The following is a 144,179-nucleotide window of genomic DNA, read 5'->3' on the forward strand; positions in this document are numbered from 1 at the left end:
TCATGTAATTAGTTACTATGATTATTACTATTATTTTTTTGCTTGGCTTAGCTCATTCTCTGTCAGTTCATTATATCTTCCCAAACTTCTCAGAGCTCTTCATATGCATCATTTTTAATTTTGCAGTAATATTTTATTACACATCCACACCTATTTTCTTTTTAGTTCTTTGCTACAACAAAAAATACTGCTATAAATACTGAAGTGTATATGATACCTTTCTGTTTTTGACTTGCTTAAGGTATAGCTCAAGCAGAAAGATTTGTGACTGAAAATAAATGTATATTTTATCTACTTTCTTACCTTAGTCCAAATTGCTTTCTAAGATTGTTAGTGTAATTCACAGCTCTATTCTTAGTGTCTTAGAGTGATTGTCTTCCTATAGCCTTTCCAGCAATGACTATTCCCATCTTTGTTTATCTTTGCCAATTTGCTGGGTCTGGTATCAGTCTTCAAACTTATTTTTATTTGCCTTTCTCTTGACTGGACCAAGCTTTCATATAGTTTTTAATAGTATGCAATTCTTTTGTTCAGATCCTTTGGTAATTTATCCATTAGTTAATACTTCTAGGCTTTATATATTTACATTAATCCTTTATATGCTTGGGATAGCAAAACTTTATTAGATATAATTGATGTGGGAAAAAATACCTTAACTGACAGATTCTTTTACTCAAGTTGTATTGAAATTGTTCATCTAGAAACTTTTCAATTTCATGTAATAAAAATTATCTATTTTATCTTTTGTGATCACCTCTATCTTTCATTAAGAACCTACCCTTACCTGTATCTGTGAAAGATATCTGATTTGGTTTCCTTCTCTTAATATAAAGTTAGGTGTCCTCTAATATTCAGGATATGAATCTATTTGGGACTTGTCACAAAATAATTTTTAAAAACATTCTCAAGACTAAAACTAGCCTATCTGATAGCCAATAACTTAGGGGATTTCTTTCCCTTAACTACCAACTGTGGGAATGGCCAGAACTTCTTGGGTTACATGAACATTAAAAAAATCATACTTTGTCTAAATTCCACATTGTACTAGGTATAGAATCATTATTACTATCACAAAAAATGCATTTAATTGTCCATAGCACAGAGATGATAGTATAAATGAGCCATATGCTCATAGCAGCATATTTTACATGTCAACATAGTATAATGGAAAGAGTTTAGGGCCAGTAATCAACTCTTGGTTTGGACACTCACTGATTTTTATGATTATGGATAAATCAGTCTCTGTGAAGTGACGACCTCAACTTCCTTATTTGTGATGTGGATATAATATCTGTATTCTTTTTCTCTAGAGCTTCCTTGGTGTATAGAGGTCAAAGCTAGCTGCTTTGACCTGAACCACAATAATCTGATATTTACTTTCTAACATACCCCTCAACACTAATTAGAGTTTTAACTTGTATCCCCACTTCATGCCATGCGCTAGCCATTTTTTTTTCAGGCAAAGGGTAATTCTTTGATGAGATCCTATGCTTATGTAATTAATTATAAAATAATTCCCCCTCCTTTAGCCCCCCCCCAAATTGTGATGTAATCTGAAGCAATGAAAATATTATATTTTATATGCTTAATATGATCCACTCTGGTGCATAATTTTTTAGAATTAAATATAACTTCTGTTGGGAGAGTTCTGTGGACAAGGGAAGGCTTGAACTGTATTAATATCCAGATGCTGTCTTTCCAGGGCTCCTCCGCCTTTCTGGGACCAGTGCTTGTATTAAAGGTCCTCTGGAAGTTATAGTAAATTAGGGAAGAGTCCTCTGGGATTTTTCTGGTCCTATTTAATACTCACTGAAGTAGTTAATGACCCTGAATCCTGTTTGAGATCTGAGATGTTGACCAGGACATCTCCATGAATGAAGACCAATGTGAGGGGCATTTTGGTGCTTAATGGAACACAGATAAATTGATATATAATTATTGACCCAATTACTGGAGGGAGGTTTATAGAAGCTTTGGAAGGAACCAGTGGTTGAATTAACATTCTTTTTCATCTATTTTTGAAAATAAACTCATATTCTCTTTTCCCACATCCTCTCTAAAGTGACTTTCCCTCCATAAGCTCTGTATTCTGTCGTGTTGATTCAAATACAATTTTTATTTCCTTCCTAGTGCTAAACACTTGATTGGTCAACTAAAGATGTAAGTCCTTTTCAGAATAGCTATAATGTCTAAATTCTTGGCAATAATTCAAGCTGAAAAATAAAACAAAACAAAATAAAATAAAATGATTTGAAGATGCGATTATCTGGTAGAACTGTTTACAATTTCTACTTTGCTGGGTAGGCATATAGTCGGAATAGATATAATTTCAATGTAGTTCAACAAAGAATTAAGTACCAAGTATAGACAAGATCCTGGAAATGCAAAGACAAAAATGAAAAAATCTATCCCTCAGAGAGTTTACATTGTAATATGAACATATAATATATAAATAAATAAGAAAAAAACTTACATGTATAAAGTAATATAAATTGAGCAGCCAGCTGGTTCAGAGAAATGAGCACTGGGCTTGAAGTCAAAAAGACCCGAGTTTAAATTCACCCTCAGATCCTTTCTACCTGTGTAATTCTGGCCAAGTTACTTAACCTATTTGTCTCAGTTTCCTCATCTGTAAAATGAGGATAACACCAAGGTTATGAGAATCAAATGAAACCGCTCTCTTAAGTGCTTATGTATACTGTCTGATATATAATTAGCACTGTATTTTAATGATTATTTTTATTGTTAATTTCAAGAAGGAGAATGAACTAAAAAACTGAAGCAATCATTTGTGAAGGTGGTAGCACCAGAGCAGTGTTTTTAAGGTACCTAGAGAATCTTTCTAAAGAGGTAAAGGTGGGAGGAAATGCAAGGCAGACATCTCTACGCTGAATGTACCTCTCTCTTGCCCTAGCTTCTTTGCAGTGCTACAATCTAATATTTACTCCAATTGCCTATTAGACATTTTGAACTGGATAACCCATAGACATTATAAAGCAAAGATGTCTAACATCAAACTAATTTTCATCCTCATTCTCTTATCCTCCCATACCCAATCTGTTGTTAAGGCCCATTAATTCTGCCTTTGCAACATCTCTTACATATACTCTCTTCTCTACTCTGTCATTACCAACACCTTGGTTGAGTTGATTATTGCTTTTGCAAGAACCTGTTGGTGAGTCTGCCTGCCACAAGTCTTATTCCAATCTATCCTTTACTCAGTCTTCAAAGTGATTTTTCTAAACTTATATATGACACTATTACTTCCCTTGCTCATTCAATAAACTTTAGTAGCTACCTATCATACCAGGATCAAATATAAAATCCTCTGTTTGGCATTTAAAGTCCTTCATAACTGACCCCCTCTTTTTCAATCTTTCCCCTTGTTCTCCTCCATATACTATTTGATCCAGTGACACTGGTCTCCTGGTTGTTTCTCACACAAGACTCTCCATCTCTTGACTCCTGATATTTTTACTAGTTATCCCAATGCCTATAACTCTTTACCTATAATTAATTTCTGCCTCTTGGTTTCAAGTCTCAGCTAAATTCTACCATCTAACAGAGACCTTTTCTGATCCTTTTTTAATTCTAGTACCTTCCCTCTGTTGAGTATTTCCACTTTATCTTGTAGTTAGCTTATTTGTACATAGTATTTTGCATATTGTCCTCCTGCTTCGATTATGAGCTTCTCCACAGAAAGCACTGTCTTTTATCATTCTTTGTATCCCTGATGCTTAGCACAGTGCCTGGTACATAGTAAGTGCTTAATAAATGTTAATTTGCTGACTGACCTGAGGAACCACCTATGCAAAGGCAGCTGATGGAGTTTCATTTGGAATAGAAAATATTTAGAGGTAAGTACTATGAACTATCATTTTCTTAATGCATAAGCTATTCTCAAAGAGTAAGAGAAGAACTTTCAGAAACTGCATTAAAAGGGTTTTCATTAGTATTCAGGAATAATAATATATTAACTGCTATGCAAAAATGTTAGCAATAGCTACTGTCACAATGGTGCTAAAAGATTAAGTTGCTTCTGTAATTAGTTTATTTGTTCAATCTACAACACCGATATGCTTAAATTTTGTTTTAATTGCAAATTATTTACCTTTCAGCCTTTATTGTTCCTAAAATTATCTTAGTTCTTTTAATCCATCATGGAACAGATGGTAGAGAAAGAAGAATGGTTTTTCACATACTATTTTCTGGCCTTTGTCTCATTCTCAACCACCTTTCCCTTCTCCCTACCTTCCCCCTCCCCCAACATGATTCACTGAAATAATGAAACAATGGAATTTGATATGGGACTAGAAATTTTAATCATCTAAAAAATCTCCGTTAAGAAAAATTCCTATTTCCATTATTTGTAAGACAATGATGGAGCTAAAACCTTTCCACAATTAAAAGAATTGCATGTGTTTAAGTATCTTTGTGATTTGATTCATAGATATATTATAAATCTGAGGTAAAGATTTAAATAGTTGGGTATTCTGGTAATCTATGTAGCCCTAAATTTCTAGCTAATTACATTTCTTACTATCATGTTGATAGCAAAAATGATGTATCTTCTTTTCATTATTAAGCTGACCTGTGATTTCTTCTTTGTGTTTTCTGCATAATATCTTAAATCCAATTTACTTGTATGTTATGGCATCAACCTCCCTGAAGTCAAGGTCCTCTTCAAGAACAAAGGAGACAAAACAACCTCTGTGAGTAGGAATAGGAGCTGCTCCATCGGTGACCGAACTGGAACTGGCCATTTAGGCAACACAACTCTCACATTCACACTCACACACTCATTCTCACATTTTTTCTCCCATCCCCATGCCCTGCTTTCTTTTCTTCTCCTTCTCCTTCTCTTCTCTTTTCTCCTTCCTCCCTCCCTTCCTTCTTTTGCTTTCCTTTCTCTCTGTCCACATAAGGTGTCCTACCTTTACCTGTGAGTACTCTGCCCAAAAGGAATGTAAATTCTGATCACCGAAACCTTGCCAGATGTCTTGAGATTTATGGATTAGACTTCTTTCTTAAGGACTACTCAAATTACTTTGCTTCTTATTGATTGGCCAATAATAGGTCCCAGTATGAATTCTTCTTGATCATTGTTTGGGCCCCAGGATTGGGATTGTTTACAAGTGAATGTAAATAACAATTGCTTCTGTTTTGGCCAGAAACCCTAAAGGTCTTTCCTTCCCATATTGATTTTTCTTTTAAGGACTAAGTAAAAGAGGCTATGTTTTGCCTCATTTCTTACCTATCCTTAGTCACTGATTGGGTGTTAAGTTAAAAAGTTAAAAAGACCTTAGCTTAAAAAGGCCAAGGTTTCCCACTGTATCCAGGTCCATCTCCATTTGTCCAGATCTATAACCGATATTTATTTCTATCTATATCTATATTTATGTCGACATTAAGAGCTCTGACTGAGAAAGTGAAGTTGGTGACTTTGCATAGACTTCCCTTACTTGAGTCCAATTCATTTGCATGTGACAGCATCACCTCCCTGAGATCATGGTTGTCTTACAGAACAAAAAGCAAACAACAACTGCATAATGCCTGGAAAAGTAAAACCAAAGATTAAGATTATCATTTGAGTAGTTCAGGCCAATTTTTTTTTTTTAATTATCCAGATAATGATTTAACCTTCTAATTAGTTTTGATGATAGAAGTATGTCTTAGGAGACCCATGTTTGGGACTGACTTTAATGGAACTCAATTGTTTGGAATTATAATGGGCATGTTCTAATACGTGGATGCTTTTTCTAGGCTTTGCGATGGAACGAGCATGGTTACTATTCCTGCTAACAATAAAGGTGCTTCCTGGGACTGCACAGTTCAATGGCTACAACTGTGATGCTAATCTCCATAGCAGATTTCCTGGTAAGTGTGAACGTTTTTCCTTATACCTTTAAAAAAATCCAATAATAATCTTATTTGAAAATTCTGATGAAGTTTGCATAGTTAAATGCTCAGATATGTATATGGAATGATATAGGGAGGATAGGCCCTTGCATTAAGTAGATATTAACAAATGGTATGTGACAAAAGAAATGTCTTCTCCATTATAATTTGCATCCACATTAACATACAAAGTGTTCATCACTGTTAAGATTATCATAATAACTGCTTTCAGATTTTAAAAAAATATTAGTCACTGGCTGGCAAAATTGGAAGATGTTAATTTCATTCAAACATTTCCTTAATTAATGCTTTTTATTCTAATGGGTTAATTTCGATTTTCCCTAGTGCTATTTCATATTAATAAATATATTTAAAAATCATGCTGGGAAGACAGTGGCAGCTTCCAGTATGGAAGAAATGAAATTGGTAAGCATTAGATTACGTTTATCCAGCTTCAGAAGGAATTTCAAGAAAGTTGTTTATCAAAATATTTGCAGGAATATGATTCTTAGGCAAATGTGTTTGCAGGTGTGTGGAACAGTACCAACCACAAAAACAATCAGTCTCTCAGGGTAAGAAAAGGCAAAAAGCAGTTTATTACCGTCTCAAGAGAAAGGGCATCTCCCATCTGACAAGGGGTTTATCAGTAAAAAGGAGTATAAAGCATAACTGCAAAATACCAAATTAAATAGAACAGAAGCCACCCCTCATCTTGCTTATCTCCTAACTCTGGAAATCTGTCCCAGAAACAAAAGAATACAAATCAATAATAATATACTTAATCTAAATTTCTCTAGAGAACTGCAATACAAGCAGATATCCTCAGATAAGAGAATTCAAAGCCATCATCACCTTTAAAGGAAGTATTTAAATGTTATTTAAGAGGTAGTAGAATACAGGAGGGGACAAACACCTGCAACTTTTTTAGCTATAGCTCTATTTGTTATCATAGTCTCAAGTCACAATTAAAGTATAGTCTCATTCCCGTGAGAATATCTTCACTCATTGAATCCCAACCAATCCCTCCTCTTTTATTGATTAACCTTTAAAGACTTCTCATACCATTCTTGATACATTTCCTTAACCATCTTGTTCTCAGTCTCCAATCCCTCTGGACCTAGTTTGTACTTTTTCTTTACCAGGGTCCATCCTTATCTAACTGGACTTCCCCGTCCAGGTTGCTCACTCTTTCTTCTGTGGAAATCCCAGTCATGTCCCCATTGCCAAACTTTCCCTATAAAACCTAGTTCTGGGCCATCCCATGGCCACCACTCTCCTCTGGGTCAGCCCATCACAGCATTCTGCCTTGTGGTGTCTTTTTTCTTCTTCCATACCACATAGAATCTCCCCTAATTGCACTATGCTTTCTGACTCTACTTCTCCTTACAGCTAACTAACTTTTTCAAAGTTCTAGATCCCTTTCAGGATGTAGCCTGCCAGCTAAGGGCACCCCAACCTCATGGGATGCTCCCTTTCTACTGGGAAATTGTGAGTTCTACCAAGGAACTTATAAAAGCCCTTTCCTTGCTAACTATATGCTTTCTCAAATCTAAAACAAATCCAGTGCCTTTGTCATTTAGTTAGTAATTATTTCAACCAGAGCCTGGAATCTAATGAGCCTATTCAGCATACAGACTGTACCTCCAACTCCCATGTAGGGCCATCTATTGTGTACCTGGTAATTAGAGTAAGTAATCTTTCATAAATAAAACAGTCTATCAACAACAACAGAAATGCTAAAAGAAACATATGCATCTATATGCATCAAGCAACAGATAGATGACTAGGCCAAATATTCATTTGTCTACTTACTTAGAATATAATGAACTCATATTTTCAGATTGAAAACTGCAAGAACTTACATACTTGAGTAGTACTCATGACTTTTACTGATCACTTCCTCTGATTATAGGAACTTGCTATAAGAAGAAAAAGCTGGGTCATAATTACAATCATAAACTGGTCCTTCAGATCTCAGTCTGAAAACACATGCATGAGAGGATAGAATATCCTTAGCTCTGTTTTATAGTTGACAACCAATTATGCAGTAACAATTCCACCTTACAGCCACTCAGGAATAATTAGGTAGATTCTTATTCAAAGGAACATCCCAAGGAAACTGAGTCAGAAGGATCATATCTTAAACAGAGGCCAAGGTTGTCCTTCCAACTCTTGCCCAGATGCTAACCTCCAACTATAACAATTCAGTTTTTAAAAATAACTTTAAATAACTTGTGACAAATTCCTTTCAGATGTGAATTACTGGCTTGATGATCCATCAGACAATCATATCTGAATTCAAAACTCAAAATAATATCAGTTACAGTCCCAAGAGATTTTATCTCAACAAGTCTCATTAATCAAAGCTTCAGGTGAATTTAGCTCTCAAGGATCACATATCCTAAATAAGTATTTATTTGCAATGATAACAGTAAGAGATTTATCCTCGAAAGTTCACAGCTTATCTCCATATCTAAATAGATGGGCTTTAAATTTAACATTACACAAATCATTTTACTTTAAGATGCTCAATAACCAATCTATATTAAAATATGTTATTAACCATGTTCAAAGGGACAAAGACATAGACCATTATTTTTAGAATCTTCCTATACAATGGGAGCAGTTTCAAAATGACCCAATACAACCAATTAAAACTCACATAGAATATGGAATATATTGTTCTAATTTCACATTAAAGAACTCTAGCAGAATTAAAAATAATTTCTTCATCCTAAAAATTAATTCAATTTCCTCCAATGGAAAAGTCCCTATAAAATATAAATAACCAGTATAGTAGCAATATTGTTAAAATTATTCTAGGCACAAACATTTCTGCCTCCCACCAAAATATTCCTAATTGCAAAGTAAGATTTAGAGATTATAAATTGTCCTTAATTGTTCATTTCTGAGGTTCCTCCACAGGTCCTTTAAGCTTGGTTTTTTCAGCCTCCAGAATGCAGTCTAATTCATCTGAAATGTCAGGTAAAGTCCTTCCACTTTGCTTCTTCCAGGATTCCTGGAACTGCAAACTCCAAAGGTGTTGTCTGGGTCAGTAATCCTTGCTTCCTAGGGGCTATAAAGAGATGAGAACATGGCCAGTATATAATTCCTAAAAAAACTCATCCTTTATCAGAAAAGATGGGATCTCTCCTTCCCCTCCTAGGTATGGCATTCCATACAACATTTCAAAGATTGATAATCCTATATGCCACCTAGGGGACCTTCTGACTCTGAGAGGTGCTAGTGTCAAACATTTATTCCATTAACCATTCTTAAAGCAGCAGAGCTCAGGGGAAAGCTTCCACCCATTTCCCACATCTCAGTTTTCCCACTGGTGTCATTTCACCAAAACCTAACCTAAATATTCTGGAACCAGGTTCCCTTCCTCCAAAGGGATACCTCCTCCATACCTTCCTAACTATCTCTAGACATATCACACACCCTTCAGATACAATTTGTTCTGCAATTACACATATTCCTAGATGCCAAATTTTCTTGCTTTTACTTCTTTGTTAAAGGGAGAAAGCAAGACAAACCTTAAGATCAACATTCTAAATAGCTTTGGACTAAATTTCACAAAAATGTATACCACATATCCAGTTGAGCTGACAAAATGTTAAAGCACAGCTTATACAATTGTACAAATTGCCCAATATATAATTTAGTAAGCAACATAGTAGCTTAAATATATTTCATCTAATTAAGAAATATAAACATGTGACCTCTTTAAGTTAGTTACCAGAGAACCTAAATTTTTGACTTAATCAAATCAAATATGGATTTAAATTTCTAGTAACAATACTTCAATATCAATGTATACATATTTCTAAAATCTTATACCAGAATAAACAAGTTCACAATTTTAGTATGCACTAGTTAATAATAATTATCTCATACAATTTTAGAATCAGAATTTGAATTTAAACACACACAGCCCCCAAATTTAAGGTGACATAAACCTGCCCTTTCAAATCTGTCCATAAGGTTTTAAGAATTGGAGGACTTTAGGATCCTGAGGGAAGAGGGTTGGAGAAATTTGGACTCAGGTGTCTGGCTACAGATCTGTGGCCCAGTGACTAGCCCACCCCTCCATGCCAGAAATGCCAGGGTGGGATGGGGGCCTATGTCAAAGATGTTGAGGCACCACAAACCTCAGAAGAATTCTGGCCTTCCAAGGACACTATCTTAGCCAAGATAGATTCCACAAATCTGAGAAGCTTGGAAAATCCCAGAGAGGGCAATTTTTTTTTCTTACAAGCCTTAAATTCTGGCCTTCAGAAGGCTTTTATTCACGTAAAATGGGCCTATTTAAAAAAACTCAACTTAGTTAATAGTGCCAAGCAATTTAAACCTTAGTCTCAAAAATCCCAGAATCTGCTAAAAATGTTTTGACAGTTGAATTCCTGAGCCAAATCCCAAGGACTACTGGAGAACTCTCCAGAGGGTGCCTACCCAAGGATTTGGTACAGGAGAAACACCTCACAACAGGAAACATCTTGGAACAAGCTCCCAAACTGTGTGGGACAGTGTCAACTGCAAAAACAATCTGAGACTCTCAGAGTAAAAAAAAAAGCAAAAAGTGGTTTATTATATTCTCAAGAGAAAGGGCATTTCCCATCCGACAAGGTGTTTGTCAGTAAAAAGGGATGCAAAGCACAAACTGTAAAACACCAGATTAAATAGAAGCCCCCTCAACTTGACCTTTTCTATCCCCCAAACAAAAACAAAAAACTGTAATTTGATAATAATAAACTCAATTTAAGTTTTCTTAGAGAACTGTGATACAAGCAGATATCCTCAGATAAGAGAATTCAAAGCTCTCCTTTAAAAGAAGTATTTAAATGCTAGCTAAGAGATGGATAGTAGGGAACAAACACTTGCATCTTTTTTAGCTATAGCTCCATTATAAAGTCTCAAGTCACAATTAAGGTATAGTTTAAAGCTATATTTCGATAAGAATGTCCACACTTAATTCCACACACAGGCATGGTATATCAGTCATCAAAGGATTTATGATCCCACCAAGATTTTCACTGTCTTCCCGAATTTTCTTCCTCCCCATTCTCAATTAATGTACTCAGTGAAGGACACTTAAGGCAGTGTGACATAAAAAGAAAGTCCTCTAAATTTGGAATAGAACTGTATTGAAAATTTAGTTCTGTTTCCTTACTGGTTGTATGATTTCAAGAAAATCATGTCAGGGACTCAGGATGATAGTTAATGGGTACTAGTGTAGAAGAGGGAGAAATCATGTCAAGAGTAGGAGCTTCATATAATCCTCCAAGTAGGAGGTAATTTGTTTTGGGCTGAACCTTCATTAATGAATAATTCCTCCATTTTCTTATAATTTAAAGATGTAGACTGTAATATTATTAGTTATCCCCAAGTCATGTGGAAGCTTTAATCTATGTGTCTTTCACCAATTTGTGAAGACTGTAATTTAGTGGAAAAAAACACTGGATCAGGAGTCTGGAGGCGTGAATCTAGCTTTGGTTTTGTCATTAAATGTCTGAACAGGTCCTTTAACTTAAGCTATATCATCTGTGAAGTGAGGAGTTTGAATGAGGTTGAATAAGAGTTTCTTTCTCTCTTATTTTTTTAGAGATTTTTTTTAGCTTTTTTATTTATGCAAAACTTTATTTTTTATAATAGCTTTCTATTTTTCAAAACACATGCAAAGATAGCCCTCAACATTCACCCTTGCAAAACCCTGTGCCCCACACTTTTCTCCCTCCCTTTCCACCTCCCTGCTCCCCTACACAGCAAGCAATTCACTAGGGCTAACTAGAAACAATTCTTCTAAACATATTTTCACATTTATCCTGCTGCACAAGAAAAACCAAATCAAAAAAAAGAAAAAAATGAGAGAAAAACAAGCAAGCAAACAACAACAACAAAGATGAAAATACTCTCTTGTATTCCATATTCAGTCCACATAGTCCTCTTTCTGGATGCAGGTGGCTCTCTCCATCACAAATTTATTGGAATAGGCCTGAATCACCTCATTGTTGAAAAGGGTCAAGTACATCACAGTTGACCATTATATAACCTTGTTGCTGTGCTTGTTAGCATAAATTCATGTAAGTCTCTCCAGGTCTTTCTGAAATCATCCTGCTGATCATTTCTTATAGATTTAGAATAATATTCTATTATATTCATATATTATAACTCATTGAGCCACTCCCCAATTTCTGGGGATCCTCTCAGTTTCTTGCCCTACAAAAATGACTGCTACAAACAATTTTGCATATGTGGATCCTTTTCCCTTTTTTATGATCTCTGGGGAGATGAGATTTTTTCAATCAAAATTTTACTGCCTACTGATAGAATACTTAAATTTACCACTGTGGATCTTTTTGATTACTGACCTCTCAAGACTTAAGAGATGGGAAGAAGTAAAATTATGCAGCAGGTCTGATGCTAGATAATATTTAAGTATTTAACCTTTGACCTCTAAGGTCCCTTCTAGGTCTAAAATTCTTTGATATTATTATTCTAAAATTTAAAAAAATTAATTAAAAATTAGATTGTATTTTAAAAAATTATATTTTAAATTATTAAAAATCCTCATAGATTTGGATTACAGTATCATAGATTTAGAGCTAGAAAGGACCTTTGTTGCCATGGAATTCAATGTATGTATTTTAGTTAAAGAAACAAAAGAGAGAGAGGTTAAGTGAATTGTCTGGGATCACAGTTACAAATTATCTGAAATGGGATTTGAATTTACATCTTTCTAACTCCTACTTGATAGCTTTTTAAAAAAATCATGATTTTTGTGAGAAAAGTATCAGGTAAACTTTAAAGTATTATATGAATGTAAGCACTTATTATTATTATTCTATTGCTTGTTATATATTCTCTATAACTTGCAGTCCATTCTGATTGCCAGTCTTGAGAAGACTGACCCATTCATCTTAGAGTAATAGCACATCTGACAGAGCAAGCAGACACCAAATACAGAATTTATATTGGATTGCTAACTTATCCCAAGGGCAGCTATGGTGGAGGAGAAAGGGGCACAAGACACAGGCTGCTGTAGTTTTTTTGTGGATTCATGAATTTTATGATAAGATAACATTTATTTTGCTGTTATTTCTATGTTTGCATTATACCTACCAGTTTCACCACAGTGTTAGGTAAAGGGCTTTTTGAACAAATAATTACATTTGCCAATATCTTATATGTATACAATAATATATTATTTGTCCAGTATTATTTTCTTTCTTTTTTTTTTTCTATTATTCTCTATAAATATTAAGTTCAATACTTGAAAAGTTGTCTCTCTGGCTTTAAAATCTATGTTGGTATCAAATCACAAAAGGACTTTTAAAACTGTTATTATTTTAAAGGCTAATAATCTATTTCTACATGATACTTGAAGAAATAAAGCTTAAGTTTAAAAGTTAGTTGCTTACTCCCCTTCTAATTCTGCACATCTCTTCAACATGAGAACTAAGTAAACCAGCAATTCCAAGGGCTAAAGAGACCCATAAGAAATGGCATGGAATAAAAATGAATTTTTCAGAGGAAAGGGGCTATCTAAATGCAAAGTAATATTAATAATGATGATAGTAATCATTTTGCCCTATCAGTGACCTGTTCTGTTTTATGACATTAGAACTATTTCCTTTAATTTCCATGGCATTTATTTTTGGATCAAGTGAACTACCACGGTCTAATTCATTTTCAAATCAAATAGATTACATTTTGCTCACCTGAATTAAATAAGACAGTTAACCATTGAGTATCCATGCTAATGGATAGAAATAATGACATGGGGAATCCTTCCAAATGGATATGCAGAGTTAGATTTGCTTTAGGAATTCATTAGATTCTTCTACTGCTCTTCCTTTTCTTTTTCTTATCTTCTTCCTTCTGCCTTTGCCAAATTTTGCCTTTGTAATTATAATTTTCTTAAAAGTGTACTTAAGTCATTTGTTTCCTTTGATGCTCAGTGATAGAAATATGCTGTCCTAAAATTTTAAAAAGACTTCTTGTGATTATAGAAGATAGAAAGAAAAAAAAAAAAAAAAAAAAGATGGCATAGTGGATAGAAGGCTGGTCTTGGAATTAGGAAGATTTGGATTCAGTTCTTGTCTCTGAAATATACTACCTATGTTACCATGGTCAAATCAATGTCTTTCATACACAGTCCAAGACAACTTTCTTGGCACAGAGATTTAAAAATTTTTTTGTTCAGTTCCAAATTTTTTCTTCCCGCCCCACCTTCCACCACTCAATTAGAAAGCAAGACAAACAAAATTTATTGTTAGTATGTATAGTAACACAAAACAAATTTCTGCCTTACCCATGTTCTTAAAAAAAAGAAAAAAGAAGGGAAAAATATATTTTAATCAGTTCTCAATATGGAGGTGAATAGTATATTTCATCACGAGTCCTTTGGAATGGTGATAGGTCATTGTGTTGATCAGAAGTACTAACTCTTTTGAAACTGATTCTATAACTGCTGTTATGGTGTGCATTGTTGCAGCTCTGCTCACTTCACATTGCTTCAGTTTATACAGGTCTTCCTTGTTTTCTGAAATCATCTCTTTCACAATCACTTGCAGCATGATAAGGTTCCATCATATTTATATATCATAATTTGTTCAACCATTCTTTAATCAAAGTCCATTCCTTTCCAAGTTTCCAAGTCTTTTTTTCCCCTGAGGCAATTGGGGTTAAGTGACTTGCCCAGAATCACATAGCTAGGAAGTGTTAAGTGTCTGAGACCAGATGTGAATTCAGGTCCTCCTGACTTCAGGGTTGTGCTCACTGTGCCACCTAACTGTCCCAGTTTCAAATTCTTTGCCACCACAAATAATGCTATAAACATTTTTTGAATTTATGAGCTTTTCCCCCTATTCTTTGGCCTTTTTGGGGTATAGATCTAATAATAGTAGTGCCGGGTCAAAAGTTATGCATAATTTTATAGCTTTTTGGACATAGTTCCAAATTGTTGAGTTAATTTTAGTTAGTTCACAGCTCCAACAAACAGTACATTAGTCATTATTGCACCTATTTTCCCACATTGCTTCTAATTTTTGTAATTTTTCTTTTTTGTTATTTTAGCCAATCTTCTGAGTATAAAGTAGAATGTGCATTTCTTTAATTGTTCATGATTTATTGTAATGTTCTGGTTGGTTTTCTGGAGGTCTTGGAGCAGCCTTTGTTTCAGCGGATTAATCACCACAAAAATAGCCAGGTGTTAAAGTCCAAATCCTTTATTATCTCCTTCACAATCTAGTTTCCTTGCCTGGGGCCCAGCTAGCTTCCTTGTGGACGTCAGACGGGCCTTGGTCTCAGTGGAGAAATGCAAGAGGCCAGTCACCACCATGGTGTGAGATGGAATGAATCTGTCTCTGAATCTCACCCTGGCTGAGTTTGTCCCAGTTTATATGTTCTATTATAATTACACGATTTGCTGAGTATAAACCAATCATTATATCACTAAGGAATCATTATTTGTTGTAAGATTAAATCAATGATACTGAACTAGAGAACTATTAATCACCATGCTAAACTAGATAACCATTGCCTTATCAATTCCACTGACAACACCTTGTAAGAATCCTTGTTTCAAGTACAGAGTTCGGGCTCATAACAATTTATTATATTTTTATATGATTATTGATAGCTTGTATTTCTTCCTCTCAAAACTGGTACCATTTATCAGTTGAGAAATGTTTTCATTCTTGTAAATTTGGCCCCATTCTCTATGTGTTTGAGAAATGTGATTTATGTTAAAGAAATTTGCTACAAATATTCTTTCTCCAGTTTACTACTTTTCTTCTTATTGGAACTCTATTGGTTTTTGTTTGTGCAAAAACTTTTAAATTTTATATATCAAGTCAAAATTTTCAAAATTATCCATTTTACCTCTTGTGAAACTTTATTTTGTTTGATCATGAATTCTCTTACCTTTTGATCTGATAAATAATTTCATTTCTGTTCCCCTAATTTTCTTATGATACTACTCTTTATTTCTAAGTCATATACTTTTTTTAGGGACAGCTAGGTGGTGCTGAGGCAATTGGGGTTAAGAGACTTGCTCAGGGTCACACAGCTAGGAAGTGTTAAATGTCTGAGACCAGATTTGAACTCAGGTACTCCTGACTTTTTTCATTCTTATTAGTTTGTTTGACTCATTCTTGATGTCTCATATATTCATTAGATTCCATTTGCCCCATTCTAGTTTTTAATGTGATTTTATCCAGTTAGCTTTTCTTTCTCTTTTTTCATTTGATTAATTCTACTTTTCAAGGTGTTCTTTTCTTCAGTGGATATTTTTTTTTAAACATTTGGTCAATTATATATTTTAAGGAATTGCCTTCCTTTTCCAAGCTGTTGACTCTCTTTTGCATGTCTCATTTCTTTTCTCATTTTTTTTTCTTCTACTTTTCTTGTTTGCCTTTTAAAGTCTTTTTATTTTTATTTATTTATTTTTTTTTCTGAGGCAGTTGGGGTTAAGTGACTTGCCCAAGGTCACACAGGGTCACAACATAAAAGTGTTGTGTCTGAGGCCAGATTTGGATTCAGGTCCTTCTGACTTCAGGGCTGGTGCTCTATCCACTGTGTCACCTAGCTGCCCCTTAGAGTCTTTTATGAACACTTCTAAGAAGCCTCTTTGGCCTTGAGACCAATTTATATTGTTCTTTGAGATTTCCTCTGTAGACATTATGTCCTCATCTGAGTTGGTATTTTGATGTTCCTTGTTACCACAGTAGCTTTTTATGGTCAAGATTCTTTTATGTTTTTTTCTTATTTTCTTTCTTTTTCTTTTTGTAATCCCCCTTCCTCCCCCCCCCCCTTTTTTTTTTTTAACTTTTATGGTCATTTTCTGTTCTGGAAGTGAGCAACTTCCCTGCAGCTCTGAGCCTTGGTTTTGAGCACAGGGTCCCCTTGGGTTTGGCGTTTTGCTCCTCGTCAGTGATAGCTTTACTTGCTCTTTCCAGAAAACAGCCTGGTTTCCTACAATTTGCCTTCTAAGTTGGCACTATTTGCTGCCCCTTTGGTCTGTCTTTTGCTGAGCCAGAACCTGGGGTCTCAGCTGCTTATCTGCTATGTTTAAGACCCTTTCACTGGCTTTGCCAGACTCCCTCTGAGCTGCACTGAGCACTCATTTTACTCCAATCAAGCTGATCTTTCTTGAAGTTTTTTTTAATCTATCTTGAGCTGGAGAGTGGTTTCATTCCATTGGACTCTGTTCAGAGGCTTGGTCTCATATGGCTTTCGAGGAAAACTGGGAGAGCTTGAGAAGCTTCCTAGATTCATTCTGCTATCTTGGCTCCACTCCCAGAAGTTGATTCTGTTGATATTCTTGACCTTATATAAGTTTTCCCAGATGAATTATTATGATTTTTTTCTGGCTTTTAAAGTAATACTGTGATAATTTGATTAATATGGAACTGAATAAACTAATTTAGATAGTGTTGTCATTTTCACCCAATCTATCCATGTGCAATTAACATTTCAGTTATTTAGATGCATCTTTATTTGTATAAAGAGTTTTATAAATGTGTCCATATAGATCTTACATGTGCCTTGGAAAGTAAAATCCCAAATATTTTATATTGTCTGTAGTTATTTTAAATAGAATTTTTCTTTTTACCTTTTATTTTTTACCTTTTTATTTGGGGAAGGGAGTAATATATAGAAATGCTAATGATATGGGTTTATTTGATAGCCTATAACTTTAAGTTGCTAATTTCTTTTTATTTGTTTTTCAATTGATTCTTTTGGATTATCTAGGTAAACCATCATATCTCCTGCAGAAAGTGATGGTTTTGTTTCCTCTTTGCTTATTCTTGTTCCTTCAATTTCTTTTTTTTGTCTTATTTATTGTAACTAGCATTTTTAGTACACTATTGAATAACAATAGTGATACTAGGCATTCTTGTCTCATCTGTGATCTTACTGGGAAGTTTTCTAGCTTATTTCCATTATAGTTAATGATTGCTCTTGGTTTTAGATAGATTCTATTTATCATTATAAGAAAAGTTCCATTAATTCTTATGTTCTCTAGTGTTTTTAACAGGAATGGGTATTGTATTATGTTAAAGGTCTTTTCTGCATCTGTTGGGTTAATTATTTGATTTTTATTATTTTTGTTATCAATATAGCTAATTATGCTTATAGTTTTCCTAATATTGAACTAGTATTGCATTTCTGGGTAAATCCTATATAGTCATAATGTGTGATCTTTGTGATATATTGGTCTATGGTTTTCTTTCTCCATTTTGACTGACCCAGTTGGATAGATAATTTTTGATTTAAAAAAATTTGTAATACTACTTCTTTGTTTATTTATCCAAATAGTTTATGTAGTATTAGAATTAGTTGATCTTTAAATCTTTGGCTGAATTCACTTGTGAATTGATCTAGCTCTGGGAATTTTTTCATAGGTAGCAAATCTATGGCTTTTTAAAAGTTTTTCTAAGATGGGGCTACTTAAGTATTCAATTTCCTGTCCTATTACCCTGGATTATTTATATTTTTGGAAGTATTCATCCACTCTACTTAGATTGTCAGTTTTTTTAACATAATAGGATAGTTGGTCATAATAGCTCCTAATAATTGTTTTCATTTCCTTTTATTAATTCTAGATTCATCTAATGCAGACAAGATTAGAAGGGAAGCAATAAATTGGGACAACACAAAGATTCTGATAAAGGCCTCATTTTCAAAATGTAGAGAGAATTGACTCAAATTTATAAAATTTTAAGCCTTTCTGAAGTTGATAAATGGTCAAAGAATATGAACAGAAAATTTCCAGATGAAAAAATTGAAACTATTTCTAGTCATATGAAAAGGTGCTCTAAATCACTATTGATCAGAGAAATGTAAATTAAGAAAACTCTGAAATACCACTACACACTTGTCAGATTGACTATGATGACAGAAAAAAATAATGACGAATGTTGGAGGAGATATGGGAAAAGTGGGATACTAATACATTATTGGTGGAATTGTAAACAGATCCAACCATTCTGGAAAGTAATTTGGAACTATGCTCAAAAAGTTATCAAACTGTACATACCTTTTGATCCTGCAGTGTCTCTACTGGGCTTGTATCCAAAAGAGATCATAAGGAGACTGAATGGATGCCCATCAGTTGAAGAATGGCTGAATAAATTATAGTATATGAATCTTATGAAATATTTTTATTCTGTAAGGAACGACCAGCAAGATGATTTCAGAGACACCTGAGTCAGAGACTCAGAGATGAGTTCAGAGACATAAACTGATCATAAGTGAAATGAGCAGCACCAAGAGATCATTTTACACGGCAACAACAAGATTATACAATGATCACTTTTGATGGACATGGCTCTCTTCAACAATGAGATAATTCAAACCAGTTTCAATTATTCAGTGATGAAGAGAGCCATCTACACCCATAGAGAGAACTGTGGGAATTGAGTGTGGTTCACAACATAGCATTTGTTCTTCTTGTTGTTTGCTTGCATTAATGTTGAAGAATTGTCCATGCATATGTTTTGAAAGATAAAAAGCTTTAATTAAAAAAAGTTCTAGATTCATTCAAAATTTTTGATACTGATAATTTGGTGTCTTTCTTTTTAAAAATGAAATTAGCCAATGGCTTATCTGCTTTACTGGGTTTTTTTTAAGTCCCTGTTTTCATTTATTAGTTCAATTCTTAAACTTTTAATTTTATTAACTTTTTCTTTTGATTTTCAGGACTTCTATTTGTTGCCTAATTGTATATTTTTAACAAGGTTTTTTCCTTCAGAATTCTGAGAGATCAAGGCACTACATATATCACTATCACCAACTTTTCAAATGGGGAAACTGACTTGTCCATGGTCACACAGCTAATAAATGTCAAACCCAAAGCTTAAATCCAAGTCTCCTTCCAATTTGCCATGTAACTGCTAAATAAACTTTAATTTATCTTATTTACTTTTAAAGGTTATAGTGACTTTATAAAGCATATTTTCATGGAGAACTTGCTTCTTCTTTTCTCTTTCCTATCAGGATTCATGCTTGACATTCTTACTTTTATATTTTTTCCCCACTTTCTTCCCATTTTAAAGAATTCAATGCCAAATAACCTCCCTTTCAACTCTGGGAGATGAATAAGAACTATTACATTGAATTCCCAATCCCTATATTTTTGCCTGCCTGCAGTTTTGGTTTCCTTCACAGGCTAATTGTACAATATTTCAGAGTCTGATTCTTTTTGTACAGCAAAATAACGGTTTGGTCATTTATACTTATTGTGTATCTAATTTATACTTTAATATATTTAACAGCTACTGGTCATCCTGCCATCTGGGGGAAGGGGTGGGAGGAAAGAGGGGAAAAATTGGAGCAAGAGGTTTGGCAATTGTCAATGCTGTAAAATTACCCATACATATAATCTGTAAATAAAAAGCTATTAATAAAACAAACAAAAAACAAATAACCTCCCTTTCTCAATCATCCTCCCAGTAGTTAATCTCTTGCCAGTTTTTGTAATTGTTATCTGCAATGTGTTCTCTTATCTCCCCTGACTTTGTTACCACCCTAGTACAATGCACCTCATAGTTGTGCTATTGTAATAACCTGCATGTTGACTCAAGTCTCTTTCCCATTCCAAACCATCTCCACTTCCCAAAGTGTAGGTAGAAATGATCAAATCTCCTTCCTACCAATTCATAGTCCATCAGCTCACTATCCATTCCTTTCTTATACAAATTTTAGATGTTATATTCATCTAGGACTGAATATAAAATTTTCTGTTTGGCATTCAAAGCCCTTCCCTCTTGGCTCCCTCTTATGTTCTCAGTCATCTTATACCTTCCTTACTTCCTGCTTCTCTTTCTTCTTCCCCACTATTTTGCCATATAGTGATATGGATCTCCTTTCTGTTCCTCTAAAAAGACATTCCAACATTGGACATTTTTATTGGCTGTTTCCCATGCTTGGAATGCTTTCCCTCTTTATTTTCATTTCTTCAAGTTCTACCTTAAATCTAGTCTTCTATAAGAAATCTTTAATGATCTTCCTTGTTGTTAGTACCTTCCCTCTATTGATGATCTCTAATTTATTTTAAACATCTAGCTTGAACTTAATTGGTTTCATGTTGCTTTCTTCATTAGACTGTGAGCTTGTAGAGATCAGGTGCTATCTTTTGTGTTTCTTTGCATTTCTTTATTTGGCATAGTGCCTGGCACAGAGTAGGTGCTTAATAGATGCTTATTGACAGGCTGACTGACTGTGATTTCCCTTCCCCCTTAGCTGCAAACATTTGGGCCCAATTCTTTATTCAGTGTTAATAGCTTTACTAAAAATCTTTGAAACTCATTATGGCAGAGAAAATTCCATTGGAGAAAATTGAATGTTACTATGTCACGGACTTCAATATAGCTCCATAGTCTGCATTAAACTGCTTGGTGGCAGAGATTCTAAGTTGAACCTTAGCAGCTATAGTGTGTGAAATTAAGGTCAAGATTAACTCCATCCTTGAAGATGGGTTGTGACAGTGGCCATGGCAGCTGTGCTTTGAGCTTTCAAGTGGTTTGATAACATCAGAATGATGTTACTGCAGTCTTTCTTTGGACTATTATGCTGTTGGTTCCTTGGAACATACAATGCTACTCCCTTTCTTGCTAAAGCCTGGAAATTTGTCCTGACTTTGCTTTTTCTAAATGTACCTGGCTATGATTTTCATGTGTTTTTCACATATATATGCATAATGTACATAAATATACATATATATGTATGTACAAATATATACTTACATATTGAAATGTTTCCCCATTATCTTGTATAAATGTTAAGCTTTCTCAGAACAAGAGTTTCCTATATATATAGATCCTCATGCTATCTAGTATGCATTGCACTCAGTGGACGCTTTAGAAATATTTTTGCCTGATAATAATTATTAGTTACTATGACAGTAAAGAATGATATCATTAAAAATAATGATATTCATTTCTTGATTAAGCAAATATTTATTAAATACCTACTATGCACAAAGCATTGTGCCAGTTGCTGAATATCCAAAGACAATTAAAAAAAAGTCTCCACCCTTAAGTAGCTTTCATTTTGTTGGAAGGTAGAGGTGACAGGGTGGGGATGCAATAATACAAGGCAATTTAAAGAGGGAGAGAAAACACTGACAACTAGTTGGGCCATCAAAAACATCTTCCCACAGAAGGTATCCCTGAGTTAAGGATTGACAAAGTTAGGGATTTTCTTTTTTCTTTTTTTTTCTTTTTGACAATTGCAAAACCTTTCGTTCCAACTTTTCCCCTACTTCCCCCTGCCCCTTCCCCCAGATGGCAGATTGACCAATGCATGTTAAATATGTTAAAGTATGAGTTAAATACAATATATGTATACATGTCCAGTTATTTTGCTGTACAAAAAGAATAAGACTTTGAAATAGTATACTATTAGCCTGTGCAGGAAATAAAAAAATGCAGGTGGACAAAAATAGAGGGATTGGGAATTCTATGTAGTGGTTCTTAGTCATCTCCCAGAGTTCTTTCGCTGGGTGTACCTGGTTCAATTCATTACTGCACTATTGGAACTGATTTGGTTCATCTCATTGTTGAAATGGGCCACGTCCATCAGAATTGATCATCATATAGTATTATTGTTGAAGTATATAATGATCTGGTCCTGCTCGTTTCACTCAGCATCAGTTCATGTAAGTCTCTCCAGGCCTTTCTGAAATCATCTTGCTGGTCATTTCTTACAGAACAATAATATTCCATAATATTCATATACCACAATTTATTCAGCCATTCTCCAATTGATGGGCATCCACTCAGTTTCCAGTTTCTGGTCACTACAAAGAGGGCTGCCACAAACATTCTTACACCTACAGGTTCCTTTCCTTTCTTTAAAATCTCTTTGGTCAGTAGAAACACTACTGGATAAAAGGGTATGCACAGTTTGATAACTTTTTGAGCATAGTTCCAAATTGCTCTCCAGAATGGCTGGATATGTTCACAATTCCACCAACAATGTATCAGTGTCCCAGTTTTTCCCACATCCCCTCCAACATTCTGCATTATCTTTCTCTGTCATTCTAGCTAGTCTGACAGGTGTGTAGTGGTATCTCAGAGTTGTCTTAATTTGCATTTCTTTGATTAATAATGACTTGGAGCATCTTTTCATATGGCTATAAATAGTTTCAATTTCTTTGAGAATTGTCTGTTCATATCCTTTGACCATTTATCAATTGGAGAATGGCTTGATTTCTTATAAATTAGAGTCAATTCTCTATATATTTTGGAAATGAGGCCTTTATCAGAACTTTTGACTGTAAAAATGTTTTCCCAGTTTATTGCTTCAAAGTTAGGGATTTTCTAGGTCTCAGTTTCCTCATTTGTAAAAAGAAGGAATGGATCAAGATGGGAAAGGAAGTAGAGATCTTATTGTTTAAGAACTGATTAAAGGAAGGGTATAAACATAAAACAGAATGATAGAAAAGTTAGGAGGAATGTGATAACTGTCTTCAAGTCTTTGAAGGACAATCATATAGAAAATGCCAGTGGGTTCTTCTCTGGTGGCTTTTGAATGAATACTGGATGAGAATTCATTTGAGGAAAGTTGTTGAGAAGATTCATTTTCAGATGAACTGAATGACCTTTCAGGTCCCTTCTAACTCAGATATGGCTTTTTTTTTTTTTTTAGAAATTCAATTTTCTTTTCTTTTCAGGGGCATATTCTCTCCTCATCTCTTATTCCCTTCCTTTTCTCTTCCTTCCTCACTGCTCCTTCCTTCACCGAAAAAGCAAACAAAACCTGTTGTAAACATGTATAATCAAACAAATAAATTATTGTATTGTTGGTATCCAATATACATGTATATACATAAAAATACATGTATGTGTATATTTATATGTATATATCTCAGTCTATACTCTGAATTCATCACTTTTGTATCTCAATCAAGGAATATTTAGTTAGCATCTACTTTGTGCCAGGAATTGTGCTAAGTGTTGAGAATGCTAATACAAAAATTATAGACAGTTCCTTCTGTCAAGGAGATCACTATTTAAGAGGGAAGATGTCACACAAAAGAAGACTAAAATGGGTTAAGGGAAAAATACTGCCTCAGAGGCAAAATAGAAAAGTCAGAGAAGTCCCAAAATAGTGCAGGCAGATGGAAAAGGAGGAAGTCTGTCCTGTGCCCCCTCCTCAAAGAGAGGTTTTAGTGTCCATGGCTCTACTCTCCTTTCAGAAGCGCAGAGGGTATAAATGAGGTGTGAGTACCAATGATGATTCAATCTTGCAGGATGATGAGATTTCCTAATGGTAATCAACCCTATTCAATATTCCGACTTTCTTCTATATGCTTGGCCATGGATTGCAATATCCCCTCCCCAGAGTTAGGTAGCATTTTCTGCTATTTATAATGGGTTGAAAAAGAATGAAGATATAGTCAGTTTCTATGATCCATCTTCACAAACCAGATGGTCACCAGTTAAATAAGTGAAACAGAGGGTTTCCTTGATAACAAGGGGAAGAAGAGTCAGATTGCTATAATCACTATCTCAATTGTGCAAGGTATAAATATTTTTATAGACTTGTTACTTCATCAACAGGAAAATATCTACAATGACTGGAATATTTTGTAGATTATTAGTCTTAAAGAAGAAACAACTTCTAGAACTTTTTACTTTATAAGTAATTTTTTCAACTGATGTTGCTAATAAGGTTATTTTGCTAAAACAATTCTGCTCAATATGGAGTCATCTTTCTCATGTCTTTATATGATATTTATGTGACAACTCAAATGGATTGATGACATCAATTTAATGAATGACTTGATTGTTTTGGACCTCATAATGAAAATGTGATGATAAAATCTGAAGAAATTGCAAGCAGGAAGGAAGGTGACACTTGGCCTCTACAGTCTGAAGGGACCCTGGCACTACTTCACATTCTATCTATCATAAATCACTCCGTCACCTAAACTATTTGACCTCAGTACATTTGCATACACTGAGAAGATTTATTATATATGCTTATTGTCCCAATGTGTTTTGTTGAAGGACCATATTGGCTTGTATCTATGAATCAATTGACTTATCACTCTATGAATTGATTATATCTTCATTTATCAGATAAGTCTTGCTAGGCAATGAGGATACAGAGACAAAATGTAAAGTCCCTCTCCCAACAAAATTATATTTGTTTGGGGAAAACAACATGTAACAAATGAACTAATTTGCCTTCAGAGGAGTGGGCTGGAGCCAGTTCATGGGGGTTTAATACACCCAATTCTTAAATTTTCAATGCTCAGAATAAATTTATTCTTCAGAAATCAGAAGATACAATAAATCAAAGCTTAATTTATTGTTTTGTTGGTGGTCTAGATTTAAGAGATTGATAGAGAAAATAATCCCTGTGCCCTGAAAATCCCGGAAAAAACTGAATATCAAGTTGTGTACATTTTTGAGGTAGTGGGCAGATTTGTTTTAAACTCATATGTAGCAAGTTAGAGAAAGAGAATCAGAATTAGAATTCAGACATCACTCTTCCAATACCCAGACTATCTTCTTACTGGGCAAAGTTCCCACTTTCTTCTCAGATTTATTTTTTCTTTTGATGGGCCCTAACATTTTGAATTTGATGATAGTCAACATTCTACTATATGTATTTGTAAATATAATCAGTGGATTAGATTATTCTCCTGAACTGAAACAAGGAACAGCTGGTGATCCCATTATGATGGGTATACTAGGGTAAAGGGAAGAAAAGAGAGGTGAGTGATTAGCCAGGGAGCTCAGCGACTACATCCAGCACCATCCCTTTGAATAATTCAGGACCCAATCTCTTTTATCTTAACAGCAGGTTTCTAGCCTGCATCTCTCAGCTTTAACTCTCCTCTTGCTTGTGTAAGTATGGCTATTCAGCCCTTTTGTGACTCATGGAGCTGATCAAAGCTTGATTCTGTTGGCTTCAATAAATGTTCAGTGCTAGGGGTTGTCTCTGTGGAAAACAGTGGGCTTGTTCTGTTTTCATCAACCTTCATATGCATTTGAAACAACAGCTTGCAGTTGCTAACAAGATCCAGCTGTTCTGATGAAAAACTGTATTGGCAAGAACCCTGTTCTTTGTAAAGTGGGAACTTGAATCTCTAATCCAGGCTAAAACCTTCCTCAGCTGTTGATATTTTGTGAAGTTAAGATAGTACCCTTCAGAATTTCTTGCATTTCAACACAAACATCTCATTATTATAGTATATGAGGGCTCATTAAGGGGAATTATAAATGATTTCCATTGCATTACAGTAAAAACAACCTAATAATCCCTATCCCCTGAAAAACTCAGTCAATTTGTAAACCTTGGTTACTGGCAAGTGTTATGGCCCTTATTTAGTTGACGTAGAAATGGAATTATTTCTTAAGTAACTTGCTCTTAGTTAAATCATTAGTGCTAGTTTTCCACTTGAACAATGATTGGGTTATATAGAAATAACACTTTCTATTTGGAACTTCTGAGGCTCTTAAAGGCAATGAATTTCTGAGCTTGCAAAGAAAAAAAAGATTTCTCTCATTATATCAAATGATTTTTGTTTCTTTTAATTTTAGGCTAATACTAATGTGAACATGCAATAAATGTTTTGGCAAAATGACTTTTTATTTGACAGGCTGTGGCTAGTTAGCTCAGAGCACAGTGCTAATGAAGCTGGAAATATCTGTTCAGTTGCCATGTGGACCAATTAACATTTCACAGCTACATGGCTCCAGCATCTTACAAATTCATGTTTTTGATAATAATAATAACTGACATTTATATAGCACTTTAAGGTTTTCAAAGCACTGCTTGAACATTCTTTCATTTGGGCCTCATAGCAGCTGTAGAAAGTAGGTTATTACACTACATATACTGTACCTCAACCCCAAACCCATTTTACAAGAAGCCAAAGTGTAGAACAATAATAACAGCCAACACAACGACTAGTACTTTTACAACAACTACAATAGGTGGCCCAGTGGATAAGAGTATCACACCTGTAGTTAGGAAGATGTCTTATAGATGAATAGCTATGTACGTATGTATGTGTGTATGGCTAAAAAAGTATTTATTATATATTGTAATTAAACTTTAATTTTGATCCTTTTTGAATTTACCAGGGTTGGGGCTAGAATGAATATCCATTATTGGACTTACACTCAAAATCCTGGAAGTCGAATTCCATTCCACCCCTAATTCCTCAATTAGTTCTATTGTCATATTTTTTAGGCATCTCATCATTCTGGTTGCCCTCTTTATATTGCAGAGTTCATTTATGTCTTTTAAAATCAGATGACTAGAAGTGAACATAATTTTTCAAATGTGATTTGATGAGAACAGAGTTTAAAATATTAGCTTCTTTGACTGCCTTATAGAAGTACTGACTCATATTAAACTTGTATTTCACAATTCCTCCCCATTCAGATGTTCTTCATAAGAAGTGTTGTCCATCCATGCTTTCCCTAGCCACAATATATGATTTTTAAAAACAAATTTGTAAAATTTTAAATTTTATCCTGGTTGAATTAACATACATTTTTTTTTCATCTTGTTTTAATTGCAAAGATCTATTTGGATCTATTTTAATTCTTGTAATATTTCAAGAAATGTTCATGATTTATTAGCTGGAGGGAGTCAGGAGAACACGAGTTTAACTTCAGCCTTGGACGTTTATTAGCTGCGTAACTCTGGACAAGTTACTTAATACCAATTGCTTCTAGGGAAAAAACCCATTTATGTTCTCATTTAAATCAATAATAAAATAATGTTGAACAATAGAGGGATATGCATAGATCCCTTGGGCACACTGCTAGAAAACTTTCCCTTAATTTGGCATTGAATCCTTAATAATAACTTTTTAGACTGGGTAATTAAAGTAGTTCCAAATCCATCAACCTATACTATCATCTAGCCCTCATTTCTCTTTTATTCACCCAAATAGTACAATGTGTCAAATTCTTTGCTGATATCTAAGGATACCATGTCTAAATAATTTCCCTGCCCTAGTCTTGTTATCTTGCCAAAAGAAAATTAAATGAAACTGTCTGATATAATTTGTTTTTTTGTGGATGAAACCATGCTTGTTTTTTTAGTGATTATTGTTTCTTTGAATGATCATAAATCATCCACTTAATAGTGTGCTCTAGAATTTTGCTAGGAATAGAAGTCCAAGCTCATTGGTCATAGTTTGTAGACTTCTCTTAAAAAAAAAAAAATTGGACATTGGTCACCTTCAAACCTTCAGCACCTTTTCCATCCTTGAAGGTCTTTTGATGATTACTGACAATGGCTCAGTACATGTATTTGGTAGTTATTTTAGTATTCTGCTACATAATCCAACTCAACCTAGTGACTACAACTCATTGATAGTGATTAGATGCTGCCTGACCTTCTCTTCTTTGTTAAACATTCCCTGTTAGCCATTTCCCCCCATCCTTTTCACTCCAAAGGTCATTCTTTTGGAAGGAAATACAAAAATTGCTTAAAATTGATTAGTTCGTCCTTAAAGACCTATTCTGTTATCATCATCCCATCTACTCCAAAGAATTCAGCCAAATCTGTTTTCAATCTCTTAGTTACCTCTAATACACATTTCTAAAAAATCCCCTTTTGTATGTCTTTAGTTTTATCACCACCGTCACCTCATTCTCAGTTTTAGCAACTCCCAACATTTTTTTTCTTTCTGATATATACAATACTCTTGTACACAATCTGAGTTATTTGTCTTTGCTTCCATATTCTGTGATTTTTAAAAATCTCATCTTGTTCACAAATTCACTATATATCTAGTACATTTTCTTTAGTTTTCCCTTTTCTCTGCATCACAATCATATTTCGGTTTGTTTGTTTGTTTGTTTTGGTACTTTCATCCTTACAAGCTTCCCATATCTTTTGGGTTAATTTGCCCTTCAAAATATTAGGCTATTCAATCTAACCTGATTTTTTTTCCCCCTATAAATTCTTTCAAATCTTGTTTCCCTCTAAAATTCTGGATATATGCCAGACTATGTGCTTTTTCTCTGCTTTTAAGTTGTAATAATATTTTACTTGTCTTGATCAGTCAAGATCTACCTTGCCACTCTTCCACATCAATGCTTTGTCCCTTCCCTCAATTGAGTATATGAGAAATACGAAACCATTATGAACATGTATAATCAAGCCAAATAAGTGTTCACATTGACCATTGCCCAATGAAATATTTGTCTTGTTCTGCATTTTGCATCTTTTACTTCTTATTAGGAGGTGAGAGTTATGTTTCATCATTAGTTGTCTGGAGTCCAGGTTGGTTATTGTACTGATAAAGTTTCAGGGAGAAGCTAGGTAGTACAATGGATAGAGCACTGACTCTGGAGTCAGGAAGATACAAGTTTAACTTCAGCCTCAGATATTTATTAGCTGTGTAACTCTGGGCAAGTTACTTAATACCAATTGCTTCCAGGGAAAAAATCTACCAGAGAGAGAGAGAGAGAGAGAGAGAGAGAGAGAGAGAGAGAGAGAGAGAATCAGTACAATAGTATTCCATTGCATTCACATATCAAATCATGTTCACACATTTCCCAATTTATCACACTCAAATTCCCATTCTTTTCCACTTCAAAAAAAGCTATAAATATTTTTGTAAATCCATAAAACCTATTTTGTTTAGGACTAATCTTCTCTCCCACTTAATCTATGTTCTCCACTTAATCTATCCTTCTCCTCTTTCCCCCTTTTCCTTTCTTTCTTCTTTTCATTCTATTTTCCTCTTATGTTAAATGCATTAAAAAATTCTCAAATTTATGATTTATTTTTAACATCCTTTTCTTTTTAAATGTTGAATTCCAAATTCTTTCCTTCCCTTTGATTCTTTTCTTCATCCCTGAGAAATCAAGCAATATGATGTCAATTATACATATTTCTATATTAGTCCTATTTCAGAAAAAAGCAAGAAAAATAAAGAAAGATCATTATACTCCAATTTGCACCCTGAATTTATCAGTTCTCTCTCTAGAGGTGAATAGCATTTTTTCATCACAAATCCTTTCAAATTGTCTTGAATCATTACATTGATTAGAATAGTTGATCATCATTACAAAATTGCTCTTCCTGTACACAATCATCTCCTAATTCCTCTCACTTTACTTTGAATCAGTTCATATAGGTCTCACTATGCCTGAAACTACCCCTTTGTCAAATCCCATAGCATAACAGTACTCCATTATAATCAATTTGTTTAGCCATTTATTAGGTAATGAACATCCCTCAATTTCCAATTCTTTGATAATCCAAAAAAGAGCTGCTATGAATATTTTTGTCCATATATGTCCTTTTTATTTTTCTTTGGTTATATAGATAGCCCTCTGAGCACACTTTCAAATTGTTCTCCAGAATGGTTGGGCCAGTTCACTATTCCATCAACAATTCATTGTGTACCTATTTATTTATTCCTCATCCCCTCTAGCATTTGTCCTTTTTGCCTTTCTCTAATCAATAATGATTTAGAATATTTCCCTCACTTCTCCATTTAACTGTAGATAGTTTTGATTTCTTCTTCTGAATATTACCTGTTCATATCCCTTGTCCCTTTATAAATTGAGTAATGGCTCTTAGTTTTAGAAATTTGATTCAGTTTCCTATATAATTGAGAAATGAGGTCTTTATGAGAGAAACTTGCTGTAAAAATCTTCAATATTGGTTTGCCATTTCCTTCTCTAGCTCATTTCACAGATGAGGAAAATGAGGCAAATAAGGTTAAATGATTTGCCCAGGGTCACAGTTAGTAAGTGTTACGTCTGAGACCAGATTTGAATCCAGGAAGATGTTTTTCTGACTTCAGGCTTGGCATTCCATTTACTTTATCAAAATGCAATTTCCATGATTATCTGTTTCAATCAGATTTTTTGGCTTTGTTTGAGATTGTGATTGCTACCTCTACCTCTTTTTTTTTTTTTTTAGTTCACCAGAAATATATTACATTCTGTTCTAGTCCGTTATTTTAACTCTCTGTTTTTTGTTTGAAGTATTTTCCTTGTAAACAACATATTATTGGATTCTGGATTCTAGTCCATTCTTATATCTGCTTCCATGTTATGGCTGAGCTATTCCCATTCACAGTTATAAATTACTGTGTATTTCCCTTTATTAAATTTTCTTTTCTTTTCTTTTTTTTTTTTTTTAACACTCTATCTTTAGCTACCTCAAAAATCTGCTTCCCTTAATATGTTCTCCTATTGATCTTCTACAGCATCTTTCTTTTATCCCTTGCCTTCCTACTTCCTTAATGGGTAAGTTACATTTTTATACAAAACTGAGTATGTATCTTTATTCTTCTCCTTTTGTTCCCCCTTCCCTCTGTATTACAAATATTTATTTTAAAATTTATTTATTTATTTAAAATTTAAATACACAATAGAAAAAGAAGAAAAAAGAAACAAAATAAAACATTTACAGCACAGCAGAATCTGAGAGGAATAAAAATATAAAGAAATAAATTTCTATTTCAAGAAAACTTATGTAATAAATACTACTCATTGTATGCAGTTTTTCATTTTTTTCTCAGCTTCCTTTAGGTTATTTTTGTTTTCTGCTGTGTAGTTTTTGCTTTATTTTTTTTCCCTCCTTCCTCTTCCTCTTCCATGATGAATATAATTAAATGCAGATATATTTATGTATACATGCATATACATATATACATACATATATATATACACATAAGCACACACATATAGCGAGATATAGATATCTACAATCAGATACACACACATATATAAATCTATGTATACATATACATTCTTATTCATCTATGTAAGACCATACTATCCTTGTTTGTTCTGTTTCTCTGAAGGTGGTTAACATCTTTCTTCATCAGTCCAAATCTTTCCATAGTTTTCTCAACCCAACAGTGCATCATTTCCTACACCACAGCAATATTCTGATCTTATATTGTCCAGGTTTTTTTTTTTTTTTTAATAGTCTAAAGCAACATTGGTTAATATGGCTGACATATAGTATAGTTTTCTTATTTTTCTCTTTTGATTAAATCTATTTTAGCTTGTTGTGCCACAGTTCCCTTTTGATGTCCTGACCTAGTTTCTCCAATTGTCCTATTTAGTTACTCTGCCTCAGGTTATAACCTTTCCCTCTTAATGTTTGATGAGATAAAGGTTTTATATCTTTAGGCTATAATCATTCCTTCTTAATGTTTGACAGGATAAAGGTCTATCCATTTTAGACATCATTAGAATATCAGTAACCTCTCCAGTACCTTCATCCATTGTGTCATCCTAGGTGCTTCTCCCTATTAGGTTATCCCCATCCAGGTATCTCCCCCATTATGTCATTGTTCTTGTTATCCTGTAAAAATCTTGCTGTCCCAATACACGGGCTGGATTCTTTGAGATGATAGTCTCATTCAGCCCTGGGACCAACCATGGATCCATTTGGTCCCAGTATGTCTCTCCCTTTAATAAACTATTAAATTGGTCTCTAATCTCTGTCTTGCTCAGTTTCTCCAACATTACAAGTTCTAACTTTGTCTGGGATCAGGATTATTAGCCTTGTCTTTTTTACTTAATAAATTCTACTCCTGATCTTTATTATTACGTTTGTGATTATCTCTTATTTGCTATCCCAAATGATTCTTCTGCTTTACTTCTTTCTACTAATTTGTCCTCCTATTAACCTGTTCTGCCCCCAACCCTTCCTTATCCTTTCCCTCCACCCTTTCCACTTGCCTTTTTGTTTCCATCTGAATTTAGAAGATTTTTATAACCTTCTAAATATTTATGCAGTTCTCTACCCCATCCCTGTTAATCTACACACCCTTTTATACATTCCTCATCCTATTTCCTCCCTTTCCTATTTCTTTATAAATTTAGAAGACTTTAATTCACTTCTAAATGTGTATGTTGTTCTCTTTTTAACTTAGATCTGATGTGAGTAGGGTTCCCTCTAAAAATCCCTCCTTTATATTCTCCCCCTTCCCTATCTCTTTACCCTCTTATTTCTTTCTGAATTTAGAAAACTTTTATGCTCTTCAAGATATATATGTATTGTTCCCTTTTTAACCAATTCCTGATGAGAGTAGGGTTTGGGAACTACCAGTCTTCCTCTCCTATGTAATTCCTCTGTGTCACTTCTTCCTCCTATATCTCATTTGTTTGAATATTATTCTTTTTAAATTTTTCCTATATGGTTTTGTTTTTTAGAATCACATCATACTCAGCTATACTCCACTCTTTCAAACTATCCAATTACTAGTGACAGTTTTATCTGTTGAATGTATATTTCCATGTATAAAAAGTAAAATAAATAAATATAAATATATATGAGTCCCTTGTAATTAGTCTTTGCTGTTTACATTATATTTATCTTGGATCTTATATGTCAAATTTTCTATTTAGTTTATTGAATATCTTTTTTCTTGGGGGGGAGAATTTCAAGATTATACTTAACTTTTCTAGGTATGATATTTTCAGCCACAAGCAGAGGTTGTTTTTTGTTTTTTTTTCTTCTCTTCAATATATAGTGTTCCAATATCTGTGGTCTTTTATTATAATCATTGTTAGGTCTTATGTGATTCTAATTGTGACTTTGTAATATTATATATTTTTTTCCTTGTAGCTAGTAATATTTCTCCTTGAGATTAAAGTTTCAGAATTTGGCTATGATATTGCTGCAGGTTTTCCTAGTATGACCTCTTTCAGATGGTGACCACTGGATTTTTTTCTATTCCTCTATTTTTCTAACACTTTAGGACAATTAAAAAAATATTTCTTGTATTATTGTATCAAGATTCTTTTTTTGATGATAGTTTTTTACTAATCTGATTATTATATTTTGTCTTCTTGATCTATTCTCCAGACCAGTTGTTTTTCTTTTGAGATGTTTCACATTCTTGTCTATATTTTTGTTCTTTTTATTTTGTTTTAATATTGGTTGACTCAATTGGTTGACTTTTTTTTTTTTAAATAATCTTTTTGTTTTTCTTGGATTGTTTTTAATTTTTGTTAATTTTTTCTCTCTCATCTGATTTCTAAAGTCTTTTTTGAGTTCTATGAAATCTTTTTGGGCACGTTACAATTTAATTTTACTCTTGGGTTAGGAGAGGCTTTTTTTTCTTTCCTTCAGTATGTTCCTTTGAAAATGAACCCCAGTTTTCTCTATTCCCATAGCAACTGTCTATGATTGGGTTTTTTCTCCTTTGTCTCCTCATCTTTTTTTTTTTTTTTTTTTTTTTTATATTTATAGCAGCTTGTTATTGTAATCCCCTCTAGTTTTGGGGTGTGGGGGTCATACTTCTGGTCTCAGAGTCTTCTTCAGTTCTCATCTGTGGCCTGAACTGAAAATAGAAAACTGTCTTCTCGTAAGTGCCCTCAGACAGTAACATCTCTATTCCATTGCTTCTGCATTCACACATATGTGTGCTAATTCTTTCTTACTCAAGGTTGTGTCTTGGTGGTCCAACTGGATATCTTAACATTCCCCTGTTCAGATGTCAGACTCCCCACACTGTAAGAAAAATGAATATTCTTGTGGCTGGGGTAAAGGCTACTTCCCAATCCAGCTAATTCAAAGGCTTGCTGCTTGCTGTTTCAGCCATTAGCCTGGTGGTGTTTACACTTTACATGGGCCAAACCTTCATTTTGGAATGTTTTTTGTTTTTTGGATTTTCTCCATTTGTCAAAGAGGAACATTGTTCTGCTCCAACTCTTGTTTATTTTTACTGCTCTTAGTTTGCCTTGAAGCATTATTTTGTCTGGTTTGTAGGGGGAATCTGAACAGCTTGGAATTTTCTGACATATTCTGCCATCTTCTTGGAATCATCTCCTATTCTTCCTTCTTTAAACCAATTCTGATAAGAATAAGGTTCAAACATTGCCCACCACTTCCCCTTTCACTTACCACTTCACTTTCAAAGTTCTTTCTGGCATGCCTTTTTTATGTGTGAATATCTTCCCCATTCTATCTCTTGTTTCCCCCTTCTTCCAGTATGTCTCTCTTTCTAAGCCCTTCAGTTTTGGAGGAAAATAATTTAAACATAATCTGTGAACTCTTTTAATCTAATTTCCTTTTAACTGCCTTGTCAGTGGTAAAATTTTAGGTACATCATTTTCTAACATAAGAATGCAAACAGTACTCTTTCATGTTGGCATTTTTATGTTTCTTTTGACTTCTGTTTGAATGTCAAATTGTCTATTCAGCTCTGGTCTTTTTCATCAGAAATGCTTGAATATCCTTTATTTCATTAAAAATAAACTATTCCTCCTCCCAAACATTATACTCACTTTTTTCTGGATAGGTTTTTCTTGTTTATAATTTTAGATTGTTTGTCATCCAGAATATCATATAATAAGTCCTCTGCTCCTTTAATGTGGAAGGTGCTAAATCTTGTGTGATCCTGACTGTGGTTCCACAATATTTAAATTGATTCTTTCTGGCTATATTTTCTCTAGAAGTATTTTTAATTAATCATTACATTAAATGTTTTGTTTCTATTGAAATATATATATATTTTTTTGACTTTTGAGCTCTGGAATTTGGCTATAATACTCCTGGGAATTTTCATTTTGGGATCTTCAGGAGGTCATTGGTAGATTGTTTAAATTTCTATTTTATCCACCAGATCTAATATATCAGGGCACTTTTCCTATAATTTCTTGAAATGTGATGTCCAGGCTCTTTCTTTGATCATGGCTTATAGATATTCCAATAATTCTTAAATTGTCTTTCTTTAATCTGTTTTCCAGGTTAGTTGTTTTTCCAATGAAATATTTTACATTTTTTTCCATTCATTTAATTGATTTATTGTTTTCTTAAATGTTTTGTGGTGACATTGATTTCTATTCATCCAATTCTAATTTTTAAGGAATGATTTTTTTTCGGTGAGATTTAGTACTTCTTATTCCATTTGGTCAATTATGTGTTTTTTTTTAAAGTTCTTTTCTTCAGTTATGAAATGCATTTCTGAACTTACCTGTCTAGATATATATTTTTCCTTCTTTTGACTAATTCAGATTAGAATGAGGTTCAAATGTTATTTGCTTACCCTATTCCCTCCTTTTTGTTTGTAAAGATGCCTACTTATGTATGCTGAATGTGTAAGATAGTTTTCTATGTACCTCCTTTTCTTCTCCTCCAGTGTATTCCTTTGTCTCTTCTCCTCTCTTTCTATTCCTTTCTTAAGATCATTAAGATAGAAGAAAACCACTCTGAGGTCTTGTCTAATTGAATTCCCTCTATGCATACTTTAATCATGATAGAGTTTGGGGGACATTCATGCCTTATTTCCTCTATTTGAATATAAGTAGTTTATCCTTGTTTTGTCCTTTGTCATTGTCGACTCATGTTTACATTTTTATGTCTTTATTTATTCTTGCACTGTTTTTCATCAGAAATGACTGGAAGTTCTTTATTTCATCCAAAATTTGAAAATACAAAGATTATGAAAAAAAAAAGTTAACCAACTAGAAAAGGAGATGCAAAGTCTTAAAAAAGAAAATAATTCTTTGAAAATTAGAAGTGAGCAAAGGGAAGCCATTGAAACTATAAGAAACCAAGAAATAACATAACAAAATATAAAGATGAAAATAATAGAATAGAATGTTTTCTCATTTCATTAGAAAAACCACAGACCTAGAGAAGAAATCAAGAAGAGAAAATATAAGAATAATTGGACTACCTGAAAACTGTGACCAAAAAAAAAAAAAAAAAAAACCAAAAAAAACCCAACCTTGACACAATAATGCAAGAAATAATCCAAGAAAATTTTCTTGGAGTGAAAGAACATGAGGGAAAAGTAGAAATAGAAATTCATGGATCATCACCTCAAAGAAATCCTTTGTAAAAAGTTCATAGGAATATTATTGCCAAATTTTGAACCCCTCCATATCAAAAAGAACATTTAGTAAAAAACAAAAACAAAAAACAATTCAAATATGCTGGAGCTACAATTACAATTATATAGGACTTAGCAGCAGCCACAATAAAAGATTACAAGTCCTGGAATCATATATACTGGCAATCAAAAGAACTAGGGCTACAGCCAAAAAGTATCATATACAGCAATATTATCTCTAATTTGAATGGGAAAAAAAATGAATATTCAATGCCCTTGAAGATTTTCAGAACTTTCAACCAAACCTAAACTTGATAGAAAATTTAACATAGGAGCCAGTATCAAAGATTAATTTCAAGGACAAATTGCTTATTTTTTTCTAACATGGGAATGTATGGGGTAAATTTAAGACTTGATGAGGTTTAGATTTTGAGGTTCCCTTTCGTTAGGTTTTGAGGTCTAGATTTAAAGAACCAACATGAAATTAGGAGTTTTGGTGGTCAGGGAGTTAAATGATAAGGTCTAGTGGAAGGTTTGGGATTCAGGGAACTAAATGGAGAGGTTTGGCTCCTCTGCATCCCCCTTGGGATTCAGAGCAAGGATAGGGAGTTTTGGGGAACCCACTTCTGGTGGCGCAGGGATTCTCTGTAAAGAACTCTACAAACCAGAAAACCTAGGTTTATTATAAGGATTGGGAAGGTTAGAAATCCCAACAGAGAGGCATAAAGTCTCATTAGGGATATAGGTGAAGGTAAAGAGAGGGTAACACTGGAAAAGAATATTATCCAGTGGGCAGAAGCTTCTTTGGCATAGCATGGCATGTTTAGAACCTCTGCAAAGAGAGGATTTTAGATTGGCTCTTTATAACAGGAGCTTTGGCTACAAGCTGAAGAGGGCTCGTGGGTGGAGTCCCAAGTTGGCTCATCTACAAGCTGGGTTTCAGTTTGAGCTAGAATTTGAATAGAATTGAATGAGTTTCTTTAATTCAATAGGGTTGGAATTCTTTTACTCAGGACTAAACCAATCCCACCTAGATAATAGGATGAAGCTGTTTGTTTTGTTTCCCTCCTGTGGGATCTCTCACTGAGGCAGAGTTGAAGGAGATTTTCTCCTTCAAGGAGTTTTAGAGTTTTGGGATCCCTTCTTCAGATTAACATCAGGAATTGCATAACAAAATTAAAGTAGAAGAGTTAACAGGAATAGGGAATAAGAGATATACAGAACCATTAAACAAGGATCAGAAGTAGAATTTACTTGGAAAAAAAAAGTAGTGTAATGCTGGAGAAACTGAGCAAGATAGAGATTAGAGAACAATTTAATAATTTATTTAATGTAGAGATTTACTGGGACCAAATGGATACATGGTTTGGTCCCAGGGTTGAATAAGACTATCGTCTCAAAGAATCCAGCAGCGAATGCCAGATACAAGATTCTTTTATAGGATAACAAGAACAATGACATAATGGGGAAGGTACCTGGATGGGGATGACCTAATGGAGGGAGGCACCTAGGATGACAAAATGGAGGAAGGCACTGGAGAGGTTGCCGATATTCTAATGATGCCTAAAATGGATAAAGACCTTTATCCCATCAAACATTAAGAGGGAATAAGTATAGCCTAAGGTCTAAAATATAAAACTTTTATCCTATCAAACATTAAGAAGGAATGGTTATAATCTGAGGCACAGTAACTAAATAGGACAATTCAGGAAACTAGGTCAGGACATTAAAAGAGAACTGTGGCACAACAGTAGGACTGGTAATCATTGATTTTAGACAAAGTCAAACTTAAAGATTCAATCGAGAGAGAAATCTATATTATATGTCATTCATATCATTATTGTTTTAGATGCATGTTTACATACATATAAATGTATATGCATATATGTGTCTGAGTATATATGGATATGTATGTAGGTAACTATGTAAGTTTGTATATAGATATATGTATATGTGGGTGGGTCTGTGGGTAGATATAAATGTATACACATGTATATGTGTTTGGGTCTGTCTGTGGGTGTGAATGTATAAATATATATATATATATTTATATATATACACACACACACACATATGTATGTATATAAAAATGTATCAGTGCTAAACTATAGCCTGCTTTGGGGAGGTAAGAAGATGAAAGAAAAAAAAAGAATAAAGTAAAAAGTATTCAGCCAAGAAGAAAAGAATAACCTATAAGGAAGCAAAGAAAAGCTAGACATCCATGAATATAATTTTTTCTATTTTTATATATGCTTTTTTGAAATGGAAATTCCTTGTTATATATTTTTGAATCCTCCCTGATGTTCTGCTGAGCACATGACAATTTTGTTTTGTTTTCCTTTTCTTTTTTCTACTTTTTTTCTTATTTTGTGATGTAGTTCAATAAATAAAAAAAATCAATTTCCCCCTATAGCATTGTACTTAGTTTTTCTGGATAAGTTATTCTTGGTTGTTAAATTCATATCCTTTACTTACCAGAATATCATATTTCAAATTCTCTAGGTTCCTTTATAGTGCTGACTGCTAAATAATGTGTGATTCTGACTATAGTGCCATGGTACATGATTTCCTTTTTACTGAATACTTGAAGTATTTTTTCTTTTACTTGGAAGTTCTCAGTTTTCACTATGATGAATCCTAGGAGTTTTTATTTTGGTGATTCTCTTACCAATTTAGCCCTTTGATTCTTCTTTTTGTCTAATCTAATTCTTCTAATTCTTTTTTTCTTTGCTCACATTTATTTTCTAGTTTTTAATTCCAGCACTCATTCTATTTGCAAATATATATATTAAACTCTTAAAACAAACTAACAAAAATACTTTCGCTTCATCTCTTCCAGCAAATCTAGTTGAGTTTGTGCCCAAGGTATATTTTATTTTGAGGTATTGCTTGCAGATATTTTAGTCATTTCTTTCTCTTGCATTTATGTATTGAGCATGCCAGTTATAATAATAGCTCATTATGGCGAAATTCTTTTTTTTTTGTTTGTTTGTTTGCTCATGTTTTTCTAGCCAACTTCCTGAGTATAATTTTGATGTTGGGGCTAGACTCTGCCATACTTATAGACAGAAGATCTGAGCTGGTCCTTTTGTTGCTTTCTGTGACTACTGAATATTGTGTTATTCTAGGCTCTCAAGACAAAACTTCAGTGTTACTCAAGGGTTCTGATCAGGACAGAATCTGATTGCTGTCCCCTGCTCTTAACTCTGCAAGTTCCTAATGAGAGTTTGCATTTGTGCAAAATGAGACTGCTGTTAACTTTGCCCTTATGAGTCAGTTGGAAAGCTCAATTGATTCAAACAGAAATATAGGCTCTCATTTGGTCTGGGATTCCTATTCTGATAATTCTTTTGGAAGCTGGGCTAGATGCTAGAAATGAGAACCTGCTATGGACCCTGGAGTCATGGTGCTGCTGTTATTAATGGTTTCTGACCGTTCTGCTTTTTCTATCTACCACCTGGAATCTCCCTATCTATGAATGCCATGCCCCTGCCAGGTCTCTTGTTTAGTTACCCAGGGTCCATGACTAGGACTGGGTAGTTTGCAATGAAGCTATCCTATTGCACAGCCCCCTTATGGATCTGGGAGTGTCTCAGTTTAGGTCTAGGACTTTTTCTTGCTCTTTCTCCCCATGATCTAAGCTTGATGTGTCTTCAGATCTTCTTCTTGGTCCCCCCAAGCTGAAATGTGCTGGACAAATGACTCACTATGATTTTGACTGGATTTTCCCATCAGAATTTGTTTTTGTGCATTTTCTAGATTGCTTTGAAGGACTTTGTGGGGAGGAGCTCATTACATTGCTTTCTATCATTCTGCCTTAATTCTCCATCACAAACTCTATAATGGAATGGTCCCTTGCCTTCAAGGTTCCTGTCATTTCTACTGTAGCAACCACATTTTCCTTGTGGGTCAGTTAAGATTCAGAATAGAAGTTTTTTGTTCTACTTACACTCTCTCTCTTCCCCCCCCCCCTTCCTCCTCCCCCTCTCCTTCCCTTCACTCTCCCTCCCCTCCTTCCTCCTCCTCCTCTATCTTCCTTCCTTTCTCTCCCCTTCTTTTGAGGCATTTGAGGTTAAGTGATTTGCCCAGGGCTGCATAGCTAGTAACTGTCTGAAGCTACATTTGAATTCATTGAAAAGGCTACAAGTGAAAATTAAAGTGGAGGAACTGTTGGTGCATGCTTTTTAGTTTGCTGATGATAGATCACTCAATGCAGCCTCCAAAGCTGAAGTGCAACAAGATTCTCTGCTGCTTGTGCTAATTTTGGCCTAACAATTAACAGCAAGAACACACAGGTGTTCCCTCAGTCAGCATCACACTATCCATATATGGAACCATCAGTTATAGCAAATGCAAAAGTTTTGAGTGCTGTGGATAAGTTTCTCTTACTTTCCAGGAATTATACAAGAAATGTGAAATATGCAAAATTTGAGAAACCAACCCAAATGTTCATAGACATTATTTGTGTCTGACTTGTGGTAGAGCATTTTGACTTAGTGTCGGTCTGATCAGTCCCAGTTGGACACACTAAGTTGATTCTATAAACATAATGATGTTTTTTTGATGCTCTTTGAGAATGAAATACAACCACCAACCAATCTCGATTCTGGTGCTCTTTTACTTCACTCTTCCCGCTGTCACACCCCCCCCCCCCCACCCCCTTACTCCCTTACTCTTACCTTTTGAGTGATGAAATTATCAATCAGACAAGTCACACATTTGTCAATTGCTCTACTTTGGGAAGCTGGGAAAAGAAAGATATGTAGAGAAACACAAAGTGTGAAGAAATAAAGTACATGTAGGGAGAATGGATGTTCTTCATGACTAATGTAATGTTTCCATGTCATTTATGATACTTATCAAACTTTTCATCTTTTCTATCCAGGTCAAGAGTATATTGTCACAACAGTATAATTTTCTTCCTCCTACCTTCCAATAATCTGCAACCCATTTCTTTCCAGTATATTTCTTCCCTCAGATTCCTGAACTTTTTCTCACAAGTATATCTTTTCTAATATGCAGTGCTGCTTCCATTTTATCTATTATTCTTCTTTTGAAAGAGGAATAGCCTTCCAGGGCAAAATTCTTGTTGTGAATCCCATTTTATCAAATCTCAGTAACTGACCCATGAGATTACATCTGTCTTATTTTAGGGATTTTAAAATTCACTCTGTTAATTACTTATGCATTTTATATAGTCACCTAAGGCCATGCATGTTTTAATTTTCTCTTCTTGGATATTCTCCACTATTCCTTTTACCTACTATTCTTTTTTTTATCTTCTACCTAATATTTTTTGTTGTAGTAAACTTGTCCATATAAACAGTTTTTTCCTCTTCTCATATTTTTCAATTTAAAACCCTTTTGATGAGATTTTCTGGCAAAAGTTTTTTTTTTTAATTTTTTTTAACCAGCTCTTATAAGCAAAATCCCTTCCTTTGCCATGAGTTCATTATGTCTGTATTACAAACCATAGTTCATTAATACATATGTTATTGACAGATATCCCTTTCTTAGATCCCTCTTCAAAAATCTGCCTTTCTGTTCTGAATTGCCTACCTTCAACTGGCAATAGTGTTAAACATGTGACTCAATACCTCCAGTCACTAGAAACACTAATATTTCTTACTCTCCAGTCTATATGGGGCAGTTCTCTTCTTTTCTTTTGGTCAGCTGAGATGAATCTGGAACTTTTCTAATAATTGGCTAGTCACACATTTCTTGAATGGAATTAATAAATAATGTATCAGACAGCTAGGTAGCATAATAGCGAGAATGTCTACCTTGAAATCAGGAAGAGCTGAATATAAACCATGACTCAAATGCTTGCTAGCTGTATATAATAATTATATGTTATATAAGTGTGGGAAAGTCACTTAATCTCTGTCAGGAAGTCAACAAACACTTATTAAGTGCCTACTATGTGCCAAACTATGTTAAATGCAGGGGATGCAACAAAAAGGCAAAAAATAAGAACTTGTGCTGAAGGAGCTCACAATCTGATAGGTGGGAAAACAGGGATACAAATGTATACAAATGAGATAAAGACAAGATAAATAGGAAATAATTAAAAGGAAGACACTAGAATTAAGAAGTGTTGGGAAAGGCTTCATATAAAAGATGGGATTTTAGTTGGAAGTTAAAGGAACCCTGGAAAGCCAGGAGACAGAGATGAGGAGGTAGAATCCACTCATGGGGGATAGCCAGAGAAAATGCTTAGAGCTGAGAGATAGAGTTTCTCTTTTATGGAACCAGTGTCAGAGGATCACTAGGCTATGAGCCTGAGGGCACTGGGAAGATAGTATTGTCTTTGATAGTTTATAAGGAAGATGAGAGTTTCAGTGTAAAAATAATTTGATTTTGAACACATTGAGTTTAAGAAGTCTAATGTACATCCTGTGTAAGCTGTTTGAAAGACCGTTGGAAATGTGATATTGGAAATTATTATAGAGATTTCAAAGTTAGATTTGAGAATCAGGCATATAAAAATGGTAATAAATTCCATGTAAGCTAGTGAGATCATCAAATGATGTGGCATAGTGAGGAAAAAAAAAGAAGACAAGATAGAATCCTGTATCTCAGTTTCCTTATATAATAAGATGAACATAATAACAGTACTTCTTCACAGGATTGTTAAGAGTTATATGAGGCAATATTATGTGAAGTTCTTTGCAAACCTTAAAATGCTGTACAAATATTAACATGATATTATTATTGAGTTCCTACTATGTGCAAGATTTCATAAAAGATACTTGGGGCAGAATATAAAATATGATTTCTGATTATAAAAAGCATTCAATAAATTTCTGTTTTTTTTTTTTTTAAACCAATTTATGTCCAGAGGCATTCTTTGGATATTTTCTTCTTTCTTTGGAAGACCATAGTTCTGAGTTTTCTCTCTCTCTTTTTCTCTCTTTAAATAATATTTAATTTTTTCAAATTACATGTCAAGATAATTTTGACATTAATTTTAAAAAAGATTTTGAGTTCCAAATTTTTCTTTCTTCCTTTTCTTCTCTCCTCCTTAAGATAGTAAGCAATTTGATATAGTTATATATCATGTGAAACATTTCCATGAATCATGTTGTGAAAGAAGTAGAACAAAAAAGGGGAAAAACTATGAAAAAAAAAAGTGAAAATAGTATGCTCCAATTTGCATTGAGACTCCATAAATTCTTTCTCAAGATATAAATAGCATTTTTCATCCTGAGTCTTTTGGAATTGTGCTGAGAACAGCCATCATTCATACTTGATCATCACATAATGTTACTATTACTGTGTACACTGTTTTACATTTCACTCAGCTTCATCAGTTCATGTGTTTCTAGTTTTTTCTGAAATCTGTTCATTTCTTATAACACAATGGTATTCCATTCATATGTCACATTTTATTCAGTCATTCCCCAATTACTGGGCATCCACTGCTTCCAATTCTTTACCACCACAAAAGAACTGCTATAAATATTTTGTATATGCAGGTCCTTTTCCTTTTAAAAAAATGATCTCTTTGGGATACAGAACTTTCAATAATATTGCTGGATCAAAGGATATGGAAAATTTTATAGCTTTTTGGGAATAGTTCCAAATTGCTCTCCAGAATGGTTGTAACAGTTTATAGATTCACCAACAATGCATTAGTGTCTTGCTTTTCCCACATCTCCAACTTTTATCACTTACCTTTTCTATCTTATGTCTGATATTAACCAATCTGATAGTATAAGGAGATACCTCAGAGTTGTTTTGATATATTTTTTCTCATCAATAGTGATTTAGAGAATCTTTTCATATGACTATAGATATTGCTGGATTCTTTTGAATTCCTTGAGCCAATTCTCCTTTTGAGGCTTGGGAAATATCAATACAAAGGGTAAGGAAAATCCCTTTTTCTCCCTTCCTCATTACTTCTCTCAGAGACTAGTTTATGTTGGCAGTAGTGCAGTAGCTATAGGAGCAAGCTTTCACTAAGTGAAGCTATAGCCTGTCTGTCTGCTGGCCCCTTCTGAATGCCTCTTAAGATATAAAGTAGTATAAGAGTTTGTCCTAGGAATATATCTGGCACATATATTTAGATCTTTGCAAAGATGTATTTTCTACATGGGTCTTTTGTAGAGTTGTTTTTTACTCTTAACCTGTAAGTAGAATAACAAGGTAGAACCCCATTCTTGCTTTTTTCCCCCCTCCTGTATAAAGAATTTTCCTATATCTCATCCCTAGAGAGCTGTAGATTATATCTGCTACTCTGGACCAAGCACATGTTGGGGATTCAATATTTTTTAAATGAATGACTTGAAATGAATGACATGAAATGAATGAAAATTTTTTAAATGAATGACTACTGAAGGTAGTTGCATGAAAAAACTCCCAAACTCCTCTAAACAACAAAAATTAAGCACTTTAGTTTCTAGTTATACTCAATTAAAGCTTATGTTTTGTTTTGTTAGTTTTGTACTTAAAAGGTAAAGTTAGGCAAATTGTCTGTAGGGAAAATACATTATATTGCTATTTTGGTTGCTAATCTATTATAATACTTGCTTATGCTTTCTTCTATTTAAAAGATATGCAAAAAATTTAGCACTTAAAAGAAACATTGAGCTACTAAATTTTTTGATGTTTCCCTCCCTTTGCCCTCTTTACACAGTTTAATATTTTAGTATTACTCAAAGGAATATCACAATTCAGGCCACGCCTCAGAAATAAACAAGCTCATATAATTTAATTGCCCAGAGCCCCTGTGATTCAGTAACTATAAAGCTAAGTTCTTGCCTTTGGCAAAAGAACAAAATCTTGCCCTTCTGCAACTCATTCTTTTTAACAGCACGGCAAGGGGTAAAACTGTGTTTGGATGGCTATCCCTTGCATCTACCACCAGGAAAAATGTTTGACTGTGTTGGGGCCTGAAAAGGCTTTAGCAATTTGAGTGAGCCTGGATATGAACAGCTTTGTTTCTTACTTTTTTAAAAAGCCATCATTTGATCTCATACCTTCAAGTTGGACCAACCCCTGGTGCATTTAGCTTCCTTCCAGAGATGACAATTCTTCAATGATACAGCAGAAAATGCCAGATGGCTCAGAAGGCAGGCTGGTGACCATTAGTTAAGGAATCCTGGCTATCAATTTAGACTAATTATCTCCCCCTCATTTGAGATGATACTTGCCTTCACCCTGGACCTCATCACCCCTCACCTGGATCATTGCAAAGCCTTGCTGCCTTAAGCCACAACCCTCTTCATTTCATCTTCCACTGAGCTATCAAATTGATCTTCCTAAAGTATAAGTATGGCCATGTCACCTATCATGTTCTGTCTCTCCTCCCTTCTCTTCCAATAAAGAAATTACCTCCAGAATCAAATTTAAACTCCTCTGTTTGACTTTTAAAGTCAAGTAGGTGGTGCAGTGGATAGATTGCTGGGCCTGGATCGCTGGTCCTGAATTCAAATCCAATCTAAAATGTTTACTAGTTGTACAACCATTGGACAAGTCGCTTAGCCTCTGTTTGCCTTGGTTTCCTCATGTGTAAAATGGGGATAAGAATAGTATTTACAGTCTTGGATTGTTGTCTGAAACAAATGAGAAATTTGTAAAGCATTTTGCAAACCTTGAGTCACTGGTTTTATATATACATATATGTATATGCTGGGTTATTGTTATATTTATTATTATTTAATTCATAATATTTTACAGTATTCATGAAAAGCTTCATGAGGGTAGAAGGAAGTGGAGTCTTAAAGACTGTGTATATTGCTTGATAATTTCTGTCTCAGCTCTAAGATACCACTACACACCTGTCAGATTGGCTAAGATGACAGGAAAAAATAATGATGATTGTTGGAGGGGATGAGGGAAAACTGGGACATTGATGCATTGTTGGTGGAGTTGTGAACGAATCCAACCATTCTGGAGAGTAGTTTGGAACTATGCTCAAAAAGTTATCAAACTGTGTATATCCTTTGATCCAGCAGTGTTACTACTGGGCTTATATCCCAAAGAGATCATAAAGAAGGGAAAGAGACCTGTATGTGCACGAATGTTTGTGGCAGCCCTCTTTGTAGTGGCTAGAAACTGGAAACTGGGTGGATGCCCATCAGTTGGAGAATGGCTGAATAAATTGTGGTATATGAATATTATGGAATATTACTGTTCTGTAAGAAATGACCAACAGGATGATTTCAGAAAGGCCTGGAGAGACTTACACGAACTGATGCTGAGTGAAATGAGCAGGGCCAGGAGATCATTATATACTTCAACAACAATACTATATGATGACCAGTTCTGATGGACCTGGCCATCCTCAGCAATGAGATCACCCAAATCATTTCCAATGAAGCAGTAATGAACTGAACCAGCTACGCCCAGAGAAAGAACTCTGGGTGATGACTAAAAACCATTACATTGAATCCCCAATCCCTATATTTATGCCCACCTGCATTTTTTATTTCCTTCACAAGCTAATTGTACGGTATTTCAGAGTCTGATTCTTTTTATACAGCAAAATAACGGTTTGGTCATGTATACTTATTGTGTATCTAATTTATATTTCAATATATTTAACATCTACTGGTCATCCTGCTATCTAGGGGAGGGGGTGGGGGGTAAGAGGTGAAAAACTGGAACAAGAGGTTTGGCAATTGTTAATGCTGTAAAGTTACCCATACATATAACCTGTAAATAAAAGGCTATTAAATAAATTTAAAAAATGATAATTTCTGTCCCAGATTTCAATATTTGTTTATAACCAACCTCCATTTCAAACACATAGGACAAAGTAAAGTACAAATTTGAACACTCATCAAATTCAAAACATTCTGCTATTGAAGAAAACAGAATCTTGGAAAAAGAAGGGATGAGACAAATTTTTACCCCTTTGGCCCTCTTCAGTTATCTGATAGATGAAGAAAGCAAATGAGAAATACGGTGAGGAGCCTAGTTAGATCTGACTCTTATTTCAGGGACCACTATGGGCTTTAGAAACATGGATATTCAGGACAACCCATGTAGAAATGGGCAGAATGTATTTTACAGCCTTATGCCCAGCTTTTCTCTATGTATGTGCATGCATGGTCATATTTATCACCGACATTTAGGTAATGTTTGTAGGTTTGCAAAATGTTCTACATACATTATTTAAATTGGCTCTTAAAACTAGGTAGGTAGGTGCTAAAGGAATTGAAATCTTGTATTCACAGATAATGATACTGAGGCTGAAAGACTTCACACCCTCAACCCCTGTTTGAAGTAGGATTTAAATAGATATTACTGATCCCATAGGTATACTATCTTGTGCCTTTCACATATCCACCTATTTCCATTTTTGTATATTGTTGTCTTTGTTGTCAAATTGAGTAGCTGGGTAGCACAGTGGACAGTGCCAGTACTGGAAATCAGTAGCATATGAATTTGAATACTGCCTCAGACACTTAGTTGTGTGATCCTGGTTAACTTCTCTATGCCTCAGGTTCTTTATTTTAAAATGAGAATAATAAAAACACAGAGTTATGAAGATAAAATAAATTAAGATGAGCAAAGTGATTTGCAAATCTTAAAGCTAGCCTTTGAAAAAATGGTTTTTGACACACTCTATTCCTAATGTGTATCTCTATAAGAAAAATTAAATATTTGAGGAATTACATAGTGAGTTTCATCATTTTAAATAGACAGATGAGCTCAGGTAATTTGCGTCTACTAGGGCAGTTACTTTTCAAGAGCTTAAATTGTCCACTCAATTTTCCATCTCAGTGTGCTTTTGTAGAAATAAAGTGTTGGAATCTTTACAAACTGTTAAGCCATTAGAGTTGATAGAAACAATAATTATCTAATTTAGCATGGTTCAGTATGATTGATTTTTGATCTTAGACGGAGATATTTTGGGTTAGAACTTGAAACAAGGTACTAAGTACAACTGTAGAAACAATGCGTGTGTTCACACCTTTAGAGAGCTCATAAGTATCTAAGTACTCAATGGAGTTCACATGTTTGGGAGATTTTAGGGCTTAGTATGAGATATCCAAATTCACACCTCTAGGGTCAGAGAGCACTCTGGGAGATAACCCAGAATCCCTCTCTCTCTAGAAGGAGGAGTTAACTTTTGGGAGATCATATATATATATATACAGGAAGCTCTTAGAGCTTGAGAGAGTTTTTCTTGGGAACATTGACGGGGGTCGGAGAGGAGCACTCTGGGAGGAAGCCCATAAGCCCTATCTTTGAGGCAAAAGAGATTCATTGCATTTTCCAACTTGGTGCAGGCTGGAGTCTGAAGAAAGCAGAGGCAGAAGCCAAGGACAAAGCTGCAAGAGCTCTTGCTAGCTCTTGCTAGCTCAGAGCAAGAGCTCTGAGCTAACCAGGCTATATTGAAGGACACAATAAAAGATCTGAACTCTTTTATCACCTGGCTGTGTTTTGGAAAAAGAACACCCACATTTTGGCGCCCAAACAGGGACTTTTACCAGCTGGCTGCGATTTTGGAGTAATTATTTATTTCACCTGAGACTAAGGCTGCCTCCAGAAAACCTCTCTGAGAAACCTGCTTTCTCTCAGAGAGAACTCTTATTTTAAAGAACAAAAACACCAACAATAAAGGAAAAATTTCATTTCAAAATTTGGTAGCCAATTTTTCAGATTTTCCTGATATGTCAATTTGACCAATTGGATATTTGGAAACAACTATGATTTTATCAGGGAAAGTACTCCTTTCTCTGATGTAGATTGTAGCTTCTCCATTTCTTTTCCTTCTACAAGATTCTTGTTCTAGTTTTCCTATGAATTCTTTATGGAAAATGACTTCTTTTTGTTATTTTTATAACTTGGGAGTATCAATATAGCATTCAAGCGTTTGCCTTTTATTCTTACTTACTACCCAAATTTCACCTTTAACTCTATACTATCTCCTCTATCTCTGTCTCTATCTCTAGAAGACATAGCTGAATATGACTGTAGGTTTATGTCTATGTATTATTTCCAGAATTCAGAATTTCACATTTTGCATAGAAATAGATAAATGACCAGAGGGACAGACTTGCTGGGATGCTTTAGCTGCATTTCATACTATGTAACATGATAACTATGTATTATCCCTCCACTTTATTTTTCTAGTTTAGATGGCTAGACCAATCTCTTTTAATTGATCTGGAATTCATTGAGGTTTTATAATCTTCTAGGAGTTTATGTCATTTGTACATTGTCATTATGGATCAAATGAGATAATATTTATAAAATGCTGATCACAGTATTGACACATAGGAAGCACAGAAATGTTAGCTGCTATTATTTTTTTTCATTATTGTTATTATTATCTACAAGTTGAAAAAACATTTGGAAAAATTTAATAGCAAAAGGGAATTCTTTCATTTGTACCATGTGCAAGATACTTTCTATTATGGAGAATTAGACCAATAATATGAAAATTAATGTAACATGTCTAAAATTTGAATATATAAATAACATTAAAGTCCTAATAGTATTTTCAAATATGCAGAGTTTTACATTTCTTTTTCATATACTTTCATTTCAGCTGAAAGAGACATCAGTGTCTACTGTGGAGTGCAGACCATTACAATGAAGATTAATTTTTGTACAGTCCTTTTTTCGGGTTATTCTGACATAGATTTGGCATTGAATGGAAAGCACGGAGATTCCCACTGCAGAGGGTTTGTAAATAACAATTCCTTTCCAGCAGTGGTCATTTTCATCATCAACCTCAGTACCTTGGAGGGCTGTGGAAATAACCTAGTGGTAAGATTTGTCTAAAATTATTTCATATCCAGGGCAAAAGCATTAAAGCCCTTCTATTTTTGTTTAAAGTGAATAAGAAGCTCCATCTGTTTTTATAGAAAAGATCCCCATAAAATTAAACAAATCATTTCCCTTTGCCCACTTCAGGCCTCCTTCCCAAACACATAATCTCTGGTTTTACCAGCTAATAAACTGAGATACATACAATTTGGCACCATCAGATTTGGTATTATTACCTGAGTTCATATTTATTTGCCTGGCATATGACAGAACCACACTATCTTTCTTGTTAATGTGTATCTTTTTATGATCTAGTTATAGCCATTTTTAACCAATTGATCTGGCAGTCAGTCACATGGACAAGATTTATTGCAACATTGATAATACTGGAGTGGCTAAACTAGGCTATTTTTCTGAGAATTTTTATTCAGAAAGGCAAATTAATGGAAATAAGTGAAATTCTCATGACATTGAATTTGAAAAGTCAAAGTTTGCCTTGTTAGTGGATGCCACCTACACATGAGATATTATTGAATCTTGAAATGGAATCATCTCTTGATAATTTAGAACAATTTGAATAAGTTTTAAATCTTTAATTCTACTCTGCTATTGAATGTGTAGGTTCAAAGTCAAAGTAAGGGAAAGAAAAAAACAGGAACTTTGAAGGCAACATCTACATAGGCAAAATCGATGATCAGTAGATGGGCAATCTGGCTTATTTAGGGAGGAAACAAAGCTTTGGCCCAGAATTAACTTCTTAATTGTCCTGATTTTATACTTATTTTTGAAGATTTTGATGTAGTTTTAAGCTTTTTTTTTTTTTTTAAAAGAATCTGAATTGTGTAGCTATAGATGTTTTACTTTTGGATGAACTTATTACTATTAATAGTAATAGTAGAAGTATTAGTAATAGTAGTAGTAATGTGTGTATGTACAATCAGGAAAAATTATAAGAAAACAATGACAAAATTGATCTTACCATGATATGGGTTTGAGGAGGAGGAGGAGGTTATAAGGGTTGCCTCTAGATAAGACATAAATCTAAATAGGCAAGAAAGTTTCTTTGGTCTTTGTTCTTTATTCATTTCCAGTGTCCAGCTGGGGTTCTGTCCTTACTTAAATCTATAGTTCAAGTGATGTCCAGGTCTCATATTTTTATTTAATCAACAAAATATTTATTAAGTATCTACTATACACCTACTATGTTAGGCATTGGGAATATAAAAACAAAAATGAAAGTCTCTTCCCTCAAGGAACTTACATTCTATTAGGAATCTCTTATATAATCCTACTCCTCCACATATGCATGTGTGTGTGTGTGTATATGTCTATATATATCTATATCTATATATATATATATATATATAGATATATATTTGTATGTGTGTGTGTATATATATATATATATATATACATATAAAATTCATATATATATATACATATATATAAAATAAATACAAAATAATCTTAAGAGGCAGACACCAGCAGCTAGGTGAACCACAAAAGAATTCATATAGTAAGTGCTATCTGAACTCAGTTTTAAAGGAAATAAAGGACTTAAGAAAAAGGAGTTTTTTTTGTTTTTCAGTCATGACTGACTCCTATTTGGGGTTCTCTTGCCAAAGATATTATAGTGATTTGCCATTTCCTTTTTCAGTGTGGGGGAGTGAGTGGGCATGTGCAGGGGAGTGAGCGGGCATGTGCAGGGGAGTGAGCGGGAGCACGCTGGAGAGAGAGGAAGGGAGGGAGTGAGGGAGGGAGCAAGGGGGAGCGAGGGAGAGAACAAGGGAGAGAGTGAGGGAGTGAGCGGGAGAGTGTGGGGGAGCAGGCGGAGGGTGCTGGGGAGAGAGGAAGGGAGGGAGGGAGCAAGGGAGGGAGCAAGGGACAAGGGAGGGAGGGAGAGAGCGAGGGAGGGAGAGAGAGGGAGGGAGGAAAAGATGGAGAGCGGGAGAGAGGAGGAAAGGCAGAGAGAGAGGGGGGAGCGAGGGAGGGAGGGAGAGAATAAGGAAGAGAGAGAAAGAGGGAGGGAGAGAGGGAGAGAGAGATGGAGGAAGGAAGAGAGGGAGAGAGGGAGAGGCAGGGAGGGAGGGGAGAGAGAACGAGAGGGGAGAGAGGGAGAGAGTGAGGGAGTGAGAGAGAGGGAGGGAGCAAGGAAAAGAGGGGAGAGAGAGCAAGGGAGGGAGCGAGGGAGGGAGCGGGGAGAGAGAATTAGAGGGAGAGAGGAGGAGAGGGGGAGAGAGGGGAGAGAGTGAGGGAGTGAAAGAGAGAGGAAGGGAGGGAGGGAGCAAGGGAAGGAAGGAGAGAGAGAGAGAGCAAATGAGGGAGCAAGTGAGGGACCAAGGGAGGGAGCGAGAGAGGGAGGGAAAGAGAAGGAGAGGGAGAGAGAAGGAGAGGGGAGAGAGGGAGGGAGCAAGAGAGAGGAAGGGAGGGAGAGAGAGATGGAGACAGGGAGGGAGAAAAGGAGGCAGGGAGAGAGGGAGAGAGGCAGGCAGGGAGGAAGGGAGTAAGGAAGTTAGTGCACAAGGGAGCAAGCGGGAGTGCGCAGGGGAGGGAGGAAGGGAGCGAGGAAGAGAGCGAGGGAGCGTGCAGGGGAGCTTATAGGTGAAGAGCAAGGCAAACCAACTGACTTTCTCAATCACTCAGTAAAGTATCTGAGGCTGGATTTGAACTCGGGAAGATAAGTCTTCCCAGCCCTGGGTTTAGTACTCTCATGTCACCTAGCTGCCTTGGAGAGAGAGATTAAGAAAAGTATATTTCAGAGATGAGCAAGAGACAGCATAAAGACCTTGAGAGTGAATGTGGAGTGTCATAGATGCAGGAATAGTGAAGACAACCTGGCAGAGAACAAATTTGAAGAAGTAGGTTGAAATTAGTTTTTGCTTAAAAATCCAAAAGGAAGAGTTTATTCTTAAAATCAATAAGAATTAATTAACTAGGGGAATATCAGACCTGCAGATTATAAAAGTCATTTCAACAACTGTATGGAAGATTGGATTGTAGTTGAAGATGACATCAAAGTTGCAAATCTGTATGACCAGAAAGAGCCAGCTAGGTGGATAGAGTTTTGGGCCTAGATTAAGAAAGACTTATATTCCTGAGTTCAAATATGGCTTCAGACATTTACTAGCAATGCTATGTTGGGCAAGTCATTTAACTCTGCTTGTCTCAGTTTCTTTGTTTCTAAAATGAGCTGGAGAAGGAAATGGCAAACTACTCCAATATATTTGCTGAGAAAACTCCAAATGGGGTCATGAAAAGAGTCAGACATGATTGAAATGATTGAATAGCAACATGATCAGAAGGTTGGTGGCAGTCTTAATAGAAATAAATTTAGGATGAAGGATGACCTTTTTTGGGGCAAGAATTCTATATTGAATATGTTGATTTTTAGGTGACTTTAAGACATCTTAAGTTTGAATTTATAGTAGATAGTTGAAAATGTACACACACACCTGGAAATCAGTTACATAGAGATGAGAACTGATCACTGAGAGAAAAATATACAGAGGCCCTGGGATAGAGTCTTGGGATAAATCTAACATTAATTTTATTATATGGATTCTAAACCACAAAGGAGATTGAACAGTAGTAGTAGCAAGAGAAGTAGGAGTAGACTTGAGAGAAAGTAGTATTACAAAATACCAGGGAAGAAAATGTACAAGAGGAGAAGATGGTCAATAGTATTGAGAGAGATCAAACTTCACAGAGGTGAAGGGTAAGAATGAGAAAATGCCATCAAAGATTTGTCAATGAAAACATTTTAAGTTTTTAGAGAAGAGGTTAGTAATGAATTTAGAAACAAGAGTTGTCAAAGTAGGTGAAATAAAAGAGAATGCAGGCAATGAATGAGTGTAGACTGTTTTTTAAATTTTATTTTTATTTTATCATATTTTTATCCCCAAGAGGTTAGCTGTGAAAAGGAGAAGAGATAAAAAAAATAGCTTGAGGGAAAAGTCTAATCAAAATTTTTTTAAGATGAAAGGCAATGTGAAAATTTATGTAAGTAGTAGTGAAGGAATCTGTGCGTAAGAAGAAAGAAAATTTAGAAAGAGGAGGTGATTTAAGAGCAGTCTGTTAGAGAACCTGGAAGGGAGTGGGGATGAGGGATAGATAGAGAAGGATTAATCCTTGGAGAAGATAATACTCACATTTTCCTATGGTATTAGAGTAAAAGAGGTATATATGGTTTTGTTCAGGGAGGACGAGCATCTCTAGTATGAGGATTTACTAAGCTCATACCCCTTTGGTGTCCAATTGTTACCCAACTTTCACCTGTGGCTCCAAGAACCTGTAGGATGTACTATGGCCACATACCATAAAATCATTTTGGCAGATGGGCTAAACCAGGTTGAGGGTAACTGAAAGCCCTCAAACTTCTTGATGAGTTGAAGGAGAGGCATCTATTCCAAGCATGTGAAGATTTTCCCAGGCAGAATGAACAGATAAGAACAATTTATTCCAATGACCATGAAAGCAGCTGAAGAAGGTATAAAATGCTTAGAGCTTGGTCACACATGGAAGGAGCCAACTTCAGGCACTGCATTCTGGGCCATCTCCAATTGTTCTGACTTTTGTCTTGCCACTCGACTCCAATAACTCTGGAAAAGAAAGTGAGACTGACAGCTTCGTGAAATTTAACTTCTTTTAAATCCAGTTCACACAGATATCAAGGCATCACCTCATAATGTCATTGGTCCTCTTTGAAAATGAAGGACAAATAACAAAGGATGAGAGAAATGGAAATATAGTTGAGAGATTTTGAGATGTAAAGGGAGCTCATGATGAATACTCTATTTTCTCAGTAAAATATGAAGGGAGGTCCTTAGGTAATGAAGTAATATGGGTACCTTAAAGATATCAGAGAAGATTTAGAACATCCTCTAGTTCTGCATGAAAAAAAAGTGGGATAGAGACTCAATTACAGAAGAATAAAGGGCAAGACATAAAAAGCAGGGGGAATTTTTTTTCTTAGCACTGGACCTAGCAATAGTGTTTATTATTTATTTCCATTATTTTCCAAAAAGTTAATCAGTTTTTATCCAGTTATCCTATTTTAGAAATAGAATTGCCTACACAGAGAAAATTAAAGAGACAAATAAATCATTAGGCATCAGCATAAACATCAGTATAAACACCTGGTCCAGGTAATGTAGCATTCTAACATTTTTTCATCTATACCAGGATCCTAGCCTAAATCCCCTTCCCCTAATTAGATAGATAGATAGATAATTGTTTCATTTTTGGCTGTAATATACAATGCATTCATTCAATTCTGTTTGCATTCATTTTTGTGGCTCAAAGAGGAATCTAGCCATTATTCTTATTATTAAGTATATATTTAAATATAGCAGGATAGTAAGTAGTGCTCTTGACAATTCATAGATGGCAGAGCATTGTAACTTACCTGAGAGAGGGAACCTGATTGCCTAGGAACTTATGTCTGGAAAAAACCTCTGGGCTTAAATTCTTTTCAACTAGTTATTTTGGTTTCTTATAATATAATCTTCGTTACTATCTCTTCTTTCATGGAGCTTGTTTTATATAAAGTTTCATTAAAATAATATGGCTAAAATGAATAATGTATAAATAACTATATGGGTATGACCTTTTACTCATTAAAATACATTTATTATTCTAAATAGGTATCTTCAGTTCCAGGAGTAAGTGCTTATGGAAATGTAACAACAATACAAATAGGGAATATTTCAGGTTATATTGATACTCCAGATCCCCCAACAATTATCAGTTATCTGCCTGGACTTTTGTATAAATTCAGTTGCAGCTACCCTTTGGAATATTTAGTCAACAATACTCAACTTGCATCGTAAGTATTCTCATTCATATATTTATTTATTCTACAAATATCTATTGAGTGTCTAGTATATAAGATACTAGGCAAAATTATACATTTTGAATTATTTTTATGCCAACATCTTTAAGTTAGTAATTTCATAGTTACCAGTCTTCCAAACCTATAAGAATATTTATGTAAAATATCTGGATAATGTTGCAGGAATTGTACTATTGGAGTTTTAAAAGTCACAATTAAAGGTTGCAGTGCTTGGGTTTGAAATCCAACTCTGCTATTCATCACCTATTCAATTTTAGTCAAGTGACTTAACTTTTTCATCTTTAAAATGAAGGGTTTGAATGCAGTGGTTTAGGGTACTTCATTTGGTCCATTTATAACAAGTTTTTTTTCCCCCTCCTCCCACCTACTAGAAGAGTAGAAAGGAGAAGTGGGCTATCAATAAAGGTTGCCCACCCTTTCTGTTTCCCTAAAAAAAGAAGAAAAAAGGAAAAGAAAGAAAGAAAAGGGGGTCTTTGAGGTATTTTTAGAAATGCACAAAAGAGAAAAGAAGGGAAGCCAAAAGAAATCACAGACAAACTGTACAGCTTTGAAAGTTACATGTTGAATTTATTATATGTTGGAAAGAAAGAGCAAACTGTAGTAATATAGATTCACTATTCAATAAATATTTAATATGTTGAATTTTCAATATTCAATTCACATAGTTTTAGGTTATCATCTTTTTCTTTTCTGTTTTGTATATAGAAATGCTCATTTTCTTTGGTGTTAAGATCATAATTGAAAAATAATAATAAAATGAGGGAGTTGTTCTATGATCTCTGGTGTCTCCTTTAACTAGAAAACTTTCTGAATAATTACACTTTTATGAAAGACTTTATAACATTATATAAACCTAGCTATTGTATAGTAATGGGTTATTAAGGAAATGATCTATTATCATAATAGTAATACAAATAATTGGTGCCACTGAGATAATAAATTAATAATAAGTGAAAACAAGACTGGATGGTAAAAAAGTGAAAAGACAAAGGATGACTGGACAAGGAAAAGAGTAATTAAGTAAGGCAAATAGAAAAAAAGGAAACTATTGCTCAACCAATTAATAAACAACCAATCAAGATATATTTATTAAACATCTACTACTACCCAGTACCATGCTAAATTCTGGGAATATAAAAAAAAAAAAAAGAGTCAAAAGATAGTTCTTGCTCCAAGGAACTTGAAATATATGGAAAAAATAGTAAAAGAAATTAGAAAAAAAACCCACAATTACAAAACTGCTGTAGTGTTGAGTAATTTCAGGTAAAGTTATTTTTTCTCACCTTTCTTCTTGTAGAATATAATAGCAGCTGCATTTAGCAGATTTAAATTTCTGTGACATGCAGTCTGTTCATGTGGGGAGACTCTGATGTGAAGTGTAATTGGGAACATTTTCCAGAAATTAACACATCATAAAAATCAAATTTCTTGTTATGTCTCTGCTTCCTTTATAATTATTTACCTTTATAGTGATTTAAACATTATACCTCACTTCTGGTCTCTTGTCAATGTGCTAGGTTTCCTCAGTTTTACTGTTTTCAATGTAAAATGCATTTCTAGTCCCAAGTTCAAATATAAAAACCTTTCAATATTTCACTTTTTTTTTCAAATGATTTTAGATCCTCAGCTGCTATATCTGTACGGGAGAACAATGGTACATTTGTCAGCACATTGAATTTGCTTCTTTATAACGTAAGTATGATGGTTAAAAAATACTGTCTTTCCTAGCTAATGCCCTTCTATTTGGGATAAGTCATTTACAAAGTAGTTGTATAAATTCACAATATGCAGTTAGAGATATGTATTTGTAATGTATATATACAATATGTATCATATACATGAATATTACAAACACAATTATCTGTTAATCTTTTGGTATTGTCTCTATCTCTTTATTATCACTTGGTCTAATGATTATCATCATTAGAGCTGAAGATGTGCCAAATGGTTCAATTTCTTACTAACTATTGACTCTATAAATTTTATTCTGTATATGTATTAAAGAGAAATAGTATTGGAAAGTGGATGGAGAACTGACTTCAGAATAAGGAAGACCTTAGTGCAAATCCTGCTCCTGACATATATTAGTTTTGTGACTATAAGAAAGTCACAACTCTTTAGTATTATAGGCAGGGAAGACCTTGTTACACTGGTTGCCAATATTTAATAGAGGGAGTTTTCATAGTATGGTGTCCCCATTCCAAAAAAATTACAGGTCTGCCTCCCCACTCTCCAGATTTAAAAAAAAATGCATATAGTTATGTATAGAAGGGGCTGTCAATTATGTCAAATTGTCATCCTAGCCACATAATAATGTGTGTGCATATATTTCCATATGTAGTTGGAGGTCAAAGTTTCATAAATGTTGTTATATTTAAGAAGAAAAATATAGGAAAACATTTAAATCATATTTCTCTGGCAAATATACTTGGGTTGAATGTGTTAATATTTTCAATATGGGTCTTTGGCTGCGTACAATTCTTTCATATCTGAAATGATTTGGATCAAAAACAGAGCATTGTCTAAACTTTTGTCATGTAAATAAGGACAGTGGTAGCAAAATGTGAAAAATACATAGATTTCTATTTATAACAGCAGCATTAATCCTCAAAATGATATTTTCATGTTGATTAAAATTTTTTATTCATACATTTTAAATGCCTGATTTAAATACCAATTTTTCAATCTATCAAGCAACATTTTTGTAAATTATGAATCTGATTTTTACATTATTATTCATGTCATCATGGCACTGAGTTATAATTCATGCAACTGATTTAAAAGTCAGTGCTTTATACTTTGAATATAATGAGCTATAAATATTGTAGTAGGATGTATTCCAAAGGCATTTAAAAAAAAATCATGTTTATAAGTTTGTAGTCAGACACCACAGAGTTCTAAAAAACAAATTAAAATGTGTTGGAATGAAGATTACATTTCCGTCATTTAAAAAACTTTCTTCTGAGAGGAGATGCTGCCAAGTTACTTAGTACTACAATAACTGAATACTCAGCAAATGTACTCTAGTACCAGTTACTGAATAAAACCAGAAAATGATCGTGGTTATGAAGATTATTCAATAACTCTATAGCTCTCAACAACTGAAAAGTTTCTACCATCTGATTTATATTTGCATGCTATTTGGGGTAGAATTTCAGGTGGCTCAAATGTCTTTGATTTAAGTAATGTTGGTTATCACGGATTTCAACAAAAAGGAGAGTTCTTGATTTTAGAAAAGGACAAAGTAATCTCTGTGTGGCATTTAATAACATCATCGAGTCTAGCCTTCTGAATTGTTCTTCCACTGAAAGAAGAGAAAATCAGATTGAAGAAATATGGACATGATGACAGTTTTTGTTGTTAACCATTTTATGTAATTGCTAGTACTATTCTTGAAATAAAATGATACATTGAATAGTTCCTGAGATTTTAAGGAAGATAAAACAAACCTCTATATTTTAGTCTGCATTTTCAATGCTCTATACAAAACTTACAATGAAGGACTATTTATGGTGGGACAAAAAAATAGTAACTAAAGCAAGTCTTACCAAAATAAAACATAAACCTGCTTGAAAAAATCTTTGGAATTATGTTAAAATTTTAAATCAGTCTGGTTAGGTATTATGCAATTTTTCAAATGCAAATTTTGTTTTATATGAAATTTACAATTCATTTCATTTGGAAAAAATATCTAACTTAATTTATCATATTAAAGTAATGTTACAGCATATAAATTTTCCTAATTGTATTTGAGGCACTAAAATTTAGTTGTAATCATTGTAATCATCTTAATTGTGCAAATAGACAGCAAAGGAACTCCTTGGTAACCAAATCCTAGGTAGGTAGTTGCCAAAGGCACAAAGTTAAATGACTAGCAAAGAATCACATGAACTTCCTGACTTTAAAAATAACAAGCTATTCATGATGCTACCCTAGTCTCTATTTCAATGATGTATTAGGAAACTAAATATTAAAGATAAATTTTAGAAAAGAGGAGAGAGAGAAAAAGAGAGAAAGAGAGGGAAAAGGAAAAGAAAAGGGAGGAGTGTGAGTATGAGTGTCAGCCAGCCAGCCAGCTTTGGAATTAGTAAAACCTGGGTTCATCCCATCTTTGACATATATTGGCTGTATGACCTGTGCAAAGTCGTTTAAGTTCTAAGTCCCAGGTAACTCTCAATTACAGATGAGTTGCTGACCCACATCACTGGTGGGATCTTTTACAATGGAGAAGTTACAGATTTAGTTTTTTAAAAATGTGGTTCCTTTTTGTGTGTGTTTCTTTTATGCATTTGGGGCCAGACTATCCTCTTTATGTACAGTGAAGATGCACATTTGATTTGCCTAGGGATCATTTTCCTTTATTTCTAGGTAGCAAGACTGAGAGATTTGGCTGGTTCCATCAAATACTACCCTTTTTGTGTCTGTTTGCTTTCTTTGTCAAGTTGCGTAACATTATGTCTTTCATGCAATTAGCAATTCTGCTTTTCCTAGGAATTGTCAAGTGAGAATGCCTTTGGATACCTTTAAGATAATTTATATCCACCATTTCCCCTCCTCACTATATATATCTGTTTATGAAATTGAGAATCAAGTTCAAGGTCAGGCATTTGTTCAGGCTCAATTTATGTCTTTATTAGGTGATTATTTTGAATACTTATTTTAAGTGATAATACCTTTCAGAAAGGTACAAGGACAACTTAGTACCTAGAAAGAAAAAAGCAAACAAAAATGAACCATAGAAGAATATTCAAATATTATAGTCAAGTTTTTTGGATTTGGAAACATCATTCCTTGAAGCCAGAAGCATGTCCAGACAATTTAGGGACCTCTTTGTGGTTCTTTTTTTGCATTTATGAGTTTTTATTCACTCATGTATCTTAAAGAGAAATGAATTGTAAATTTCTTTATTACTACTATTTTACATGTTTTCTTTGATTTGACTATAATATTATGTATAATATACAATATATGTGACATAATTATATATAACATAATGTATGTAATATAATATATATAGATATAATATTATTTTTATTTTTTATCTAACAGGATTCGACCTACAGTCAGCAACTGATTGTCCCTAGTGCAGGCCTACCTTTGAAAACCAAAATATTTGCAGCAGTACGAGCTACCAATCTGGATGGAAGGTATTGTTACACATTCTTTTTTGATTTGTTTAAAAAAAAAAGTAATTTAGTTACTCAGAATCCTTATCAATTATGAAGTTAGTTCATTTATTTTTTATTTCAATTTATAAAATATTCTTGGTGCTCTACCCTTCTGGCTGTGTAAACAAAGAGAAATACTAAATTATGCCTGAGTGAGGGGGTCAGATTCTGTATGCCATCTGGGACCACTGTTTAACAAACAAGACTTCTCCTAGGAAATTCTTTAGTTGACATAACAAGTCTAAAAAAATTTCAGACAAAAAACCCTAAAAACTAGACTGCTAACAGCTGGAATATGACAGGCTTCTTGAAAACATCAAGGAAAGAAACAGAACAAGCATTTATTAAGTAGCTATTATGTACCGGACATTATTATAAGTGCTTAACAAATACTATTTCATCTAATCTTCACAACACTGGGAGGTAGATGCTAAATTATACCCATTTTACAGATAAAACTGAAATGAACAGAGATCAAGTGGCTGCTTAGGAGCACATCTTTAAGTGTTTGAGGCTGAATTTGATCAATCAAATCTTCCTGACTCTAGGCCAGGACTTTCTTTACTGTACCATTTAACTGTCAAAGAAAACACAGATGCTGAGTTTCTCTCAGAAATGTTTTAATAAACAGATATGCAGTGATTAAAATGCAAAGTTACTTTAGATTTATAAATGTCATTGAATTACTATTAAAAGAGGTGAGATTGAAAGGCTCCAGAGGTGGTCCATATGTGATCTCCCTTTCTTCACCCCCCAGTATTTGTACTTTCTGAATGAACATATTTATCTAGTTTAATTCTTTAGGCATTTGTGTTTTTATCTGACTTCACTGATGCACATGCTAATCTTGATACTTGTTTCTCCACTTTCTCCCTGACCTATCTAATATGCATCCCTTCTGGACATGTTTTTTGAAGAGATTAGCTAAACTGATCCTACAGTCACACACATATACTTATTATTAGCTGAGCCTTTGTTGCTCACTTGTTTCAGATGTGTTCAATCTTTGGTGTAGAGATACTGGAATTTGCCATTTCCTTCTTCTGCTCATTTTACAGTGTAAATGTTTAGTTGTTTAGAGTCACATAGATAGTAAATGACTGAGGCAAGATTTGAACTCAGGAAAAAGAACATTCTTGACTTCAAGTCAAGGTTTTTACCACTGTGCTACATAGCAGAAACTGTATTAAAATCACTAGGGCTCTACTGCTATATGCTTCTAAATTCTAGGGAAACTACATCAAGAGGAACAATCAAAGCAGGATTGAACTGGAGGCTAAAAATACTCTGGTTTAAAATATCATCATTGTTTTTTGGGGATTAAAAAATGTTATTGTTGGTTTTTTTTTTTTGTTTTATATATATATATATATATTCATATATATATTTGTTTATATACTTATATATTCTTACTCATTAACAAAAGGACATAAACTTTTAGAACACCAAAGGGTTTCAAAATAGTTTAGGCAAATTCTCTTTTTAACAGATAAGGAAATGAAGATACCAAGAGGTGAACTGATCAGAGCAAGGGAGAAAGTGACAAGATTTGAATCCAGATAAAACTAGAGATGTTACCTCTCTGCCACATTGCTTCTAAGTATATTATATGCAAGCATGCCTGAGAGATATTGGGGTTTTTTTCCAGAATACCACAATAGAGTAAATATTGCAATACAGTGAATTATACAAATCTTTTGTTTTCCCATACATATAAAATATATTTTTTTACAATATGCTGTAGCTTATTAAGTGTGTATTAATATTATGTCTACAATTTTTTCCATAACAATTTAAAAATGCTTTATTGCTTATAAAATACTATCATCTGAGCCTTTAGAGAGTTGAAATCTTTTTGCTCGTGAAGGATTTTGTCTTGATGTTGATGGCTGCTGACTGATCAAGGGGGTGTCTGCTGAAGGCTGGGATGGCTGTGGCAGTTTCTTAAAATAAGACAACAGTGAGATTTACCTCATTGATTGACCATTCCTTTTACTTGAATACTTAGATGCCATTGAAGGAGTATTAATTGGCCTAATTTCAATATTGTTGTGACTCATAAATAGGGAAGCTGGAGGAAGGGGAGACATCAGGTAAACAGGGGAGAAATCAGAACACACATAAATTTATTGATTAAATTCACCATCTTACTTGGGCATAGTTTGTGGTGCCCTCAAATAATTCCAATAATGATATCAAACATCACAGGTAACAATAACATATATAACAATAATGAAAAAGTTTGAAATCTTGTGAGAATTATGAAAATGAGATTCAGAAACATAATATAAGCAATGTTGGAAAAATGACATTGATAGACTTGATTGATTTGGGGTTGCTTCAAATCTTCTATTTGTAAATACATACATATATATTTATATATAAAATCTACAGATATTCCTGTATTACAATATCACAGATATATTCCTATAAAAATAAAACCCCGGCTTAGGCCCAGCATAACAACATTGGGAACTTTGTAAAGAATATAAGTAGGCTCCCTAAAGGAGTCAAGTGAGAGGATACCCCTCTTTTCTTTTTATTTTCTCTCAATAAAATTTTATTTTTCCAATTACATGTAAGATAGTTTTCAACATTTATTTTTGTAAGATGCTTGTGTTCCAAATTTTCTTCCTCCTTCCCCTACTTCCTCTCCCCCAAGATAGCAAGCAATTTTAGATTCATTATACATGTACAATCATTTTGAACACATTTCCATATTAGTCATATTATGAAAGAAAAATCAGAACAAAAGGGGAAAAAGCCTCAAGAAAGAAAAGCAAAGAAAAAAAACCACAAGAAAAAAAAAGCAAACAAAATAATTGAAAATAGTATGCTTCAATCTGCTTTTAGTTTCCGTAGTTATCCCTCTGGATGAAGATGGCATTGTCCATTCAAGTCTATTGATATTGTCTTGGTTCATTACATTGCTGAGAAGAGCTAAGTTTATCATAGTTGATTATCAATAATCTTATTTTTAGTGTATAAAATATTATCTTAGTTCTACTTACTTTGCATCAGTTCATGTCTTTTTTTCAGTCTTTTCTGAAATTATCCTGCTCATCATTTCTTATAGAATAGTAATATTCCATTATATTTGTGTATCATAACTTATCCAATCAATCTCCAATTGATGGGCATTCATTCAATTTCCAATACCTTTCCACTGCAAAAACTGCTGCTATAAACATTTGTGCAAATATGGGTCTTTTTCTCTCTTTTAAATATAGACTCAGTAGTGACACTGCTGGATCAAAGGGCACATATAGTTGGATAGCCATTTGGGCATAGTTCCAAATTACTTTCCAGAATAACTGGATCATTTCACAAATCCACCAACAATGCATTAGTGTCCCAGTTTTCTTATCTTCCCTCTAACATTTATCATTACTTTTTCCTGTCAGCTTTAGCTAATCTAATAGGTGTAAGGTAGTTAAGTACCTCAAGTTGTTTTAATTTGAATTTCTTTATCAATAGCAATCTGGAGAATTTTTTTCTTTTCTTTTTTTTTTTCTCTGCTGAGGCAATTGGGGTTAAGTGATCTGCCCAGGGTCACACCCAGGAAGTGTTAAGTGTCTGAGGCCTGATTTGAACTCAGGTCCTCCTGATGTCCGACCTGGTACTCTATCCACTCTGCCACCTAGATGCCCCGAGCCTTTTCATGAATATAAATGGCTTTAACTTCATCTGAAAATTGTCTGTTTATATCCTTTGACCATTTATCAATTATACCTTCTTTTCTTAAACACCTGTGTTACTACCTTCCTCCCTCCGCTGCCTGCCAAATACTACCAGTGTGTAACTCATTTGACAATATTAATGTATTGAGGCAGTTAGATGATAGAGCACTGGTCTATGTAGACTATCTATCTAGAGTCAGGAGAATTGAGTTCAAATCTGGCTTCAGACACTTAACACTTCTTAGCTGTGTGACCCTGGGAAAGTCACTTAACCTCAACTGCCTTGCCAAAACAAAATAAACAACAACAAAAAACCCAATATATTGAAAGATATGAGTCAAAATAAGCAGGAGCATATGGATTTCTATAGATTCTACTTCTGGAAGCCATTTTTTTCTATCATAATCTGCTAGCTCATGGACCCATGACATTTCTATGAATTGTAACATTAGTCCTGAAAACAAATCAGAAATGCTGGGGGGAAAATAATTCTTTGCTTCTGGGATTCTGAGTTCTGTGTTCAGGAAATCTTTAAATCTTTAAAGCTTTAAAGACATATTTGGAGGCATAAAACCTGGATTTGAATGATGACTCTGTTAGACATGTCATTTTGAGCAGTTCACTGAATTATTCTATCTTAAGTTTTTTCATTTGTAAAGCAGGGAATAATAATACACACTTTTGCCTAATTCACAGAGATGTTATCAGGGAAGTATGTTGTAAAAGAGTATAGAAATATGAGTTACTATTATTGTCTTCAAATAATAGTAGACAAATTTTCTATATTAAAAAATGATCCAGGTGATTCAGACAGTTATTTTTTTTTTCTTTTCTTCAAACTTTTAGTTACTGTCACAAATAGGTGATTCTGACATGACCTCATTCTTGTTTCTCTCTATAGGTGGAATGTTTTGATGGACTATTGCTACACTACCCCATCTGGGAATCCAAATGATGATATACGATATGACTTATTCTTCAGGTAGGTGTTTCCTAAGACTTTCCTATCTGTACCAAAAATCTAACTGTGCTTGACTTAAGTAACAAGTTTACACCAGATAGCTAATTTTTTAAAAAATAGGGTTTCAAATCTGGAGTGTTTTTCAGACTTTAACATATTATATAAATGCTAGCTATTGGTTTTAAAGAAAGGAGAAAAATGAATGTAATGTTTCAGATAATTTAGGGCAAAAAACATTTTCATCTCATTTACCAAGGTATTTCACAGCAAGTCCCATTTAGCCTACTGCCTCACTTTTCTCAGTCAATAACTTCATTATTAGTGACTAGCAAATGGTGATGGATTGTACAATAGTCTTCATTCTTTGGGGTGTCATGGCCATAAAAATTCTCAATCTTTCTTTCAAATGTTCAGATCTTGGGATCAGACAACAGGACATGACTCAATAGTATAAGTAAGAAATCTGATTGTAGATCTTAATCGACCCAAACTTGGAACATGAAATGCAATTAGCTTAATTACCTTTAGCTTTTGGGTAGGGAAAAGCATCATGGTGGGAAGCAAAAAGCATCTGCTTCATTATTTCTAATCTGCTAGGATAGCTCCTAGCAACCAGATCAAGGAAATTTAATGAACCCACATTTGTTCTCCTTGGACAAGAATTTCACAGGTTTGTTGTTAAGTCTCACTACAGAACCACTGGGTAGCCCAAAATACTAGGACATCATACCTTCTCCTTTTGAGCTCTGGGATACCCTGTTCTAAATTCATGTATATTGTCCAGACAATGTTCAGTCTTGAGGAGTGGGGTGGGGGAAATCTAGCCTGTACTGAAAGAAGTTACACTCCTTTTATTCATGTTATTTGGTTCATTACATTCTCCGACTCATAGCCTATGATATGGAAAATTAGATAAACTTTGAATTTTGGCTCATGCCTATTGTCTCATAAGTATAGACACAAAGATTCATTTGTGTACATTGACAGAAAGACTTAAGCCATTGTTCAGTAACAATTGGTATTTTATCCTTTTAAGTAGTTAACTTAAAGTACTTTAGAACATAGAAGTAGTTTGTGGGTTCATTGAGTAGAAATGGTTTCATTTTACCTTGGTTTTATGTTGTCTCCATAAAGTCCATGTATTTTTTGGCCAACCGAGTAAGGGATTAGACTCCTTCTTTTGTCAGCAGTCTTTGATGCAGAAACTCCCCTTGCCATGAGTCAGTTCTGACCAAGAGATTAAAAGATCCTCTGGTCACTTCTAAGATCACTTCTAAGCATGGACACCTCCATCTCAAGGCAGATATTTAGTTATTTTACTTAGAAAAAAACCCTATAAAATAGAGGAGGCATTTAGGACTTTCTAGATCCCATGTATTCAGTACCACATGGCAGGTAAGGTAGAGAAAAGACTGTGCTTCTTGGAAATCTCAGTCATAAGATATCACCTTGACAGTCAAAGGGAGAGGGAAATGGGGACAGTCACTCTTTTTTTTTTTTAAGATTCACTAACTCAGTGGTTCTTTTTTCTTGATGGCCAATATGGAGATAACTTCATTATTAGCAAAGCATCCAAGTCCTGAGTCATACATGACCCACTGATAGGGTCTATCTAGAGTATTTGTCATCCCCACAGCACCTAAGCACCGATCTAGCACACATGATTGCCATGAAGCAGGCAGGAGCAGCTCTGTACATTCTTTGTTCAATTTCAAGTTACATAAGGAAAATTGGCCATAATAAAGTAATATGAAAATGTGAGTTAGCTAGGATTAGCTACATTAGCTATGTAGCTAAGGCTCTAGTCTAATGTCTTCTTTTATTATCTTGTTAAATAACCCCAAAATGGAAGAATGGTTTCAGCCCTCAAAAAAAAAAAAAAAGTATTCTTTTTGCTGTGGAAATAGATTTAAAAAGTGCAGTTATTTTGTATTTCATATAAGAGAAACTATAGTACAGTTGATATAACACTAGGCTTAAAATCAGGAAAGCTGGGTTTATATCCTCTTCTAACACTTTACTAGCTGTGTGACCTTGGGCAAGACATTATACCCTGTGTCTGTTTCCTAATCTTAAAAAAAGTTGGGACAATAATATTTGTACTCCCTGATTCATACGATAGTTGTGATGAAAACACTAAAATACTCTAGAAATGTGAGACATTGTAATATTCCACAGTAAGGCCCCAGTTTTTGTGTTTTCTGAAATACAGCTGTGACAAAGATCCGCAGACAACTGTCATTGAAAATGGCAAGAGCCAGCAAGGCCGGTTTTCATTTGAGGTATTCCGTTTTGTGAAGCACAAAAATCAGAAGATGTCTACAGTCTTCCTTCACTGTGTGACCAAACTGTGCAGAGCAGAGGATTGCCCTTTCCTCACTCCTGTAAGTGTTCACAGATTTCTAGTACTGCAACTACAAACAAGCAGAGGAAGAGGTATTCATTTTATGTGATAGACCAATTGGCCACCTAAAAATAAAATGTGCCATGCCTCTTGTACAATAGGCTAAAGCAGTATCCCCAAGGATTCTTTAGAGGCAGAGCTATTTCTAGAGATCACACAAAGGGCTATTTACTCTTGAAATACAGACTCATTTCCTGGGAACGAAAGATCTGCTTCTTCCATTTGGCTTATCAAATTCATGCCTATATATAGTGGTCTCCTCCATTAAATTATAAATTTTTTGAGGATAAGCCTCTCTCTTTTGCCTCTTTTTATATTCCCAGCATTTAGCACAATTCCTGGCATATCCTGAGTACGTAATAAATATCTGTTGATTGATTGGCCTGGGGAAAAAAAGGAGGACAAGTTTTGTTTGTGAGGAATTGTGCCCTCTGGGTCCAAGCAGAATGAATCTAATTTTTCTTCCTTCTTCTTCTTTTCCTTTAAATAAATGAATACAATGACCATCTCTCATTATTAGTCCTATCAAATTCTGCTCACATTCTGGCTGTGAAACTGGTCATGTCACTTAATCTCCTACTTCTAGTTGTTGTTTAGTCATTTTTTGTTGTGTATGACTCTTAGTGACTCCATTTGGGACTTTTTTTGGCAGAGATACTGGCTTGGTTTGCACTTCATATAAGAGGAAATATAGTACAGTGGATCTAACACTATACTTAGAATCAGGGAGAGGTACATTTACATCTTCTTCTAACAATATACTAGCTATATGACTTTGGACAAGACATTTTACCCCATGTCTGTTTCCTAATCTTAAAAAAAAAAAAAAAAAAAAATTCCTTCTCCAGCTTTAGTTCTCTAGACAATTCGCTTAGACTTCAAATTTTCAGCCAAAGTTGGTAGAAGGATTTTCTCCCTGAGAGTTGCCTATACCGCTGAAATCATAGTTATTGTTCTTGCCTCTGTTTTCTTTTTGAAGAGAGACAGATCAGAGAACTTGTTTATTTGGGGGTAAAAACAGCTGTGTTGAGGACAGTGTGTATATAGTTGTGCCAAGAAAAGACCATGTTAACCCTTTGTCTCCATTGAGTTGGGGATGAAGAGGTAGACTCCAGAAAAGTAGAATTATGGTAGAAACCCTGGGATGGGGCACTCTCCCACTTCAATTGTATGCATATCTGGCTCTTGAGCAAAAGAAGGTTTTTAAAGAGGGATGAACACAGCTCCTTTTATTTCCCAAGAAGAGGGAAAAGCCATTCACTGCAAGCTAGTGATAGTTCTGTCTATGATCTTTAGCAATTTTGTTTTAAAATACCAATTGTTTCTATTTGAATTTGACAACTGTGGTGCAATGGAAATAAAAAAAAACTGACCCTGAATTTGTACAGGTACTGAAGAAAGTGATCCTACCTACATTTGAATCCTGTCTCTGTCCCCTATGAAACCTTAGGCAAAGTACTTCACTTGTCTGATCTTCAAATGAGAGTGGGAGATGACCCTTACAATCCCTTCTAGCTTTTTTCTAGGATCATATATCTAAAGGTAGGAGATACTTCCAAAGCAGTTTAGTCTAACCCCTTCATTTTTACAAATAAGGACATTGAAGATTTAGGAGATGAATTGACTTGTCTAGAGACAAACAGAACATAGCAGTCTTTCAACAAACATTTTTTTAAGTGAAAAAAATCATATTTCAGTTTTCATACAAATTTCATCATTTCTTTCTCTGGAGGTAGGTGGATAGTACTTTTTATTACGAGTCCTTCAGAATTGACTTCGATCATTGTATTGATCAGAGTAGTAATATTTTCATAGTTTTTCATTGTACAATATTGCTCTTACTGTGTACAATGTTCTCCTGGTTCTGTTCACTTCACTTTATATTAGTTTATATAAATATTCCAATGTTTTTCTGAAACAATGTCCCTTGTCTTTGTTTATAGCATAATAGAATTCTGTCACAATCATATGTCCTAACTTGTTCAGTATCAATAAGCATTTGTTAATCACTTACCATGTACCAAGTGCTTTTCTAAGGGCTGAGCATATTAAGAAAGGAATAACAAAAAGCAAACAAGAAAAGAAGAAACATTTTCTTTCTCATTCCTGGAATTCTCTTCCTCATCATCACCATTTCTTTCAAGTCCCAGCTAAAATCTCAGTTTCTGTAAATATACAAAGAAAGGCAAAAACAGTCTCTGTTTTAGAGACTTCACAGTTTAATGCAGGGAGATAACATACAAATAATAATATGCAAACAAAATATATACAAAATAGACTGGAGATAATCAACAGAAGGAATGATCCAAGATTATGGTAAATAAGGAAAACTTTCAGAAGAACATAGCAGAAGAACATGTTAATGCATGATTGTTGATTTAATTCCCTCAAGGTGTTCATATTCTAATGAGGAAGCAAGATGTAGACTATGTTCATGTAACATATGCATAGAATGTGCAGAAGACCGGCTCAGAGGTAGGGCATGAGAAGGGGTAAGTAGTAGGAAAAGACCTCCTGAAGAAAATGTATTTTGAAGAAAGCTAGCATAATGGGGAAATAAAGAAAAGCAAAAATACATTATGTGTACATAATTTCTGAGGAAAGGCACTGGGAGGTAAGGTGTGACCAGAATAGGCCTCTCATAGAAAGGGGTATTTAAGCTACTCTTGAGGGGTACCCATGAAAGTAGGAGCAGGGGAAGAGGAAGGAGAGAATTCCAGGTGTGAGGGACAACTCCCATAGAGCTAGGAGATATTGTGAGATGAGATTTTGTAGCTAGAGAGCAGATTAGATGGAGGGAAACAAAGTATAAAAAAATTAGAAAGGCCCAAAGGGGCTAGGTTATGAAAGGCTTTAAAAATCAAACAATGTTTTAAATATTATATTCTGGACACTATAGGGAGCTATTGGAATTTATTGAGCAGAAGTAACATGGTCAGATATGCTTTTTAGGAAAATCACCTTGGGAGCTGAGTAGACCATGTATTGGAGTGAAGAGAGATCTGAGGCAATGGCTAGTGAGGAATGTTAAACCCCTTGGAGTTTTTGTTTTTCTGATTTTGTTTTAAGGATAGGGGAGTCATGCAGTTTGTAAGGATCAGAGGCAGGATATGAAACCAGAGCCTAGTACTCTAGAGCCAGCTTTTCTTCTGTAAATTAACGATCCTATGTGCTCACTTATGTTGGAATGGATTAAGTGGAACATTCACATAACTGCCTTGGTACTTGGTAGAATTTTAGTGGATGGATTTATTCAAGGATTGAATAAAATAATTTTAGAAAAGTTTAATAAACAAAACTTTCATTCTGGCGATCTACTGAGCTATGTAAATTAATGAAGCAAAGCACAATTGGAATGGTGGGAAATGAGAAATGTGACCCAAGCCAGGGGAAGAAATACATAGCGGGGACATGCCAAGTAATTAAATACACACACAAATGAACACGAAATAAAATCAAATGTGTGGCTGTTGGTCCAGAGGAACCTCCTTTCCAAAATGGTCATAAAGAAACAGGCAGTGCTTCAATGTGAATTTTATTTGTTTTCATTCACACCTCAGATTTGCAGTCACAGAGAAAGAAGAGATGTGGGGAGGAGGACGACATGGAGCCCCCAGAGTACTTCTGGAAATGCTGTGGTTTCTGCTGGCCCCATCATTACCCGCAGTGGTAGGACAACTCCTGCTTTTTCTTGTACTCACAGGAATTTCCAAAATGGAAACTTCTTTTGCTTCTTAGAAGAGCTCAGAGTCATTTCTTAAAAGAACTAATTAACTGAAAGATAAGATAAACCTCTAAGCATTCTCCAGCCCTCTAATTGCACAGCAGTACTCTGTTTATTTGACTTTCATATAAAGGGTAATAGCCTTACCACTGCTAGAGGAGAAGGAGGAGGAAGAGAGACATACTCTATCTTCTCTCCTTCTTTCTTGCATGCTTATGAAGAGGAATGACGCTTTAAGTCACTGGGATGAGGTTCAGGGAAGAACTCTTATTTTTTTGGTTAGATAAAAGTACAGTTTTTTGTTATTGTTCAGTCGTAACTGACTGTTCATGACCCCATCTTTGGGTTTTCTTGGCAAAGATACTATATGGATTTTGTTTGCTTCTCTAGTTCATTTTAAAGATGAGGTAAAAAGTATTAAGTGACATGCTCAGGGTCATACACTAGTAACTATCTAAGGCCAGATTTGAACTCAGGAAGATCAGTCTTTCTGATTTCAAACCCAGCACTGTATCCACTGAGCCACCTACCTGCCCAGAAGCCATATGATACAGTATAAAATTTCTGGGACTAAGAGTCAGGAGGCCTAGCTGTGTGACTTTGGATATATTACTTAAACTTTTGGGTTGATGCTTTCTCATGCAAAGGTTTAGGCTTCGACCATAGGATTTGCAACAAGAAGAAACTTTGGGTATCACCAGAATCAACCCCCTAATTTCATACATGAGGAACTCGAGGCCTAGAGTGGTCAAGTGATTACATATATAATTATATATGTGACTTTACCCTATGGTAATGAGTAACAGAACTAGGCTTCAACCTCAGGTTCTCTAATTTCTGAATCAATAATATGGTTCACTGACTTTCAAAGATGATCTCAAAAGTCCCTCAGTGGTTCAAATTTGGCTTAGATAATATAATTGATTTTATTCCTTAGTTTTTTTCTATAGTAATAATCTCAGGATAGGTAAACTAATGTAATATTTTAATTAAATTGTGTCTTTACTCATGAAGAAAACCAAATTTATCTGAAAAAGCTAGGTAAGACAAAAAAAAAAAAAAAAAGAAATGCTTTTGGAATAAGTTTTCCAAACAATTGCCTCAGTTCCTCATTTCACTTTTGTGCATTGGCATAGGCTTTAAAATGTTGGTCATTCTCTCTTTATCGTGCTCTTATTTCAGTTTCTCATGACAGCTGCTTTTCAGCTGAAAATTTCCTTCAGCACGAAGGTGGAGTGTTTCATTTGTAAAGTTTGAAGGAACAAAGAAATCCTTTTAGTTGTCTATAATTTATGATGACGAGGGGAAAATGTGCTATTGTATATAGTAAAGGGCTGCTAGGTTCTTTTTCCAATAATGCAGCAATGTATTAACTATGAAATTTCAGACTTGGTGCAGACTCCCTGAGGATCTGGTACATGCTTTTGAGTGGTTTGAAAAATACTGGCTTGTAATTTGTGAAAGGCCCAATTCTTGTTTCTGTGCCTCTCTGCAGAATTGGTGTGTAGAATTTCACAGGATGAAAAGTCAGCTTGCATTGACAATATTTGGGATTGCTTTTGAGTGGGAACAATAGAAAATGTTTTTAATTTCTAGGAAGCAGTCAGGATCACCTTGGGGGGACTGAAAGGGGAAACATAAATGGAACTGTGTGATATATAGATGGAATTGGACCTTTCATGTATGTGGGAATCATCCTTCCCTCCTCCCACCTTTCTAAAGTAAAGTATTCTTTTTTTTACATGGGTTAAACAAAGCTTAGGTATAACTATAGATCAGAGATTTTTATTTTTTTTTATGTCATGGGCCACTTTTGGCTATCTGGTAAAACCGATGGACCTTTTCTCACAATAATATTTTGAAATGTATGAAATAAAATGCAAAAGATTACAAAGGAAACCAATTGTAATGAAAGACAATTATTAAAATATTAAAAACAATAACCAAAAAATTCACAGACCCCAGGTTAAGACCTGTAGTAGATCATTATGGATATGACCCTTGTGCTACAAGTTCCCAATATTAAGTAATAGTTATCTCTGCTATCATCAGTTAAAGGTTAAAAGAAAATTCTTTTTCTTTTTTAAAAATAATTACTCAAGGACTATATACATCTTGCTCTGTGTCAATGAGTCTCATATAGCAGGACATCAACATAAATGTAAATTTACTTCCCTAGTTAGTAAAGAACCACTGCATTATTTCAATGTAAGTACTTTAACAATACAGGCAAATTACAGATACACAACATAGTTGAAAAGTCCAGATTTGGCTAATCATTTATGCACTACACACATACACACACACACACACACACACACACACATACACACACACACATACATATCAGCCTCCTTTTGGAGCCTCTTTTTGTTTTACCCAAGATTCCATTTTTTCAGCCCCCAAGTCTTTGAGGAAAACAAAGTCCTTTTGGAATAATTGTCTAGAGGCAAGAATTGGGTTCAAGAAGAAGGTGCTGTCTGTAAAGCCTAACGTTATCCTAATATGTTGCTTCAACTTTCCTGCATCCCATACCCAGAATCTCTTGACCAAGCTTCTTTTTCATCAGCATGTTATCTAGAACAGGTTCTCCTGCCCTTGAATAGCTCACAGATAATATTTAGAGTTTGAAAGGACATTAGAGTCCATTCACCATAATTTAATTTTGCAGATGAGAAAATCAAGGCATGGACAGAGGGAATTGACTTACCTAAGATCACATAGATCACATAGATAGTAAACAGAAATGATGGGATTTATATCATTTCCACAACTAGACTATCTCATTCTTTCTTTCTGTCTTCCAACTCTTCTTTTTAAAGTTTGTTTTTGGATTATTAAGTATTAAAATTTTCAAAACTCATGTTTGAATCACACAAATAAGATTTTTTTTTATCTTTCTTTAAAAAAAAAAGAAGACCAAAAAGTACATATATTTGGGAAGAGATGCTATTTATCATGATGTGTAACACTGGTAAGGAGAGAACCAATCTTTTATGCACACATTGGAATACCTAAAAATAAACTCAGTTGTATATGTATATAGGATATCTCAAAAGTTTAGTTCTGTTTTAAGTATTGATAGCTTTAAATGAACTGAACTAAGAGTTTGGGGACATATTGTCCATATCTATAATCTATATGTTATCTATAACTCTATCTATATAGTTTATCTAAATTTACATTTATTTCCATCTCTAAATCTTTCTGTATCTATCTGATTCTATCATTTATTACTATATCTACATATCTCTATTTTTATTTCTGTCTGTCTTTATCTACCCATATCTCCAAAGTCATATGTGTATACATATACATATGCATATAATGGACAGACATATGTTCTAGCCAAGCTGGTATAACATATTCCAATGGAAGATAAAATATGTAATTGGATAAATAAACAAAAGGTAATTTGGGTGAGGAGAGAGCACTAAAAATGTGGAGATCAGGAAAGACCCCCTCCTTTCCTGGAGGAAACAGCTAAGTTGAATCCTGAAAGACTTTAAGAATTCTAAGAGGTGAGGATAAGGAAAGAATGCTTCCTATGAAGTAATTTATGCAAAGACATGGAGCTAAGAGATAGGGAATATTGAGCTAAAGAAACAGCAAATATATATATATATATATATATATATATATATATTTGTGACCTGTATGACCCTGTAAAAATCATTCTACCTCTCTGAGCCTCAGTTTCTTCACCTGCCAAATGAAGGATCTGGTTTCAATTTTCTCTAAGATCCCATTCTAGCTACAGATCTATGACAATATAAATATATAATTGATTAAAATTAAAATCTCTCTTGAGAACAAAAGGAGTACACAGTCTCAGGAAAAGAAAAGTACTATGGTCATATAATTTTAAAAAAGAGTTTGATTTTAGCTTTCTAATTGAGCATGGATTCCTGGTCTCATACTGAAGACCAAGTCAAGATTTTTGTTCTATTGGCATCTTGGTAATTTTATGTAGTTTCATCCAAATGCAGCACAACATAAGGATAAAAGTTTGGAGGCTGTTAAAGAATTTGAAATATATGTCATTTTACCACATGGTTAGTAAAGTTTTTTTTTTAATTGTTGTCTACTTATGTCAAGAGAGGAAATGTTAATTCTGCATATGTCTTTGCTTAGATGTTGTATATCTTTTCAATGCACTTCAACCATTTTTATGAGAGAAACCAGAGCAAGACAGCTTATCTGTCATTACTGACTTTGTAATGGCTGGTGGCATTGCTTCTATTACTTTTTTTCCACTGGTTCTTAGCCATCTATGTTCCTTTGAAGTGCCCATCAAGCATAGTATTCCAAGCTGTTATCATGTTAATTCCCGAACAGTTTCATCTGCTTCCCCTAGTACATTTTTAAACCACCAGCAGGAAAGAGTATTTCCATAATGCAAAGTCTGGTATACCTAAAGGAAGATGAAAAAAAGAAAACCAGGAGTATCAGGTAATAAGGTAATAAAAAATAATTATAAATCTTCTTTCCAGTTTTTTTGTAGTGTTGGTTAAGTGATCAGCAAACTGAATATTTTTATTTTCTTGTATACATGTGTGGATTTAGTATTTTAAGACTATAGCAATTGGGTGTATACCCTGACTTGTAGAGCATATCCCCCAGAGCCAGCAGAGCCATGTTCAAGGTACTCTTTATGACCACATCCACTAAAACCATAATTCATAAACTCCTATTAATCCTATTGCCAGAGGATGGGATTAGTTAAAAGCAGAGGAATTTATTTAAATGGTATAGTAGGAGCAGTAGCTATAAAATGTTACTTCACAAATCCATGGCATACTCTTCCCTCAAATATGCAGCCATTAGTGCAATCAATCAGTGGAACATAATTGTCCAGGATGTATGGAAAGAAAAAAACTCATAGGAGGAATACATGTAGTCTTTGATGAAGGGAATTCTCTACTAATGCTATTTTTCTACATGTTGCTCTTCTGAATACAGTTTATGTTGAAAGCTTTACTGGACAAATATCTAGTGAACTTTGCCAGGTTTGGCGTTGTTTGGGGAACACATGACCAAGAAACTTCTCTCTGACTTCTGTTGAAACTTGGATATATATATTTTTTTAACAAGAAGAGTAGCCTCTGCTGTGCTCTTATATTTTGAAAGCCATAGAATTTTAAAAATACCTCTTTTAGATACTTGGCAATCCTTAACCTTATAACCAGAGAAACCTGTTTAATTTATGCAGGAAACTTGTTCTCAAAGATACTGTGAACCTTCTTAATAATATCAAGAGATTCACAACTATGACTGCTAAACTCTTTAGATTAAAAAATAAAACAAAACCCGAACATCTTTAGTTAAATAATAGCCTTAAACTCATATCTACCTTACCCTTAGACTAAACTTCCTGGTCCAAGGTTTGCATCTTTCTGTCAGAGACCTCATCTTTACTTAAGATGAGGATTGACCATTTCTATTGATTTTAATTTTTTAAATCTAGATTGCCATTGATCATTGTTTGTATAAGGGCCAGTCACCCTAAAACTATCAAATAACTTTGAGGTTTGAAACTCTCTAATTGTCTATCTCTAAGTCTTTTGATTCTCTTACCTAGAAGAGTAGAATGGTGGAAATGCATAGAGGAAAATTTAAACTTTTTTCCACCTCCTTAGCTGCATTCCTTCATTTTCATTTCAAAATAGGACCAGCTCACTTTTAAAGGTTTAAATACCAGAGTAAATATTTATTTTTGCTAAAACTTAAACATCAAGAGATTTACAAAAAAGTCAAAGACTCTTTATAAAATGCTATAAGGTTGTCCCATGAAATGGTTTGAAGTCTTCTTCCTTATCTATTTAAGATTAGAATATAAACTCAGTGAGCATGGTTCCCTTTGTTTTTGAGATCCTAATTAATGCCTATTTCTAGAGTCTTACAAATAGGACATGCTTAATAAATGTTTGTTGAATGTAATCAAAAGCTATATAAATTAAACTCAATATTCTTTTCTTCTATAATCAAAGCAGTGATTTTTTTTTTTTTTTGCCATGCTTAATTTTTTTTCTTTCTTTTTTAAGAAAACTGATAGACTTTGATTTAAACAGATGCTTTTTACTGTCATTGGAGTTTTGACAAATGAAGGTCTGAACAAAACATAATACTAGAAACATTATACAAATTCTAATCAGGATAGAACTTCCCCCTCCCTGATCCTTTCTACATGATACAAATTCAAAGATTTGCAGTTATAGATCAACAAAAGTAAAACATAAATTTTAAAAAAAATTGAATAAGGAAAAGTAAAAGTCAGCATGCTTTGATTTACCAGTACAAATAAACACAAGCTAACCATATTTCAGATTTCTCTTTTATTTCGCTATTAAATGTAGATTTTCTTTCAGCATAGGTTAGCATTTTTATAGAATAGACAGGAAAGAATTAACTGCTTGTTGAAGTATAACAGACACTAAATAAGTATAACAGATACTAAACATTAAAAAAATGTTTCTTATAAAGAGATTAAAAATGAAATCAGCTTTCACAATTCATGCCTCCTCTAACCTGCCTATCAGAGATAATGATGAATCAATAATGACAAGTATGATTGACAAGTATTTACGGATTGTATTAGTGTTTTGGTGATGAGGGTTCCAGGGATGGTAAGGACAAAGTGGAAAGCAGATTATAGATTAAATTTCCTTGAGAAGGGGAGAAAATGGAGTTGAGGGGGGGAAGAGTTTGCTGGTAAATGTCTAACAAACCTCTCCCAGGGAGGGAGAAAAAGAATATTACACATACTTTTAAATTTAATCTGCCTTATTAGTATTTTTTCCCTCATATAAATCTCGACAATCAACAAAAAAATAAATTGAACCCAGATTTTTAGCATTTGCTGGTTTTAGAGATGTAAATGCTCATCCTGAAAATTTAACAATCAATTCTCAGGAGGCAGTTCTAACACACCTCTAGCCAAAATATATAATGCATGTCTTTTTTCTTTTTTAGATGAAACACCCACCAACAATTCACAGCTTGGTAAGTTCATCTAAATATTGTCAATGCAAAAATAGGTTACATTGAGTCTAATTCCAATCCATTTTCTACTGTTAGATTGCCTGATTATCAAGCATATTTTTGCTCTCTTTAGGGAAGGACTAGAAGTAGAATGAGGAACATGCATGCGTGTAATTACACATGGCCAAGTGTTGACTTGTATTTTTTTGTTATAGGGATGGCTCTATTGGTGGCTAGAAATCATATTGGAAAAGGATGATTGTATTAAAAGATAATCATCAAAACTATTTTTTAAAAGAAAATAAATTCTATCTCTATTATGTAGACGAGGAGATTGAGTCTGGAAGTAGTGAAATTCAGTGGTCAATGGGTTAATTAATATTGAAGTCAGAAAGTAAAACACAGGTCATGTGCTTCTTGGACTAATGCTTTGGCTACTACATGGTGCTCAGACATTTCAGTAGGAATTTGGAGAGGGAGATGACATGGTGGGCCTTAACATTTCTATGTTTCTTTGCATCACAGGTTCTACAAGTGAGCCTCCTTTCCAGTTGAATGCCATCACCAGTGCACTGATATCGGGATTAGTCATTCTGGGAGTCATGAGCTTTTCTCTTCTCATGTGTTCCCTGGCCCTCCTGAATAGAAAGGGGTCTGACAGCTTAGTGTTGAATGGCATAAGAAATCCAGTTTTTGATTAACCATAACAGTTTCCTCACATTTGGGGAGCTGCCTTCAATAATATGTTCCATTGTGAATGGACTGCAGCAATTTTCCATCAACATCAAATGCCAGCTCTTTCTATTTGTAGTCTTACTAGACTTTATTGTGCAGCTGGTAATGATGATGGTAGTGAAAGAATTTAGAGTATATTGCTATTGTCATTTGTGTTTGTGATCAGACCTCTTTGTTGCCCAGGGATGTGCTAACTGGAAGTTAAAAAAAAAAAAAAAAAATCGGGACTTAAATCTGACAGAAACACTGACTTTTTTTCCCCTACTGTGAAATCCATTCTCCCTCTATTCCTCTCCCTTTCTCCTTTCCCCCTCCTCTTTTTCTTTTTTTTTTTTTTTGGGGGGGGGGGGGGGGTGGATTATAGGGAGAATGGACTGGCATTGAGTGTAGAAAGAGATTGGGGAATCAGATGCATTCCTCCCTACTCGCCATCTGTCATTCCCACCCCATTTCCCCCTGCAAAACCCTATGAGACAGTTCCAAATAAGGTCTTAAAGCTGAAGTTGCTTACAGCTTCTTCTGGCTTGGGGATTCCATTTTAATTAGATTGGCCAATCTGAAAACTTGATAGCTATTCACTTTAACCTCCTGTGCTTTGGGCTGATTTCCACAGCTGGCAACAGTTCATTTCCTAGGACTCTCCTGAGAGATGTATTGTATAGCCTCTAGTATCCATTTTTCTACAGTGAGTAGTGAAAAAGAGTGGTAGCCTCCAAATTATACTAAGTGGCCCAGGGTTGCTATTTACTTACATAAGAATGAATGGGATCAATTTTATCCTTCTGGCTCTGGAAGGAGCCCCAACAGGACCAATTTTCTGAGATAAACAGCTCAACTGCTGTTCCCTTGGTCTCATTCCTCCTCCTTTCTTTCCTTCTCTTTCTTCCACTTCTTGAATCAAATCAGAAAATGGAGAGCAAATTCTTCTCATCATGTCGCCCAAATGAGTATGATGTCCCTCGATGGATCTACAAAAATATGTCGTCCCCTACAGTTGATTGAATATAACTTCCTAGGCTAATTTTTTTCTCTTGGATCTACACAGAAATTTTCGTCAACGTAAGTCTCGTGCCAGTCCACAATAACTAACAACCATTTACTACAAAGGCAAAATAAACTCTTGAGATTCTTTGTTTACAATAAGTCTTCTTAGATCATATCCTTTGTATTCAACAGTATTTCTTTCCAATATTAGATTGCAAAAATAATTTAGCTGTTTAAAAGTTTTCTTTTTGACCAGCCATCTTTTTTTTTTTTTTTTTTTTTTTTAACTTTCCCTTCTTTTAGAAGACATGCAGGCAATACAGTGCATGAACCCTATATCCTTCACTAATTACTGATAAATAAAATAATTTAGCATGGGCGATTTGTCCAGTGCCTTGTCAATCAATCAGGAAATATTTGTTGTATGCACCAGGCAGGCTGCTAGGTGCTGGAGGTCCAAATGCTATCAAGTACCACTTTAAAAGTAATAGTTTCATGGGGAAAAAAATAAAGTAATTCCTGCTCACAAATTGTCATGTTGTTCAGGAACCAAATTACTGTGCCAGATGCAAATTACTAGAATTCTTGTTTAAAATTCTGTGCCTACACACTCAAATGGAGCATTAATGTAATTTTTCAGGTTATTCGGGTCCCCAGTCTAATTTTCCTACAATTTATCTGTATGTTTCAGGAGAAAGTACTTTTCTGGACGTAATTATGTAACTATTTCAACCTTCCACTTCTTTAGGAAGCACTAGTAAGGTAAAGGAGGATTTGGCAAGCATCTGGTTAATGTCTTGAATATAGAAAAGAAAATAAGTCTTTCAAAGTCTCCAATCTCCCTTTCACCATGTGTTGTTTTAATTCAGCCAAGAGCTGATCATCCTGAACTCCATTTTAATAAATTTCTTTCCTCCTTGAGATGAGGGTGGAAATGGGGAAAGAAAGAAGGTCCTAAAGAAAAAACAAACTGCTATACAACCCTATGTCTAAAGCATCAGAATTGCATTTCTCAACCCCACTCCCCAATTCACTTTGGATCATATATTTGACTTGTCATGGATACATTGATTGATAGGTACCCATAAACAGGAAGACAATTATATCTATAAAGCCAAATAGTTTGATTTCTGTTAGTTTAATTTCTAAACTTTTAGAATAATTACAGATTTAGCAATTATTTAATTATTCCACATTACTGTATTTTGGTTATATATTTTTGGAGCTTTCTCTTTTTTCATGGATGAGTTTTATTCGGACTTCGTGTGATGCTGCATGAATCAGCAGGATTAGAGGTGTATGTTGCAATGTAACAATAGATACATAGTTCTACTCTCCACAAGCTTGGAAATGCAAGGTAATACACCCCTAAATGATGTTCATTTCTAGAATGTAAACATGTTATAAAGAAAAATCTCATTGTTCATATTATCCTTCAGTTTCAATACCTCAAACTGGATTTTTTTTTTTTTTGGTGGACTTATTTTTACATTTCAGGGGTAAGATCTGATGACATATAAAACATGATTGTTTAATAAAATAATTTTAAATAAACCTCTTGAGAAAATGCATGTGTATTTATGATTTTAAGAAAAGTCAATCATATAAAATTAAGGTTGCTTTTTTTTCCCTTTACCAAAGTGAGCAGATTTTGTATGGATTAGATGAATTTAGGAGATTCCTCCCTTCCAATTATTTATATGCAATATATATATGTAGTAAACCCAAGTTTTTAACTTGGAATAGATAGTTACTATTAAAAAAATATATTGCTTAAAATATCAACTAAACAAGGCAGACATCACATTGTCAGCTTTTTTTCCCTCTGAGGCAATTAGGATTAAGTGACTTGTCCAAGGTCACATAGCTATACAGTGTTAAGTGTTTGAGATCACATTTGAACTCAGGTCCTCCTGACTTCAGAGCTGGTGTTCTATCTACTGCTCCACCTAGCTGCCCTCAGCTTTTTTTTTTTTTTTTTAAATGCTGCTTCTATCTGTTGATCTTGAAGTCATTTATGGCTTTCTTCCCTATTGTCAGAAAGTTCTGCCAGTCTCTTATCTATAGTTTCAGGTTCTAGTTTAGCTCTTTTGAGATGCAGGCCTTGGCTAGTCATCTATATAAGGAAACCTTTTGAGCATTTCTATTTTCCCCATTATGATATTAGACTCAATCTAAATACTGAACTATTTATCTAAAATTCCTTTTAACTCCTATCATATCCTTAGGTCACAAATCTAAGTCCCTTTAATGAAATTTAGGAATCTGTTTAGTAAAACAGCAAAGAAGATGAATGGAGATGAGTGTTAGGCTCCTGATTAATGGAAACCATCTTGAAAGTAATACTAGAAAGAGGCTAGATAAAGCAGTGACCTTTCTCCTAGTTTCTCACAGCAGCCCAAATTAACATTCTCCACTTGATTGGATTATACTTTTATAAATAATACTGATGATATATGTTTACACTTAGAATGAACAAATATTTTGGGGATGATAAATATATCATCCCAGAATCCCAGGATAACTCAAAGTAGTTGACAAATCTATAGGCACTGGCTTGCAAACTGAAAGCCAATACAATCATGGAATAAAATGTGGGAAAATATGGAAAAATGGGAATGTTGTCCTATGTGATTATCATGCCATAGTTTTAACAGTAAACAATTTTAGTCTCTGTCACTTTATGAAAGCAGAAATAATAAATGTAATAAAATGACTTTTCTTAGAATCAATCTTCTATTAACTACTTATATCAAGGATGGAGAATGAGAAAAGTTTGGTCTTTTCCAGAAATTTGTACAAATAAATGTGTTCAGAGTATTTAGCTCAGTTAACTTGATCCATAACAATGCTCTGTATCTTAAACAAAAGAAAACAAAAAAATCAAGGTTGTTCAATGGATAATTTTTGCTTCAAGTAATTGGTATTTCAGAGACAAAAAGGAAAAAAAATATGCAATAACCAAGGTATTGACTTCAATTTCTCCTTACACCCTCTATGTGGAAAAATGGAATCATTACAAAGAGCAATAATCTAAGGGTGTTACACCAGTTTCAAGGTTAGTTTGACACCCCCCTCCCCACTTTAAAGCTCTATTAGCATTGCCCAAAGCTGAATCCATTACTGAATAACCCTGCTGGGTTGACTAATCAACTAGGTCTATAAGATCCTGAGAGTGCTTTGACTTAAAAAACCTTACTGGAACTTCTGACTCAGTGATATGGGTCCAGAAGTTATTTTTCTTAGAATTGTGCAGTTTTATTTTTTATTTTTTGAAATAGTAACTATGAGTTAAGGTAGAAACTACTTTGTGAGACATTGTGGTTTTCTTTTAAAAATATATTAATAACACACTAGATTTATAGATAAGAAGATTAAAAACTATACTGATTTTAATTTAAAGAGCTATTTCATGTCAATATTATCTTCTTCTGCTAGAGTAAGAATAGAGAGGAAAATAAAGTATGTTTTTTAACTTCCAGAAACAGAATACGAGAAATACTGCTTAGGAGTCACTCTTGTGTTCTGGAAAAATGATGATGGATTGGATTTTCAGATCACATTTTATTAATTCACGATGAACCAACAGAGATTAATCCAAAGTCCTACTGGAAGTCATTGTTTTGAGTCCCATTTTTCTGTCTTCCTCTGTGCCTCTAGGACTAAATCAGATTTTCACTTTGAAGTTATTGAGAATTCCATACTTCTATCAGCAGGAAAATGTGGCAGTTTTATTGAGATATAAATTGCTTAGAGGTTACTTGAACTGAAGAAGTGAGTAATATTTTGGCTATGTATTCAAAGTCAGATACCCACTGACATTTGCCTAGCTGCTTTTGATATTACATCTGTGACTCTAATATTGTCTTCCTAAGAAATGATATTAGGACATTTGATGGGAGAACTTAAAATATGCAAAAAGATCTTTTAAGTGAAATAGCTAGATGGTAAAGTGGATAGAGCCCTGGTCCTGGAATCAAGAAGACCTTAAGTTCAGATTCAGCTTCAGATGCTTATTTAGCTGTGTGATCCTGGGCAAGTCATTTAACTTTAGTTTCCTTCTCTATAAAATCAGAATAATAATAACAATAACAACAATAATACAACACTAGAAGGGTTGTTATGAAAATTAAATGGGTTTATCATGGTGCCTGATACATAGATAGCTGTTATTATAAAGATATCTTAATGTTTGGGGGATAGGATTAAGTGAAGATGGGATTATGGGAGAAGGACAAAGTCTAATAGTCCTTGTAGAAACCCAATGAAGAGATCTGATATCTAATAAGAAATCAGCTATATCATTAGATCAAATACATTATTAATATGGCCTCTATGTCATTTCAAAAGTATTACTGTAAATAGTATGATGGATTTATAATATAAATCTATATTTATACATATACTATAAATACTATTAATACTGGAACTGACGATATAAGTCAATGGAATATGGTTGGATCATGATATACCAGTTATCACTTGAGAGTTTTTCTTGATATTTCATTGGTAGAATAACTAGTATTTACATAGTAATTTGAGGTTCATAAAGTACTTTATGAATATTATTTCATTTTATTCTCATAAAGACTTGGAAAGTAGTTGCTATTTGTTATCCTCATTTTACAAATGACAAAAGTAATGAAGATGGAATTTTGAGTGACTTGCCCCACATACACAATGAGTAAGTACCTCAGGCTAGACTTGAATTCAGTTCTTACATTCTATTCACTGTGCTTCCCAGTGTAATATCAGAGAAACTGTGGCAAGATAGAGATTTTTTTTTCCCCCCCAGGGTCACACAGCTAGGAAGTGTCTGAGACCAGATTTGAACTTAGGTCCTCCTGACTTCACGGCTGGTGCTCTAATTACTGTGCCAGCTAGCTGCTCCCAGAGATTGGTTTTTAATCTTTAATATGGAGAGTTTAGATTAGCTGACCAAATAGGACTCATGTTCAAAATATTCAGCACTGAGGAATTGAGGCAGGGAACCTATGTAGGGTTTTAGCTAACTAGAATTTACCAGCAGAATACAGAAACCTAGAAGGCAATTAGTTTAATATTTTACAGCTGTTGTTATCTTTACTTCACAGAGAGAACAGGGAGAGAAGAGTTAACTTGGTATTTACAGCTTTGGATTGTGCTCAGCCCTTGTCAGACAAGGGAGGAGGACCATTCTTGGATAGAAAGGGACTTTAACAAGGACATAATTTAGGTTTTTAGGCAAGAGGAGAGATAACATAATTCTTTTCCTGGGTAGTTTTAGATGAGATGGAGTAATAGTGGTGGCACCTAGATATTATTTTTTTTTCTATTCTTTATTGTATCGCAATGGTATGTGAAGGGGAGTAAGAGCCGCAAGGTTTTTCTTGATTCAATTCTCCCAGTCCTAATGGCAAGGAAGGAGGGTGGTGGCCATAATAATTTTTTTTTTTTTATTCAGGGCATAACACCAGAAGTTCATATTAGGAAGAGTGATAATTTACTTGAAATTTTAATATAACACAGTAGAATATTTTGTCAAAAGACTAATTTGATTTTTCCAAATGTATTGGTATTGATTTAAATAGCTGAATAGAACATTTTCTGATAATGGAGTGAAATCATATTTCAAGGAATGAAAAAAATAATTAAAGATAGTTATTCACTAGAACTGTGTGTCCCATAATACAGTGTTTGTTGATATTGAATCGATGCAGTGATTATTATTATCTGAAATCAAAATACTTTAGCTCAATATAGTTATTGACATTGCACAAATTCTTGATAGTGTTCTATTGATATTGGATGACTGAAAATTGTCAGAAAACTAGAATTCTGGTTGTACAAAACCAATATTTCTGTGAAGAAGCTAGACAGTTAATAAGAAATTATCCACAGAACTCTGATAAATTACATTGACAATCAGCTTCTAGATTGCTCCAATTTACTTTGTTTGGCTGCAAATAGCTAGATGGAACTATTTATAGTTAATTGAGTAAAATATCAAAACCTACAAACAAGATACTTAAGTAGCATACATCATACCAATTCCTATTAGCTAGCTAGAGTACTAGTATCATAAGTGTAGAAATGGAATATTGCTAAAATCATGCACATCTATCACCATGGAGCTGCTGTTGCTAATAATAATAATAATAACTACCATTTATATACTGCTTTAAATTTTACAAAGTATTTTATACACATGATCTCATCTGATCCTCATAATAACTTAATGCCAGTTCAGAAGGAAAAGAATAGGCAACCTGAGAAAAGCAAGGATATACTCAATCTTTGGGACTAGGTAGAAGGAAATGGAGAATCCTGATTTCCTTTTGAGGGAAATCATGAACTTTTGGCATTACTCTGTGACAATACTCATTAGCTAGCTCAAAGTTGATTTATAGGAGAGAATTCAAAGCACAGAGATTTAAAACATACAATGAATCAAAAGCCTTTAGACACAGTACAAAAACATTTTGTAACCAACCCAGAAATGAGGAAAGTAGGTTGACTTTCATTTGTACCACTGGGGTCCTCTTTTTTGAATCCTTTGCCATATACACATTGTTGCTCCCCTATGCCTATTCCTCTTTCTAGCAAGCTACTTGTGACTGATTTTATAGAACAAGGTATTCCCCTCAATGTATCCAATACATCATTATACATGGAGGTACAGACAAAGTTACCTAAGCTAACCTCACTCTGCTCCCTCTATCCCTGATTCCCTTACATATACTCCTGGAATTTTATTCCATTATATTGCTGATAGGAACTTCAGTGGCCAAGAAGAAAGCTCTAGTTAGTTTTGTATTACTCCAAATAAGTAGATAGATTGGCTTCTACACAAAGTTGAGCAGTACTGGAATGAATCTACAACAAACTACTTAAATGAACTATACTTAGTTCTTCATATTGTACCATTTCCCACTGGAGAATTCCTCTTGATTTTCATTGATTTTAATTCTTGAATTTTGTATACTCAATAGGAGAAACACAATGTTACTTTTTAAATTTTTGTAATCCTTATGTTGGAAGGGATATGTGAAAATTGGGACACTAAAGCATTGTTGGGCAGAATTGTGAACTGATCCAAAAGGCTATGAAATTGTGTCTATCTTTTGATCCAACAATATCATTGATAAGTCTTAATCCTAAAAGGATAAAAAAAAGGGGGGGTATTTATTTGCATAAAAAATTTATAGTAGCATTTTTTATGGTGGCAAAGAATTAGAAATTGAAGGGATGTTCATGAATTGGGGAATGGCTGAATAAGTTGTAGTAAATGCATGTAATGCAATACTATTGTGCAATAAGAAATGACAAGCAGGATGATTTCAGAAAAATCCTGGAAAGAATTACACAAACACAAATTAAAATAGAATCAAAAGATTATACACAATAGCAGCAATATTGTACAAGGATCACCTATGAATGACTTAGCTATTTTCTGCAATATAATAGTACAAGACAATTCTAAAAGATTAGTAATGAAAAATGCTATCCACCTCTACAGAAAGAACTGAGGGGTGGCTAGGTGGGTACAGTAGATAGGCCCCACCCCTGGAGTCAAAAGAATCTGAGTTTAAATTCAGTCTTTGAAACTTGCTCTAGCTGTGTGATCCTGTGCAAGTTATTTAGCTCTTGCCAAAACATAAATAATAATAATAATAATAATAATAATAAAGCCTATGGAGTTTAAATTCAGAATCAAAGCATACTATCACTTTATTTTTTTTTCATTTTTTTAGTTTGAGCTTTCTTTTATAACATGACCAATATAGAAATATGTTTTTCATTATTGCACATGTATAATCTATGTCAAATTGTTTACTGTTTCAGGGAGAAGAGGGAGAAAGGGAGAGCAGAAGAGAGAGAATTTGGAACTCAAAATTTAGAAATATGAATTGTTTTTACATATAAAATGTAAAACAAACAAAAACAAAACAAAAAACATTCAAAATGTTAATCTATCAATCAATAAAAATGTATTAAGCACTTACTATGTGATAGGCATTGTCCTAAATGTTAGAAATATAAAATATAAAAATAAGAAATTGAGGCAGAAAGAGATTAAATGATTTGCCTAGGATCACTAGCTAATTAGTATCTAGAGCTGGATTTGAACTCGTTTTCCTGACTCTGGATCCAGGGTTTCCATTTCACCATCTAGCTGCTTTTAAAAATGATAGAGATTGGGAGAATTATAGGAAGATGGCAGAACAAATCAGTAAATTTAAAGCTCTCCAGATTTCCCCCAAAACAGCAAAATTGTGCCTCAGGGCATACATAGGTGAAAAAACGAAAAACACTTGAACAGGGGTCCATCTGAGAAGACAGAAGAAAGACCCTAGGACAAGAATTGACCAGTGGGAATTGCAAATACCTTCAGATTAGCTGCACTGAAATACCAAGAGAGGACCTCTCGAACTAGCTAGGTTGGCTGGAGCCTCTGTCCAAACCAAGGCAAATTTCCCCTCCCAAGACAGTGTGGGGAGTTTTAAGACTGAGCCAAGGAAGAGTGAAGGAGCCTCTGCTGATTAGGAATGCCAGACCCATCTTTGTTGATGAGACACAAAGCCAGTACACCTTGTGAGTGCAGAAGGGCAAGGATATTGCTGGCTGCAGGGGCTTATAGGAGGGTGGAGCTTTTGGTTTGGGGTTCCAGATTGAGGGAAAAGCTAGAAGCATCATTCCCCTAAATCCCAGGAATAGAGGTGTTTACACTAATAGTTCCTTAAAAAAAACAAAAAACAAAAAAGCTAATGAACAGACCAGGACCAAAGAATCATAAAAACTTACTGTGGAAATAGGGAAGACTGGTTCACCTTCCGAGGAGGACACTGAAATTTAAAAAAAAAAAAAAAGGCTCTTCTAATCCAAAGTAATGTGACTATCTGCCCAGAAAGAGTTTATAGAAGTCAGAAAAAACTTTAAAAATCAAGTGAGAGAGGTTGAGGAAAAACAAAAACAAAAACTAAAAACCATCTAAGAAAAACAAGAAGTTATGAAGAAAAAAAGTTAACCAACTTGAAAAGGAGATAGAATCTTGAAGAAGAAAATAATTCTTTGAAAATTAGAATTGGATAAGGGGAAGCCAGTGAATCTATGAGAAACCAAGGAGTAACAAAACAAGATATAAAGAAGAAAAAATGATAAAGGTGTTTTCACTTGGTAAACACAGCATCATATTGTTATTTAAATGTGATGAGTAGTTTGAGTAATTAATTCAATTTATCCTGTTCTTGTAGAACTTTTTATTCATAATCCAGTTCAATGAATGATAATTTTCATTAGGTACCATTATCCTCTTCTACCAAAATTTAAACAAGACTACTTTGTGGAAGCTCAAATGTGTTTATTTAGGAAGAAGGATAAGGCACCACAAGAATGATTTCTAGGCATCATGGAAAGAGATGCAAAGCAAAACTACCTCTTCTTCTAGAAGAAGCTACCAATCTTCATTCTCAATAAATATCAAAGTTAAATGCTTTAATACATCCATCCATCTATCCATCCATCCATCCATCAATCAACAAGTATTATGTCCTTATGTTATGCCAGAGTCTCCTTGAATTTTTCTACCTCAGTTTCCCTAAATTATAATATCTCAATTTCCCTGAGTTAGTATGAAACCCTCCCTTCTTTTTTTCTGTCCATTAGGGCTAAGAGAACTAGGGCTGTACTAGCCACTCTAACATTCCAAAAGTTAAGACTCCAGATGGTCTATCTCAGATACCTAATTGACATCTTTACCTCTATTTCTTCAGACTTCCTGTCTCTAGCTGGACAGCTCCTTACCTCTCAGCTAGTAAGAATTTATAGTTCTCAACCCCAATCTGTCAGAATCAAATTTATGGTCCATCCCTGAAAATTCCTGCTCTTTGTCTTCTGCCTTTGTTTCTCTTCTCACTGGAGTCATATAAAAAAACCTTGGAGTCTCACGTTCAATGCTGGATACTTTGAGATGAGAGTCCAATCCAGTCAATCAATTAAGTTCTCCAATAAATAAACTATTAAAAACCCTCTAATCCTATCTTGCCTCAGTTTCTCCAGCTTTATATTTATTATGTGATAGACACCATTTAAGCTCTAGGGATACAAGAACAAAAGTAAATGTATAAAAGCAATAGTGACTGAGAAAAAAAAATCCCAGCATTTTTAGTGATAATGCACCTGTGAAACTATCCAAATGAGTACCCCGAGTTGTGCTTCCAACTACTTACCTTGCCATAGGAATAAAGGACAGAACCTTTTCTTTCAGCATTAGAGAGAACATCAATATGTTTGTCTAAAACTGGGAAAGGCAGAAATTTCCCCAAATTTTCCTATTCAACACCTGATGCTGTTGGCACCCAAATAATAAATGTTTTAAGTTCCCTAAAATGCCAATGTCTGGCTATAAAAGTAGGTAGGGTAGGACCTTGTATGGCATAAATAGAGTAGAATGAAGATGTTTTAAGGAATAAAATAAGAATGGCAGTTTTGCTAGAGTCAACTTTTGTGAGTGATAATTGTGGGTGAAAAATGGGATGTTTTTCAACTACCTGTCCTCTCATTGTATTATCACTGTATTAAAACTATGGGGCAGGCCATGTCCATTTGGGATTTGGTCACTGTCTTCCAAGAAGCCATAACTCCTATTTTGGAGAATACAACTGTAGACAATAGACAATAGGGAGCTACTGAAAAGCTTCAAATAGTGGAAGGGCATGATGCCTTGATAAAAAAGAAAGTAGAAAAGAATGACATGATCATATTTGTATAAAACTGAGTACTGAAGAAAATATAGGGAGGCCACCGAAACCAAAAATTCACTTTGCTCATCTAGTTATTTGACATGAACGCCTTTTATGTTTTGCCTACAGAAAATAAATTGTTTTCTATTTCATTTGGCTTCTTCTGTTGCAGATATCCTTTGTCTCTAATCCAATATTCCTCATACCAAGAAAATAAACAAGAACAACAAATGAAAGAGAGAGAGAGGGAGAGAGAGAGAGAGAGAGAGAGAGAGAGAGAGAGAGAGAGAGAGAGAGAGAGAGAGAGAGAGAAGCATAAAGTCAAGGACTTTATTTATCCCTGTGCAACTTGAACATTTCATTCTGTGTAAATACTTCACAATGCTTTCCCTTCCCTATCTAAACTGTACAATGGCATCACATTAAGCAGATTTCAGGAACTCTGGGGCCTATTGACAACAATGAATGAGCTCTCTGACTCATTGTTTTTCATGTTTGCATTTGTTTTCCCCACATAACTTGCATTCATTATGGTCACACAGCCAGGATCACACAGAAAATGAGTTTATGCTCCAGAAAACAGCTGATAAGCACCATCATCTTCATTATGTGAATGATGAAAATTATATTCAAACCTCTTCCCCCCAGTGGAGCTATTTGTTGCCTGATATTTTATGATAACTGTAAAGCTCTTCTCTCCTTCCTTTATCCTTAACCCTTTAAAATAAGTAAATAAATTTATACTACATTTGTTATTATTATTTTACTGAATAAACTGCTATCCCCACCTCTCTACTCCCAACTTTGTCCTTTACTGCCAAGGCAAAGAGTTATGTAATTGTTGTTATTTTTGTACATAAAGGCAATTTTCCTGATTGATTTTTACTATCTTTATATGCTGATTTGTGGGAGGAATAGTTCAGGAAATAGATGTAGAAACTTTGCGAAAGCTCTAAGCAGTAGGCAGCTTAGTACAGAGGAAAGAGCACTGTTTCTAGGATCAGAAAACTGAGGTTCAAATCCTGCCTTTGGTACTTACTGCCTATGTGACTTTAGGTTAAGTCTCTTAAACCTAATTGAGTTCTTGTTCTCTTATTGATTAAAATAAGGTGATTGGATTACATACAGCCCATATCAGATATAGCTCTATTTTGATTGAGTATTGTTCATTTTTATTTCTTATTTCCATTATCATAATACTGGTTGCTGCTTTGCAGATCATTTTTTTAAAAATAACTTTATATTGCCAGAACCCATGGCAGGGTAATTTTTTACAACATTATCCCTTGTACTCACTTCTGTTCCGATTTTTCCCCTTCCTCTCTCCACCCCCTTCTCCAGATGGCAAGCAGTCCTGCTATGTTAAAGCAGTCCTAACATGTTAAAGAGGTTACAGTATATCTTAGATGCAATATATGTGTGGAGAACCAAACAGTTCTCTTGTTGCACAGGGAGAATTGGATTCAAAACATATAAATAACCCAGGAGGAAAAACAAAAATGCAAGCAGTTTACATTCATTTCCTAGTGTTCTTTCTTTAGGTGTAGCTGCTTCTGTCCATCCTTGATTAATTGAAACTGAGTTAGATCTTCTCTTTGTCAAAGAAATCCACTTCTATCAGAATACATCTTCATACAGTATCATTGTTGAGGTATATAATGATCTCCTGGTTCTGCTCATTTCACTCAGCATCAGTTCATGTAAGTCTCGCCAATCCTCTCTGTATTCATCCTGCTGGTCATTTCTTACAGAACAATAATATTCCAGAGCATTCATATACCACAATTTACCCAACCATTCTCCAATTGATGGGCATCCATTCATTTTCCAGCTTCTAGCCCTTACAAACAGGGCTGCCACCAACATTTTAGCACATACAGGTCCCTTTCCCTTCTTTAGTATCTCTTTGGGGTATAAGCCCAGTAGAAACACTGCTGGATCAAGGGGTATGCACAGTTTGATAACTTTTTGGGCATAGTTCCAAATTGCTCTCCAGAATGCTCTCCAGAATAGATGTGCTCACAATTCCACCAACAATGTATCAGTGTCCCTGTTTTCCCACATCCCCTCCAACATTCTGCGTTATCTTTCCCTGTCATTCTAGCCAATCTGACAGGTGTGTAGTGGTATCTCAGAGTTGTGTTAATTTTTTGCAGATCGTTTTAAGAAAACTTTACTTTTTGATCTGATTTCTTTTAGGTTGATAACCATGGTTTCATGAAATTAAAAACATGTGAGGTGTGAATTACAATAGGGGAAAGGAGATATACTTTAGATTCATTCACAGCCCTTCTATCAGGATACTTTCTCAAAATTGATGGCATTGGGAAAACATTTAGTCTTTTTATGCTAGTGGGATTTGAAATGACACCTTCAGTATGGTACTTTTTTTTTTTTTCTAAATTGTCAATTGGATGGTTCAAAAGGGATTCATTTTTGCCTCATCTTTGAAGAGATATTTGTCTTTTTTTAGTTGGTCCAAAGAGAAACATAGCCAGGCATATAACCTTATCAATGAGAATTTGCTCCTTTTCAGTTAAAATTGTATCACACAGCATCTGAACTATGCAGTAAGCTGAAAAGGCTGAGGAAAAATAAAGAATAATAGGATTTTTAAATTCTGAAGCTAAGATAAGATGTTGGGGCTAAATAAAAATGAGCATTAAGATTGATCTTATCTCACTTTTACATTTTCAAATGACACTCACATTAAATAATCTTCCCAAAGAAACTGTCAAAATAGTCAGTCATGACTCATCTTAAAAAAACTTTTACATAAAACAGATTTTTAAATCATTGGCAAAATATGAACATAATTTTATTTTGACCTAATTGGGGAGTGAGAGGATAAATATACATATACATGCCTGTATACTCACATATACATATATTATATCCACACATATGTTTGTATGTGTGCATGTGCACATATATACTCATGTCATATACACATGCATACATATATGTATGGATATAATATTTAAAATTGGATTTGCAAAACTTTTTAGAATGTAGTGCAAATTCAGACAATCACAACAGAATAACAATTGGAATTCTGCCAATGATTCATAACAAGCAACATTTGTAAATATATTCTTTTTTTTCCTGCTATCATTCCTTCTTTGCCAGTTTTCCACCTTCTGCGTTTTAGGCTGTAATAAAGTAATAAAAAAAAAAATAAAGTCTAATTCTGCCCTCTCTTACTCCCTGCTCCCCTTGTCTCTTCTCTTCTCTTTTTTTTTTTCTCCATATTTTTTCTCTCCTCTCTCTCATACTCGGTTACACACTCTTTCATCTCTCCTCTCTTCTCTCTTTCTCCCTCTCCCCTTTTTTGTTATGTACTTGTGATTTTAGCAGTGACTGAAAGTTCTCTACACTGAGGCAATTTGGCAGTTTTGGATAGTTACTTGGTATACCAAGAGATAAAGACTACATACTTATAATTACATAGGTAGTAACAGGCCTGTCAGGACTGAATCCAGATATTTACTGCTCTATATATAATATTAAAAGAACTTTGGGGCTGGCTCACTTTCCACCACTTCCTTCAAAACTGTCTTTACCTAATTCACCACATAAAGGAAGAGTGAACTTCTTTTATATAACCACTAAGTATTCATCATCTCAGAATACAAACCTATTTATCTGGAGCCACACACAACCAAAAGCAAGTCCCAAAGCTCAAACGTGATTGACCAGAACTCTAAGGAACTCTGAGTATTCTCTATTTCAAGCTGCCTCAAACTTCCTCCTTAAAGAAGCTATGTTTCCTGTTATCCATTCTCTTATTCTCTGCTCCAAAACATCACATCTGTAATAAATCAGAATCTTCAGTGATAATAATATGCTCTATTTTATGTGCAACAATGACACTCCTAACCTATCATTAGATTTTGAATTCTGAATTGTTTATCTAGCAAAGGGCTTTCATCTTGTTTTACCTTGTCCACCCTGTGACAGATGGCACACAATTTAGCTTTGTGATCTGAAATAGAGCAAAGCTCATTGTTTCATTAGCAATATACCTAATTGAATGAGACTTAGTAATGCTAGAGGTATGGCATACAGCAAGATGGGAAATGGACAGATGATTGACCTTTGTAGTACTTTATGCTCATTGCCTTCCTGATGTTCCAAAACACTGTATCCTCTATTTTCATGCTTTTGGGCAAACTTCACTTATATATCTTGGAATCTCTAGTTTCCTTAAAATTCAGCTGGTATAGCAACTTCTAAATGATATCTTTTTAGATCTCCCAGCAGTTATTGCTATCTCCTACAAAATTACCTTGTATTTATTTTTTATTTTATTTAATGTATTCGCTAACTCCACTTTCCATCTGCCACATGGTTTGGACTCCACGGAACCTGATATCCCTTCCAGATAAGTTGATCACATGAAATTAAGTCACTAAGTCATGAACTCAGCTTTGCATACTCAACACTTTTCCAGCTCCCTCTGTCTCCTCTTCTTTCTGTTTGATGAGCTAAGCAATGGAATATTAAGCTCCTCCCAAATTTGTTCTTTTTAGAAAGCAGTGATTTTGACTTCTCAGCTTTCTACTTTCCACCAGAAGATCCTGTGTTAGATAACCTCTGCTGTCCATCCTCCCTCTCTTCTAACTTTCTTTTGTGTTGTCTTCCATTATACTATAAACTCCTTGAATGCAAGGATTATGTCTTTTTCTAACTTCTATCCCTTGCATTTAGCACAGTGATTGATACAGTACAGATACTTAATATTTATAGAATTAAACTATATATGTATATATATATTTTTTGTTTTGGTTCTTTCTGAATAGGGTATCAAGACCATTAGTTGTAATAGAAGGAATTTATTAATTTTTAAAAACAGTTTGTGTACTGTTGGAATTAATTGTTCTTTATATATTTGGTAAACATTATTTGCATATTCATCTGGTCCTTGAGTTTTTATCTTAGGGAACTCATTTTTGGTTTGCTCATTTTTTAAGGTAGATTTATTTAAATATTCTATTTCCTATCCTATTAATCTGCATAATTTACATTTTTATAGTGAATAAATATAGATGAATGAATTCATTTCACTTAGATTGACAATTTTGTTGGCATGCAGTTGGATAACAGTATCTAATGCTTGCTTTTAATTTATCTTAATTGTCAATTCACCCTTTTCATTTTTGATACTTTGTAATTTAGTTTTCATTTTTTATTTTAAATTAATCGTTTTAGTTTTTTCTTTATAAAAAGACCTCATAGTTTCTTTCACTTACTAGTTCAATGATTTTTTTTTACTTTGAATTTATTAATCTCTCCTTTAATTTTTAAAATTTCCATTTTGGTGTTTAATTAAAAGGTCTTAATTTTTAATTTTTGTAATTGTTTTTTTAATTACAGGTCCAATTTATTGTTCTACTTGTTTTCTCTTTTATTGAAGTAAGTGTTTAGAGATAAAAATTTCCTGACCACTGTTTTGATTGCATCCCATAATTTTTGGGATGCTGTTCCATGGTTGTTATTGTCTTTAATGTTTGGTTCTTTGATTTGTTGATTCACTCATTCTTTAGAATTATTTAATTTTTAATTAACTTTTAATCTGTGCTTCAAAGGATCTTTGTTGACTGTAAGTTTTGCATTTAAGATAATTTAATATTTCTGCTTTTCTGCATTTTTTGTGACATTTTTATGACCTAAAAAGTGGAAATTTTTATAAAAGTGAGACATACAATTAAGGATAAGTGTGGTCCTTTTTAATTCTCATTCAATATTCCCTAAGATATTTATTGTATTTAAATTCAAAAAAATTATTTATCTCCTTCAACTTCATTTTTGCTTATTTTATGGTTAGATTTATATAGATCTTAGAGAACTAAATTGAATTTTCCTGTTATTGTAATTTAACTGTCTTTTTTTCCCCTTCATTTAACATTTCCTTCAAGAATTTGGAAGCTATGTATGCCATTTGGTGCCTATATATATTCAGTATTAATATGAATTCATTGTCTATTGTTCTTAAACTGTAAACCACAGCAAACCCATATGGAACTTCATAACTGAATGTGAATGTCACAAAATTGTGATTTATTATCAGTAAATGTTTGATCTGTGTATCCCTTTTTATATACTTCTGTGGTTGGGATTATGTAAAGATTACAAAAATCTTTGGCAAAAAAGAGCCACAAATGGAAAATAAGTTTAAGAAACCTTGGTCTACGGTACCTCTTAGCAAAAAGTAGCTTCTTTTATTATCCCTTTTACATATTTTTGTTTTTGCCTTGTTTGAGATCATGATTACTATCCTACCCTTTTATACTTTAGCTGAAGCAAAATAGATTCTGCTCCAGTGCCTAATATCCATTCTGGATCTTTTCATTTGAAGTTTGTTTCTTGTAAATGGATTTCCTCTCACCTTTGTTTACTGATGACCCTCTTCACAGTTTTGTTCAGATTAAAGTTTCTTAAATTTTTTGCATTTGTGACCTTTTTATATCTAAGAAATTTTTATGTGAAAATTTTTATGTGAAAAAAGCCATTTTTTAAATTAAAAAACAGAATAAGAAAAACAGAAAAATAGAAAAAATACAAAACAAAATAATCAAAAGAGAACATTGTCATGTTGTAATGCTGGAGAAACTGAGGCAAGATAGAGATTAGAGTTTTAATATTTTAATACTGGAGAGTTTTGACTAGTTAGCTGGATGGGACTCATCTCAAAGCACCTAGCATCCAGCAATTAATTCCAGAGACTTTTATAGAGCTCCAACTATCAAATAAAGGACCACAAATTCTGGTAAGTTGGGGGTGAAGAAGTGGTCAAGCAAGAGACAGGAAGTCTGGATCAGAAAGACAAAGAGTGCCATCTAGGTATTTGAGATAAGCCATCTGGAGTTTCATGACTCTTTGGAATGTGAGAGTGGCCAGAGCTCTGCAGCCCTAATTCTCTCAGTTCTAATGGCCAGGAAGAGAGGTGGAGTAGACATAACATACTAACTCAGGGAAACTGAGTTATTACAATTCAGGGAAACTGAGGCAGAGAAACTGAGGTATTTTAATGTACCCACCAGAATATATATAAAACAACAAATTACCAGATCAAGAAAGTATATATATACACATATATATTATTAGAAGAAATTATATTCATGAATATCCATTCCTTATAAATTGTTCTTTGGTTCTCTATTGCTCACCTTATTTACTTTATTCTTTTTTCTTCTTTTTATCTCCAGCCCACCCCCACGTATGATACAGTTAAGAAAAGATATATTTATATATACATATATAGATATATACATATATATTCACATACACACACACACACACACATTACATACACACATCTTTCCTATTCCTCCTCACTCTTTAATTAAAGTCTGCTCCATAACTTGCCTTACTATTAACTTAACTTCTCCCACTCAAGGATCCCTTCCTTGGCTTCTTCCCTCATCCTTTGCTTCCCCATCTCCCTGTCCCTCCCTACTTATTTCTTTATAGATTTTGGAGGGTGCTATACCCTTCATGGTATATATAATATAGCCACTTTTGCTGACATAATTAATTTAAAATAATTTGGCACTGAGATCACAAGACTTTAATACTTTTTCTTTATTTTTTTCAGCATGAAATCATTATTTTATTACATTAGGCATCAAGCATACATTTGACAAACTATTTTGACAAACAAATGTATTTTGGATTTTAATTCCTAGGTTCACCTCTTCTTTCCCCCTTTCTTCTCCTCCTCCTCCTCCTCCTCCTCCTCTTTATCCTCCTCCTCCTCCTCTTCCTCCTCCGCCTTCTAAAATAGGATTTAAGCCAATAGAGTTCTCAGGGTCCTGAAGGATGTTTATCTTTGACTCTTAGATACATTTCTCAATATTTCATGATGAGTAACCCTAGTGCAAGGGTGTTTGGCAATATCCTATCTCTTTTTTGGCATTTCTGCTTTCTGTAGTTCCAGAAAGATATTCATTCTCAATAGATCAGTATGTCAGAATTCATCATTCTCTTAATGGGATCAAGTCTTTCAAGGTCACTATAAGTAAAGATACATATAAATTCCTTATACATTTTAAAATTTAATGTGTTATAATTTACTGAAGATGTTAGCTCTTATAGAATTTTGCACGGTCTTGAATGAAAAATTGAGTTACATCAGCAAAAATTAACTTTTTATATCTTCATTTCTCCAGTCTTTATATTATCTTGTCCAGGACATCATATTTTTTCTTCACAACAAGAGACAGCAGCCATTTTTACTTGTCTTCTCACTGTTTTCCTTACTTACAGAAGCCTACTCTACATTGTAGAAAGATCAATAATAAATGTTCCAATAAATACATCCTTATTAAGGCCTTTTTTATTTTCAGAGAATTATTTAGACAGTTTTGCAGCAATAATTTGTCAATTTTTGCAAAATGAAGTTTCTTTTTTCAACTATCTTCTTTTACATCTCAGTGTGATTAATTTGATTTTGCTGTGTATTCTAATGCTTCTTAACATACTTGGCTTCTTTATACCAACAGCTATAGAAATATCTCTAACAGTTACTGAAGTGTGCTCTTCAAGACATATCTTTTGCATGTTTCTTTAAGGTAATATCTATTCTTAAAATACTCGTAATTAAAAATATGACAAAAAAGAATGCTGTAACATATTATAGCTACAAATCTAACAATCAGCTAACATGTAAGCAAACCAGCTCAATTCAATTTCATTTAGTCAAGTTTGGACATTCTAAACCATCATGATATGTGGAAAGGCATAGACATCACTGCTTTCACAATGTTTTTGAACTGAATTAACCAAGTCAGTCCCATCACACCCATTCCCAAAACATCATTTCAAGTATTGAATTTGTGACATTCCATATTCATGTGCTACATGTGAGATATCCCAATTCCCAAGTTCTTAGATGTCCTTTACTACTATGACAAACTTTAACTCTACTCTACTTTAATGTCACAGTAGTACATTTTGGATTTTATCATGCTGTCACTTATACAAGAACACAGACCCATAGTTTTCCTGACTATGAGTATAATCTCCTAATCTGACAAGATGAATGAATGAATAAAAAGGCATTGATTAATCTTACTCCATGCACACTCTGATGATACCACTGAGTCTTTCCTTTTCTTTCTCTTAGAAATGTCTTAGAACTCAATTATCTAAACCAACAGGAAATAGGAATATAAGGTTTGGGGCAATTATTCACTTTTGCGGCTGGTGGCTAAAAGGAATACTAAAACCAGATTCATATGATTCTTTGTATTTAATTCCTGACAATCAAAGTCAATATTGTGGTCTTAAAAAACTTAATTGCAGTTTTGGACAGATATCAAAGGTCAGTAGAGTGATTTTTAAAAGTTGCTCCTGCTTTATTGAAAAAGAAACAATGGATGAAATTACTCTCAGCTTTTTAAGAAGACTCAGACCATACATACCATGCTCTAAAGCTCTTCTTAATTAGAAAGAATTATTAATTAAACGTTTACTATTTGTCATTGCTAGCACATTAATTTGAACTAGGTCAAATTTCTGATTAAGTTCTGCTTTTATTTGCTATATATACATTTTATAATATCTTGGAACCCCTTAGCATAATTAATGTATATGTGTTTATGCTCATTTTGTGGGCTTAGAACACGAGTTCACTAATTTAAATTATTACAGAGGTTTATGGGGTTTGTATCTCTGCTTTTATGATTTGTTAGGAACATCTATTATGTATTTGTTGCCAGTTCTTTACTTGTCAGGAATGTAACACTTCATCTACAATTCCATTCCTATGAAAAGGCAATATGCTTTATGCTAATTTAAGTAACAGTATGATTATTGTATAAAGATAGAGATTATAGGTATGACTTTTGTGTTTGTTTCCTCTCTGGGATTCTTTTTTTCCATGAAATACAAAATATTGTCACCAGGTGGGCAGTAGGAATATATATTAAAATAGGATCATATGTACATGCATGTGCACACAAACACAATCATATATACATATACATTAGGTGAAGTATTGGAACTATTTCACTATCATTATCTACTATTTCATTGGAATATTTCATTAGGAAATTTCCTCTGCAATGCAAGTCTATACCTTTTCTGCAACTTACAGTCTTAAGAGAGTTTCTTATAAAATGAAGAAGTTAAATAATCTGTCCTGGGTCATATAACTAGTATGCCAGAGGTAGTACTTGAACCTAGGTTTTTCTGAGTCTATTTTGTAAATTATGTAAAGGAAGAATATGTATGGGATCTAATACTATTTCTGCTATTCTCTAGTCAAGAAAATCATTTCAACTCTCAGGAACCAATTTCTTTATTATGAGGAGGGATCTTCTAGCTTATAATCATATAATCCTATCCTAATTTAAGTTCTTTCATTTACCCAAAGCTGCAAATAACCTATATTATCTTTAGTTCCCAATTGTCCTAAGGTATGTATTTAATAAAGTGTGTGTGTGTGCACGTGCATGTGCATGCGTGTAGGCACATGTGCTTGTGTACAGACATGCGTGTGTGTTAGGGACAAGAGCAGGGCTTTCTCCAAGCCTTCAGGTATACATATTTCTAATTGAATATCACTTATGTGAGAGAGAAAGTGTCACAGTGATTTAGGTAGATGGGTGAAAGACCCTAGCTGTATGAATGTCAACTTAAAAAATAAATTATTTAATACTTTATTTTATTCAATTGCATTCAAAAACAATATTTAGCATCTTTTTCTAAAAAAAATTGAATTTTCAATTTTCTCTCTTCCATTGAGAAGGCAAGTAATTTGATATACATTATAGATGTACTATCATGCAAAACATTTTTCTTTATTAGTCATATGGTGAAAGGGAAATCAAACCCTCAAAAAATAAAAAAAAACCCCTCAAAAAAACTAAAAAAGGTAAAGCAAAAAAAAAAAAGTATGCTTCAATCTGCATTCAGATTCCATAGCATTTTTCATCTTAAGTCCTTCAAAGATGTTTTGGATCATTGTATTATTGAGAAGAGCTAAGTCATTCACAATTGATCATTGTACAATATTGCTATCACTGTGGACAATATTCTTCTAAAACAATGTAAATTTAAGAAAAATAACTTTATTGAAATGAGAGTGAATTAACTAGTTTCAATAATCATTAGAGCTGGATAATAGTAGCTTTGATCCAGAGTGGCCACATTCAGTGGGAGATAGACTTCCTCCCCACTCTGATTGGTCCTTTGACTCACCTTTGACTGTAACTTCATATTCTACCTCCACTATCCTCTATGACCTTTCCTAGGATCTTCCATCCCTTTCTTTTCCATCTCCATTAAAATTCTTTGTGTATATTTTTGAGTTGAATAAGAAAGAATAAAGAGGGGGAAAAAGTTTGGCACATAAACTTTAAAATTTGCAGGCGATTTTTTTGTATAGAATAATTAATATCCAATAGTCCCTTTCTATTGCTTGTTTAAAGAATTAACTGGTTCATTCTTTGGAATCATCCTGTGATACATTCTATCAGAAAGTGAAAGCATCTATCCATTTGTTTAGTTTGCTCTAATTGAATTTCTGATTTTTCCACTCATTGGAATTTCCATTTACAGTTCTTGCACAACAAAAACTAAATAAAAGAAATTTATTCTACCAATAGATTAAATCTGTCATCATTAAATTAGATCCCTCCAAATTCCTACTGGTCTAATAATCCTTAAATCTGTGAGTATTCCAGAGTATTTTATTTCATCTTCATCCCTGCCCTCAAATTCTAGTTAGTTATGACCTTTTATCATTCTCTGCTTAAATTGTTTCAGACTCTTAAAGTCTTCCAATTAATGGTCAAACCAATTTTTTTTTTCTATTGCTGTCCCTCCCTTCTTCCCCTCTGTAGTAAGAGATAATCATCTATCTTTAACCTAATCTAGCCAACAAGCATTTATTAAGTATCTACTATGTGCTAGCACCATGTAAAGTGCTAGGGATTCCAAAAAAAAAAAAAAAAAAAAAAAAAAAAAAAAAAAAAAAAAAAAAAAAAAAAAAGCTAAAAACAGGCTCTGGTCATAAGGATCTATGGTCTAATAGAGTAGATAATGTATAAATTAAAGAAGATATACAAAATAAATTGAGATCATCTCAGCGGGAAGGCACTAAAATTAAAGAAGATTGGGAAAAGTTTCTTGTAGAAGATGGGACTTGAAGGAAGTTAAGGAACCCAGGAAGTTACAATGGGGAGGAGGGGGGGGAAAGAGTTAAACACATGAGGAACAGTCAATAAATGGAGTGTCTTATATGATGAACAGCAAGGATTTTAATGTTGTGTCCTTCATAGCCTGTATCTGGCCCACCTTTCCAAGGTTATCGTACATTACTATAGTTTATGGTTTCCATGTTCCTACAAAAATGGCATACTTATTGTTTCTTCTATACAGGATTCTATCTCTCATGTTCTTGCTTCTTTTGAGCTTCTACCTGTGTCTGAAATGAACTCATCTCATGATTTTCTTGTTGAATCCATAGTTTTCTTCAAGGTTTATCCATCTCTATAAGATTTATTTTTATTTCCCCTCTTTAAGCTTTAGTTGCAAGTGTTTCCCTTGAAAATTGCTTTATATTTGCTTTGAATATATTTGGTGATTGGCACAGCAAGGTAGCACAGTAGATAGAGTGCCAGATCTGGAATCAAGAAGATCTGAATTCAGACCCCTATCAGCTGTGTTTCTCTGGGCAAGTCACTTAACTCGGTTTGCCTCAATTTCCTTATCTGTAAAATGAGCTGGAGTAGGAAATGGCAAACCATTCCAGTATCTTTGCCAAGAAAACCCCCAAAAGGGCCATGAAGAATTGGATACAACTGAACTAATGCTTTATATTGACTTATCTGTGTACATATTGCTTCAACAGACTGTATATTCTTTGAGGATAGGGATTGTTTCTTTTCTTTTTTCTTTGTATAATATACCTAGAGTATAGCAGGCACACAAAACTTTTTTTCCCCATTGAACTAACTTGAATTAAATAGAACACTAGAATTTGAGCTAGAAAAGACCTTAGTGGTAAATTAGTTTAAATACACTATTGTAGAGGCCCAGAGAGATGATCCCCCAAGCGTCCTTGCCTAAGAAAACACAGAAATAACTGAAAAATCTTAGATTTGAACATAGATCCTCTGATTCCAAATCTAATACTTTTCTCATTTGTCCTTATCTCTTACTTTATTAAGAAAAATCATATAAAACAAAAAATTTAAAATACCCTGACAACTTCCTTTGTAAGGTAGCTTTTAAGATTTCTAAAAGAAAGATCATTACTGATAATTTTAATCATAGCAGAGTAATGTGGATTCTACACATAATATGCACATGCAAAATTGTTATGAATTTGTTATGTTACATTTTTATCTTTGAGTCCTATAACCTCTCTAACTTTTTGAAACTTGTTCACCTAGATATTTAACTTTACCCATACTCTATGATCCATCCCATCTTTAGATGTTGTTGCTGTTAAGTTGTAAGTTGTATTTAATTCTCTATAACCCCATTTATAGGGTTTTCTTGGCATAGATACTGAATTGGTTTGCCATTCCCTTCTCCAGGGTCCCCATTTTACAGCTGAGGAAACTGAGCCAAATAAAAATTAAATGACTTGCCCTGGGTCACATAGTTAGTCAGTATATGAGGCTGAATTTAAATTTAGGTCTTCCTAACTCCAGGACCAGTACTCTGTTTTCTGAGCCATCTAGCTGTCTTTATCTTTAGATACAGAATGTATAAGGGGTCTCAGACTCATCAATAGCTCATTTGCTATTGTGCCAAATTCTATCTTGCACCTTAGGTCCAGTAACAGGACACCCCTCTTATCCAGTAACAGGACACCCCTCTTATGTCCATCTATCTGTGTTCTTACTTGAAAATAATCTATGTGAGACCCTCATTTCTTTAGAACTAAGGTTCTGACTTGTCCATAGGTAGTTCAGAGAATAAATACTAGCCTCTGAAACCCAATTGCAATTTTTGAGTCATTCATATTTGCCAAATTTCTTGGGATGTTGTCTGTCCATCTGCGTGGACCTCCTTCTATTTCCTTTGACTTTAACTGTCTATGATAACTTCTGTGCTCTCATTCATAATTATCCTTAGACTGGTTTGTCCCATCACCTACATAGTCTATTATGACAGAAGCCACTGTATAAACTTACTATATAAAATCATTCCCTTAACATATGAGTAATAATGTGCTAAAAATAGTTCTGAATGTGATAAATTGTGCAATGTAAAGTTAAATGTTTAGTTGAAAGAAAATTTGGCTTGGGCCAAGAATACTGGGTTTTAGTCTTATTTGGACCATTAACCAGGGATTTAACCATTGGCTGGGCAACTCACTTAACCTTTTGGATGCTGAGTTTTCTTATTTGTAAGATGAGACATTTAAATAATATTTTTTTCATGATGATTCTGGGACTTAAGTGCTTTGATTCGCTAAGAAACAATTTGATTATAACTCTCACGTCAGAGGTTCTCAGTTGAGAGTGGCCTGAATACAGTATAAGGGATATATCATATTTTGGCTAATATGGCCAATTTTCCAAACTCCCAAAAGTACTGAAACCTTTAAATGACACAACCTTATATGTGTCTCCTTGGAAGTAGACAGACAAAGCTCATGGTGATAATCATGGTCATACAGTTGCAATAGACCTTTGTGACCAGCCAGTTCATTTAAATGCTGGAAAAAATAGAGCCAATGGTAAATATTGATAAGCTCCAATGAGGTATTCCTTAAAGACATTGGTAGCATCATGACTCACTTATGGTCATTTGCTCCTTGGATACAGCTCTCAAGAGATATTGCTTTTCATAATTTTTCAATATTTGGAGACTGCTGCATCTCACTATAATTCCCAAAAGGTAGTACTAGCCTCCTGTTCATCTTTGGAAGCCATAAGGTCTTCCTGTTACTCTGTCTATGGGGTTCAGCAGTTCCAAAAGGTGACCTTACTTGCCTTTTTTCCAGAAGAGCGATCTCTTCAATTATGGGCTCATCTCACCATGGTTCAAATATGAAGATACTTTAATTCAGAAGCCTCTCATACACTGTGATTTCCATGACCCTCTACCCTCACACAAGTATTCCTCTAGACATTGAGAACATACAAACTCAGTCCCCTTATCTTCAAAATCCCCATCATCAGTAAACATGGATTGAAAGACTTGTTCAAAATCATCTTGCCTAAATCACTGTCTCTACAACATCTCCAATAAATATTTCTCCATTTTCTATTTGAAAGACTTTCAGACATCAGGAACTCTGGCTCACAGAGAAAGCTATTTTACTCTGAACCACTTTAGATTATTGGGGAGTATTTACTTCTATTAAGCCAAAATCTACATGTATGCATTCATTTTTTTTTGCCTATTGTTCCTACTTCTGGCAAAAAAAAATGTCCAATATATACACATACATGTGTGTATGTGTGTGTGTGTGTGTGTGTGTGTGTGTATATATATATATATATATATATATATATATATATATATGTATGCTTGAAATGAGGTATCATGCTCCTTTTGTCTTGATTCCTCTGGATAAAATATACCTAGTTCTCTCAATCATCCTTTACAAAGCATGGTTTCCAGTTTTCTTGTCATGCTTGTTGTCTTACTGGTGTTTATCACTGCCTCGGCAATCTCTCTCCTAAAGTATGGTACCCAGAACTGAACAGAGTACTGCAGACATGATCCAGGGCAGAATACAGATGAATTAGCATTACTTTTATTTGTTTTCTAAATGACATTATAGACTACCTAATTTAACATTTGAGGAAATCCATTGTTAGATCAAAATAAAATATTCCCATCAAAATTATAGGAAGACAACATAAATAAGAGATGCCTTATTTTTGTTTTGTTTGATAGTACAAGCATTTATTTTGATATCTGAGGTTCTTTGTTATGCATGCATTTTTATGGCAAATCATCACCACTTTCTTTTTATACTAATGAAAAGTCATAAAAATTGGGACATTATTTCTTTTCATTTATACAAAGTTAATATCAATTCACAGTAGGCAAAATATTTCACATTTACACAATGAATGTCTTAGAGTCCCATTTTGAAGTTGTCAAATAGTCTAACTTCAAGATTATTTGGCCAATTTAAATGATAATTCAAATGGTTAAATCCTGCCATTAGATTTTAATTACCTTCTATTCTATCTGTGTTAGTCCTAGGACCTATTGTAGCAAATTCATTTCCTGCTCAAGCAAAAGACAAGAAGCAGGCTGTTTAAATAGATTTTCACCATGTGAGGACTTTCTAGTGGAGGATGCTTAGGAGAACTCATCATTTGTTTGCTCCTTTACTAAAAGGCAAACATATAAATAATAAAATAAGATTCAAACCAAACAAAGGAAAGACAGGAAGAGAAGTCAGAGTGGTTACAGGAAAGGCAAGATCTCTTGTGAAGAATGATGCTTATAATTTTTTCTATGTATCATTTTAAAAAATCAAATACCTTCAAATTTCTGATCTGGAACATATTAAATTTATACTTTTTAGAGTAACAGGTTTTAAAATATTTTTTTCTTTTCTTCCAGTGACAAAGTCTAAGTAAATGCATATGGATATATTATTTAATACTGAATCTACATGGAATTCAATACTAAATTCTGAGATTAATTGAAGTACATAGAGAAATGAGAAACTATCATGCAATAGAACAGATTGGATGACCTTGGGTAGAGAATCCATCTTAAATGCAGCAATTCTTAAACTTAATCAGGTTTTAAAGTCTTTGTATCAGACAGAAATAGTAGGCCAAGTCTTTCTAGTACTTGATTTAAACTATCACCAGGTACTTCTGGACAATTCATTAAGTGTTTCATGCCACTGGGGCCCTATTTAGTGCACTGAAGCAGTATCCAACTAAATGGTCTAGTACCCTGAAAGAATTAGTTCTGTCTAAAAAATAACACATCCTTAAAGGGTGAGCCAAAAGTTGTACGTGCTAAAAAAAATGCCAGTGTTGTCACATGCAGGTGAGGGCTAATGTGAAAACAGTTTTGATCTCTGAAACTAGAGTATTTAGGGTGGAAGAAATGTTCCCTGAGATAATAGTGCAGAAAAGTGACTTTATATTTACATACTCCAGACTCTAGAGTAACAATGAAGGACAGTAAATTGTCAAAACTTTTGAAATCGGAGTGGTGACAAATGGCATTAGTTTTTTTTTTCTAATCAAAAAGGAAGTAATGGATATTTGGAGCTCCCCCAAACTGGCACAAGGTATCAGGTTTTTTTTTTTTTGTTTTGTTTTGTTTTGTTTTTGCTGAGGTAATTGAAGTTAAGTGACTTGCCCAGGGTCACACAGCTAGGAAGTATCCAGTGTCTGAGGCCAGATTTGAACTCAGATTTAAACTCCTTCTGACTTAGGGTTGGTGCTCTGTCCACTGTGCGATCTAACTGCCCCACAGTTTTTTTTCCCTAATCAAAAAGGAAATAATGGATATTCTGAGCATCTTTAAAGTCCATTGCCAAATCATTTCACGAATAATAAATCTCATGCACTCCAAAAAATTGCTTTTACCTACATCTCTATCATAGTAATCTACACCCAGCTTATTTCAGTGTGTTCTTAACATGATATGCAAGAAATGAGACAAGTTAAGGGTTGAAAGAAATGTCCTTGCTCCAACTTCATCCAGATGCAAGTTCTTTGCAGTTTTATGAAGGATAGCTTCTTTGATGATTTACAGGGACTCAGGCTAATGACCATAGGTATGTTAAGTATTAAAAGGAATTTTCAGAACAAAAGTTAGGTGAGAGTTTAGTCTAATAGAGGAGTAGCTGAAGAACAGTAGTTAAAAAGATAAGCTTTACTGCTTAAGGGCTCCTCTGGGTTATTCTTTAGAGGGCTGATAAAAAAAAAAATTGAAATAGCTTCCAGTTTATGGTATAAAAGGGCTGAAATATTTAATACTATAGCTGTAACTCAGAAGATAAAAACTCAATTGAAAAAGGAACTTTTAGTTTATTGAAATTACTGACATGGATATATTAGAGAAGGTAGAAGATGGATAGAAAGTGATTAGAAAGGATGTCAGACTACAATCAAGGATCACCTACCCAGAGAAATTAAGCATAATACTTCAAGGAAAAAGTCAAAGTCATTCAATGAAATTCAATAAATCAAATTTTTGATCTCTAATAAACCCAAGAGAAATATAAACAAGTAAAAAGGGAAAAGAAAACATAAGGGATTAAATTGAACTAAAGTATTTATATCTCTACACAAGAAAATGAAACTTGTAATTCTTAATAATTGTATCAGTAAAGGCAGCTAAATGGTGCAGTGGTTCGAGTACCAGCCCTGAAGTCAGGAGGACCTGAGTTCAAATGTGGCCTCACTGTGTGATCCTAGGCAAGTCACTTAACCCCAATTGCCTCAGCAAAAAAAAAATAAATGAGGGCACAGATATAAGATGAATTAGAGTGAATGATATAAAAAAAGGAATTAGAGAGAGGAATATACTGGATGTAGAAGGAAAGGAGAGGTTGAATGAATAAATAAATATGCGCCAAGTAGTAGAAGTTCAGTGAACTACAGGAAGAAATAGACAACAAAATTATACTAGTGGGAGACTTCAATTGTCCTCTCTCAGAACTCAATAAATCTAACCAGAAAATAAAAAAGAAGAAAGTGCGAAGATAAATAGAATATTAAAAAATTTAGAACTAGCTTCCAAGGGTGGAACCAAGATGGCAGAGTAAAGTCAGGAAGCTGTTCAAGCTTCAAAACCACATGAAACCAAGTCTCTGAACAGAGTCTGATGGAATGAAATCACTCTCCAGCTCAAGATAGATTGGGAAAACTTCAAAAAAGGTCATTCTCACTGAGGTGAAAAAGGTATTCAGCTGGGGTCAGATAGACTCTGGGAAAGCTGGTGAGAGGGCCTTAATCACAGCAAATCAGCAACTGAGACCCTAGGTCCTGGCTCAGCAGAGGAGTAGATCAATAGGGAAGCCTTCAGTCCTAGCTCAGAAGGCAAACTCTGGAAAACTAGGCTGTTTCCTGAAAAAAGGCAAAGTTACACCCCGTAAACACAAAGGGCCCTTGTGCTCCAAACCAAGGCTCAGAGCTGCACAAGGAAGCTTGAGATAGCACCTCCTTTACCTCAGGAACAGAGTTCCACCATAAAAGTAAAAAAAGAGAAAATACCAAAAGAAAAAGAAAGAAAATGAGCAATAAACAGAAAAGAACCTTGACTGTAGGAACTGCTATAATGACAGGGAAGACCAAAACACCAAGTCAGACAAGGACAAAATGTCCATAATAAGAAATCTCAAGGAATGTTATGAATTGGTCTCAAATTCAAAGAAGCTTCTTGGAAGTGCTCATAAAAGATTTAAAAGAGAGATAGCAGAAAAAAATGAGAAAAGAAATGAAAGGTTTGCAAGAGAGAGTCAATAGTTTGGAAAAGGAAGGGGAAAATTGACTGAAGAAGACAACTCCTTAAAACAAAAATCAATTGTCCAAATGTAAAAAGTTAGAGATGACAGACCTTTGTACAAAACTGAATGAGAACAGAGAGGAATATATATATTTTCTCAGCAGCACATGATGGCTGTACAAAAATAGGGCATAAAAAGAAAGTGGTAAGAAAAAAGTACTATGAGAATAATTTGTTAATTAGATTCTTATCATCATTCTCCACAATTAGAAGGATTCTTCCTCCATGTCCTGAGGTACTGCTTACATCCATTAAGAACAGGTGGGAGAAAACAAGGTCAGCATTCTGCCAATATCCAACTAAAACCTTTAGTCAAAGAAGTGGGTATTGGTTTTCTCTCTAGAATTTCCAACTACATCTAAATGCCTTAAAGGTTGATTCAAGCCTTATCCAGATTGCTCCTTGTGGGGCTATATTCTGTGGCTATTCATTCTTCTTGCCATCTGCTTTTCTCTTCTCTACTTTACTTTCTTCCACTCATTCTGAAGTGTCAGCGAATTATTTTTCCTTTATAGAGGTTTTGTTTATAGAAAAACAATAAATCCACATAATCTACAAAAGCACAAAAATAATATTTATCAATTACATAAGTCAAAGGGAACATATATGGAAGGTATGCATGTGTGATTAGGGAATACATCTGGCTATATACATAATGAGGAAGATATTTATTACTTGTCATTTGTTAATATTGTTTGAGCCTAGATTTATGTATCTAGAAATTGTCTAACACAAAAGCTTACTGTCTTATGTCAGAAATGCTCTGGGAAGCCAGATGTCTTCAAAAAATGCTTAGATCCCAGCAGATCTTGGAATCTACCCAACATTTGTGTTTTTGGTTTCCCAGATATGCATATATATATGTACTTTTAGATCTCATTGGAGAATGGTTCTACAAAATTGCTTAACACAATGTGAAGACTCAAAAGGGAGTCACACTTTCTACTAGCTTTCCTCTTTGCCAAATGTCCAGATACATTTCTTTCTAAAATGATTTCAAATTTTGGAGTTTATTCTTATGATTACTACTACCCACCCACATTCCTAAGACAATTTCTTAGATGGAGCACCTCTCAGCATTCTGTGCTCTTCTACAGAGCTGCTGATGTTCCTTGGTGATGTCATGACACTAAAAGTTGCTTTCTCTACTGAACTTCTCTCTGTTTTTTTCTATGGACTATTGACTTTCCATTTGAATCTTTATTAAACTTTTTTTTCAATCGGGTTGCATCTATACTTGGGATTTTAGCTCCTTTTAGATCACATATTTAGGAGCTATTTCAATTCTTTTATGTTTCCAGATCTCCATACAACTGTATCCATTCACATAGCTAGAGAAACCTTTAGACATTTGTCTGGCTTTTGAACTACTATAATTCACTTGTGCCACTCATACTTTCAGAATAAACTTTTATTTGATTCATAATTAGAAAACTCCTTTTTAACTCCTACAATGTCATAACTGATGGCCTGAAAAATCCCTGAATGTAAAACAAAAAAGGAACCAGAACCGGATAAATGATCAGGAGAAAATTCCTTTTAATCTAAAATATACTCTTTATCAGTTTCCTGGAATCCATGAAAATCATGAGCAAGACTGAAAGGGACTGAGCTGAGGTCATTTGTGTGTGTGTGTGTGTGTGTGTGTGTGTGTGAATGTATGTATGTATTAAAATATCAAGCTTCAATCAATTAAGAGAGGTTAACACTATTTCCTTCCAGCAAAGTGAAGTGTTCTCATTCTCTCTCTTTCTATGTCTGTCTGTCTCTCTCCATCTCTCTCTCTGTTTCTGTCTCTCTTTATATACATATATATGTATGTATATGTATACTTATATGTATATATATTCTGCATAAGTCAGAATATTCTGACTTAGGTTGAAAAATAGATTGAGACTGGAGGTTGGGGTGGGGAGAGCAAGGAAAAGAATAAGTGTAGAGATTTAGAATTTAAGAAATAAAGATGAGATCTTAGTGATTGTTTTAGCCGAATCTTCTTATTTTTACAAATGAGAAGACCAAAACCTAGAGAGGCAAAGTTACTTCTCTAAGGTCATTTGGGTAGTAAGTAACAGAATATGAATTAGAACCAAGATTGTGTTCTTACTTACACAGTATTTATATTGGTCATAGATGAGTAATAATTATCTATATACCAAGAACTTCCTTCTGGAATAGAAGGAGCAGGGACTAGAACAATGCCTATTTTACACTCTAGACTGTTATAGAAAATGAAGAATCCATAAAGAAAATGAAAATAAGGTTTCAATGGGGTGGAAGAAAATGAAGGTGGGGAAATTTGGTATTTCTTATGTTGGAGTTTTGTCTAAAGGAGAAAGGAGGAAGGATAAGCTTGAATTAACTGCTAAGAAGTTTACAAACATTATCTCATTTGAGCTACACAACTCTTGTGTAGTAGATTCTATTATCATCCTCATTTTACAGTTGAGGTAACTGAGGCAGGTAGAGGTTAAGTGACTTATCCAGGATCACATAGCTAGTAAATGTCTAAGGATGAATTTGAACTCGTCTTACTAGATGCAGGTCTAGTGTTTTATCCATTGAATCAACTAACTGCCATAAGGGCATTTAGGGAAAGAAAAGAATACTGTATGGTAAACGTTTAAAATCAGATGTGAGGCTCTTTTTCAATTCTTTCAGGAGAAAGAAGCTACTTATTCTCCCTAGAATGACAGTTAGATCTATAGAATCTGCCCAGTAAGAGAGCATCCATTTAGGACAAAAAAAAGAGAAGGAGCTCTTTTGCTTGGAGATACTGAGATAGCTATTTGTCTGCCTAATAGCAACAAATGAGAGGCCTGTTCTCTTGTGGGGCATGTTTCCATGTCCAAGATTTATAAAAATGACTAATCAATTTAGGGTATGAAAAACAGGTGAGAAGTTGTTACCTGTGATAAAATTTAGATTCCTGTCCTATGGATTACAATATAGGGTTGACAGATGGAGTTGGAAGTTCAGCAAAGGTTGATAAGATTCCATTTGTCTTGCAACATGCATTGTGAATCTAATTAGAATGCAATTTAACTGAAAAGGGCAAGAGGATAGAAAAGAAAATCTATATCCACAAAGTTAGATATTAAAGAGAATAGTAACAAAGAAAGAAGAACAGATGAGACACCCAGAAATTAAAGAGAGACAAAATACAGAAAAGAGCCACAGCCTAAAGAGTCTATACACCAATCCTGCATTTTAGGCAATAAACAAAATGAGTCCTTACACAAAGGGAATAAATATAATCTCACTGACATTGCTAAGATTGGTGGGATCAAAAGCATGACTTAATGATGGATCTCTACCTCATTCAAAAGAAACAGGATAAGTAAAAAGCGATGGGGTGGGGGTAGCATTGTATTTTTAAAAAGTATATTCATTCATACCTTCTTAGTATTCCTGAAAGGAGAGAAGCATGATTTAAGAGTATGCAAGGGAAGATAAAAGGAGAAAGAAACAAATGGTTTTGCCATTGAAATATATTCAAAAATACATGTCCAGAAAGAGTAAGTAAATGAGAAGGTTGGGAAACTGATCATAAACTTGGCAGTGAGGCATGTAATAGCAGCAGAAGAGAACTTTAATTATCTGGACATCTGCTATTATTCTCTAACAAATGTAGAAAAATTAATAACTTTTTAACTTACCTTACTGATAATTCTATATTTTGAAATATGGAGGAATGAACAAGAGAAAATTTATGGATCTTTTATGGATCTGATATTAACAGGGAGAAATTGGTTGATGAGGATCAAGAATGGGGAAAATAATTACTTCGCTTTTGAGTTTGTAGTAGAAGAGAGGCTTATCTGGGCAATTTTTTGATAACTACTCTAGGTTTTTGGAAAGAATATTTCAAAGAATTCAGAGGAAAAGAAAGAGAGTAGTTCAAGAATGAAATTCTGTAGCCACAAAGGGAGACAATTCCAATGAGGAAAAAAAAATCCATAAGATTCTTTCTAAAGAGACCAATATAAATGAAAAGAGAACTCACTAACATACTTAGATTTTTAATTTCTTTTTTGGATAGTATTTTTTCCAATTACTTATAAAGATAATTTTTAACATTCTTTTTTTAAAAGTTAAGTTCAAAAATTTCTTCTTCTGTTCTCTATCCCAATCTAACATGGTAAGCAATTTGATATGGGTTATACATGTGCAATCTTATAAAACATATTTTCATAAAATTCCTAATTTTCCTAATTTTTTCCATGTTTTTTTTCTTTTGGTATGTTTCTTCTTTCATGTTGTGTTTCTATTCATGTTGTACCATATGGCACAGTTCTGTAAAAATAGTGTTAGGAATTTTAAAGCTCAGAATGAACTGGAGCTGGTGATGGAAACTGACTACCAAAAGTAACATTTTAAATCTTTATTGGGAAGACAAAAGAAGGTACAGGACCTTTGGTCAGGATAGATGGGAGAATGACAAAAGAGAGAAAAAAGAACTGCTCAATTTTTATTTTATTTCTGTTTTCTCCACAAACAAGAACAAAACAAAAATGACTGAGTTGATTTTCAATATAGGTAGGAAGACTGAAGAGTGTGTGTGTGTGTGTGTGTGTGTGTGTGTATACACACACACATATGTATATATGTAAATATATCCATACATATGTGTATACATGTGTATATATGTATATATACACACATATACATACTCTTCAAGTGTATTACATATATATGTATATACTTGATGAATTTCAAATCGCTTGATCCAGATGAATCATATCCTTATATCCTGAAAGAACTGAGAGATGGGGCAGTTAGGTGGCACAGTGAATAGAGCACCAGCCCTGAACTCAGGAGGACCTGAGTTCAAATGTGACCTCAGAACTTAACACTTCCTAGCTACATGACCCTGGGCAGGTCACTTAACCCCATTTGCCTCAGCAAAAAAAAAAAAAAGAATTGAGAGATATCATTTCTGAGCACTAACAGTGATATTTGAAAGATCATGGAGAAATCAAAGAACTATCAAAAAAATACACAAAATGGATTTAAAAAAAAAGGAAAAGAGCAAAATCTACAAATCAAAGCCCTATGGTCTTGATTTTGAATCCTGAAAAGCTCTGAAGGGATGAATTCATTGAAGAGATAGTGGCTGCACAAATAGAGGGGGAAATTGTTATTTGTAATAATAAGGGTTAGCATGGCTCCATCAGCAACAGGCCATCCCAGACTGACCTAATTTCTTTTTGTAATGGGATTTCTAAATTTATTGAGATGGAGAATGATGTGAACTTAGGTTTACATACATTTTGCAAATCTTTTTTTAATTAATATTTTTAGATTCTATATGTACATTCATTTTGATATGTTTCCAAATGAGTCATGATGGGAGAGAAAAAGAACAAAAGGGAAAAACCACAAGGAAAATACATTTTCATCTAAAATTTATTAGGATTAACAAATCTTTTGATTAATTAGAGAGGATGCAGAAATAAAGATTAGATGAGAAAAGAATCCAATAGATATAGAATAAAAACAATTATAATGATTTAGTTTCATTGGGGCAAGATGTCTCCATTGGAGCACTCCAGGCTTGACCTTATGCTGGTAAACATTTTTATCAGCAAATTAGATAAAAACGTAGTATATTCATTATATATATACACGATTCAATGGTGGGATGGCTAGCTACTACATTGAATGACAGAATCAGAATATAGAAAATCCTTGGCAGACAAAAGAATTGGACCAAAGCTAAGAAAATAAAATTAAATTAGATAAATGTAAAGTTTGCACACAGGTACAAAAAACCCAACTTTACATGTGCAAGATGGAGGAAACAGTTATTCAAAAGTTCTGAAAATATCAGACAATTTTAGTATACTTTAAGCTAAATATGAGTCAGCAGTATGATGTAACAATTATAAAAGGTAACATGACCTTGACATATATCAAGAAGGGCATAGAACAGGGAAATGATAGTGCCCCTGTACTCTGATCTTCTCAGATTTCATCTGGAGGTTTTTGATCAGTTGTCAAAATCATGGTTTAAGAAAGACATTAATAAACTGGAGAGTGTCCCAAGAAGGACATAAAGGATAATGTGTGCCTTGAGTCCTTTATAGATGAAGAACAGTTGAAGGAAGGGCAGGGCGTTGTTCTGGAGAAAAGAATATCAAGGAGGAATATGATATCTGTCTTCAAGTATTTGATGTGTTTTCTTATGGAGGTGAGATTTGATATATTTTGTTTCAACCACGAACAATGAGTATAAGTTAAAGAGAGGTCAATTTTAATTCTATGTCAGAGTAAAAAAAATACTTCCTAACAATTAGAGCTGTCCCAAAGTTAATTTAAATATGTAGGATAGGGAATCTTGAGAAGTTCTAGGTTCTCTTTCCATGGAAATCTTAAAGCAGAGGCAAGATAGTCACTTTTTTGGAATATTATAACAGGGGTTCCTTTTTTACAGACTGGACTAGATGGCTACTAAGATCCTATCCAATATTCAAAGTCTTTAGTTCTGTGATTATATTTTTTTTCTGTTAATACTGTTCCATGAACAATCCCTGACCATGTGTTCCGTGTGTGTGTGTGTGCGTGTGAGAGAGAGAGAGAGAGATGATCAGAGAGAGAGAGAGAGAGAGAGAGAGAAAGAGATGGACAGAGAGAGAGAGAAAAAAAAGAGAGAGAAGGAGGGAGGGAAAAAGGGAAGGAGGGAGGGAGGGAGAGAGAGCGAACTCTCCCATTGCAGTAACTTCAGGTAAAGTGTACCTTTGTGATATGGGGGTGAAGTGAATCTTAGAATTTATTTTGCTATGGCATTCAATTAAATTTATTTTTCTTTGAGCTAATATGTCCTTGTCGTCTAATAAAGTAACAAATATATTGGTGGGGGCTTGTGAACTATGACTCAGTTTTTAGGGGACTTTCATCTTAAGAAGAGCACCATATCCTAAGTACATAGATAGAAATAATCTATACTCCCAAATTCATATGAATATATCCCAAATCATAATTATGTGCTATTTCAACGCAGTTGAAATGCAAATTATGCTCATCTCCCCAAATGGGATACTTCATGATTTTCACATAAAAGTAAAAACATCATGGGTGAAACGCTTTGTGACCTCATTTGAGGTTTTCTTGGCAAAGATACCAGGATGGTTTGCCATTTCCTTCTTCAGCTCATTTTACAGATGAGGAAACTTAGGCGACAGTTATGTGACTTGCCCAGGGTCACATAGCTGGTGAGATTGGATTTGAATTCCTAATTCCAGGATCACTGCTCTATCAGCTGTATCACCAAGCTACTCTATTCATGAGAAAACAGTAAGCATATGAAAGGAAAATGACCCAGGGTTTGTGCCAATACATGATCTGCATGATTTTGTCATCAATGATAGTTGACTGTTCAGTGATCCTTGGATTAAAATTTATATTATCTCTACTAAGGGAAAAATGATATAATATTTTAACAGTAAAGAAGATTTTATTTTAAGAGGTGATATCATTCAGAGTCAAAATGAGAATAAATGACATCCTGACTTCCTGGGTCAGACCACGCTTCCCTTCCCCTAATTCACATCCCTAAAGAGCACCATGTCTAGCCATCAGCCAATCAGATTTCACTTGGATAAAATGTTGGAGAAACTATGGGAAAGGGAGGATGTGGGAAGGGAAAGAGAATCTACATGTTTCCCCAGAAAGACATGACCACATTTTCAAGCATTTGTTGCCTCTGTAAGCATATAGTTACAACTATTAAAAACCCACACTGAAACCACTAGTAGCACCACTCAAACCATGTGTCCATTACGTCTTGATAACCCATTCCATCCTGACCTGGTCAATTTGATCCTAAGGGGAAGGTGAAAATTCATCACAGCAACAAGATGCTAACTGTCAGTGATTACATGAAGATTGGATTTATGAAGCCATCTTCAACTCAAAGTAGCTCTTCTGAGCTGACTTTGAGGAGTCAAAGATAAAGATAAAAAATGTTTTCTTGGCCTTCCACAATGGAAAAAAACCCACAAACCCAAAACATTCGATTACAAATGTTTTCTGGGTTTCTATCAATCAGGTAATATTGCAGAGAAAGACATGGGCTCTCCAAAATACCTTCTATACTTAATAAGTCACAATCTGCTGTGAACTGTGAGGATGATTTAATGAGAAGTACATATGTTTTGGGGCTATATTGTCAGTGGCTATATATAAGCTATGATTATAATGTTTAACCCACTCATTGATAGAAGTATTAATTGTTTGAATAGACTTTTCCCTGAGGGGATTTTGCATTCCAGTCAGATTCATTAATCTGTTTAAGTGAGTCCTAGAAACAGGTCAAGAGTTGAAAGTTTTACCTCATGAGGGTCTGGATGTATGATGTTCAAGGCTAGTTAACATGATGAACATATGCTCTTACCATCTCTGATTTTGTATCCCAATTCAACGATCAGAACAAATAGACTGGTTGAGATATTTTTATTTATTCCACAGGAGTAATCATCCAGTCTTTTTTTTTTTTTTTTAAAGTTCTCTATGATGTTGTGAAGAAGAGACAGCTGTGTTATTGATTATCTGATCATGATTGAATAATCAGCCAGGAAGTTTGTCTAAGATCAAATGAGGAAACCATTATATTTCATTACATATGGGAGCCTTTTGAATTAAATTGATGATAGACCTAGAGCCACAAAAGACCTCTGAGATAATTTAGTCAAAATCTTTCCTTTTACAGAGGACAAAACTGAGTCCTGGAGAAGTTAAGTAATTTACCAAAGATCAAACAAGTCGGAAGTCTTGAGATCTGACTCTGGGTCCTCTGACTTCAAAACTAACATCTTTTTCACTGTATGATGTTGCTCTCTGCAATTCTATTTCTGAAATGACACTGAGATATGGGTTTTTGTTTCCTTGATGTATCCCAGGAGCTTTGCTTAGCACAGGATCACAAGGGAGGGATATACTGATATACAGAGCATTTTTGTTTCTGCAATTGACTCTCTTCATTTCATTTAAAGGTGCATTAAACATGGTTTATATGGATATTCAAATCACAACTTTTCCCTTTAAAGCTTTCTACTTGATAGAACAGAGCAGCCAGAGCCTCGCTACAGTGCCATTTGTATTGAATCCACTCTTTCAATAAGAAATCTACTTGCAAAAATGCTGCTAGCTATAAAAATGACTAAAATATCAACTCTGAGCTACAGCACACACACACACACACACACACACACACACACACATACACGATGAAGCCAATGCTTTCCTGGAATCCATGATCTCTTATAATGGTGAAAGAAATTGATTCTAAGCTTCCTGAGTCTCATACATAGGGTCCTAATTAAAGAATTGATAAATACTACAACTACTCATAAAACTAAGTAAGCATTTTATGGTATAATTTATACATTTTTTTCTAATATTTTTTGGCATGGAATATTAAGCTATCCTGCTGATACTGTGGATTCATGATAGTGGTAATAATACTTTAGCCTAATCTACAAAAATTCTCATTAGAGACAGCTGAAAAGCATCCATGCAAATGGTAGACATGGATAACGTGGATAAATGCAATCCACTGATATTCAACAAACCTCACTTCAGCCATTCATTTCAATTTCCTTTCTGTATCAAGCTTATCATTTCAACAAATCCAAATTAGCATTTAGTAAGTAAGAATATAAGAAGAGGGTGAATAAAGAGGTGATTTCAGAAACAGAAAGAACTGAGTTCTACTTTGGCCGTTGACATATACTACCTATATTATTCCAAGCAAAGTCTCTTAATTACTTAATGCTTTAGATTGTTGTGATGTGTCCTTAATTCTTGAGAAGGACCATGACATCAGGGAGGGGATGCCATGCCAAGCAAATGATTGGATTGAAGTGAGGGAGGTCTGTGCAAGGTCACTTGCCTCACTTTCCCCTCCAGGGCCATCTGGGACAGGCCTTCTTAAAACTTTTTATAAATTAAACATTTACTGATAACAAATAATAATTTTGCAGTACCCATATGGATTGCAACTCATAGTTTAAGAAACTTTGCTCTAGGAAGCTTTCTCTCCCTATAATAATGAAGTCACTAGGGAAGGAAATAGAAAATCACTTCAGGATCTTTGGCAAGAACACTCCAAATGAGTCATGAAGAGTCTGACATGATTGAAATAACTAAACAATCATCATGAAATCATAATTCAGTCCCTATCTTTAATTTGCCAAATATAAGATCTTGTGCTATCCTATGCAATATCCCATGTTATCCTATACAAGATAAGGGGTATAAAGGTAAAATTATGCAAAATACTTGATTTCAAGGAGTTTATTAGTGTTAAGAAAACCAGAAATAATAATGCTTAATCAATTTTGATACTCTGAATGGTGAGAGTGACCAGGGGGCTTGTTGGTAAATATAATAAGCTCCACCCATTTCCCTATAGACATGCACAACATATGCAACACAGTGTAAAATTTAATTTGACTCTTGAAGCTAGAACATCACCTAATCAGTCATTACCTGTTTTATAGCATTTGCTGATTTCTGAAGTATAAATGCTTACACTGAATATTTAAAACCACTTCTCTTGAACCGGTTCCAGTATACAATCTACCACACTGAATACTGGTATCCTAAGGATTTGGCAAGAGTTTAGAGAGCAAATGCAAAGTCCTGGCCAGTGTTCATCCCTAAATTCAAACTTATTTAGCAAAAAACTACAAAGCATATGAAAAAGGCAGTGTAAGAGATGAATGGAATTCCAGAACCCAAATTCAATTCTCTCTTCTATGGGAGGAATGATTGAAAGATATCTCACAGTGATCTGAGGTGCCTTTCTGGAAATCAGTGGGTTGTGCAATTGGGGAAATTGCAGGGCTGAATAATGGTCTGGTCAATCTTACTGTGAATAATGATAAAACTTTTTTTGGGGGGTAGGAAGAGAATAGAAAGAGCTTCAGTCAGGTACAGCTATAGGCAGTGAAGCCAATGACAGATATACCAATGGCATCTTTCCTAGTTGGATAACAGTAAAGGCAATGGGATGACACCAAAGAACAGTCCCTTGTAAGGGTAATAGATGCCACATCTCTTCACTCCTCTTGCAACTAAATGGCACAACAGAGAGAGCACTAGTCCCAAACTCAGGTTCGTATCCAACCTCAGATATTTACTAGCTGTGTGATCCTGTTTGCCTCAGTTTCCTCATCTGTAAAATGAGCTGGAGAAGGAAATGATAAATCACTCCAGTGTCTTTGCCAAGAAAACCCCAAATGGATTTGCAAAGAATCAGACACCATTGTACAAGAGCAGTAACATTTCCATCTGTATGAAATATCAAGTTTTTAATCTAGTATTTAGTGCTTATCATATTCTGCCTTCAACCCACATTTTTAGCTTTATCATACACACCATTTCCCTCATATGTTCTAAATTACAGACAAACTAAGCTATTTGCTAGCTATTCCTCCATACTGCTTAGCGAATTTCACACACACACACACACACACACAATTGAGGTTCAGGAACAATGTCCTTAAGCTTTTTTCTTGGAAATATATAATCCTATGTCTGCCGCTGCCATGTGACTCTGGTAAATGTCTGCTATTAGTAATGCAGGAGTAAAAAGAGAAGACCCTCTTTTCCTTTCCTTTGCTGATCTCCAGAAAAAGGCGTAAAAGACAAGCTAAATAAACTGATGGAGAGTTACATAGAAAATATTATTGACTTGTTTTTATAAGCTGTGAGGAGAGGAAACTATTAATTAGTCAGCCAATCATTTGGCTGTTCCTATGCACTTCCCTTGCCTTCAAATAATCTCATCAAGTTAATTGAGGAATACTCCCATGATTGATCTCATGGAGTCCCAAGTTAAGCAAATTGCCCAAGAATCATATAGATGATGACAGAATCAGAGGTAGGAGTCAAAACTAGACCCTCTGATGCCATAGTCAGAGTGGTCTTTCACTTGAATTATGCTGGCTTCCTTTCTTTATGTATCCATAATAGAATGCTATACTACAAATGTGCTACAACAGGATTATCACCCACCCGGTTGGGTTGTAAGCATTGTGCTTCTCTCAGAGGCAAATATCTTACTAGCATTTTTAGCTGACATTTCAGACTATTGGAGCTTTTGGTCCACTTGAAATATCAGATCTTTTTCAGAAGTAGTACCACCTGGTGAGGAATCCTTTTTATTAGTACTTTTTAAACTGAAGTAAATATCACATTTGCAAAGGTCATTCTTCCTCTTAATTTAATTAGTTTTATATTTGAATTTTCTCTATGTTATTTTTTTCTTAGGAACAAAGCTCAATATCTCTTAGTGCTTATGTACTTTAAAATCACAAGAACTAAGGTGGAGCGCTTAAGTTCTTCCCAGGGAGGAGCAAATAGATTGAACTGAATTCTAAACATTATCCAAAAGGGATAGTTGAATTCAAGGTCAGTAGCTGGTCATAGGTCATTAATTAAAATCTTGGAAGTGAGTATAGTAATTTAGATCAAAAATTCAGTCAAGGATTACTACACAATCAATCAGGGTAAGAAATAACAGATTTGTAATGATTTTTTTCATTACAGATTTCAGGTGGCACACACGTAACAATATGTAATTGAAAGCTACATCTCAATTCCCAAAGCTCTGAAAAACCACATTATCTAGTCTGGAATGGATGTGGACTAAATTGTGTGTGTGTGTGTGGGGGTGGGTAGAGTTCTGCAGCAACACAATCACAAATGACCACCTCAATGAGGAGATATATCCCTTACTATGGGATATGATTAGTGGTACACGATGGATCTCTGATCTCTTAAAATCCAAGATTCTGGAGTGCTTGCTTCTTTGTATTCCGTTAATGCACTTCTCCCTTTAGCTAAGATTCTGCATTTTACTATGGAACTATTTCCAAAATGTGACTGTTTTGAGCCCCTTCTATATGAATACATCAGGTTTTCAAATAGCATTTTAAAAAATGATGGCTAAGATGGCAAAATATAGTACCATCAAACCTGCAAGGCTTTATGACTGACAGGCAGCTACAGTCTGTTTTTAATGGCTGAACTGTTTTTGCTCCTGAACCAGCATGTTTCTGAATCAATATAAGATAACGTAGGCAATGCTTAGTTGCTTCTACTGTAACTTAATGTTAACAGATTTACTGAGGTCTCATATAACTGGAGTCATTAAGATTGGTATTCATAATACCATGGTGTCAGCAATGAAGACATCTCCTCTGCGCCTGTTCAGATTAGCATTGCTCATGGCATTGTTTATATTGGGATGTTGCTTATAATGGCAATATTTAAGAAAATACTTCTTCTATGGGTGTCACACTACACCCTCGACTGTCAGGAAAACAAATATAGCAGTATTTAAGGGTAGCATTCAGGAAATAAAGGGATGAAACATTAGGAATTATATGTCTTTATACAAACGAATGCCTCTAAGTTCTTGGGTTTATCTTCTGCCTGCAATTTCAGCTGTGTTTACATTATGGAGACATACCTCCTTTGTGAAAGGATTTGAGCTTTTATAGAGGCTTGTTTTTGTCATTTGCATTAGAGAGTCGGTTATGGCATGCCCTTAATTCTAGATTTGATTGAATTTGTTGTCTTCACTGGAAATCATGTTCAAATCATCTCAGAGCAAGTTATGGATCTTCCCAAGGCAATTAACCATAATCACATCTCAGATTTGTGCAATGTCTTCTGGTTAAATTTTTTTGAGGGGGAAGAATAGTCTATACAAGGGATTTCATGAATTATTGATAAGGAACTTCCTGCACCACTATAGGGATTGGATCGTCTTAGAAAATTGCTTAGAATACTAAGAAGCTAACTGATTTGCCCAAGATCACATAACCACATATGTTGGAAATGGGGCTCGATGCCTGATATTCACTGCTCAGAAATTTGCTCTCTTCTATGTTTCATCATTGAGAAATAGTCAGTAAATTAGTGTTTATTAAGCACCTATTATTGATGTTGGGAAAGACTGAGGGCAAAATGAAAAGTTGATGGCAGAGGATGAGATAAGTAGTGTCATGGAAGCAATGAACATGAACTTGGATAGCTTTTGAAAGATAGTGGAGAATAGAAAGGTCTGTGTGCTATAGTCCATGGAATCATGAAAAGTCAGACACAACTGAAGGACTAAACAACAACAGTGATACTTAAGACTAAGCAGGCCCTACTCACACCAGTCAGTAGGAAAGAATGACCCAAAATCAATTTCCTAAGGATAAAACAAAAGAAAAATACCAATACGATGAAAAAAAAAAGTTTTGATTTGTGATATTTACAGAGGGGAAAAGAGAATAGTAACCTTACAAGAAGTCCAGGTAAAGCCTCCAAGGGGGAAGGAGGAAGAGATCCTGATCACAGATCACAGGGATAAATGGAAGAAATAAAACGTGTGTGTGTGTGTGTGTGTGTGTGTGTGTGCACGTGTGTGTAATGAAAAAGGAAGGAAAAAAATGGCAAAAATATTTGATACTTGGGAAATCTCATTAAAAAATTGAATGCCCTGAAAGTTAGAAGGGATCAAACAGAAAATAGTGACTGAAAATACCAAAAATATTGAAATAAAACCAGAAGAAAATATAAGAAATATAACATCAAAAACAATGGACTGGAAAATAGGTCAAAGAAAGACAATCTAAGAGGTATCAGACAATTGGAAAACTATGATAATAAAAAATTCTGAATATCATATTTCAAGAAATTATCAATACACACTACCTGGAACTCTTAGAATCAGATAACAAAATGAAAATAAAAGGAATCCACTGGCACCCTCTAGAAAGAAATACCACACTTAAAACTAGGAATGCCATAGCCTTATTTCAAGTTATATGTTGGGATAAAACTCTCAACTTACCAAACATTTAACAAAAAGAGGTTTATTTTGTCATAATACAGTGGGAATAGGTGATAAGGATTGTTGTTTTTCAATTGTATCTGATACTTTGTGAGTCTATTTAAGATTTTCTTGGAAAAAATACTGGAGTAGTTTGTCATTCCCTTCTCTAATTCATTTAACAGATGAAGATAGTGAAACAAGAAGGCTGTCTTGTTCAGGGTCATGTAACTATTAAGTGCCTAAGATTAGATTTGAAACTCAGGTATTTCTAGCTCCAACTCTGGCACTTTATCCACTGTATCATGTGAATGGTCCTTAAGACCTCCCACACCTTCTCTTCTATATTTTGAAACTCATCTAATCATTTAGTAGAGTCACTTGTATGAACTTAGGCATTTACCAGTTCTGAGAGGCTCAGACTCTACCTGGCTAGAACTGGACTTTTAATGCCACTAGATTGTCAGGAAGCTATATCTGGAAGGTGAGGTTAATCAAGTCTCAGAAGTATTTTTGTCCTGAGCCTACTCCCTGTTGATTGGTAGTGGGGCTGTGCAGAAGGTTACTCCATCAGAAAAACAGAGGCCAATAACCAAACTAACAAAAATCATATGGCTATTTCAATAGATGTAGAAAAAAGCATTTGACAAAATCCAAAACCCATTCCTTTTAAAAACATTGAAGAGGATAGGAATAAGTGGAGCTTTACTGAAAATGATCAGTAGCATCTATTTAAAACCATCAGCAAGCATCATATATAATAGGGATAAACTAGAACCATTCCCAATAAGATCAGGAGTGAAACAAGGTTGCCCACTATCACCATTACTATTCAGTATTATATTAGAAATGTTAGTTTTGTCAATAAGAGAAGAAAAATAGATTTAAGCAACAAGAGAAGAGAAAGAGATTAAAGGAATTAGAGTAGGCAATGAAAAAAACCAAATTATCACTCTTTGCAGATAAAATGAAGGTATACTTAAAGAATCCTAGAGAATCAAAAACAACAAAAAACTACTAGAAACAGTTAACAACTTTAGTAAAGTTGCAAGATACAAAATAAATCCACATAAATTATCAGTATTTTTATATATTACCAACAAAGTCCAACAGCAAGAGACACAAAGAAATTCCACTTAAAATAACTGTAAATAATATAAAATATTTGGGGATCTCCCTGTCAAGGCAAATTCAGGAAATATATGAACCCCATTACAAAACATTTTCCACACAAATAAAGTCATATGTAATCAATTAGAAAAATATCAAGTGCTCATGGGTAAGCTAAGCTAATATAATAAAAATGAGAATACTATCTAAATTAATCTATTTATTGAGTGCCATTCCAAGAAATCCCAAGAAATTATTTTACAGATCTAGAAAAAATAATAAAATTCATGTGGAAGAACAAAAGGCCAAGAATTTCAAGGGAATTTATGAAAAAATGAAAATGAAGGTGGCCTACCTATACCAGACCTAAAACTCTGTTATAAAACATCAGTCATCAAAATCATTTGGTACTGGCTAAGAAATAGAGTAATTGATCAATGGAATGGGTTAGGTTCACAGGATAAAACAGTCAATGACTATAGTAACCTAGTATTTGACAACCCAAAGACCCTAGCTTTTGGGATAAGAACTCACTATTTGACAAAAATTGTTAGCAAAATTGGAAATTAGTATGGCAGAAACTAGGTTTTGACCCACACCTAACACCCTATACCAAGATAATGTTGAAATAGGCTCATGATTTAGACATAAAGAATGATACTATAAGCAAATTAGAAGAGCAAAGGATAGGTTATCTCTCAGATCTGTGGAGAAGGAAGGAATTTGTGGCCAAAGAAGAATTGGAGTACTTATTGAATGCAAAATGGATAATTTTGATTATACTAAGTCAAAGTTTTTGTACAAACAAACCCAATGCAGACAAGATTATAAGAGAAGCAATAAACTGGGAAGAAATTTTACATTCAAGAGTTCTGATAAAGGTCTCATTTCTAAAATAGAGAGGATTGACTCAAATTTATAAAAATTCAAGCCTTTCTCCAATTTCTCCAATAAATGGTCAAAGGACATGAATTTCAGATGAAAAAACTGAAACCATTTCTAGTCATATGAAAAGATGTTCTAAATCACTATTGATCAGAAAAATGCAAATTAAGGCAACTCTGAGGTGCCACTACATACCTCCCAGATTGGCTAAAAGGACAGGAAAAGATAATTCTGAATGGTGGAGGGGATGGGGGAAACTGGGGACACTAATACATTGTTGGAGTTGTGAACTGATCCAAACATTCTGAAGAGCAATGTGGAGCTATGCTCAAAGGACTAGTAACTGTGCATACCCTCTGATCTTTCAGTGTCTCTACTGGACCTGTAGCCCAAAGAGATCATAAAAAAGGGAAAAGGACACACATAGAGAAAAATGTTTGTAGCAGCTCTTTTTGTGGTGACAAAGAATTTGAAACTGAGTGGATGGCCATCAGTTGGAGAATGATTGAATAAGTTATGATATATGGATGTTAGGGTTCTGTGAGAAATGATCAGCAAGATGATTTCAGAGAGGCCTGGAGATACTTACATGAAATGATGCTAAGTGAAATGAGCAGAACCAGGAGATCATTGTACACAGCAATATCAAGATTATACATTGATAAATTTCTGTTTGATAGACATGGCTTTTTTTCAACAGAGATGGTTTAGGTAGTTTTATGAGGGAGTTCAGACCATTCACATTCACAGTTATGATTACTAGTTCTGTATTTCACTCCATCCTATTTTCTCCCCATTTATACTTTTGTTCTCTTTTTCCACCCTGTACTTAGTAGTGCTTTTTTTTTTAACTCTTCCCACCTACTACTTATCTTTTATCATACCTTCCCCCTCTCTTACTAGTGTTTTTTTCACTCATCCCACCCACTATCTTATCTTCCATCAGCTCTTCCCTCCTTCTCTTACTTTTTCTCCTAGTGTTTCTGCTCTCCTTTCTCTCCCTTTTCTTTTTCTCTTTCTCCTCCTAGGTCTTTATAGGATCAAATAAATTTCTATACCCAATTAAATGATTAAGTTATTTTCTCTTAGAGCCAAAGCTGATGAAATCGAGCTTCAGACAATACTAATCTCCCTCCCTTTCCCCCTCATCTGCAATAGGTCTTTTGAGCCTCTTGCTTTGAATTAATTGTTCCATTATACCTCCTTTTTCCTCCTTTGCCAGTATAGATCTTTGATGTCATTATATCAGAGTCCATTTGCAATCACACCCTCAGTCCATGTGATGCCCCCCTCTGTCTGCTCCAGTGTCAGATACAGTTCTTAAGAATTACAGATATTATTTTCCCATATAGGGATGTAAACAGTTTAACCTTTATAAATATATTTTTCCAAGTTTATCTTTCTATGGTTCTCTTGAGTCCTGTGATATAGATTAAATTTACTGTTCTGCTTTTTTGCAGTAGAAATGAATGAAAGTCCCTTACCTCATTGAAGGTCCATCTCCTCCCCTAAAAGATGATGCTAAGTCTCACTGGGTAGTTAATTCTTGGTTGTAACCCCAGGTTCTTTGCCTTCCCGAGGATGGTATTCCAGGCCCTCTGATCCTTTATTGTAGAAGTTGTCATATCCTGGGTAATCCTGACTGTTGCTCCTTGATGTTTGAATTATTTTTACCTAAACAGCTTGCAGTATTTTTCCTTGAGATTATAGTTTTAGAGTTTTGCAACAATGTTCCTTGGGGTTTTCTTTGTGGGATCTCTTTCCAGAGGTGATCAATGGATTACCTCCCCCCTTTATTTCCAGAATATTGGGGCAGTTTTCCTTAATGACCTCTTGTAGAATGCTATTCCGGCTCTTTTTTTTTTTTTTTTTTTTTTTTGGTATGGCCTTCAGGTAATAATTTTTGAATTCTCTCTTCTTGATCTATTTCCCAGGTCAGCTGTTTTGCCAATGAGATCTTTCACAGTTTCTTCCATTTTTTTTTATTCTTTTTAGTTTGTTTGACTGATTCTTGCTATCTCACAAAGTCATTAGCTTCAATTTACCCTGTTCTAGTTTTTAATGTGTGATTTTCTTCACTTTTCTTTTGTTCCTCTTTTTCCATTTGGTTTAGTTTACTGTTTAAATAGTTGCTTTCTTCAGACAATTTTTTCCTTCCTTTTCTACAGTCTCTCTTGCATACCACTCATTTCTTGTCTTATTTTTCTTCTACCTCTCTTATTTGCCTTTTGAAGTCTTTTATGAGCATTTCCAAGAAACCTCTTTTAACTTAAAATCAATTTATCTCTCTCTTTGGGATTTCTTTTGTGGACATTTTGTACTCATCTGACTTTGTGTTTGGGTCTGCCCTGTCACCATAGTAGTTTTCTATGGTCAAGGTTCTTTTCTGTTTCTTGCTCATTTTCTTTCCTTTTCTTTTGGTATTTCCTCTTTTTTTCACTTTTTAGGTGGATTTATACTCCTAGGGTAAAGGTAGCAATGTCCCAAAGCTTCCTGTGCAGCTCTGAGCCTTGGCTTTGAGCACAAGGGCCCCTTCTGTTTGTAGGCTAGCTTTGTCTGCTCTATTCAGGAAACAGTCTGATTTCCCAGAGTTTGCCTTCTGAGCTGGGACTGGAAGCTGCCCTACTGATTTGCTCCTCTACTAAGCCAGGACTGAGGGTTTTAGGTACTAATTTGCTGTAATTAAGACCTTCTCACTGGTTTTCCCAGAGTCTATCTGACCTGAGCTGAACACTCTTTTTATCCCAGTGTGACCTTTCTTGAAGTTTTTTCAGTCTATTTTGAGCTGGAGAGTAGTTTAATTCCATCATACTTTGTTCAGAGGCTTGGTTTCATGTGGTTTTCAAGGGAAATTGGGAGAGCTCAAGCAGCTTCCTGATTTTACTCTGCCATCCTGGCTCCACCCCTGGACCTTGGACTGATTAATTTTAAAAGATTGTTAATTTAAAAAATGAAAATAAACTATTTAAAAAGGAAATACATTGTGGGACTCCCAAAACTTAGCACAGGAATCTCAGAAAGTAATTTCAAGAAGGAATCTCTTGACTCAAAAATGAGCACAATCACTTGAAATAAGTTATTTTTTTTTCTGGGAGTACACAGGGAGCTGCTGGGCTATGGACTGATAATTAATAGATGATTACTAACTCACCAGCAAGTGCCTTGAATAGAGATTTAGTCTTATGTAGTAAGGCAATGGGTGTCTTCTCTTTAAATACCCAAATAATAAATGTATGGCTGAAGTAGATTGGATTTGAGATCATCCAAGGAAAGAGAAGGTTTAATTCTCTTTACTTTATCCCTCCCCTCCTCCAGTATCCCTTAATATCAGGCATTTATTTTCTACATAATTTCTAAATTTCATTAAGTTGTTTTTATTTTTTTAATTTTCAATAATATTTAATTTTCCAAATACATGTAAAGATAATTTCCAACATTCATTTTTTTTAAGACTTTGTGTTCCAGATTTTTCTCTCTTCCTCCCTTACCTTCCCCCTTTACAAGACAGCAAGTGATTTGATAGAGGTTAAATATGTGTAATTCTTATAAACATATTGTTTTTGTATTAGTAATATTGTGCAAGAAAAATCAGATCAAAAGGGGAAACAAACAAACTAACTAACAAAAGTAAAAAAGTAATCTTGGATCCACATTCAGTTTCCATAGTTCTCTTTCTGAATGCAGATGGCATTTCCTATCCTAGTCTATTGGAATTGCCTTAATCAACTATTAAGCTCTTTTTAAATACTGATTTTTGATATAAAATTATCTCCAAACAGTCAAATCTCTCTTCCCCCACCCCCAAACACCCAATCAAAATGCATGATTGTTTGTTCTTCCTACAAAAACAATGCTGCTCTTTAAAGTTCATTCCATTTATAAAGAAATCTGATTTCGGCAATCACAATAGTTCTGAAATGTACTCATGCAAGAAATGCCACCTGTTTTTCAATTGGGAGGATAGCAGACACAGTATTTCTAGGGGTCATCCAATGAAACCTTGATGGGAGCTTGAAGAGAGTTTAAGGTCCCAGTAATCTTTCACTGAACCATTACAGTGGGAAAATAATTCCTTTGGAGGGTGGCCTATCCATGTAATAAAGAAATAACCGTAATCAACACTTTTATCTGGGTTTCTGCATAGCAATTAAAATGTTCTTCATACAGTGGTTTTTGGGACCCCAGATGGTAGAGTAAGCAGTGAATCGCTATAACTCTTCCATACTGACTTTCAAACAATCATAAAATAGCACCCCAAAACAAATCCTGGAACAGCAGAATCAGAAGGATCGGGGCTTTAGGGAGAAACAATTTTTAAATCCAAGAAACTTGGAAGATCAGCAAAAGAAGATATTTCTTACTCTAAAAAAAGGGAAGCTCAGTCCAGGACAGGGAGCATCCAAGTAAGCCAACAGCAAGCCCCATCTCAGCAAACCAGGGATGGCTATTTGGAGCAGGTAAGTGCTTCCCAACATGCCTCAGCATAGCCAGGGGAATGACAGACTCCAGCTCTGAGAACTGACCCATGTTTCAGCATAGTCCTGGGCAAAAAGCCAACCTCCAGAGGCCAAACTCCATGTGCTTCAGCCTAGCTCCCAGCAAATAAACTCCAACACTATGGATAGCATCTTTCTGTCCTAGAGCCATAGGGCAAAATAGGCACTGAAGGAACCTACCGATCATTTTAGGAAAGAGATACCAAAATCATAAATCTAAGGAACATTATAGACAAATTTCAGAACTATCAGGTCAATGAAAAAAATATAAGTGACCAGAAAGAAACAATTCAGATATCGAGGAGTCGCAATCTGCTAAAATATTAAAGGATTTGGCAGCTACAATATTAAAGACCCAGAGGTCATAGACCATGATATTCCTGAAGGCAAAGAAGCTAGGATTATAATTATCAATCCTCTATGTAGTGAAATTAAACATAATTTTTCAGAGAAAATAATTGTCATTCTATGAAATAAAAAGAGCTCAAGCCTTCATAAAAAAAGACCGGAATTAAACCAAAAATTTAATCTGAAATATTAAGACGAAAGAAAAGCATAAACAGGTAAAAACCGAAAAGAAAACATAAGGGATTATTCAGTAGAGCCATGTTATTTATGTCCTTGAATGAGAAGATGATAGGGGTAATTCTTAAAATTGATGCCATTAATAGTACAGCTAGAAGGAACATACATAGAGGATATGGATGTAAAGTGAATTTGAAGGAATGGCATAAAAAAAATTAACAGATAAGAAAAGAATGTGCTGATTGCAGAAGGAAAGGAAAAGTAGAATGGGTAAATTATTTCACACGAAGAGGTGCAAAAGACCTATTCCAGCATAGGGGAAGATGGAAAGATGGGGGATGGTTATTACTTGAACAATATTCAACACTAGGGGCTCAAAGAGTGAAATATATATATATATATATATATATATATATATATATATATAATCTTTTGAATATACAACTTTACTGTACTCAACAGGGAATCAAAAGGGGAAGAGATCAAGAAAAATGTATGTGTGGGAATGAATGAAGGAAGGTCAGATCAGGGGAGATAGTAGTTCTGTTGATGAGGGAAAAGGTAAAAGGAGAGAGAGAACGAACAGAAGAAAACGATGGAGGGAAATATTTGGTGATAATCCTAACTATGAATGTGAATGGGATAATCTTTATTATAAAATCGAAACATAGCAAAATAGATCAAAATCAGGAATCCTACAATGTATTGTTTTGTAAGAAATACACCTGAAGCAGAGAGACACACATAGAGTAAAGATAAAGGGCTTAAGAAAAATCTGTTTTGTTTCAGTTGAAATAAAAAGAAACCCCAAAACAAAAACAACAAAAAAACCAGGGGTAACAATTCTGATCTCAGACAAAATAAAAGCAAAAATACACCTAATTAAATGAGATATATGAGATAGAAAGAAAAGTATGACTTGCAAAAAGTTAATATAGACAATGAAGCAATATCAGTTGTAAATATCTATATATTTAAATATATAACATTCAAATCCTTAAAGGAGAAATTAAATGAGTTATAGGAAGAAATAGATAGCAAAATTATGCTAATGGTGAACCTCAACTATTCCTTCTCAAAACTCATAAATCCAACCAAAAAATAAAAACAAAAAAAGAAATTAATAAATTAAAGAGTTAGGTAATTCAGACCTTTGGAGAAATTCGAATGGGAACGAAAAGAATATACTTTTTTCTCAGCAACCTAAGGCATCTGTACAAAAAATTGATGCTATAATAGGGCACAAAAACCTTCCAGATCATAATGCAACAAAAATTACATTCAACAAAGGGTACTAGAAAGATAGTTTAATTGACAGATAATTAATTAGAAACTACAAAAATGAATCCTAAAGAATAAGTAGGTAAAAGAACAAATCAAAGAAACAATAATGATAACAATGAGACTGAGGGGAAATTTTATTTCTCTAAATTCTTAGATCTACAAAATGTAAAAAGAGTAGATCAATAAATAGGGCATGCAATTAAAAAAAAACTAGAAAAAAATTAAAAATCTTTAGTTGAATACCAATTGGAAATCCTGAAAATCAAAAGATGAAATTAAGAAAATTGAGAGTTTAAAAAAAAAAATAATTGAGCTAATAAATCTAGGAGTTGATGTTATAAAGAGATCAATTAGATTAGAGAAGCCATTGAATTGGAGTTAATTAAATTAATTAATGAAATTTTAAAAAAAAACACCAAATATCCAGTATCAAAAATGAAAAGGATGAAATGACACCAACTAAAGGAAACTTTAGGAAATATTTTGCCACATTATATGTCAATAAATCTGACAATTTGAATGAAACTGATAAATATTTACTATAATATAAATTACCTAGATTAACATATCAGGAAAGAGAATACCTAAAAAAACCCATCTTAGAGAAAGAAATTGAAAAAACCATTAATGAATTCCCTAGGAAAAAATGCCAGAGGCAGATAGGTTCAAAAGTGAATTCTACTGAACATTTAAAGAATAGTTAAATTCAATACTATAAAAACTATTAGGAAAAACATACAAAGAAGAAGTCCTACAAAACTCTTTTCATGACACAAGTATTATGCTGATACCTAAACCAGTGAGAGTTAGAACAGAGAAAGAAAATTATAGGCCAATTTGTCTAATGGTTATCAATGCAAAAATTTTGAACAAAATTATAGCAAGTTGATTACATCAACACATCACAAAGATTATATACTATGAAAAGATAGGATTTATACTAGGAATGGAGGACTAATTCCATATTAGGACTATCAGCATAATTGATCTTATCAAAAATAAAACCAATAGAAATCATTTAATTATCTCAATATTTGCTGGAAAAGCTTTCACCACCAGTTCCTATTAAAAACATGAGAAAGTATAGGATAAAAAGGAATATTCCTTAAAATGTAAAGTAATGTTTACATGAAACCATCAGGAGGCATTATCTGTAGTGGGAATAAGCTAGAAGCTTTCCCAACAAGATCAGGGGTGAAGCAAGGATGCCCATTATCAACACTATTATTCAATATGGTACTTCAAATATTAGTTATAGAAATAAGAGGAAAAAAAGAAATCAAAGGAATTAGAATAGGCATTGAAGAAATAAAACAATTGCTTTTGCAAATAATATGATTGTATCTTTAAAAATCAACTAAAAACTACTTGGAATAAATTTACAACTTTAAGAGGTATTTTCTTTAATTTCTATGCTTCTTTTTCTAAGCTGTTGGCTTTCCTCAAAAAAACTTCTCATAATTCTTTTGCATAGCTCTCATTTCTTTTCCCTATTTTCTTCTTTCTCCTAAGATCCCTTTTGAGCTCTTCTGAGAGTCTTTTGAACTTGAGACCAGTTATATTCCCCTTTTAGGCTTCACTTGTAGGCATTTTACCATTGATGTCCACTTCTAGGTTTGTGTTCTGATCTTCTCTGTCTCCATAGTAACTTTCCATAGTCAGGACTTCTTTTGCTTTTTTTTTTTTTTTTTGCTATTTTTGTTAAAGTCAAACTGTACTACTAGGGCACAGGGGAGATTGTCCCAAGCTTCTCTTACAGGGCATGAGGTGGTCTCACTGACTTTCTGCACTGGAGCTTTCACTGGGTTGACCTGGCCAAGTCCTGCCTGTTATGCTGGAGTTTGGGGGCTCACAATTTGCCTTCTGTTATTGTGTTGTAGCTGCTGCTCCACTGGCTTTCTGAGCACTTTGGCTAAGAGTCTCCCACTATATTCCTGGCATGGGATCTCAATATGGCATACCTGTTTTAGGCTGCTTTCAGCCCTGATCATTTGAGATAGACCTCTCCAATATATCTTCCCAAGATATCTTAAGCTGGAAAATTATTACACTCTGAATTTTTGTGCATTCTGTCACTTCAAAATCTGTTCAGATGCTTGTTCTCACTTTGATTCTAAGGGAAGCTGGGGAGAACTCAGGTAATGCCCTGGCATCTCACTGACATTTTGGCTCTGGCCCCTAAATTAAAGACTTTATAAAAGTTGTAGTATATAAGATAAACCTATATGATTGATCAGCATTTTTTTATGGGACCAACAAAACCCAGTAGCAAGAGATAGAAAGAGAAAATCCATTTAAAATAATTGTAAATCAGATTAAGAGAAGATTTGAGAAAAATGGCCAGGTATATCAGAAAATTCCAAGCCTTCAGATTTCCCTCACAAATAAAACAAAATTTCACCTCAAGATGAAGATAAAGTGATGAAAAACAAATAAAACTTGGGACAGGACAGAGGTCCTTCTAAAACAAGAGAAGCCTGAAGAAAGACTCCTGGATGGAGGCTTAAGCAGTGTGAAGTGTAAACATCTCCAGGCTAAGCTCTTCTGAAAACCACAAGTGAGTAGCCCCAAGGTTAGCTGTTTTCTGAGGTAGCCTCAGCTAGAACTATAGGAATTTTCACCTCTCAGATAGACAGAGGAGTCCTGGATCTGAGTCTAGGAAGATTGAGGGAATCTCTGCTGATAAGGAGCATCAGATCCAGTTGTGCTACCAGGACATGGCCTTAGGTGAGAAGGAACCAGCAACTGGTTGAGTGCAAAAGCACTTAGACAGTTTTACTGCTGGCTGTAGACAACTATAAGAGGGTGGAGTTCTTGGTTTTGGGTTCCAGAGCAAAGGAGAGAACTGAAGGAAGACCCGAAGACAAGAAGCAATATCCTCCTTGTCCTCCTCCAGTCCATCACCACAGGACTAGAGGTGTTTACACAATTAAGTTTTTATAAAGAGAGAGAGAGAGAGAAGAATCTTCATCTTCAGAGGATGGTACTGAAATAGAAAAAAACAAACTTCCCTTGTCCCAAAGAATAATGTTAAATGGCTACCTCCTGCCATCCCAAAATATAGAAGAAATCAAAAGACTTTCAAAATCAAATAAGAGAACCAGCTAGATTGTGCAGTGGATAGAGCATTGGCTCTGAAGTCAGGAGGACTTGAGTTCAAATCCAGCCTCAGACACTTAATACTTAGTTGCTATATGACCATGGGCAAATTATTCAATTCTAATTGCCTTACCAAAAAAAAAAAAAAAAAAAAAAAAAAAAGAAGAAGAAGAAGAAGAAGAAAAATCAAATGTGAGACTCTTAGGAAAAACTAAAAAACAAAAATCTAAAAACAAAACAAAACAAGAATATTATGAAAAAAAGTCAACCAACTAGAAAAGGAGATCCAAAATCTTGAAGAAAATGGCTCTTTAAAATGCTCCAAGTCATTATTAATCAGAGAAATGCAAATTAAGACAACTCTAAGATACCACTACACACCTGTCAGATTGGCTAAGATGACAGGAAAAAATAATGATGATTGTTGGAGGGATGTGGGAAAACTGGGACATTGATTCATTGTTGGTGGAGTTGTGAACGAATCCAACCATTTTGGAGAGTAGTTTGGAACTATGCTCAAAAAGTTATCAAACTGTGCATACCCTTTGATCCAGCAGTGTTACTACTGGGATTATATCCCAAAGAGATTATAAAGAAGGGAAAGGGACCTGTATGTGCATGAATGTTTGTGGCAGCCCTTTTTGTAGTGGCTAGAAACTGGAAACTGAATGGATGTCCATCAGTTGGAGAATGGCTGAATAAATTGTGGTATATGAAAATTATGGAATATTACTGTTCTGTAAGAAATGACCAACAGGATGATTTCAGAAAGGCCTGGAGAGACTTACACGAACTGATGCTGAGTGAAATGAGCAGGACCAGGAGATCATTATATACTTCAACAACAATACTAGATGATGACCAATTCTGATGGATCAGGCCATCCTCAGCAACGAGATCAACCAAATCATTTCTAATGGAGCAGTAATGAACTGAACTAGCTATGCCCAGAAAAAGAACTCTGGGAGATGACTAGAAGTCATTGCATTGAATTCCCAATCCCTATATTTATGCACACCTGCATCTTTGATTTCCTTCACAAGCTAATTGTACAATAATTCAGAGTCTGATTCTTTTGTACAGCAAAATAATGTTTTGGTCATGTATACTTATTGTGTATCTAAGTTATATTTTATTATATTTAACATCTACTGGTCATCCTGCCATTTAGGGAGGGGTGGGGGTAAGAGGTGAAGGATTGGAGCAAGAGGTTTGGCAATTGTTAATGCTGTAAAGTTACCCATGTATATATCCTGTAAATAAAAGGCTATTAAAGAAAAAAAAAAAAAAAAAAAAAAAAGAAAATGGCTCTTTAAAAATTAGAATTGGGGAAGAAGCCAGTGAAGTTATGAGACCAAGAAATACTGAAACAAAATATAAAGAATAAAAAAGAAGAGAATGTGAAATATTTTTATAAGAAAACAACAGAACTGGAAAAGATATCAAGAAGAGAAAACAATAATAATTAGACTACCTGAAAGCTATCATCTTTATGCAATAATGCAAGAAATAATTAAAGAAAATTGTTCTGAAGTGATAGAACAAGAGCACAAAGTACAAATAGAAAAATCCACCAAACATTACCTCAAATAAATCCTACAAGTAAAACATAAAGAAATATAGTTGCCAAATTTTGCAATTTCCAGATCAAAGAGAAAATTTTACAAGCAACAAAACAAACAAAAACAATTCAAATGTGCTGGAACTACAGTAAGAGTTGAACAGGATTTATCAATGGTTATAATAAAAGATTTCAGGACCTGGAATACTACATATTGACAATCAAAACAACTAGTGTTGTGACTGAAAATATTGTATCCACCAAAATTAAATATAATATTGGATTAAACAATGGATATTCAACGAGTTGTCAGATTTTCAGGATTTTGTTTCAAGACAAAACTCAATAGAAAATATAACACATAAGAGTCAGTATCAAAGACTAATTTCAAGGTACTTAATAAAGACAAACTACTTATGTTTTATATGTGGAAATATAAACCATATGTCTAAGATTGACATAGTAATTAGGTATTCTACAAGAAAGAATAGGGTAGAGCTGAATATGAAAAGAAAAACTATCTAAGAAAAGCCAAAAATAGTAATTGTGCTTTAAGAATGAAATGTGAAACCAAGAACCTAAACACAGAAATTAGATAGGGAAGGAGGGCTGGTAGTTCTGAAAACCTCACATTGGGAATAGATTAAAGAGGTTAAAAATACATATAAATATAAAGAAGGATATATCACTCTCCATAACACATAAAGAAATAAGGGGGAGAGGGTAGTGAATAGGATACGATGTGATACAGAAGGTCACTTGGATTAACAGGAGAGGGATAATGTGTGTAGATGAATAGGAATGCCATAAAGAGGGAGGAAAAGGGTAAAGGGAGAAGATATGGGATAGACCCCATAGGGGTACAGTGGGGAGGTAAAATAATAGCACAGCAAGTTAAGAGGTAGAAGTAAAGTAGAAGAGTTATCAGGGATAGGAAATAAAAGATACACATAAATATAATAGCAATGATCAGCAGCATAATTTATTAGAAAAAAATAAGGCTAGTAATCATTTATCTTAGACAAAATAAAATTTTAAAAATGTTTATTGAAGAGAGAAATCTACATTATATGTCAGCCATATTATTGTTTTAGATGTATCTGTACATATTTGTATATGTGTAAGTATATAAAAATGTACATGTATATGTGTGTATGCATGTACTTGTAAGTGTGTGTAAGTATATGTATATATATATGTATATATATGTATATCTGTATATATATTATATACATACTTATATACAGTACATATATTCATACATATTTCTGTACTTAATTGCAGTCTCCTTGGGACATGTGAAGGGGAAGAAAGGGGAAAATGAGTAAAGTTAAAAGTGCACAGCAGAGAACAAAAGAAAACCTATAAGGAAACAAAGAAAAGATTATGATCACAATGTTTACTTGAACACAAAATGCTATTTATACTTGTATAAAGTCATTCATTAAAAAAAATTCTCAAAAACAAAGTTTAATTATGTAAACTTATTGAATACTGGTTGGAAAGGCAAGAAGAAAATTCTTCTTTTTCCACTGGGAATAGAATGTAGCAACTCTCTGAATGTGATACCAAGGTTTTGTAGGCTGTGTGATCAGGACCATTTTTCTGGGTGATCTCAGGATCATAGATTTAGAAGTACAAGGAATCTTAGAGGTAATCAAATCCTCCTCCCTCTGCTTGCCTCACCCTCATTTTTTACAGATTAAGAACAAAGGCCTAGAGGGAATGTCTGAGGCATACAGGATTTGAACTCAGATTTTCTTGACTCCAAATATAATTTCCTATTATATTCTTTCATGATTTATAGGGTTTAGAAATTTTGGACTAGAGGCAGAAAAGGAATCTGGTATATATTTAAAACATTAAAAGCCAGTTATCAGTTAAGAGTCTTTACTATTTTTATCACAATAGTAAGCCAAAGGGGGTAATGGTTATTATGTTAATAACATGCCAAATGACCAATATTTTCCTTAAAATAAAGTTTGGAAGGGGAGCTGAATTAACTGGTTATTTTTGTGTCATGTAGACATCAGCATAGTAAGTGTGTTGAAAGATCATTTAGGATTTTATAGGTAGCAGTTCATGATAGAATCTTATCTAGCCACTTCTGGGCCTCTCATACAAGGCCTTAGGGTGACAGTGCAGTGTTTTTGAATGAATATCATATCAAGAATTCTGCTTGGGCTGTGTTTACATGCTTTATCATTTCACATTTGTTTATATTGGAAAATTGTTCCCTTACCACTAGGAAAAATGCTGTACTAGCATAACCATAGTCCACAAAACTCTCCAGGCTGAAAAACACAAGCAAAACATGACTTCCCTGGATGTCTGCAATGATCTGGGGGTAAGGGACATATTTATCCTTAAGAAAACTTCTTGAAGGATCCAGATAATAGATTTATTCTTTTCCCTGAGACCAAAATTGTTACCAGACAAATAATACTCCAGCAATAGTAGTTTTCTTTTTTTTTTTTTAAATGCTTCATCTAAAAGCTGCTTCCATACAAGCAGAAATGCTTATGATGTTGTATAGCTTTAATGACCCTCAACAGTTGTCTTAACTTATGTCTTACCACTTAACTCTGATGATTCTGGAGGAGAGAATGAAGCTGGTGATTTTGCACAGCCAAGTTTCATTTAATTATCCAATTCATTTGCAAGTCAAGATATCACCCTCCTGATGTCATTGGTTCTCTTTGAAAATCAAGGTCAAATAACAACAGCAACTCTAATGACTTTTTCCAATTGCTATGCATAATAGTTGCATAACCCAAGTGAAGCAATGGATCTACATCTTAACTAAGAATTATTATTCAAATCAGCAAGATGTTCCAAAATCTTGAGTAGAAGTAACTCATACATAACTGGCAATTGGTAAAGGAGTAAAACTGTCTTTTCTCAAAGTTTTTTATCTCAGGACAAATTTGGATTAGGTCAATAATCAACTAAAAGACAACGGATAGTGTCCCAGAACAAGGATAGCCAGTCATAAGATTGGGAAATTATAAAGACAAAGCAGTTAGTTAGGATAGTAGATAGGGTGCTGGATTCAAAGTCATGAAGACTTGAATCTGGTCTTTGACACTTATTAGTTGTGCAAGTTACTTAATCCTTGTCTGCCCTAGTTTTTCCTCTGCAAAATGATGCTCACAATAGCACTTATCTCACAGAGTTGTTGTGAGGGTCAAATAAAGTAATATGTTTTATATACATATGTATTATATATAATATATATAGTGTGTGTTTGCAAAACTAAAAATATCAAATAAGCATTAGCTGTTATTTTGTTTTGTTACTCTGGAGTTTTTCATAAATTAAAATATAAAATTAAAAATACTTCCATTTTTTATGGTGTTTCATAGTTAACAAATCCTTCTCTAACAACTATCCTATGAAGTAAGTAATCCAATTGTCACTTTACAAATGAAGAAAAGCAGTCAACAAACATTAAACTAAGTGGTAGACACTATGCTAAGCACATAGAATATAAAAAATGGTAAAAACTTGGTTTCTGCTTTCAAAGTAACTTTCATTCTAATGAGAGATATAACATGCAAATATCCATTTATGGTTACCCAGATATTAAGGGTTTGAGAATGAAATGCCCTTCCCCCTTAAATGGATGTTCTTTTAAACTTTCCTTTCTGTCAAGAACACCATTATATACAAATACTTAGATTTGTAATCTCAGAATTCTTAACTCTTCCTTCTTGGTTATCTTATCAGTTCTTCCTTGGGCACATTTCTAGTACTTATCCTCTTCTCTCCATTCATTTATTCAACATAATTTAGATTCTCATCATATTACTATATTACTATTATAGATCACTAATTTAATTTGCTTAAAGTTTCATACAAGTTTTCATGAAATAGAGCCTATGTGCCAAATCCAACAACTAAAGCAGTTAGTTGGCAAAGTGAATAGCCTGGAGTTAGGAAGATTCATTTTCCTGAGTTCAAATATGGCTTCCAAAACTTAATAGCTATATAACCCTGGACAAGTCACTTAATTTCGTTTATCTCAGTTTCCTCATTTGTAAAATGAACTGGCAAAGAAAATGGCAAAACATTTCAATATTTTTGCCAAGAAAAGCTCAGATGGGTTCAGGAAAATATGCACATGACTGGAAAATAACTGAACAACAGTCACTGTTGTTAGCAAATAAAGCAAAATCTTTTTTGTGACTCCATATTGCTTCTAAGTAAAGACAAAAAGCTTTATTTTGACATTTAAGACCCTCCACAGTCTAACTCCTTCTGGCCTCTCCAGAACAGTAGACAGAGCAATAAATTTGCAGTCAGGCTGATTTGAGTTAGAATCTTGTCTCAAAACACTCACTAGCTGTGTGATATAGGAAAAGTCACAATTTCTCTGTCTCAGTTTCCTTGACTACAGAATGGGGATAATAGTAGCACATACCTGATAGAATTCTTTGTGAAATGATATACATATAAAGCATTTTACAAACTGAAAATTGTTATAGTGAACTCTTATTAAAACTTTTATTTCTAACCTAGAAAGAAAAGATTAATCCAATATCTATAGCGCATTCCTTTTCAGTGTATTCAAAAGGATATATTAAAAAAGGCTAATAAGGAGGGGATCTTCAAAATGAGAAGAGAAAGGAGACATACCTGTACTTGGTGACTTGAGATCATCAGGCCCAGAGAAACAATATCCTAGGTTTCTGAAAGAATTCTCATCTGGGATTGTGGAGACACTGTCAATGATCTCTGAAAGATTTTTGAGAATGCGAAAGGTACTAAAAGGCAAATGAATGGCAAATATTCTTTCAATATTCCAAAAAAGAAGAGATTGCATAAGCAAATACAAGATCAGTGAGCTTGACTTTAATTACTGACAAAGTTCTCTTATGTGCCTGACATATGGTAGGTGCTTAATAATGTTTAATGACTATTTCAAAAACCCCAAAGCATCAGCAAAAAAACTAATTTAGACAAATATTTCAATAAAATTTTAGGACTTGAAGTATATCCATAAAATTAACATTTCTATATAACAATAATGGAAACCAGGAATAAATAGTAGAAAGAATAAATAATAATAATAATCCATAACCATAAAATAATACAAATCCATAAATAACAATGAAATGATAAAAAATTCATAAAATGACAGTGAATTAATCTACTAATAAACCTTCAATCAACATATAAATACAGATGTTTATTTATTTCTAAAAGAAATAAAGTCCAGTAAATGGAGAGATATCCATTATCTGTGGTTCGGTATATCATTAGAAAAATGATAATTTTAC

At 34.2% G+C, this 144,179-nt stretch overlaps 1 protein-coding gene across 1 annotated transcript; it reads left to right on the forward strand.

Annotated features, from left to right (window-relative positions):
• Window positions 1–5,758: 5,758 nt before the first annotated feature.
• ZPLD1 (zona pellucida like domain containing 1) lies at window positions 5,759–80,241 on the forward strand. The gene is made up of 10 exons (XM_003763530.2): window positions 5,759–5,877; window positions 50,211–50,431; window positions 56,074–56,255; window positions 57,902–57,974; window positions 61,332–61,429; window positions 66,032–66,112; window positions 68,304–68,475; window positions 72,056–72,164; window positions 79,192–79,221; window positions 79,726–80,241. Exons 1-10 carry the CDS (start codon window positions 5,772–5,774, stop codon window positions 79,899–79,901), a joined length of 1,248 nt encoding a protein of 415 aa, XP_003763578.1. The 5' UTR covers window positions 5,759–5,771; the 3' UTR covers window positions 79,902–80,241.
• The last annotated feature ends 63,938 nt before the right edge of the window (window positions 80,242–144,179 follow it).

This window comes from Sarcophilus harrisii, chromosome 3, assembly GCF_902635505.1.
Source record: "Sarcophilus harrisii chromosome 3, mSarHar1.11, whole genome shotgun sequence".
Lineage (NCBI taxonomy): Eukaryota > Metazoa > Chordata > Mammalia > Dasyuromorphia > Dasyuridae > Sarcophilus > Sarcophilus harrisii.

What these genes read in the sequence shown, in the direction of transcription:
- ZPLD1 (XM_003763530.2), top strand. Translation starts at nt 5,772, where the DNA reads ATGGAACGAGCATGGTTACTATTCCTGCTAACAATAAAGGTGCTTCCT. An exon ending in TCTCCATAGCAGATTTCCTG is followed by an intron (nt 5,878 to 50,210) that starts GTAAGTGTGAAC and finishes CTTTCATTTCAG; the next exon opens with CTGAAAGAGACATCAGTGTC. An exon ending in ATTGCCCTTTCCTCACTCCT is followed by an intron (nt 68,476 to 72,055) that starts GTAAGTGTTCAC and finishes TTCACACCTCAG; the next exon opens with ATTTGCAGTCACAGAGAAAG.